This window comes from Drosophila montana, unplaced genomic scaffold, assembly GCF_035044405.1.
Source record: "Drosophila montana isolate Dmon_TW-CO22-7 unplaced genomic scaffold, ASM3504440v1 contig_3200_1, whole genome shotgun sequence".
Lineage (NCBI taxonomy): Eukaryota > Metazoa > Arthropoda > Insecta > Diptera > Drosophilidae > Drosophila > Drosophila montana.
The window spans coordinates 4025546-4143198 of record NW_026998080.1 but is presented as its reverse complement, the minus strand read 5'-3'; the positions used below and the strand labels follow the sequence as shown (position 1 = coordinate 4143198).

The window sequence follows — 117653 nt, the reverse complement described above, 5'->3', positions numbered from 1 at the left end:
AACCGATTCGCATCCCTCCTCTTCTGTTTCGTACCGAATCGGGTGGGCACTCGCCACAATTTCTTCGCTTAACGTAGTGGAGCGTGGGTTTGGCGATGCGTTATTTGGGCGCTACTGGTTCGCGACCTTAATCATACAATAAACCACTATCGACCCTGCCAATAATACCGAATGCAACAATGTAGATACTCCATACTTTATGTCCAAAGGTATATCACGTCAACAACCACTTCTCTTCAATAAAGCCATTAACGGGCTTTATGGATACGATGAAGGGCATCAACGATGTGCTTATGCCGCCAGGAAGGAACACCGCAGAGCACAACTCCGCGCACGTGCCTCCAAAACCAATCCTGCCCGACTCTGAAACACAAGCGGTGGCTCGTAACGTTTGACGGCCAGGACACCATAAGCTCCTGACTACTGACTCTTCTACATCGCGGATTTCTCCACTTCGAAACCGTGGCTTTTGAGGCTGCCGAGTACCGGGAACTGCTAAACGAGGACACCAGCTAACAACAAAGGTTAGCGGATTTGAGAGTGCAGAACGGACTTCTGTTCAAAGCAACGACGCACAAAACTTAGGAGGATGAGGTCGAAGGCACGAATTGAAAACTCTGTGTGCTAGAATCACTGACCGCCGGGCTCATCCAGAGAGCACATGCGGACGAAAGGTCGGGTCATGGATTCATTAGGAAAACGCTGCTCGCGCTGCGCAAGCGGTATTATTTGCCCAACATGGCGACCCAAGTTCGGGACTTCGTACTGAAATACGATATCTGCAAGAAGACTAAGACACTGAATTATGTGAAGTAGGTCGGAATTGGGGTGGATGTGTACGCACCGATCGTCCCTTCCAGAGGGCATAGCAAGTGTCAATAGCGGCAAAACCAGCTACCAGCAGCGTACACAATTAGGCAAACAGTACGGTACTACTCCACACCGGCTCAGAGAAACAGGAGGCGACGCTAGCTAGACTGGGATGGGTTGGAACGCCAACAGGGCTCGGAATGACCGAAGACATTGAGAGCCTAAAGTTGACACACGGCAAGGACACATTCTCGGCAAAGCAGCAGACCTACCCGAGGAGGTGATCTCGGTGGTGCAGCTGACAAGATCCCCGTGGATGTGCAGCTGGGTAAGAATCCCGAGAAGATTATCCCGGGGATGCATCTGGGTAAGAGGGGAACGCATTGGGGTTGGTCGTCAAAACAGGATACCTGCAGGGAAACGGGGATTCAGGGTTCGCAGCACTCCGGAGCGCGAAGCTAGGTAGAGTAACCGGATCCAAAGGGCAGAGTAACGTTTCTCGCACCCCATCAGAAGTTGTGTTGGTAGGCGAATAAGCCGTGGGGAAGAACACGCGGGAGCTCGCAACGAAGCTAGTTATGGTGAATTGTCTGATGAGAGGAGTCAGGACAGTGAGGACCAGACCGGCAGACCTGAAAGCAGAAAAGCAACTGCTATTGAAGGAGCTTGAAGGCGTATCCTATATAGACAGTCATCGGATCATGATAAAAGGTAACGAGGTAAAAGGTTATCGATGAACAGGTGGAGGAACTGATCCGAACGGGTGCCATTGAGGCCTCCAGAAGTTCGCACAGCGCGCCGGCGTTTTATTTTAACGCTGAATCTGAAGCACGAATACTGGCAGATACCAGGATACCAGTAAGCAGTACACACCTTTTACGGCGACAGGCAGAGGATTATACCATCAGACGAGTGATGCTCTTCGGAGTGTTGCCGTTCAGACATTCCAAAGGGCCTTGGACTCCGAGATAAGGGCAGAGATGGAACCTTAGGCATTTGCGTAAGTACACATAGGTACTTCATAGTTGCGAAAAAGGAGAAGCTCGTGGCCAACTTAAAGGGAGTTCCAAAGGCTAACGGGGAGGCTTACCTGAGACTGAATCGGAAGTATCCGTTCTTGCGGAAGAAGCTGGTGTACTTGGGACACGCGGTGCGCGGCGAGTCTATCCGGACAGACCTCATAAAGGTGTTGGCAATTCGAAATTTGAGCGCCCCTGCAAATTACAATGAGATTCAATGAGATGGTAGTTCGTGACGAATTTTTCATCTATCGTGCAGTCGATGAACGACCAATTGGGGAAAGCGGGGTCATCGGTTACGAAATAGCAAGCAGCGTTGGATCAAGTCAAGGAGAATTCGATGACAGCTTCGGCAAGAAGTTCGCACTGCAGAAGGACACGAGCGACTATGGTCCCAGCGCGGTCCTTACGTACACGATCGTTGAGGAATAACGGGTATTCACGTACGCCAGCCGGAAACTTTTGATGGCGGAGATCAACTATTCGACCTCGAAAAGGAGTGCCCTGCGATAAGGGATTTGTTGCTGATTCCTTTGTTCTTGTGTTTGATTTTGCGTTTGCAGACCAACCCTTTTTATTAAAGATTTAGTATAAGACTATAATAAAAGCATAGAGTAACTTCCCATTTATTGGTCTTACTGCTTAATCGCAGTAAGTGATTTCTATGACTAGCTTAACTGTTTTAAAAAATGAAGGATTTATTTTTTGAACTTGTCTTATTGGAAACGTTTACACCTGACCTAATGGAATGACATTCGCATTAGATTTTTTTCAAAAAAATACCTGCACAATAATTGCAGTTACATATAAATGTTTAAATCTGAAATATATTTAGTCCATACTATAGGTTAAATATTTTACAATCTGTCAGCAGACTTATTTTTTAATGGTTCACACATACAATTACATAAAACATTTGAAATATAAAGTATAAATCTAGACTTAGTTAAGGAAATAAATGTGGGTTAGCCATGTAAACGAGGATCATAGTCAGCAGTGTGTACCTTGCTAATATTAGCCATGCTTTTATTAAGCTCCACTAATCGTGGCTTCTCTTGAGACACGGCTGCAGCTGCCTGATTTTTCGGTCCAACCATGAAGTATGTGCGTACGCGAGGTTTTTCGTGCTTTATAGAGGGGTCATTAAACTTACTATTGCTTAGTGTTTTGTTGTTGACATTCGAAGTGGGCTTTGGTTTAATTTGCCACTTGGTTACATTTGGCCGCAATCCAGCAGGTATCATGTGCGACTTAAGCTCAACCTCCTTGGTATTGAATACCTCACAGTCGACTTGCATCATCATTATGTCGCCATTTTGCGATGGTTCAGCTGTAGGTAACAACAACGACATTTTCGGACGGGAACTTTTATTAAAAGTTGACGGCGATAATAGTATGTGATCTGTATTAAATGAGAGCACATAAAATGTATCGTCTTGTCGTTTAATACCTTTAAAAAGATGAATGGGTTCGCTGTCATTAAGCGTGTTTTTTTTATTATGACTGGGTATATCCATTTTCCGTTGCTTATGCTCAATATCTGATATCTCTTTAAAGCCTAACAAACTTTTACGTTTGCCAAGGCGTGCAGGTTGTCTTTCCATATCAGGTAATTCCAAATAATCTGTCGAAAACTTAAAGCCATGTGAGTTATCCTGATCAATGTTAAATTTTGTGTTCATGCTCAATTTTAGGTGTCCACTGGCATTAGCTAGTTTTTCTAAATGAAACGCCAATCGAGAGTATTCCGACTTGTTGTCACTAGAGTGGGACGAAGCACAAGTACCATTACATTTTGAAGGACTTGGGTAACTCAAAGGCGGCGGATCGTTTGCTCTATTAAACTTAGAAGAGACCGTAGAATTCCAGCGCTCACTTTTTGTAACATTATGACTTCGACTTGTGGGATGTAGAAAATGTAAAGGTGGCATCGCTAAGTCCTCTGGCTGACGATTGCTTTGGTTTAGCTTCTCGTTGTACTCCTCTTCAGATTCCACCCAAAGTAGACGACGACTAATAGGAATTGGGTCGTTTACATTCGATTCGGACACGACAGCAGTGCTTTCCGCGTCATGATTTTGGTTAGTTAAATATGATTGAAAATTTCCAGCATTCAGAGTGACCATGAAAGCCATTGCAAAAAGCACGGCAATATTCTTTTTAACTGTAGCTGCATTCATATGCTGCTTAAAACTTTTCGAAGTTGGTCTTGGAGCGATTTTTACGTGTTGGTCAGGTCGAGAAGTTGAACTTAAAGAATGCAGTACAAACTCACACGCACTGCCTTTACGGCACTTGCACGTTTTGGCATAAGCGACAAGTTGGTTTCGCAATGACAAATTTTCCTGTAAAAAAAATATTTAAATATTTTTAACAAGAAAGAATAGGTTTCTTCGGAATGCCGAAGGTTAAACACCCTTGCAAACATAGATGTTCAGCATATTTATATTATTAGGTACTCAACGAATAATTTAAAACCATTAATTACTATAGCATTTATCATATAGATATGTCCTCTTGGGAGATGTTACATATATAGTACTTCAAAAATTTTATAATTCCTAACCAAACTTGCTTTGTGACTTAAGGGACGATTTACCAGGTTTACGAATTAATTAATAAACAGAGACAAAAAGTAACAAACGCGGATGGACATTGAAGTATCGAATAAAATTTGAATTCTAATTATATTTCATTTCATATAAATGAAATGAGCTTCGTTTAACTCTTGAAAATAAATATAAGGACTCGGGACTTACCCCTTTAAGTGTATAGTTCTCCTTCTCAAGATTATTTAATCGGGTCTCCAATGAGAAGACATATTCCTTTTTTTTTTGTCGCGACAATGAAGCTGATTGACGATTTTTAATCATCCGTTGCTGTTTTTTGTACATCTTCTCATCTATCGTTCTTTTGAATTTGTAATTTAAGGGTTCTGGCTCCATAGAGCTGTCACGGTTACAATTGGAATGTGATATATGATACGGATTTTTAAGCAAGTTGGAGGAGCTGCGTGTACCCGTTGGACTCGTTCCATCGACCATATGTTGGTGGCCTTTTACCTTACCATTTCCTGCCTTCACCACGATTTTTGGGATTTGTGTTTTGACACTTCCATTAATCTTAGTTCCTTTAGAACCATTCAAGTTAATTTTATCCATGAGTGCCTTGTAGTCATTCGTGGAAAGGAATATAGTTTTAGTTTTGCCGACGCTTTCCGTTGAAGGCTCAATTTGCATTTTGTCTCGACAGGGTTTTTGCGGTTTCGCAGCTAAGCTCTCATCCATATTAACAGGAATGTGAACTGTGGCCGGAACCTTTTTTAGACCTAAACTAGTCGGAGCAACGACTGCCGTATTGGCTATAGAATTCCCTTTTAATTCCTGATTATTGTGAGCCAACGATGAAAGCTCATGCTTTTGTAAGCTTTTTTCAATACTGTCTTCATTTTTAATGGCAAAACTTTGAACATATGGCATTGGCAACTGTGAGACATTGAGCAAGGTAGACGGCATATAATTTTGGTCTAGTTGCCTATTCTGCCATGCATCTGAGGTGTCGCTGTGCACTCCACTTGTCGAACTGCCACTGAAACTGTCACAACTTTCCGTAGGAGATGGAGTATCTCGATCTTGTATGTGCTCCATCAGATTACCACATGTTAAATTTTCAATTTCTGTAGTATCATTACAAATAGTCATCAAATTTGTCCCGCTTTCGGATGCTTCCACTGATGAGGCTGCAGTCCAACTTTGCGTGACAGCTTCCGAATTATTGTTAAAATTGAGCTCCAAGTCATGATGGCTAGTTGGCATTGTTTGAAATAAATCGGAGAACAAATTGTCATTGTGTAAAGAAGTTTCACGAGCTTGGGGTAAAAACGTATTAAGGTCCAACGACGCATCTAGATGCGACACAGTCGAGCTTATGATCTCGTCGAAATCATGATTAATGCCGTAGTCATTGGGCGACGAAATAAACGACGACAATTCGTCTAAAAGAAATAAAATTATTTTATAAAGTTAACCATATATCTCAATACGCATACATATGTGATTTTGTTTGTCCTAAATCAAACAAAATTACATAAACATTGATATTCAATTACAGGACGGGCACAATCGACTGCGCAATTCTTCACAGTATAGCAAAACCTTAATCTAGCAAAAGTTTTCCAGGCGGGAGTACTCGACTAGGATAACTAAGATAACCTATCCTCATTTTAACGCTTAGAACTTTTGCTTTATCCATAAATATGCACGCATTATTAGATTATTATATAAATATATTTATTGAATTCATTATTGTTATTTAAATTGTTATGTTCTAGTTCTTAATACTGCTAAAGGTGAAATAATTTTAAGAAATTAAAAATACTGATTTTCTTCCGATTGATATATAGATCATGGTCAACGCAAGAGAACTAAGAATCTTAATTTCTTCGGCAGCAAAAGCAATTGCAGTATATAACAACACATGCAAATATGCAAAGCTACCCATTTCGTTTTATATTTTGTGAAAATCATTGGTAGATTCAGTATGAAAGATTGAAATTTAAGTTGGCCGTGTTGAAAAGTTGACCTCCTGTTTAACACAATGTTATTATTATCATTTAACTTAATATTTATGAATTGTATAGTATATAGGTAAGGTAAACAAACATATTTATTAGCCTTATATATTTCTTTAAATATTATTATCCTTCTATTCATTTTGAAAACTTTCAAAATCTGTTTTTTTAGCCAATTTAGATAGATACACTTACACATACAAATATAGATGCATTGTCGTCCTGATCATGATAGTAGATATTCTTTATCTTTATAAAAGATAAAAGACTTATAACTTGGAATAAAAATATTCTCGAATACTCGCCTCAGATAACATGTTAGGATAATATAGCCACACCTAGTGGAGCGGACACTACTAAAAGGCTCTTCTAAAGATCGATCCAAAAATGTAAACATTCCCTACGATCAGTGGACGCACTGGTGAAATCAATATACATATGTATCTCAATACATTTAAACCTTTTTTTAGAATGAAATGTGTGAGGAGTATTGCGCTGTCGATTGCACCCGAATATACACTCGAGTGTTGTTGCTGCTGTAAAGCTCTACAGATGGCTTAAATGCGGGGCGTAGATAGAATTGTTTGCCTATCCATAAGGGGATAAAAACTAATGGGCTGTTCTTTAAATGTGTAGGTTACGTCGATAGTAGCAAAGTTGGCCTATTTGCAATATTCACTAGCAAACAGCCTATAAATGCAGACTACCATTCGGCTTAAAGGTGTAAGCCAAGCATGGTTATGTGCATATGTTTATGTGACTTGTGTCTTCCGCCTATAACTTGAACAAGCCAAATTGTTTATTCCATAATTACAAGCAATTGATATACGATGCGTTTATATGTACGTACCGTACGTACAGCAATATTCCATATTTTTATTGATGTAAAAAACTTACCATAAAAGCATTCGTCCACATCCATTTCATTGACGATTATTAAAAATTCTTATCTTTTAATTAGATTCCCATACCTTATTTACGCTATATATTTACTCTCAATGAACCGAATCCCCATTCAACCAAATTGTTGACGAAAGCAAAATAGGAATATTGATGGTATTAATGTAAAAACATCGTATAAAAATTATCGATGTTATCGATGGTAGCTTATCTGTCATTATCAATTCAATTACCAACGTCTAACAAACTGTTTCCACTTTGGTTACGTCCTCATACAATAGATTCATGTTTGTGTATATTTATATATTGTCGTTACAAGTTTTATATCTATAAGTTTTGTAAAATCGGTGGATCGATTTTAAATTGTGTTGCATTTGGTATTATCAGCAGCATCAATATTTGTTTGCTTATTATTATGCTTTTTTTTTCTTTTGTATACATATTAAAATTTTTATAATTTCATGAAAATTATACAATTGAAATATACCCTGGCCTTGCCCGTGGAACGTATAAAATATATAGGCAAAGAGCCAAACCTCGTGGAAATCGGATGGGATTTGACCGAGTTATGGGGGTGGGAAATTTCGACCTATGCCTATCTAGGATATTTGAGGATACCATTATGACATAAATTTTGACCAAAAATAATGTTGCCAGATTAAGATGCCAAATTGATCTTCAGGTCAAACCATGAACAGAAAGCCAAACCTTATGAAAATCGGAGGAGATTTGAGCGAGTTATGGGAGTAGTACATTTTGGCCTATGTCTATATAGCATATTTGAGGATACCATTATCACATGAATTTGACCAAGAATAATGTTGACAGATTTAGATGCCCAATTGATCTAGAGGCCAAACTATGAACAAAGAACCAAACCTCGTGAAAATCAATTGAGATTTGAATGAGTTACGGGGGTGGGAACTTTCGACCTATGTCTATATAGGATATTTGAGGGTACCTGTTGTCATGATTTTTGACCAAGAATAATGTTTCCAGATTTAGATGCCAAGTTGATCTAGGGGCCAACCCATGAACGAAGAGCTACACCTCGTGGAAATCGGTTGAGTTTTGACCGAGTTATGGGAGTGGGAAATTTTTACCTATGCCTATATAGGATATTTGAGGGTACCCTCATGAATTTTAACCAAGAATAATGTAGCCAGATTTAGATTATGTTTTCACCAAAATTCGGCAATTACAAATTCTGCAAGCCCATATTCCCAAATTACACAAGGGTGATCAGTCTGCAGCGTGCCGAAGATATTCGTTTGTTATTGTTGCCAGCAACTTCAGCCAAACGTCTTACTGTGCGTTGTTCGGTGTGCTTTATGGCGATGTAAACTGTTTTGTTAAACTGTTGAACAACTTTGACACCGTTATTGTCAAATATATACATAGATATTTATTGATTTTTATTAAATCTAATTAAATGTTTTTTATTGCTTCCCAACCCTTTTAACAGTTTTAGAAAAAATAATACAATTCTCGTAACAACATATCCATAATTATTTGTACATAATAAATGATTGATTTCGTGACACTTGAAAATAAGGATAGAAGGTAAATTATTTCATAGTCAAACTTAAAAAAAAAGAAAGTAATTTTAGTATTCATTTTTATCCTGTGACTGAACATCTTGCACGTTTTTTAACTAGAACTTTTTTAATTCACTTTTGTATAAAAGCTAATGTTAACGTTAATTTATTCAAGAATAATGATATAAGAACTGAAACAATTGTAGCACTCTTGGATCCTTCCAGCTTAAACCACGAAACGGTGTACATGACTTGGGTTAACGGTTGGGCGGCGACCACTGCCACTGATATTTTTAGAATTTTGAATCTGAGAAGACCCGGGTGTCACCATCTCATGTACTAAAGACGTTTTCTCTACCCGCCGATGCCCCCTTTTACCCTGAAAATAATCGAGATTATAACAAAATATATTTGTGTTTTATTTGAGGAGCATACCTGTCGAGATTTTTGGTTACGGGACTCCACGATAAGACTATCCGGAACCTGAAACAGACTCTCACTTCGAGTAATCAGAATATTTGTTAGGCGGCAACATAATGCAGCCATTTTAACTTGGTCAGCAATGCAGTTCTTATCGATCGGATGTATATAACGTGGTGGAAAAAATGATGGTGCAATAATCGTGGATACATTATGTAAATTCATCTTATTAATGTCTTTCAAATCGATAATAAAGTTGAGAAAGCGCAAAATCGAACGAAGAGTGTTGCGGTTTTCATGGGGAAGCATCTGACATAAAATTGATAATGCTCGTATTTGGTCCATTGGGGGTAATGCGTGACATTGATAGAAAAGTTGTATTAGTTCGCTTGTAAGTAATGGCTGGGGCAGCTCACGTAACCAACGCTTAAGCAACGCACTTAGCTCATGCACACTGGCATTGCCAAGCAAATGTGCGAATTTTTCTGGCTTTTGATAAAAACTTGATTCTAATTCGTTGTAAATTAATTCAGTCTATAAGTTAATAAAACAGTATTAAAGAAATCGCAGTAAGAATTTTTCAACCCACCTTCTGTTTTTGTCCAGCTACACGCAAAATACCCTCTTCTCTTGCCCCTCGCTTCATCAGTTCCTCAAGTAGACCTTCTAGAAATTTCGGTACTAATGATGAGTCCATGCCAGTTATTTGTTGGTCACGACGTATAAGTGCATTCAAGGAAACTCCAAACAAACTGCCCTCCTCCTTGCGACGTCTCTTAAATGGTTTTCGTTTGTCTAACGACACCTGATTCCGATCAAAGATTGTAGCTAGCTCCAGCCAAAAAATGGGCTGCAAACGTTTCAGTTCCGTTTCATTTATTATACTAATATCGGAGCTGTATTCTTGTAATATTACGCTGCTGTCTACAGTGTCAATGCCATTCTGACTAGAATTTTCTCGGCACATATTTTCAAAGCTGATACCGTCTCTTGATGACGGAGAGTTACTCAATTTCTGTTGAAGAGGTTCTAGGTTAATTTTGTTCAGTATCTTCTCAGGGGACGACAAAGTCGATGACATAGGCGCTGTGTTTGGAAACTCGTCGCTAGAGTCACCAGATGAAGTATTGTTTTCACTCTGTGAATCCCGAATAAGTTGACCACATACTCGCCTGAAGTGAGCAAGTCATATTACTGTACAACTGGCGATCAATGATTTTAGCACTGACTACTTACCCAATAGAGCAAGAAGGATCTGAACCAGAACGATTACGTGGTATATGTATAGTGCCAATGCGCGAAAATCCGAGTAACTCAATACCTTCTGAGGAGTACATAGGTATGTCGCAGCGTACTTGGGATCCACGAAATATATCCGTGGATGTGGAACATTTGAGTGGGGCACTAGGGGTCCGCCGAATTTTTTGCTTCAAGTGCTTGTTAAGCGGCGGGTACCCACTGGCATTGTAGTTGGCAGTACTGTGGTCAGAAATGCTAACAAAGCTCGGTCTGTAAGAATGTAAAATAATAATATACGGTAAACTTAATTGAACACAACTTACATTGAAGTATTGCCCCATACATCGTCTCCGTGCACGGAATCTAAAGAGTCTGGTGTGGCACTACGGGATCTAGTTCCCGTACTAGACTCCTGTCAATTGTATATTTAATGTTTATCTTTGAAATGTTGTCGATTTGTATAACTTATTTGCTAACTTTGGATACTTACGTCAAAATCGCGAAAGACATCGCGTATATCAGGTTTGCGTTTTGAACGGTTTTTAGTACGCCCTCTTACAGTGTGATTGAGCGCCCGAACTCGCTGTTTAATCGCCTCTGCGTGGGGCCTTGATAATGTCGCCAACACTGGCTCAAGATCTGTAGATCGCAGCTCGATACCCTGGAAAATAATATAAGTTTAAAAATAAATCTAAATACTATCTCCTTGCTTGCATTCCTGAAACAGCCGACTCTGAAGAACCTGTCATGTCAGGCCAAGCGACAATATCAAAAACAAAGCTAAGGTTGAAAAGATTTAATTTAAGACCTCTTATATTTATATTAGAAAGCACAAGAGAGGTGCATTTCCCATTGACGCTGCAACCACTAGGCGCCACAAGAGAAATGTGGTAATAAATTAGGTTCAGACTTATTTTTTGATTTGTATTCTTTTCCTATTCAATATTCCAACCATAACTCTTTACAACAGACGTGTTTTAAAATTTCGGATGAAGATGTCATTTGATTAGGCTTATTTAAATTTTATCGCCGTTTTAATTGAAACTTGAATTTTTGCCTATATAAAGGCTTTTACATCATCAGCCAGCAGTTTAGCTCAAAGTCAATATACTCTTTTCGGGGTTAAGAATTATATTTATTTTGCTTACCTGTTCAAAAGGCCGTGTCAATTCTGGATATCCAGCTGAAATTAACCATTCGGCTTCCATTTCGCCATCTGTGTAAAATACATTTATGAATAAAATATCAAAATACCCCGCACCCACTTTAAATAAAGTAAATATAGTATATTTATAGTTAATTTGCACAGTTGGCAAATGTATTTTACCTATTTGTATGGGAGCAGGAATTAATTATGAAACGCTTACCTTCATAATGTGGTTCCGGCTCGTTGCATGTCAAATTAGTCTGCAACAAATATTCGTTGAGAAACTCCGTATAGTCCTGATCGCATGTGTTGTCCAAGGAAATATTGCTGTTCATTTTGCTAATTTATATTTTTCTGTGATAAGTTTTAAATATGGCATTCTGTTTAATCAATCACAAAGCGCGGAAAGTATGGGTCGCCGCATTACAAATAATTCATCCATATATTTTCGGTTATATTGAGGTATTGTCACTGGAAGCATATACAAAAAAGTTTAAGATTTAGATTTAATCTTAATTTATCATATGCCTGCACTGGCATTCATATGTTGTAGGTTCAAAAAGCAAAGACAGATACTGAAATTCACCCACTTCTTCACATTGGAGCGGTCCTAAGTCATATAACAGTTCCATTGTCCCAGTTCTACTACAAACTAAATAAAACTAAACTTAAATGAACTAAAATACAAGGATTGCATAATTTCAGTCTAGAAATCGGCTTAATGTCAAGCATTTTAGAAGCCTTTTCTTTTGTCTTCCTAGTTGTCCAAAGTTTTTTAACGATGGCCATTCTGCTTTAATTCTTGAATAGGCTAGATTGATCTTACAAGGTCGTGGGCTGAGATCTTTATGTAAAACATATAATTTATAATATCTATAATTTAACAATTGTTTCTTCGATATATATATGTATATATATATATATATATCACTACTCTACCCTACAATCAGTGGGTAAAGTGTAGACTTGCTAATAACAAGCAAAAGCCAAAGTTATCCCGGATCTGGAGGGCTATGGAGATTTATTTGTGCATCAAATTAAATATATGTATGAACATATGTAAATGTCAAATAAATGCAAATATACCAAGCTTTATTTGAAAGTTGCTTAGCTATTTATTTTTGTTTATGTATGTATATATGTACATATGTATATGGGATAACCATATACTACCATATTCAAATACCTACGTATAAACAGACATGCATTCATACACACATACATATGTATATTTAGTTACGTAGTGGAGAGAGTGAAACATGTACATACATACATAGAGATGAACTTATGAGTAATTGTATACATACATATGTATGTACATAGAGTACAACGCATTAATATTTATAAATTATCACTTTTTGCTTCAAGAAGTACATAACTACATACATATTTATAATTGTATATATATATGTATGTAAATCCATATGCACTTGACTATGTGGTTAAGCAAAAAGGGAAATCATATTTTAGCTATGTTATACTTTTCTTTCACTTCCTATGTATATGTTTGTATGTTCACTTGCTTTGGTACTCTCAATAATAATTACATATGTTCATATATGTATATATGCATTGGTATATATTTGAATGTATAAATGTAAATACATATATAAATATTTTTGTATGCACTTTTGAGGATGTATGTATGTACGTATGAATATACATGTATACATCTGGAAATAGGTATTTTTACATTTACATTTGTATATGTAGTCAATATTGTAATTATACACGTACATATGAATGTTAAAATTATGTATGTTATTAGAATCCGAACACATGCAACATTTCGAACCGAAAATTAAAAATGGACTGATATACTAAGAATGAACAACTTCAACTTCACACATGCACGTTTGTATATATGAATCGATGATTGTACATGAAAGTAAATGTATGCATGTGAACGTATGTGTGTGTTTCTGTATATATGTATGTATGATCGTCGACAAAATCAGGTTTAAGTTGAAGCGTGAGCAACAGGTTTGCATTAATGTAAGCACGAATTGAGCCCGACAAAATTGTCGAAATCATTATATCGCTTTAAGCTGCGATGGTACTCAAAGCATTGGTTATTTGTTTGGAGTATTCTTCGAAATGATAGAATGTTACCCTGTAGTAAACATTGAAATAACAAATATATAAATGGATAGAAAATGTGAATTGAATAGAAGTATTCCAACAATTGTATATGTATGTGGCTCAGAGAGAAGTACACATGTAGATAGTAATAGTACGTTTCTACTGCATTTGGTGTATGGTTCCAAAAATATCGATAAGTCTCAAAAGACTATTTTAACTATTTTAGTGCAAAAGCAGACACTTTAATATATCATTTTAACACGTTCAATTTTTTAATTACATATTTTTTGTCGAGTTTTTCGATTGACAGTGAATTTAAAGCTCTAAAATTGTTTTAAAAGCGGATATATATCGAGTGGCCAAAGCCTGCGTTCATTTATAATACGGAGATTTTCATGCTTAGCAGCCCACGCAGGCCTACGCAACCATAGAAAAAGAGCACTATAAACATTAATATATATACATTTCAGGAAAAAAAAACAGTTTAATTATTACAGACAAGTTTGCTTCTAAAAGATTCAGATTCAGAGGCTGCGCCTGACGCCGGCTCTTTGAAGTTGACGTACCGCGAGAAAAAGATTTTTTAAACTTTCAACGCGTTTCGGCTCTCCTGGGCGGACCGAAGGCAACGATAAGTGCACGCGCTCGGACGATAAGTCCCTAGGGTTAAGCATGTCATAGAAGTTGAAGAGTATACATATACAGGATGGCCAGCTATGGAGCGTGGTTCAGCATGGTGCCAGTTTAGCTGGTTCTTCAGAGGCAAAACTAAGTCCGTTCTTAAGGCTAAGATCTGCTTCTGCTGTTGAGCCCAAAGGGTTATGGCAACTGTTTTACGGTTAGGCTATAAGCGGATCCCATTTACTAGTGGGTCAAAGGGCGTCAGCAACCTTCTGCATGTCTTATTCTTATTGTCTTATTATCACTTCGGTGGCGAAGGTTGGCAGTTAACCAAAACTACCCCGGCGAGCATCCGCTCGCACTATCTGACCATACGGAAAAGAACTAAGCCTTTGTAACGACCCATTACATGACCGTTGCACCGTTTGAGAAAATGGCTAAGCAGGATTAAGAGCTCATTGCCGGTGCGTCAATAAGGAAGTTGAGGATGTGCAAGCCCCGTTCTTTGAAGAGCTGCCACTCGGCGTGAGAAAACAGCCATACGACACCCCTTGAAGCACCTCGCTGGGAACCCGTTGCCGCTCAAGCCAACCTGCGAACCGCGAGCTGAGCTCCCGGCTACTGAGTCGTGGTCCTGCGAGATCCCGGAGCACCTCGCCGTGTACCCGCCGCCGCACAAACAATCCTCTGCTGGAGCTCAGTCTACGAAGATTTCTGCTCCGCACCGATCATTCATCGCTTAAATGGCGTTACAACTTCCGGGAAGCCGAAGGCAAAATTGGGCGCTGGATTGAACGCCTGCAGCAATTTGACATAGATATCCAACATCGCAGTGGCAGACACCACGGAAAAGCAGACAGCCTTTCTCGTCTGCCCTGTGGCGTGCGCCGCATATGCGAAAAAGCCGAGCAGAGCGACAATCAAGGTGTCGTGTTCCTACAAATTCAGTCAATCTACTATGATGCTTTTGTCTTGGCTGAGCAAAGAAGAGCGGCCTTCCTCGACCATCTTGGACGAGAGCCCGGAAATAAAAGCTTACTGGCAAATGCTTAGTACCCTGTGCTTAGACCAAGGCGTGCTGATGACCAAGAGTAAGGAAATCGACGCAGTGGCCACAGTGCCTTGCTAACTTCAGGAGGAGACCCTTCGAAGAGTACATAATGCTAGCAGTGGAGTCCACTTTGGTGTCAGTAAATCGTTGGCCAAACTGAAGAAGTGCTACTATTGGATTGGGCAAATCCAATGGTGCGCTCACGGCCCGAAGTGTAACGACAGGAAAGGACCTTCTCGCCGCACGGTCGGTCGGCTGCAGCTCAGTTCCATTGGCACTTCCCTCGAGCGTGTTGCGATCAACATCCTAAGCCCCCTGCTCATATGCTACTTTACCAAATGGCCAGAGTGCATCGATCTCCCCAACCAAATGGCTGAAACTGTAGCACGACCACTTGTACAGGAGGTTTTTTGTCGCTGTGGCGCCCCACTCCACTCGGATCAACGCTGAAAGTCGGAAGTATTCCAAGGATGCCTTCGATTGTCCTCGCTGCTGCCACTTGCGCTCTTCCCCTCACAAAGCTAATGGAAGTTCGTCTACCCTCGGAACTAAAGTTCGATCACCCAACGCCCGACGCAGAAAGCTATCCCGCTTTAGTCGACCATTTAATGGAAAACCTTAGGAAATCTCACCAAACCGCCCGCCAATATTTGCGAGCGGCCGCAGAAGTAAACGAGGTGCGTTACGATCTACGTTCCCACTCCACCGAGCTTGTGCTCGGCGACTTCATTTGGTTGAAAAGCGCACGACGAGGACGGTTCACGTCAAGCGCCTTGCCCCTTACCAAGGACCAACCACGAATGTCATTAACCAGGAGGCTCGAGTCACAGCTGAGCTATTATTGAATCGTCCCATTCCACCGTTCCTGCTTTGTCGCTACCTTCATTTTTCAGTTGACCCGCATTTTCCATCTAAGCGCGGTGGATTTCGAGAAAAACGGAATCAAATAAATGTTCTCAAATATCTTTGAATGGTGGCAATGGATATAAAATTAAACGAAAATATACCATTATAGAAGCTATATGTCAAATTTGGTGACTCTTTTAACACTTAAGAGATTTGCTCAAAAAGTGCGATATAGATTTTTATTGATTGCTTGGAAAAGGGGAAACTTATCGATTATCGAAAAAAAACTCCGTAGGAAGACCTAATTTCAAAATTTGAAGTCTCTAGCTCTCAGAGGTTTTGAGATGGACGCTTTTATGCATACGGATGGACGGACGAATAGACTTTCAGACAGACGGACATGATTAGATCGACTTGGATCTTGATGGAAATTTGTATGATATAAGTATTTAATCAATGGACCTTAAACATATTTTTAAACATCTATGCAAAATAAAGATTTAATTTGTCTACCAACGGGAAATGGGTAAAAAGTTATATATAAAATTTTAAGCAATTAACTTGTTAAGTGCAAGGCCGGGGAATGCCCGCTAGTATTTATATATCTATGTGGTTCCACTTGGGTTTATGAAACATTTTGTCTTTTTCAACTAGAAAAGACTGTTTTCTTATTAAATAACAAGTAAAACTAAGAATTTACAAGAATCTGATGGATATAAGGATGGTCAAAGTAAATTTGTCTTAGATAGATACATTTTTTGAAAACTGACCATAGGCCATCTTGGGTTTCACAAAGAAAATATTTACAATTGCATCAAATTGTGACAATGTTACATGCTGCATAGCTCCGATTTATAATATAAGAAAAAATAAGTTAATATACAAAATGTGCCTCAACATAAACAAAGTGGTGCAACATTTGGTGTTGCCACATAGTCTTTCATATTCTATAGCTATCGCTCAAACATATCGAAAATCGATAAGCGTGTTGTTATTCAGTTTTTAACAACTCACCACGAAAGACTTCAATGGCAAACAAGTTTTGCAGTTATTTACAATTTTCCGTTCATAGAAAAACTCAACGCGCTTCTTTATTTCTTTTGGACGCGTTTCTGTACGTTTCGTGACATTTACATACATATTTACAACCAAAAGCGATGCAAGTGTAACTTTAAATAAATATGTACATGCATTTACAGATGCATTTATATGTAAATATCAAATTGTGCGTAATTAATTGATAATATCGTGCCATATAAACAAAATGTAAGGTACATACATATGTCACATAAACAAAATATATGTTCGTGGATATAAACAAAGTGTACATACTAACAAAATGAATGTATGTATCTAAATCCTATTTAGGTTTGATAAATTGTAGAAACATGCATATATAAACAAAGTGTACATATACAAGCAAATTTTATTTTACCATATATGCACGCATATACATAAATATGTATGTATGTGTAATAAGTATGTAAGGTGGTAAATACATACGTAGAAATGTATGCTTGCCGCTTTCTCAGGCAACTCAAGAATGGTTTAATATATACATACGATACAAATGCGTATGTGTGTATACATGTTTTGAATGAGCAGGCCTTTCTTACCGTAAACAAGACGCACAGTTAATATACACACAAACAAATGTATGTATGTATTTAATACCTGAAGGTATCAGGAGCAGCACCATCAACGTGCCTAACACGCAAACAAATTTATATAAATATGTATGTATGTCGGGCACGTGTGCTAAATCTTACAATTGATGCTTGCAGTGACCAATTACAAATTAATGTTAATAAAATGTATACATACATACATATATCGTACTTTTGTAATTTGTAACCATGAATTGAATGAATGCAAGCGTATTATGTGTGAAAGGGGTGAGTGTTTTGTTGCATTTAAATATAATATTTGCGTCCACATCGATCTGGCAACATAAGGATTCACAATTACAATCACATATCTACATTCATACATACACATTCATGATTGGTGCCAGTTTTCTGCCGTGTTCTTATGGCAATGTGTGTAAAAATGATTAAATGGATGCACATCAGACACAAATGTCGCATTTACATAGTGTGCGTGTACGTTTCACCAGGATTGTATATATGTATGTATTCAGCAGCATCTACAATGCTATTTAATCCAAAGATTGGATATTTATTAGAATATTAAATATTGTTATGCAATAAAAGGATTTAATAAACTAGTAATGTAGGTTTTCGTATATGCAAATCCAGAATATTTACCGCTACCAACTAAATTAAAAAAAAAAACTCATTTTTAGAGGTATAGCCTTGGTTTTTGAAACATACTCACATTATTATGCGATATGTGGGTCCTTCTCTAGCCGGGGGTGCATGAAACCTTCGCTAAGAACCTGTGAAATGCCTTCATGATTTATTAAGCTGTTTATTTTCCGGGTATGAAATATGACAATCAAATCAAGCTAAAGACTATATCTTGAAAAATAGATTTTTTTCTTTAAATTAGGGGAATCGGTTCCAATGTGGGATATCCAAAGAATTATCGATATAGATTTAATGGAAATGGGGCATATTGTCAATGACTTGCAAACAACTCGTACTGCGTGGTCACTAGTAGGACCTACATTCAAAATACATTGTCTAGATCCTATAGGTCCTGAGATCGACGCGTTATTACATACGGACAGACAGACCAACATGACTAGGTCGCCTCGACTATTGATGCTTCCAAAAATATATATACCTTCTGTGATCGCAGATGATTCGTCCATGGGTAATTACTTAATTGACAGAGAAACCCCTGTTTAATCTTTGGCCCAATTATTTACTTTAAAGGGAAAAAACCCATAATTTTTCTGCAAAGTTAATTTTTACTATTTGTATGGACATAGCTGCAACGCATATTTCCATGTGGATTTCAGAATTTGTATCTCTGACCATATTTTCTAGACAGTTTGTTTTTTAATTCTCCCAACGGTCTATGACTTACTAGCGCATCTCTAGGTAATAATTAAATTTGTAAACGACCACTAAGTTAGTTCATTTCTTTAATTGTAAATCATTACATTCACATTCATTTGTTTTCTTTGTATCTATACTTGATTTGTCGAAAGAAGACTTTTATTTTTGTTAAAAAAAAACAATGTTTTACAAATTACTTTGCTTTTTTCCAGATGACTTCGGTTGTGAGTGTCGCTAACTGATCAAAAGTAATCTATAATAATGGACAAACACACAAGCGCATGCCCGATATGTTAGGAACAAAGAAATGAAAAATAAAAACATTCTGAACAGACATCAAAAACATAGTTAAAAAATGTTCCAATCTGATATTAACGATCACTCACTGATGCCTGTAATAAAAGAATTCGCCATATATTATTAATCATTAAAGCTCAGCACTCGGCCGTCCTCGAAAAGTCAATAAAAGTTGTGCTGTTGAAATTCAATATCAGTCATTTTTTATTGCGACACGAAAAATGTCATTTCTAGTGAGGAAACATTTTCTCTTGTGGAATATAATAATGACTTTTGTGCCGCTATCTGTAGCAGGTCTAGATGCAATTACGGGCTTACAAGGCGTTCCAACATGGATGTAAGTATTAAAAATGTCTTCTTTTTGATCAATGTATAACAGAATACTATTTTCCCAATTTTTAGGTGTACATAGATTGAATTATTTTGCAATATTGCTAAAGCTTTTGGTGTTCTCACATTAAATAAATATGTATTTCTACAATTGTGGGGAAGCTTGCAGCTTGCGCGACGCGCTCGTTTTTTTTTAGCGGTAATAGAACTTAATTTTAAAAATGTTAATTCGCTCAGCCGGTGCTGAATTTGCAATTACCTTCAATCGACTTAACTACTTTCCATCGCCATACCAAGAATCGACTATAAATAAAAAAGAGCACATTTCAAAACTTCTGTTTTAGAACTAAACTATAGAATATTCGTATACTTGCAATTAGACAAAATCAATAAATTGTGATATCCTGTTGTCTTTTTGAGAATATATTCTATAGCAGAATAATCGTTGACATTCAGTTCTTGGTATGGCTGTGGAGTCTGAGGCGGTGCAAGTAGTTCGTTTGTTTGCGAGTTCAACTCTTAGATGAGATAACATATATTTTTTTTAATTTTAATTTTATTACTGCTAAATCAAACGAGCTCGTTGTGCCAGCATCATTTGGTGTTGGTAAAAGGGTGTTCAGGATATCCCCTAGTCGGGAACTCCCGAGCTCCTGGAGCATTCTTACTTGTTGTGCACAGGCTATGCACATTTATGTATGCTGAGAAGCTTGTGTCCTTTCACACTATTGTTTAGGTTTGTCCAATTTAGCGGTAATACTATAGCCATGCACATGTATGTTTAGTACAAGGTCAAACATACATAGGCGATCTTTATTATTGGCGCCAGTAATATTGCTCAGCGAATTCGTTCTTAAAAAATAGCTTAAAGAGTTTTGACGCTCATTCTTATTGTACATTAGAGTCCCGCATAGAGTCGACATAAGCGTGATTCCCAGCAATTATTAAGGTCAAGCGAGGCGTGATTCGAATTATTTTGTGTCGAGCTATTCGAGTTTCTGAAAAAATATTAAGTCGGCCGACTCAACCGAAACTTTGGTAGCCTCGATCACCCCAAATACACAAAATGAAGTCATGTGTGCAAAGCACACTTATATGCCTGCGTTGTTGTTGATGTTTTCCAAACAAACTTTGATCACAATTTTCCCTCATTAGGATGTCGTTTTTCCATTACCCGGCTTAGTGCTCACTTTCGACCCAAATGATAGTGACTAAAACTTTCAGCGTCTTAGCTCTTAGATGATGATTATAAAATTGAGCTTGTATGTCAAGTTTTAAACTGCTACATTTGGTCAAGATATTTGAATATATTGAGACTAGACAGACTTAACTCTACATTTCAAAGGTTTCTACGTCAGCACATACTGCGTAAATCATCTGTCAACTCGAAACATTGAAGGTAAACATGCCGAAGCTAATTTACTCATACCTATAATTGCAATTGCATGCAAAATTCAGCATATGATTTACAGAGTTTACATTTACACAATATTAAAAGTGGTGACCATCCCAAGTATACGGCGCATAATCGGCTCGATATTCAATAAAGCTTACGCGCTCATACCCTAAATATAAAGCTCTGGTTAAATTAAGAGTCGGCACGATTAACAAAATATAATTTCTTTACTTTAACCTACTCTGTTTTCGTTCGTAAATTCCACATGAGATAATGTCATACGAACTATAGTGATCTGGTCCGTCCGAGACTGCGGTATGTGCTGCCTGCAACAAAAAGACAAGTGGACAAGCTTTTGAAACTGAGAGAGATTCAGACACCGCTTTTGATACTGATCAAGAATATGTACATTTGATGGGGTCAGAGTTGCCTCCTGCAATACTGCAATACTTTACGCGTTTCGTGAAAAAAATATTATACCCTCTGCAGAGTATTTCCAGTCGTATAACTTTTATTTTTTTAATTGCATAATAATGACTGAAACTATATAGCCTATGCTTGGGAATTTGATTTCCGGTTTACTCTTAAGCTTTAAATTATAATCAATAAAAGTAGGCATGTATATATGCAAAACTTACAATTAATCTTACAAAACTGTATAAGGTGCAATTAGTCTAACAACTTGTCAAGGGTGTTGAATTTCCAGCATACCAAAGATAGATTTTCTAGCGTGTTTTATATTTTATTCCGGATCGCTGACGCACTCGCCGTATTGATAAGCACTTAAGTATAACTGCCTCAATCTTTGACTCACCATGTTGAGTTTTGCGTATAAGTAAAAAAAAAAAAATACGGAGACTGTAGCTATTTTCGAGTGCCACCATGTGAAAAAACTCTCGTTCAGAGCCATGAATTAGTTTAAAATATATACTTATCAGGAGCGGTTGTACCAACAGAGTCTAAGCACATAATACATAAAAAGCTCTCTTCGTATACTATATGCACTACTACAACAAAATACATGCTTTAAATACGACGAATAGCTGATAACACTCGAAGCAACTAGAAGCTTAACTTATTACAACAAGAACCAGCAAGATTTTCAATAGGATTCGAGCATTTACCAAGAAATTTTGCGTTAAAGAGCCACCTTGAACTGGAAATGTTTTTCAGCGTTCTTCCCAGTTTCCTTTTGGTGTTCTTTTGTGTGGCGCCTGCCTACTCCGTATCCAGCACATGGGGTAACATTTCGAATTCGGCGCAATTATTACATGCCGAAAACGTTGTGTACGGCTCTTCACCAGGCAAATATGTGGATCATGAAATAAAGTATCCAACAAATGTGAGCAGTTACAGTTACATCCGTGCTTTAATCTCATATGTTCATTTATTAGTTTTAAATATATTCGAATAAGATTGCATGCCGTTCGCATTGTTCACGCATTCATTCAATTTCTTTCGGTTAACATGTTTAAATTATCCTATAAAAGTGCATAAACCAGGCAAATGGTTGCAGCTTTGAGCTCATAAATGTTATGTCTGTTTTGCTATCATCCATTTGCTTGTTTGTTTGTATGAAGACAGCAATTTATGGCTTGCATATTTATTAACAAGGGAGAAATTTTAAAACCATTTGTTTTTTCGTGATTCTATTGTATAAAAGTTTGTATTTGGTCCAGTTCAGTTGCCTGTAAGAACGCATTGTTTAACATCCAATAAGATCAAGACTTCACTCTTGTAATATTCACTCGTGTATAGCCTAGTCTGTTAAAGTGTTTAAATTTTGAAAATAAAATATGCAGGTCAGTCCAACGTCCAGATCACATAGAAAATCTATATCTTCCATAATTTTACAGCTAGTGCTACCAAATTAGATTATATTATTCGTGATGTTCAATTCAATTCACACCTCAATCACCCGTGCACGCTTCAAAAATGCATATCTCTTTCTGATTTAAAGTCGCAACATAAAAGTTACTGTCTTAAAAATATAGTTTCTTTCATAATCAATTCGTTTTATTCCCATCGGAGCTCACTTTTTATTACAGTGTGAACAAACTGCTGCGTGGCGTGTGACTTTATTATTTACTTCATTATATTATTTCCTTTATCCATTTCTCTCATTGATATAAGACCATATAACCAACAATCCTATGCTTATATATAATCATATTTGTGCATATTATACACACTATTTATAAATAAACTAAATATTCCATACGTCTCGTCCTATAAAAAAATCACATCAATCAACTGCTTAAAAACATATAAAATTTTAAAATTAAGAAAATATATATTACAACCCAAAGATATTGTCACTAAGTAAAAGTAAATAAATGTGCTAACTCGTGCCATTGTCAAAAACATTTGAATTATATTCACTTACATTCGACATTTATTTTTCGTCTTTAAATTATTTACTTCGCAAATTGATTTAGATTTCGTTAAAGCAAATTTAAATCAGTTCACATACTGATTCGATTTAGGGAAAAGGGGAAGCAAGAGCTTGAAAGAACAAACTGCCGAAAAAAGTAGTACAATTATTTTTCTAAGCCTCTTTCTAGTTTTTTTTTTGGCAGAATATGTTTTATTATTTTACTTTACTTATTATGCAATTGTAATATTTTCTGCTGATTTTTACTCATTAACACTTTTTCTATCAATATCTTCTTTGACTCCCTTTCACGTTCTAGCTACATTTCTCATAGCCAATTTGTAGCTTTCATTTTCTTTTCCAAATCAAATGTTCCCTGTTTTGCATGCAAAACGCTATCAATTGTGAATTAACTTCGGATTTACTTAAATCTTTTTGTGTAACCCTAATTTCCTTGCCTTTTCTCTATATCGAATCTTAAAAAATCTAAATCAGTTTCGGCAATCCCACTAATGCAAAAGAGATTGCTTTGGATAATATTTTTTTGATAAACAAGCTTTGGAACTACATTTACAAATAAGATAGAATAAAAAAGTGTACAAAATAAATATCATTGTAAAAAAAATGTCCTCGTCATCATACATTGTACATATATGAGAAATAATTAAACACATTTTTATTTACGCACGCAATTTTGTAAATAATTGCACTCGACTAAACGCTTGTGAAAAGTACACTACCTAACAAAACAAAAATATAAATGTTTCGGTTTCCACACTTTAGGGTATTGGTAATGGGCGCATCATTACGGGCATACGAGCTTTCGACCAGGTGACAAACAACACAGGAGGCCATGCTACGATTTATTCTGGAGGCCCCGGTTTTAACTTTGTCAACATCAAACTACAATCACAGTATAATTATGGCTTAATATTTCGTGTTGAAATTTATGGAAAATAAATAACTAAACCATTTTTATAAAAATATATTAAGAATTAATTTAAAGTGAATTGGGGCTGTAATATTTACACGTCGTGAATTTTTAAGCAATTTAAAACCGGTGTTGGGCAGGGAATACTTTAAGTAACTAAATAAATAGTTAAATAAGTTAAATTGTTAAGTCTCTAATTTAGTTTTATATCATTCAAAAGCATATCAATTTGATAGTAAAAATAGTAGTTATATATTTGTCGTATACTTTATACAAACCGCATGTTATATTACAAAACTATTTATACTATTGCGCAATTGATACTTTTGAATGTTAGCTAGCAGTGTTCCACATAAAATTTGATGAATAACCTAATATAAATAAGAGGCACATAAAACACAAAATGTATACTAGATACACAAAACATTTAAGTTTATTATAAGATTATTATGTTCCCCAAATTTCAATCTGAGACTTAATGCCACTGCCGCGTGCCGAGGTAAATTTCACGGTGACTGTAGTTGATCCAACACCACCACTCGTAATTTCAGCGGTGGCTCCTCGCATTTTTTTAAGATTTGTTATTTGAATGTAGTCGATAGTTTTTGCCGTTCCTGCCTGAGTTAGCGTGTATGTCTTGGTTGTTGTCTGCAGCAGCGTCTTGCTTTTGGAAATAGTCTCACGTGCGATAAGTGTGCTAGTTGTCAGCTTAGCACCATACGTGTAGTCGTAGCCTTCGCCACTATTTCCGCCTAATCCATGGGTCACGCAGACACAAGTGCACATCAAGAGTATAAATACAAGAATGGAGTTCATTGTATATGGGCTAAAAGTCAAATTTGAACTGATGCTTCTTTTGAAGATTGTCTCTCTTTTATACTGCACTTCTAAACGAGAAATCGCTGCCTATAGTTGGCCTACTTCGATAATTTAACATTGAAAGCACCTTTGACAGTAATGGCAACACCTGGCTACCTATCAAAATGATAAGCATACACTGTGCATAGATCCCCCAAATATGTTGAAACAGCTGTAACTGTTCTTTGATGATGTCTCAACAGCATAAAAAACGTGAAAAACCCGTTTATTAAAACGAAAACGATGTTTTTCAGGGAAAATTAATTTGTCGGTTCAATTTAATCAAACACGTTAGGTTACGAAGGTAACCAATTTATGTCATACTAAATATCCACTATACCTCTACAATGCACTTAGTCGTCAATAATTCCGAATCACAGATATCTTCGGAGTGCCGAATAGTAATTAAATTCTTCCTATCGTACATTTTTGAGGTAGAAAAAAGGTCTTTACAAAAATGTATCTCTTTCTTTGATCGATAAAACTCGAATAGCTGTAGCTATATAAGACTGCTCTTATAATTGGTGAGTAGATATCCGAAAATAAAAGTGGATTTCTATTAGAATTTAAATACCATTATAAATCTTATAAATAACATAAAAATAAGATTACTCTCGTCGAGAGGGCTCGACTGTAACCAGATATGAAATACCACGGCAGCATCCGCACTTATCCACAAAAATTAAGTGTTTTCCCAAAATCAAAGCGTTTCCACAAAATTGGGCGGGCAGGGAGTGTGTATTTTAACTCTTTTACATTTATTAATTTGGTATGTTTTAAAATATATTAAATCAATATCAATGCAAGAGAAGTTAGATGAGTAAACAGGCCACATTGAGTCAAGTTGACGCCTTTTGCATTCATATATCTTAAAGAGCTGCACTTGCTACAGACATTACCATAACATCCACTTCATATTTATGCTAGTTGAAAACTATTGAAGAATACGTTTTCATTCCTATGACACTGCGGAGATGATAAATGGTTTCATTTATTCCTGTAAATTTGCTAATCTCGGTCAGGTTGGTAGATTATGTCATTTAGCTGGCATGGGTACATTCGTCCGAGAATGGCATCGGTGTGAACTCAATTGATTTTGAACCCTTTTCAGATAGATAGTCAAAGGTTGCATAAAAGAAAGTTTATCTTTAAACTCAACAGATTTGTTTAAGCAAAAAAAATGTCTGTAAAGAAACTTTCTAAAACGTACCAATATATATTTGATTACAGAAAGCGATTGCTTTGGCAAAGAAAAATGAATGCAATCTACTTTTACATTTTGTTTGACGGATATATTTCTTGAAAAATTTACTAGTTGGGAAGCTTAGACAACACTCTTTAGTGTGTTGGTCTAATAAAGTTATGGACAGAAACTTACTGCTATGTTGTAGCACAACAGTTCTATAGTTTTGAAAACTTATTATGTTGAAACTAAAAATCTAAAAACTTCTAATTTTCACAGCTGTCTAGGGATAAGGTCGCCATTTATCGAATTTGGTGCGCAGGAAGAGCAGCTAGCTAATACGAGTATACCGCTAAACATCACTAAAGATGAACAAGCGTACATGCACAAAGAAGGCTTGCGCAAGCTTGGTACATTTATAAAGCCGGTGGATCTACGTGATTCCGAGACAGGCTACGTAAAAGCAGACCTTACAAAAAGACTGGAAACACCAAGCGCTCAGGCTCGGCGTGTACATCCGATTCAGGAGGAAATGGATCAAAAACAGATCATTCTGCTTGACGAAGATACCGATGAAAATGGTCTTCCAGCCAGTCTTACAGATGAGGACCGCAAGTTTATTGTCCCCATGGCACTCAAAAATGCATCGCCTGAGTTACGATGGGCCGTTTCTGGCAAAACCCCTGTTTCAACAAGTACAACACCCACAAGGTCTGTTGTTGCGTCGGCAACCCGGCGTCGAAGCACAACAACGTACACAAGCACAACACCGCCGCCTGACCCGACATCAAATATTGACGACCTTAAAAAACACATACTTTTTTTGCACAATATGACAAAAAGCGACAACAACTTCGAGTCCAAATTTGTGAAATTTCCAAGTTTACAAAAAGAAAAAACAAAACAGTCAACAGGATCTACTCCCAGTATTAAGAGGCCACAAAGACCAATACTTCAATATGCCGCTCCCATAGCTCCACCCACACGCAAAGTACCTCACGGAGCTCACACGCCAGGGCAAAAGCCGTTCGGTGGATATTATCACAACGAAGAAGAAACAAATAGTTTTTTTCAGACGATCGATACCGGCGGTACAATCGATCGTAGTAAAGAACGCGGAAATTTCGATACAGTCCCGCAGGTGCATCTGCTGAGTGAGGGCCAGTCGACGTCAACAAAAAGCGTTCCAATGACAACTACGCCGTCTATTTTGGATACAACATCCAAGAGAACTACAAAGCGTCCAGTTTGTTTGCGAAACCCTGACTCTCCAAAGTGTGTGCGCCAGCGGCAGCGTGAGGAGCAGCAACGCCAGCGTGAGCGCGACGAATGGTTTCGCGGCCAAGCTGAGTTTATGCGACCACGCTTCGAACCTATTGTGCAAACAATAAATAATACTAAACGTTTTGCGGTGTCAATTGAAATACCCGATTCATTCAAAGGAATGACACCACCGGACGAAGCTCCAGCGCTTCAAATTTTATCCCGTGTCGGACGCTCACAGCCCAAACGTCGCTATCTTAGTGGCAGCCAAGGATATCAAGCTGCCGTCTCAGTTGATAAGCTTTCACCTCCGACCAATTATTTCGCTCATGACATTATTATGACTTCAGCGGGAGTTTCCAACGATCGTGATTTTATGCTCGCAAATATGCACCAGTTTGGAGAGATGGTGCCAAAGGACCAGGACAATGAAACTACGCCCACTCCAATGGCTTATTCTGAGACTATAGATCTAAACCCGGATAACTGTTACGCGCTCGATGGGCTTACATACGGACAAAAAAAACTGTGTGCCTTGCACACAAGCGTTATGCCAGCGATAAGTCGAGGAGCGCGAGCATCCATACAGGTTAGTAATATAATCCTTACTTGTATTTTATAACTCTCTAAAATTGATGTAAAATATGTTTTCATTTGACTTGGTGTTGGTGGACGATAGGTTTGATTTTTTTAGTTTCACGAATTCTGATGCACCAACCTGCACCCCATCTTCCGCACAAAATAAATAATATAAATTAGATGTTGCACGAATTACAGAAACAATTTCGGTACATTATTTTAATATCGGCTTAGGTCGGTTTATTTCTTCTTATTCAACAGCGAAAATGGGTTGTCGTTTGTGTTTTAATATTTTATTAAAAAATAATTAATATATACAAATAATTTGCTATAAATAACTTTTTATTTATAGGAATGCCAGTTTCAATTTAAAAATCGTCGCTGGAATTGCAGCACGACAGACGATGTTACCGTGTTTGGTCCCATGACTGGCTTAGGTAAGTGTTATTTAATCTAATCTAATTTATTTTGTATAAGCAAATCTCTATATATAAAACTGTTTGTCCTGAGTGACTAAGAACTAAGAAACTGAAACGTTTACTCTAGTTACCTAATGTAAAGGAGAGAGATGCACGCAAAGACGGGGTTTTCTTAGTTCTTACGGTTTGGGATGTGCGTTGATCACAAATCAGTCAGTCAGACAAACAGTTTTATATATATAGAGATTTTGTCTATAATCTTTAAGTTTTCACGTGTCTTTACCTTTAACATTATAGGGTCACCAGAAATGGCCTTCATACATGCACTAGCTGCAGCTACTGTGACCAGTTTTATTGCTCGCGCCTGCAGAGATGGTCAGTTAACGTCGTGCGGCTGTTCACGAGGTTCCCGACCCAAACAGTTACACGATGATTGGACGTGGGGAGGCTGCGGGGACAATCTCGAGTACGCATACAAGTAAGTACAAAATAGAATTACACAAACCCATCAACTGCCGTTTGGTAGAACATCTTAATACCCTCGATATATGCATATATGTGCACATGAGTTATCATTATAAAGCTGCAAATATTGTAATTATTTATATGTATTGTTAGATTTGCAACAGATTTTATTGATGTGCGCGAAAAGGAGACACGACGCGGAACTCGCGGTGCAGGCAATCCCGAGCGGCGTGGTACGCAGCAATTGCAACAAAAACGCAAGCAGATGGAGGCTAATGGCACAAAGGACGCTGGAGAGTCCAATTTAAACATGACGAATTCCAAAACTACCATAAAGTTACACCTTCCCAATGAAGCCTTGACTGATAATAATGAAACGTCAGCCATTTTGTATGAACTCCAGGCCAAAGCCAACAATAAAAAGAAAGACATATTTCTTGATAAAAATTCAACAATACCTTCTACATCATTTGCGCCGCCCAAACAAGATGAAGAGGCACGCACTAGCCCAGACGATCTATTGGAGCTCCAGCAGAGAATAACAAAAGAAATACTTAATTCAAAATTAAAGGAAACAGAAATGCTCGAATTACAGGTGAGACTTGACATGTAGTTATATGTAGTATGGTTGCTTAGCTAGAAGCCTATATTAATGAGCCAATTTGGTTATTAATTTGTGGGGGAGTTGTTTTCATTTTTAGACCAGAGCTAGCCCCTTGTTCTAACCAATATATTTTTTTCTTTTTAAAAAAGCTGTGCTCAACAAGTGTATCCTCTTACGATCCTCTTAAAATTGAAAAATGGTATAGATATTTGATGTGATCTGTCTAAAGATCGCACCTTGGGGATGGGAATATGTGTGGTTTTGTCTTTTAACTTAAGCGCTGTTAACTTTAATTAATTGTTTTTGATGTAAGTTTTTGTTTTCTTTGAAGTTATCGTTGTCATTGTAATCATATCAGTATCTAACGCCTAAATTGCGGAAATCCTAAAATGAAGAACATTCATAAAAGTGCATACATCCTCATTTGGAATAAATATATAATATTTCGTCACTCTCCGTCCCCCAATACTAAGCAGTCATATACTTAATTCAATTTTTTACATTTTTTATAACAGGAGAAAATTAATCGGGAAATTTTAAACTCAAAGCTGTTCCACGGAGACACCAACGCCAAGCGCCGTAAACGCAAGCGTAAGAATCAACGGGCCGTCAGTGGCGAGGCTCCTTTTTTGTCCAACACAAATATAAAGGCTCGGAGTCTAATGAATTTGCACAACAACGAAGCGGGCCGAAGGGTAAGACTTTATTTACTTATAAGGTTTTAATTAATAGTAAAAGTAAACTACTTATCAGAGTTGGGGTCTCTAGCTCAAAAATACAATTGTTTTAAAATTGTGGCTTAAAGAAGTGGATATTTCCAATAGATTACTTGTTGCTATGGGATGGGGCAGAGGATGGCAATAGCTAAAAGATCAAAGATACTTGAAATCTATATACTATTTTACTATCTTCAATGAAAGCGTGTTTAGCGATTTTTTTGCAAATTCACCCGCAACTCTGAAAATTTTTCAGTGATCTTTGTTAAAATTTGTTTGATACGTTTTCACAAATTTCACCTTTCTTGGATGGTTTACTGAATTTGATTCCAACTTTTCGTTCTTTATTCGATGGACCTCAAAATATAAATTATTAAATGAACGTTGAGTTTAAGATAGTTCGGACAGATTTAAATTGTTCACGGGATTGAGAGAGTTCATCTCACAACAGTCGAGGATTGCTGGCTCTAAGGCTGCAACCCCAAACAGGGACTTTTAAACCGGGTGCTTGGGCTTTTAACCGTTTGCCCATAGTAAATTGATGGGGTCAACAAATTAAAACACTATTTGACACAGCTATAAGCTCCCGGATATTACAAAAAACTAGTAAAACCAAACAATTGTTTATTTTTCTAAGGTTTATCGATTTTGAATGTAAATACAAATGTTGTAAGAACTATGCATTGACAGTAGAGCGAAGCGCAAGACACTCAACAAATTGTAATTAATAAATAAATAAAAAAGAAGTAAGTTTTGAATTAATGTGTTTTTTCTTTTCTTTTCATCTCAACCAGGCCGTCATTAAAAAGACACGAATTACTTGCAAGTGCCACGGTGTCTCGGGCTCTTGCAGCTTGATCACGTGTTGGCAGCAATTATCATCCATAAGAGAAATTGGTAAGTCCATTGAGGGGTAGATTAGAAATTGAGAAATGTTGGCATTGGGGGTAGTTTACCAGCACGGCCAGCGTCTGCGCTGCTGGATGATCCGAGATCAAGTATTCTCAATCGTTGCTGTTTAAAAATTGCTGGGTTAGAAATAGTTATTTAATAATTAAGAATACGAAAATCTTCCTAATAAAATTATATATAGTCACACATAATTGATCAAATTTATACATTAACATTTAACAAATGTTTTTATTTTGTAGGTGATTATTTGCGTGAAAAATATGAAGAGGCTACAGAAGTAAAGCTCAATAAACGTGGACGTCTACAGGTAAAAAACAGCGAGTTTAAGGTTCCAACTGCCCACGATTTAATTTTTTTGGATGAGAGCCCCGACTGGTGCCGGACTAATCGTCTCTTGCAATGGTCAGGTAAACATTTTTCCTCGCATACAGTGTATGTATTTATTTATATTTATATATTACTAATTGATGTTGCTTATTAGGTACGCACGGCCGCGTCTGTAACAAGTCCTCATCGGGGCTTGATGGCTGTGGTATACTTTGCTGTGGCCGAGGATACAACACCAAAAATATTATCGTTCGTGAGCGCTGCAACTGCAAATTTCACTGGTGCTGCCAGGTTAAATGCGATGTATGTACAAAAGTACTCGAGGAGCACACTTGTAAATAGGTATATTCTATAGGCAGCACAGAAAATGTCCATATGATCACGATTCACATTAACATAACATTAAACGTATTTATATATCGACTTAGAATATTATTTATTAAATTATATAAGTAACATGTCTGTTGCATAATGGATTTTTTCTTAGCCTCTTATTTACAATCTAGGTTATACCATAAGGTTTGAAAAGTGTATATGTATTACCATATACACCAAAATATAAGTTAATTTCAAAATTTTAATGATAAATTATTAAATTGGAACATTTTTTTAATGCTATATGATTAATTGTGGATTTTTTTGTGTGTAGATTAACACTCCAGATTATATATCCAGATGTATTGTAAGCATTTCAGCAACTTTATCTGCATCAATTTATTATTACAAGGGTATGTATATAGCACTGTACTTAAAACTTTAGCAGAGATTTACAGTAAGGTGTTAAATGGGGGTGTATTCGAGTACATAAATGCAAGGGTTAATATGAACAATGAATATGTTTTATGCTCTCTCTATTTTTTTCATACCCTGAACCCATTTAAAATGGGTAAAAAGGGGTATAATGTTATTGTTCAAATGTATGTGGCAGGCAGAAGGAAGCATCTCCGACCCCATAAAGTATATATATTCTTGATCAGCATGAATTGGCGAGTCGATTTAGCAATGCCCTTCTGCCTGTCCGCCCGTCCCTCCGTATGTATAAATGCAAAGATCTCAGAACCTATAAGAGCTAGAGACTTGAAACTTTCGAAAATTTTTTAAGCTCTTATTAGTTTCAGACTCGGCTTTTCGAGTTATACTAAATTAGTTTTGAAAAAGCTTTTATTGTTTATGTGAAATACAATAGTGTGTCTTCCTACATGTTGAAATTAATACAAGTGGTATCTTTTTATGGTTGCGTTTTATTATGAATCAGTGGGAATAGCTGGCAATGGGTCACTAGAAATACGTTTCGTTCGCGGCGTAATTTGTGCGTATCTGACGCTGCCTCTATAAGCGAAGGATGATTGCCAGTTATTAAATATTTCAAATCCTGGTTGGGTTGGTGCATCCCCTTGTGGTATTTTATCGAATGATATATATGTCGGGATGACTTCATATAAGTTTGGGCTTATGTAGCTATTACTGCTGGCCAGGCTTTCCATTGAGTTGCGCCTCGGAATGATTGAATTGAACCTTTAAAAAAAGAATTACATTATTAGGCGGACAAACGGAGAGTTACTTAGAAAAACCCATGTAACTACAATTTTGATAATAAGCGGCATATTCATACATTTGATTAATTGTCAATAAGCGTTACTCAACATATTCTTTAAATTTACTTACCGATCCTCATTTTTTGTAGAGAACATTTTTTCTTTATGCAGGAAATCTTGCGCTGTATTACCACGTGATAAGACGACAATATCGGCGGAACTTGAATTTGGTTTGACGATCCGATTGCTGCCCTTTACCCAGATTGGTTTCTTCTTCAAAACCAAAAACATTAGCATTATGCCCGTCAACATGAATACAACGACACCAAGCACCAACAAAGATATACCCTATAAATAAATTTGAAAAGGTTTTGCTATAAATTAGTATGCAGTTGATGTGTATAACAATTATTTACGAGATAACCAAACTAATTCCCATTGCATTTAATCAACAAACAAGTAAGTGGCTCTGGTCGGGACTTCCCGACTAGGGGATACCCTTAACCCTCTTCTACCAACACCAAATGCAGCTAGAGGAAACTCGGGAACTCCCGACTAGAATCTCTTACTTGTGTTGTTTTGCTGATTTTCAGATTTCGATTATTTTTTTTTGTGGCAAATTTAATTTCCGATTATCGTGCAATTTTAAGAACATAAATTGGTCATAAACTTAAGAAAAGAGTTATTCTAATTCATAACTTAGATGTGCAAAAATACAGGAAATACTTGTGCTAAGGTCGAAATATCATCAAGTGGTCATTTGAAAGTCCATGATTTGCGGTAACAGAATTTAGCTTTTTTTATCCCCGAGCTTTTACTTACATTACCAATTTTATCTTTCTAACAGGTGAACATACGGACAGGGGAACAAATATGGACATACAGACTCTGCACTGGGGACTAAGTTATGATTTATGTTTTTGTCCAAGTATTAGAAATTTTTGCAAGTAAGATTTCCCTACCATCAATATCGGATAAAGGTACGAATAATGCTTAACATAAAATATTTAACAAGTATTAGGTAGTATTTACTTTAGCACGCATTCCTTTCGAAAGCCAGGCATCGTAATATGTGTCCAAATTACCGCCAATATGAACTGACTTACAACTGAAAGGAGAAACAGTGTTATGCTGATCGTCAACCAAACAAAATGTATAAGCTACGTTTGGCATTAATTCTGTTACAATTGTCTGCAGTGGCATTGTAAAATAACAACCAAGTCCAAACTCGTCGGGTATCAGTTCCATCATGTAATACTCCTTTGTAGTTTTCGAGAACCAAAAGAGACCAAAGGAGAGAGCGCTTGTGCTTTCGCCCTGATCGACACTAATTTTTACTGTAAGTGCCCCAATATCTGTTGGGGAGAAGTTGATCTGTGGCCACCTGACATTCTGCCTGTTGTCATTAGTTTTTAATGTATTATTAGTCGATAAACATTCCAACGTTACGATCTCATTGGGTTGCTCAGTGTCAGGTGTTGACAGTGTTGTAAAAATAGTATGATTATCCGTTGTTGTTTTCGGAGTAGTCGAGGTAATTGTTGTTGTGATTATTCCCGTGGTTGTAGTTGGTATGTAAACAGATGGAGGTAAATCCGAATCATTTACACAAAGGCGTTCATCGAAAACCATCCAGTTCTTGTATTCCTCTGGAGACGTGCAAAACATATCTAATTTTGAGTTGTGGTAAATGAAAATCTCATTCATTTCTTTTTGCAATTGACAGTCACAGTGCCAGCTATTGGAGCTTGCGACTATTCTCAGATTATTTGAAATCTCGTGAACACCAAATATAATTTTAGATAGCGTCATTAGCTTGTTATTTGATATGTCCAACAATTGCAAATATTTCAAACCTGCAGAAAGAAGAACATCAGTTTATTAATTTCGTAATAGTGCTCTACTTTTGTTTGCTCGACTAGGGGATACTATTAGGAGCTATTAGTTGTCTTAACTTAGTTTTAAGCTGACAGATACTCTGCAAAAGCTGTGCGCCCTCTTACCTCAACTCGTTATAAGTTAACTTTGTGTCGCAAGCCACATTGTTATCATTGCATTAGAGTTTTACTCGTTGCTAACGAGGGAAGGTCATTGATGAAAATAACAAAGATTATGACTATTTGGGGGAACCCCAGCAGTTACTTGGGTACATTAAAAGTTCTCTAATCAGACTGATTGGCTTTTTTATACCCTTAAAAGTGGTTAAAAGGTGTATAATGTATTTGTGCAAATGTATGTAATAGGCAGACGGAAGCGTCTCCGACCCCATAAAGTATATATATTCTTGATCAGCATCAATTGCCGAGTCGATCTAGTCTGTCTGTCTGTCCGTCTGTCCGTATGTATGAACACAAAGATCTCAGAACCTATAAGAGTTAGAGACTAGAAATTTGGAACGTATGTAGGGCCGTATGTAGGTCTGTTTCCGATAATCGATAACTTGCCCCGTTTTTAAGTAATCGATAAAAATAAATGTAATTATATTTTATACATACTTTTTCAATCGGTTTATATTACCTTGAAAAATATAGCTTGGTAAATACTCAATATTCGAATGCGACAGAATCAGCCTTTCGACCATGGTTAATTTTGTGAACGAGTCTTCACGCAATTGGTTACCAAAGTTGTTGTAGCTGAAATCTGCATAAGTAAGTGCACCCAAAATCGGATTAGTGCCCGTCACATTTCGTACACAATCGATTGCAACTTGAAGCTTTAGATATTCCAGTTGATAAATCACATAATCCAAAAAATCGGGATAAACACTTTGTAGTGCCCTATTATGCTGCGTAATTGAAATTCCTTTCAAATCTCCTGATATGTTTGCCAGAAATTCCTTGTCAATTTGATTAAGATGAAGGTCTTCAAGAATTATACGATTGAATATGCCACCACCAAATGCTCCGTTCTCAATGGCTTGTATGTTCGAGATACCCAAATATATTTGTTTGATCCTATTGGCGTATGTAGATAGAAATCCGACTGGTACCACAGCATTGAAAAATCTATAGTTATATAGGTACAGCTCGTCAATGATATCACATGGGTCACTCTAATTCGATAAAAAAAGAAATACTTAGAAAATTTAAGCATTGTAAAGAAAATATATACTTACATTATCTGCGCTTGTTATCGCAAGTGATATATCCTTCGCGATCTCGGCCTCTCGGCCATTGGTGCAGATGATGCGGCACTGGACTCTCAAGCATCTTGGTGGCATTGGTATCTCGGTATCTGCATCTCCAAGATAATCACTAGAATAGAAAACAAATAAGAGTGCTCTAGTCGAGACTTCCCGACTGGAGATACCCTGAACCATCTTCTATCAAAACGATGGCAGTTCGCATTACGCGCTCGCTTGTTCAGGCTTTAGCCAGAAATCAACTCTTTTATTCCTTTGTAGAGGGTATTTTAATTTTGTCATGAAATGTGTAAGGCACAGAAGGAGACTTTCCTACCCCACAAAGAATGCATAGATTCTAGATCCGCATCAAAAGCCGAGTCGACTCGGCTATATATGCTGACCAAGAAAATATGTTCATTATGGGTTGGCAGTGCTTCATTCTGCCGATAACGTACATTTTCCCAAAACCAATATACTCTTTTCCTCATTTTCAATCGATTCAGGGTATAAATAGAGATCAAACATTCGACATCCATTAGCGTAACACGATGATATGTACGTGTTATAATAATGATAACAAAAACTGTTTATCGCGGCATAATGCATATTGCGCATATTGACAGACGGAGAGCAAAAATATATAGAAAAAATGTCTCTCTTTAAAGAAACATAAATAAAATGTTATCAAAATGAATCAAGCAATTTATAGCGCACATGGCGTAAGCCTAGTAAAAAACGTTTATAATTCATTAAGATTTAGACACATAAGTGCGAAAATCAATCATTTTTCTCTCTGTACCAAACTAAAACATTATATACTATACCTGATGTTTCGGATAGCTTCTTTGACCATGCTGATGGCGTGCTGTATATCAAATCCGTCATTTTCGGATTCTAGTGATCTATTTGCGATACTGAAATAGCCAATATCATGCGCGACTATTGAGAAACCAGCCCAAACGTGAAACAAGTAGAAAACAATCAAGGATTGACTTTTTGCCGAAATCCCCAGCATTACAGTGAAGTTATTGTTCCAAGCTTAAATCGTTTTCAGAACCTCACTAATCAATTGCCAATTCTATAAATTAGCTCATATAAAGAGAAAGCATATTGGCTTTTAAAATGCTTCATGAGCAAACAATTCGAGCTAGTTCACGTCGCGACTGCTTAAAATAAACTAAATGCGCGGCTAAATAAGATTAATACGCGGGCCTAATGCCATATCACTATCCATATCTGCATATTTAAGTAGTTAGTGAATCCGACAATGAGATAAGCGCTACATGTGTATTGATTTTTTGATCCATGAAAACTACAGTCAAAAAAAATTGATTAGTAGATAGATACAAAACATACAAATATAGGTAGAAGAATTTAAATATGATTCAAAGTCTACGCTGTTTAGTTTTATATTTAAACATAAGAAATTTTAATTATTTTTATTTAATTATTTTTTTAATTTTATTATTATTTAATTTTAATTTTAAATAATATTTTTTAGAGTTTGCTTTTTTTTTGCTCCAAACTCCACTGGAAACGGCAAAATATGAATATCTATATCGGAATACTGTGATTGATCATATCTCGGAGCTTATTAGAGCTAGAGTCGCCAAATTTGGTAAGTACACTCTCCTCGTTATCCAGAAAAATGGATTCATATTTAGAAGTTAAAGATAAGGTTTTCGCATATGTATGCCATATATATGTCCTGCAAATAATTCGAAGATCGGACAATAAGCACCGAAGCTAAGCTTTTCCCACAGTGTTGGTTTTTGTCTATGTATGTTAAGAAGGACTGACATTAAATTTCCAAAAAAATTTTAAATAAGTTGAAAGGATGTAAAAGGCCAGCTTCACAGTATCCCCTTGTCGGGCAGTCCCAATTTGAACAGACTTGTTATTATACCATGTACTCATTGATAATGATAACCATTATTATAATGGTTTTGTGCAAAGTATCGATTTTTAGATTATGTTTTTTGACCAATCTCGGCGATAATAAGAGCGACAAATTTGGAATTTAGTAGCTCGTATATACAAATCCAAAACATTGAATTTGTTTTCAGTATGTACACACTTTGGATGCCATAATTTCGCCCTGAAATATGTTAGTGTTATATACTGGACTAGCCGGTATTTCGAGGTCTTGCCCTGTCCAAGGTTTTTTTCTTTAAATTTCGTTAAATCAATTTCTCATCCACTTTCCGCTCGTGGAAAATTTAAATCTACCCTTACTATTATCAGCTTCACATCTCAAGTTTATTTTTACCTAGATCTTCAACAATGAGCTTGGAGCTCATCGCATTAAAACCTAAATGTTGGAATTAACGTTGTTCACAATGTCCTTCGAAAACGCCTATTTTCCACTGTTTATGGCTGATTTGTTAAAATCGCTTTAGAGCTTTTTCATTAGGTTCTTATGTAGAACTTAGAAATAATGTTTGTAGCTTTGGGTGAAGCTTTAAACTTCGCCCTTAAAGTTTTTGGAGGAAGTGTGGAGGGGTGGAATTTCTAAAAAGTTTGAAACATATCTCATATTAATTTTCATAAAAATGTATGCAAAAGAGCTATAACCCGAAACTTTGCCCATTTAACTTTTGACCAGCTTAATTCCAGCAAGGAAAAGGAAAACTAAAAAAATGTATGAAATAGATTATCGCAAAGATCTTTGAAAACTAATTTGAAGTGGAACGGATGTTAAACAATACTTTATACAATACAATACTGTCATTAATTCTCCATGTAGTGAATTAAATATTTAAGTCGCTGAAACAAAGTTTGAAGATGATCGGTTAAAACTTAAAACTTCGCATACAAATTCTTGAATCCATAGATTTCTCTAGAAGAAGCTTGAATTTTGCGAAAAGCGTGACACAGGCTTAAATTGAAATTTCATCAAAATCCTTGGAAATGAGTTTCAACTGGAAACTTCATCTACCAAATCATTAACAGAATTTCTGAAAATTTCAATTATTTATGTCGTGTATAAAATAATTGTATACAACTTTATCAGACGAGTCGGTGAAGGTTCCCATATACTACAGTAAAAATGCATTATTTATCAGTCACACAGGACAAACAATTTCAGAGAAATATTATTTTTTATTTATAGGTTTAAATACATGTAAGTAATAAGTTGATTTTCATAATTCATGGCTTTTCAAATTTTAGGAATTGTTGGTCCACGTAGAGTGAAAGTTTCGAGTTACGCTTAGGCAAAGGTGGCGGAGAGCTGGGCGTGTCTAGGCAGGTGCCAAGCTTGCGACTCTCACTAAATGGTATTGGCATCTCATACTCGATGGGTTGAGCTTCTGTATTTGCGAAACTTTCTTCGAAATGAGTCGATGAGGACTTTAGGCTACATGAACTCGGCATTTGTATGCTCGTTGATGCTTCCAATGGCCTGGATAAAGGGAGAAAAATGTAATTAGGTAATTTTATAAAAGGCGTAAATGGATCTTACCGTTTGTCTCCGATTCCAAATGAACTCTTGTGCATTTGATCTTTGTCAAAAGAAGGTTTGTTATATTGTGATTCAGCTATTGTAGATACGCAACATGTCTTCTCAGATTCCTTGATGACCATGATATTTTTTGAGCCCTCTAAGAGATGGGGGAAGGACTTAATGCCCAAATATGCAAAAAAAGCGCCAAATATGGTTGATATGAAAAATATCAGACACAGCATTCCGATGGTAAACTGCTTATCACTCTCAGCAATCCAGATGTCATCTGTTTCATCATCGGCTCGGGCTATGGGTATATGCAAGGGCTGGCAAAATAATGGAGATATGACGACAACATTTATAGACATCATACAAAATGTGTAGGTACGATTTTGCCTCAGCGCATCGGTTATCAAATATGGCTCTTCATACTTCATGCAATTGTAGTCCCTTTCTGAAGCTGAAGACGCGATAGTCGTATATGTGTTCAACTCTTCCGTGAACCAAATGATATTCAAGTTATCAGATTGAATATATCCGCCTATATAGGCGCGTACGCTATAATTTTGTAATAGTTCCAGGTCGAGATCATAGGCAGGAGGTTCAAAAACAAAATATTGATCCTTTTCAATCACCACATCTCGTTTAATTCGACTATCCGAATACTGTTCCGAGCTGGTTATAGAAATCGCTTGCGAGCAACTCAATTGAACTATTGGACCGTAAATGCTTGCATTTTTTACATTTTCGTCATGGATCTTTTCCTGATCTGTTTCCGGCGTTACTTCATCTCCAGTAAGAAGGATATCACTTTGCGATTTAATTGGTGCATCGCAGCCGAGCTCCGTAGCTTCAAGTTCATCAAAACTTTTGCCATAAAGGTTCAACGGCATCCGGCAATATGGAGTACTCACAAATAGATTTTTGTTTTCATTATAGAATTTGAGCAGTGATCGCAGTTGACAATTGCAGTGCCAGTTGTTGGGCTCAATGTCGAATACTAAACGCCCGTTTCCGATGGCGAGTATATTGGCATTGATATTGGTTAACAAATTGTGCTTTAAGTCAACTAAAATCAGAGTTTTGGCAATATCCTGAAAGGCATCATCCTCGATTGCAGTTATTGAGCAGTGTTTTAGGTAGAGGTAAGTGACGTTCGGAGTTCCACTGAAAACTAGTTGACTGAGAGGCCCACTAAAAGTGTTATGGCTCAGGTCAAGGTGAATCAAATTTTCCAAATATATATTGTCGAAAATATTTGAACTACTTTCGAAATTTATGCCGCAATTAATCTTCAAGTGTGTTAGACTCATCTGAACGGGCTGCAAGAAAGTAAGTCCTATGTTGGGAAATCGAAAATCTATTTCCAATTTCCGTAATGCGTAGAGGCCTAGAAGAGCTCCGCTGCTAACTTCATGAAGTTTTAGGTCAAGCCAGGTCATATGTGAAACCTGCGCAAACATCGTCGAGCTAAATGCACCGCTATTTATTTTCCTAAATTGGCTTCTGATTAGCGCAATTTTTCGCACAGTGGAATTCACATCAATCCAATTATCCTCAATGGAATGCTGCATTTGATTAGATATTACCAAGGAGCTAATTTCTTCACAATAACTTGCAGTCATTACGGCAGCTGCCTCCGCGTAAATATTTATGCTGTTGAAGCACTCGATACGGCAAGATATTTCGCAACAGCCTTGTTTCGATCCGTCTGTAAGGAGTCTGAAAAAAATGGTTAGGAAAACGCAATTTGAATGAAGAATGATTTTTTACCCCAACGAGTCAATCGAATTGTCGTCATTTTCCTCAAAGCTGTCTCCTGTCTCATTGGCCAGTTCTGTTCTGTTGTCTGTGATTTTTTCCAAATCTATAGAATTGCTCTCGCTGTTCACCCGAAATACGATATATGTAACTATGGCGAATATAAATAATCCGAGACAAAATGTCAACAAAATCCATGAAAATATTTTCGTTGTCGAATCGTTCAATTTATTCGAATCGGCATTTTGTGAGCTGAAATTATTTTAAAATAGTATATTAATAAGGTGATGATCCTTTAAATTAAAAAATATCAAATTTACATTTCTCATGTTTATACTCTTAGCTGAACTGAAATAATTGCAAAATGGTAAATTATTAAGGTTTCGTAATGATCCTTTAAAAAAATCATAGTTTTATCGATTTCGGAAACAACAAGAGCTCTAGCTCCCAGTGCTAAAATTTATGATAACTGGTCATGTTTGCATGAAATCGATAAGTATGGATATCAAAATCATATTTTGTAGCATACATTGCGGCTGTTTAGAGCTATTCGTATACACAGACCCGGAATATTTAAATTTTGGAACCCTATCCTAAGTTTCCAATAAGTTGAAGGAAGCATAATAAACTGAATAAATTTAAAAAAATATGTCAGCTTGCTAAAGTAAACTTTCCGTATCTTATAACATGGCTCAACTCCTATGGTTTCGCATTAATATAGGCAACTAGAACTTTGATATGTAACTTATACCTTCAGAGAAGCCTACGTCTACGTGAATAAAATAATTCTACCAGTTTTGGATATTCGCGTGTAACTTTCTTGCCGAGTACCTAATCTGTTTCAAAGTTAATTCAAAGGTTTTAAAATGACGTTCAGAAAGTTAAAGTAGGAATCTTCTTAAGCCCTTTAACGAATAAAGAATATTTATACGTTTTTAATGTGCATATTAATTTCTGATAATTAATGAATTACAAATTTGTTTAACTTTAGAAAGTTACCTTGGTGGATCGCGGCCTTTGCTGCTCTTTTTGTTTTCCTGATAATTCGTTGCCTTCTTTTCCAGCTGCATTATTGTAATGGAGCTTTAACACAACTGTCACGCATTTGCCAACTGATTAATACTAAGTATATTCACAAAATGGCATTTGCATTTAGTATCGGCTTATCGTTCACATAAACTGTATATGCTGATAATGATAATACTTATTCATATGACCAATCAATATTATCATTGTTATGATAACTACATATTCACAAATAATCAAATTTTTTTGTATATATATATAGATATATCTATGCATAAAACTGTTTGAACTGACTGACTGACGGAATTATTGACTGACGGACTTATTGACTGATTGGTGATCAACGGACAGATGCTGAAATTTGCACTGTAGTTACCTTATGTGATGAAGGTTAACGTTAAGACGGGGTTTCGGGAAATTCCTCCCGCATGTGTGGAAAAATTGCTAGAAACGTTTCAAACTCATTTTCAAAGATCTCTGTTAAAATTCATTTGATGGGTGTTTGCCTCCAGATCAATTTGGCATCTTAATCCGCCAACATTATTCTTGGTCGAAATTCATGTCATAATGGTTCCCTTAAATATCCTATATAGACATGGTTCAAAATTTCCCGCACCCATAACTCGGTTAAATTTCATCAGATTTTCATGAGCTTTGGGTCTTTGTTCAGGGCTTTGCCTCTCATATTGCTCTACATAGGCTCTATAGGAAAAATCCATCATAAATGAGTTTTTGTATGGAAAAATATTCTGTTTGCTTAGATATTTTTACCCATCTCAACAGTTACGAGCTTTACTATTCTTGCCACATATCTGCAAAACCTGAAGCCAAATATATTTCGATACTTTGTGTTTTTATTGGGTAGGTTGATGTCTGTGCACGATTGGGTTGGGAAAACGCCGAGTAAATTCAGTTTTTTTTATTATATTTATGCAATTTATTTAAATTAAAAACTTAAAGTGCTTAATAAAGCTCTTCATATAACTCAAAGCATTCATATGTATAAGTGTTAGGATTTGTGGATATTTTATTTTTTCCCTCGTATGGCGGCACGGATGGGGCGCGTTCTAAGGGTGGTATATTGTACTTATTTGATTCTCCTCGGTACAGTTGTGCTTGTTCTAAATGGCGATAGTATGCTACATATTCGTTAATGCTGTTTTCGGATTTTGGGTACCTATCAAATGCAAATTTTTGTTAATAATATAGCACACATATAACGAACCTCATTCTCATATGCTTACCCAATTGGGTTGGATAGCTCCATTTCAAAACTCAGAGGCAATAGAACCATTGTGGGAGATCCCCGCGACGGGCGAAGCAAGCGTTTACTTCCGCATAGCCAGGTCGGACGAATCCAGAGAACTCCGTACATGACGAATAACCCAAGGGTTACGCTCAATAGAATACCGACTATTCCAAGACCTACAATCAGCGAGCTGTGTGCCTCAAACCACATTTTCTTCTCGCTACATGCCAAAGTTTGATGTGACCGACAATTAAATGGCGAGGTCATATTTTCTTCTATTAACAGGCAAAATACGTACGCGGTGCCGCAGTTTAAATAATTAATCTCAACAGTTATATCATCTACGATTTCAACGGCATCGTCTTTAGAAATTTGAAAAGTATCTTTTGCATTTGAAAAATAGATGATGGTCCAAAACTGAGAGTCTAACTGGGATAAAGTAAGGTGGACTGCGCTGTCAGAATCGTCTTCAATTATAATTCGTGCATCGTAGTATACCGTGGTGTTACTTATAGTTTCTTTGGCCGCATTAATGCATACGATATGATCGAATAAAAGAGGATGATCATCGCCTACCGATTCAGTGGTCGTTATATCCAACTCGGTTGTTGAGCTATTCAGTATAGTCGGGGCAGCCGGCGTAGTCGTGGAAAGCGACGAAGTACTTTTCGTAGTTTTTACTGCAGCTGTGCGCCTTGTTGTTGTTGACGTTGATTCTGTTTCATCTGTGCTTTCAGAACTATACGGAATATCAGTGCTAATTAAATTTCTTGTTTTTCTAATCAGTTCAAAGCAAGACATTATATTTGATGAATTTAAAGAATCTAAAGTAGTACAGCTACAATCCCAATCATTATCCACGAGATTCAGCGTAATACCACTTTGTATGGAATTCAATATAAACTCAGGACTAAATTTGGTAAGCTTGTTGCCGCTCAAGTCCAAGTATCGAAGAGCATCAAAGCCACTTGTTACATCAAAACTAATACTGATCAGTCTACAACCTGCTAAAATTAGGTACTCCAAGGCCGGCATGTTCTTAAAACTGTTGGTTTCTGCCGATCCTCCGATATTGGTTCCACTTAGATCTACGACTTTGAGGCGTTGATAATCTGCGTCGCCGAAAAAGTATTCAGGTTTATATATTTTATAATGTGTATATTCCTGATAAATTTTCGCTGAACGTAGGGTGTTTGCCAGTGGTAACATAATTCCTTTACATCGCAGCGATTTTCTTCGATTGATCAGTGTGAAGTTCCTTAGTTTATTCAGCCCTCGAAATGCATTGTTACTTATATTTTTGAGCCTGGCATTGATTAACTCTATATTCAGGAGACTTCGTAAGCTGCTTTGATCAAAGGCGTCATTATTAATATAGTTCAGTTCACAATTGTTTAAAACTAAACTTTGCAGTCTGTAATCACCATCAAAGCTATTATTCCGCATTACTCCCTTGGGAAAGTGATAGTTTTTAAGGCGAAGTATAAAATAATTATTGCAAACCGTTTTTTTTTTGGCATGTTTCTGTCCGAGAACCAATTGACTAAAATTATGATTGCAATGGAGGTTTTCTTTGCACCATTCGGCATATTTTGAGAATGGCAATTTGTTAAAATCAACTTTTACTTGAGGCGATATCGTTCTTGATATTTTAAAATCCTTTGTCTGGGAAACCTGATTGTTCTGTGCCGGTTCATTTGAAAAGTCAACATTGCAAATGATTAAAAGAAGCACAAAGCCAATTGCAGCTGGTTGTATGATGTACTTCAGCCATCGGATTTTGCGTGGTTGATAGAGTTTTTCGGGTTGTCTTGTAATCTCTTCATTATTCAAATCGAATGACTTGGATTTAAACATATTCGGAATGTTAAAATCAATGCTTAAGCGATAACCGTCAACTTTTCAACTTGTTCTCAGGGCACTAAACAGGATTGTCATTTGTGTGGCTAATTTACCAAATTAGTAACGCCCATTATCAGTTATTTTTCCAACTTATTATTCAATATTATTATGATAACGAAACAGATTAGATTACGCAATTGCAGGAATAGCATTACATTGCAGGAATAGTACATACCGCAGAGGCCAAGCACAACAGAATCCAATTCAATCAATTCACTTTGATTTAATCAGTCTATATAATATAATATTAATCGTGACAAAAGTCGAGTTACATGAAAGATTTGAAAGAGCAACCTTTACTGGGGTGTGATCACCGAATCCAAAAAGCAAATCAGCATCAAAAGGACAAGCTATCTTTAGTTCTTATAGGTTCTTCGATCGATGCGACGGATGGACACATAAGGTTTAGTTTCTCAAAGTTATATGTTATTAATATATTAATTTTGCATGCCAAATTGGCGCTCACAAAATTATTTAAACTAAAAATTATCATTCAAAAAAGTAGAATTATCGAAATTTATGTCTGTTTCAGGTATCTCACTAGTGTAATTTAGAACATATCGATTTTTTTTTACATCGGTTAGTGACACCAAGAAACATCGGCAAACATCGAAGGAAGTATCGATGTTTCGATGGTTTCCCATCCCTGTTATTGTCTAGATTGCAGCCGAAAAAAAGTAAACATTTTTGGAAAGGCGATCCCAGCGAAAATAAAAGTAAATATTAATATGTTAATATTAAAACTCTATAGATTTACGATTAATTTATGTACAGCCGTCAAATATACGTATGTTTAAATATGAGCAGCTAACACGAAAGGTTCAACGCAATGTAGTGAAATGCAATAATAATGGATATGTACGGGTTGGAATAATTTAGATGCATAATAAAACTCGTAATGGTGAGTTAGGGTGAGATATCATCAATTACAACAAAATGTGTTATGCAGAAATTCGAATTTGAAGCTATCCTTGTGGGAGCTATTTATATGGGGTTCGATGCTGCCTTTCCAACTGCATGGGGCTTCAGTAAGAAAGCCTTACAATTTATAGACTTGATCCTGCTAAGGAAATGTAAGGGGCCGGATATATATCCTTTTGCGAAGAGTTAATGATTCTTTAACACTGGGTATTTTACGCATTGTTAACAGAAAGTAAACAGATAACAAATGAATTCGTAACAGAATGCAAGAATTGTCCATTGAACAAAGCGTACAATTGTATAACGAAATAATTCTCTAATAGATCCCTTTGTCCTTTAGAGGAATGAAGAAAACAATTAAGAGCAGTGCAGTTGCTTGGGTCCATTTTTAGAAGAGGTCATGAATAGTGGACCGAAGGTACAGGTCATCGCAGTCGTTAACCCTTATAGAACTTGGAAGTCTTATAAAAATTCCGGGTCACCTCGATTTTGATGGTTAAATTTAGTAAGATAAGAAAATGTGTAAAATATAATATTGGGTTACTAGTTGATTTCATTCTTAATTTGAATTAATTTATTATGCATCTACATACATATACATTTTATTATAGTTGGGTTAACATTGCATTAAAATATAACATATTATAACATAAACATATATTTTTATACATTTTTATATATGCTTTGTTTTTTTTAGAATTGAAATGTCCACAAATCAATGGTTACACGGCTATTTTGCGAAACTAAATCCTGTGGCTGAAAAGATAGCATTTGATATGAGCGAAGTGATATCGGCTTATGATCATGTGTGGCTTACGTTAACTCCGACTCAGCAAGACAATATTCTTAATGACACTATAATAAAGCCAGAAATAACTATAAGGTATTATAATAAGCCAACATCTAATACACAATCTCAAAAAGAAGAATCCTCCAGATTGAACGAACAAAACAGAAAAAAAGGAGCTAAATGCCAGGAGCATGATATTATATATACGTATGACAGACTATATATATGCACATTTATTCATCAAAATGTTGGTTTCAAGATTCTCCACGATGAAAACATTGGAGACTATCGTGATGAACATTCATTTCCATTCAGTTATAAAACCAAATCGCAACTGAATCTATCAGAAATTGGAAAGAGTTTCAACAATCTTGATTCCAGCATTCACGTGAGCCCTAAAAAAATACCACCAATTAAGAAAAAATCTCTTACCGAACCCGAAACAGATCACCAAAAACAAATAATATTATTAGAGGAGGAACCGAAGAAAAGGAACATAAATAATTGCACGGAAGCGATCAATTTAATCGCTGATGAGAAGTTCAATCTCTTATCCAGTTTCGGATCAAAAAACACTCTGCTAAGCATATCGTCTGATTCGAATGATTTCGAAAACGACTCCAAGGAGCAACATTCTGAGAACAGTAAACTATTGCCAGATAAACTTCAAATGCCCAAAGGCTTTGATTTTTTAAGCAACTGGTAGCCTAATTAATTTCGTATGCATAATAATATGCGTGTCTTTACCAAAAACAACCACATCATTTTATATAAAAAAGTCTGCTCAAACATAGCATTAAATCAGAACAATTGCTTATAAAAATAAAAAATTGATAAAGAAACTACATTAAATATAACTTTATATTTATTTAAAATTACAGCAAATTCTGATAATACCATTTCCTAAATTGTAAATATTCAAAACCTTTATGATTGGAGAGGTTGATCCACATCAATATCCTAGAATTGAACGTCCCTTTGGTGCCCGTGAAGTAATAATGTGTCGTCGATAGCTTGCCCCGTTTCCAAGCAATCTATAAAAATTGATATTAAAATGTTTACCCTAAAAATTTACCATATCTCTAAAGTTTTAAGTGCTAGAATCACCAAATTCGACATGTTGTGCTGCCCATATATTATTAAGCTTTAAAATAAGGTCTATGTTAGTTTTGTAAAGAATAGATACTAGATCGGAACAATCATGTGTGGAAGATTAAATTTGGAATCATGTGGAATATTAATGTTGAAAGAACATGTCACGGATGGAGAAATTTAATTTGAAAATAGATAGAAAGCTAAAGCAAATAGTGTTTGCATATAGAAAGATTTGCTTACGATGGGCATCCAAATTCATAGTCGGACCTAGTGCGGACCTAGTGACAAAATATGACCTATTATTTGTTATACCCTTGTAGAGAGTATTATTATTTTGTCATAAAATGTGTAACGCATTGAAGGAGACATCTCCGACACCATAAAGTTAATAAAAAAGTGTATGAATATTTATAACATCGAGTTGATATAGCAATGTCCGCCTTTTTGCTGCTATGCGAAGTAGTCTCAGTTTTATAAACTTTTGTCTGGATAAATTAATCAGAAAAAGTGGGTTTGGCTGTAATCTAGTGTAATTGGCGCAAAAGTATACAAAGCACAAAACGAAAGGTCGACGATCGACGAAATCCTTATAAAATTTAAATTAGCTTCACGTATCACACTTATGATTGTTAAACTGTATTATAGTTAATAATGAATTAATTAAAATATTGAACAAACGATCATTACCCTTAAAAATTTTACGATTGATATTTTGTTTGAGCTAAAGCCGAATTTTATTTAATTTTTGTTTCAAAAGTATTGTATCTTAAAAGAAATCATTGCTAATTTAATTAGCTAGATGAGTGTGTACAATTATAGAATTTGGCAATGTTTTCTCTTAGTCTCACATTGCTATGAAATCCGCTAGATTATTGCCCCACACAGCACGTGAGCTTAAACGTGTTCTGCCGAAACGGAATGATTGCAACCGTATTTATTTTTAATTACGCCTAAAAATACATTCATAGCATATGCCGCCAAACGGCACAACGCCAAAGTATTTGAACCCCTTATATATGACATTATAATTGTTTCAATATGTTTGTCAAAGAACATGCAAGCACCTATGCATACAATTTAATTTTGAATTCTCTTGTAGAATAAATAAAAAGCCATATTGCAGAATATATTTTTTTGTACTTTGTTTCCAATGCTTTTTCGTTTTAACTTAGTTGCACTTTGTTTTTTTTTGCGATTCAGACAATACTCATAAATTTGTATGTTCTCATGTTAATCTCCTATATTGAAAATTAAATTGAGCAAATAATCCGTGTCTAAGTACGCACACACATGCAGTACGCATACTGCAATGCAATGTGCTTAGACTCTCCTCATTCTATTACAATAGAGGTACTAGCAGCACATTTGTAGTCTTATAGTCGCTTGTGGTTTGTTCAACCGATTCGCATGTTACAAAATGAGCATAGCTAGGTCACATTTGTCAGAAAACTATAATTTAAATAGAACTAGTGTAGTGGCTTGCTCTTGACCACAAACAACGCTGCACATTTGCCACTAATAAAATGGATTTACAGTTGCTTATTCTCGATGTATGCATTTCACTTTTACCTTTTCCACCCATTTTCCGCCCGTGGATAATTAAATTAAAATTTTTAAATTTATCTCGAATATATTCTGACCTTACCTTATGTGATGGCAGTTGCTAAGATGGGAGATTGACTAACTCCATCCATCTCTCTTTGGTTCAAATTCGTATTCAAGGATGTTCATGAAAAGTCATTTGAGATGTGTTTCGCACTTTCCGCATAATCCAAGCTTCCTCTGTGGAAAATGCGGTTCAACGATTTTATGAGCAAATGATTAACGTTCTTTGTTGAACCACAAAATTATTGTGAAAGCTCTTTCTGAAAATTTCTTAATGATGCGTTTCCCACTCCCACTTTTTATAAATGCAGGTCAAAGGTTGAATGGGCGAAGTTGCTGGTAGATGATAAACTTCATTTATACGATTTTGGATATTCCATCCGCAACTGTGGTATTTTGGCGAAAATTGTCAATCGTCCATCTAATTAGCTTCGTTAATATTTATTTGATACGTATCCCATTTCTATATACAGATATCCGATTGCTTTTCATACAATCGGCTGCAAACTCAATTTACATAAACTTTTTGGGAAACAATGCATAAAGACTATTTATAATTAAGATGTCTTAAAATTAAGATGTCACTTAACCACAATTTTTATCGATTGACCTTTTTATTGATTTATTAAAATTTTTGCAAATTGTGTATGAAAATAATGTTGTATGCGGAATGATTCCTGCTGCCATTGACAAAACATATTTGATTGTTTATTTTAAGCAAGGTTCATTTAAATGAAATATCAGGAATGAGTAAATAAGCATTAAATGCATAATAGGAGATTTTTGATGCAGCTTTGCATGTAACATTTAACACATTATTGTACTTAAGGATAAAGGAATATACAAGCATTAGGAAAAAATCGATTTAAAAAAGAATTTGTATTTCCTTTGTCGATTTTGAACTCGCAGGAGGAAAAAATCGGAGTTAAAATAGCAGCAGATACACACAGTACATCATGCAATATTATCGCAATTGAAATTCAATTCATATTATTAAAAAAGGACACTCACATAAGTTTAGAATAATGGCCAACGTTTTCTTTAACCGATCTTGTTGTTCGTAACCGATCTTGACCAAATTTTCCGGAGTATATCTTATTGGGCCATTGAATATTCGTCTATTCCCAAAAGGACAACATATCGTTATCCATATTATATCCAATCTATATGTTCTTTGTTTGATTTGGCATGTATCAATTTCAGGATAAATTTAAAAAAAAACTAGAAAGTTTATAGAAACTCCTAGCAAGGTGTCCCAACTTGAGCATTCTTCCGTGTGTAGTTCAATTTATAGAGGGATATATCTAAAAAATTTCAAAAATACTAAAAACAATTGCAGAGGACTAGAAGTAAGTAGGACATTATGTAATGCAAGCTTTGAGGAAGTCTACTCGTCGCCAGCCTTGGCTGCACTTCCTTATGACGATTTTCTTGGTGACGATTTATAGTGGTTTTTCAACGTGCGACGTCGCTAAAACGTTTTTCACGCCATTTTCCTCGCAGCCAAATCAATTCGGCCTTACTTACTTGTGTTTGCATATTATGAGTGTTCATGTGTGTGCGTACAAGTTTGACTCGTATCCATAAATATCCATACACATATATGAACAACAGCGTGCATGTGATCGTTGACGTGCAGTCCGATTTATGAATGTTTCCGTTCGTGTGCCTCCATCATCGTTTTGACTTGGTCCAGTTAGTTCAGTTCTGTCATTTCGATCAAACATAAAGATTTTCGCGTTCCGAATTCATTTCCGAAGGACCACATCTTTCATTTTTCCATTTATCGACAAATCCATAAATATATAAAATACCAATTTAAAAATGGGAAACGCAACTATGGTTAGTACAAAGAAAAACTAATTATGTTCATCAATTACCAATTAAAAATAACAAATCGGAAAATTTGTTTTGTGCAAGTGTTTGTTCAGGTGTGTGACCATATAGTGTATATATATTCTTGATCGGGACGACAAGCTGAGTCGATTTAGCGTTGTCTCTCCGGCGTTAAACGTCGGAAACTATAAACGATTGAGACCTAAAATTTGAAATATATATTCTCCTATATAATACGTAAATCGAGTTTATAATTTCGTGTCGATATCTCGTCCCATTTTCGAAACGTCGCTAAGAAACGATATTATTTTTATTATTTTATTATTATTTTACTTTTTGGATACTTCCGCCATTTCCACCATTTAATTGGTAGAACCTTCTGATTTGGTATACAAATGTTGAATGTCGTATTGATGCCCTTTAAATGTCGTGAAGATCGGAAAGGTGACATAGAAGAAATAAGCAGTTGGTCGTACATTATTTTGTGTTGTGCCTAAATAAGTATTCCAAAATTCACATTGGACTATATGTGATGATTTTAATAGATATATTATGTTTACTGTCTTACTTAAATTGATAAGAAACGATTTCAAGCCTCAGCTGAGCATGTGACTTTTTTTTAGAGCTCGGGACACCAAACTGTTATGTTTCTTGTAAAGGTCAAGAAATATTCAATGGTTTCAGGGAACAAAAACTGACCTTGAATCCAAAGCAGATGGGTAAAAGGGGTATAATGATTTTATGTAAATGAATGCAACACGAAGTAGAAAGCAGTCCGACTTCAGTGTATATATTCTTGGTCAGTATCAATAGCCGATCGATCTGAAATTGTTCGTCTGTCTGTTTGCCGGAAGAGCTACTTGACTTGACATTTTAAACTCATAGTGTCCACGCAGTACGAGTTTGTTTCAAAGAATCAATAACTTTCTCAGATCGAAATCGATTTCGATGTCTTTTTTTTTTTGCATATCATTATACGAGAAAAAAACCCATAGACTGCGAATTTCCTGTACTGGAAAAAAAAACGCAAGCATATAACATTTGAATATATTATGAGTTTAGCGTTGGAATGCTCTAATTATATATAGACACAGCAATCTTATTTATTTTTTAACTTTTTTATTTTATAATATTATTATTTCAGATTATTTCAATTTTAATAATATAAATATTCTTGATACCTTTAGTATATACGAGAAGCTCTATTAATCTTCGAGATATGTTTAAGAGCTGTTAGAGAAGTTAGGCAGATTTTACTCAACCGATCTCGTTGCAATAAATGATAGCCATAATTTGCTTGATTTAAATGTTATGTCCTGATAATGTTATACTACGATTGGCCAATACACAGAAGTCACTGAAGAATCAATTTCCCAAAGTAGAGAGCATGAAAGGAGAGTGAATATCGTAATTGGTTGCAAATGTCTTGTATATCATAATCGGGTACTCTTAACTAAGTAAGTTATAGACTTTCGCAATTACTCCATCACCATGGTGATATATTATATTTTATATAATAAGGGTTAGGTAGATATACCTATTTATATATGTACATATCTGACTCTTTGGTGATAAACGCACTGTCCAAATCATAAGAGCTAGGAAGCGGATACTTTTACTGTAGGTACTTTATGTAGGTACTTAGGTGATTTTGAGAAATTCCACCTGAAAGTGTAGAAAAATCGCAAAAAATGTTTGTATCTACCTTTTTTTGTTTACCCTCCGATCGGGCTCAAACTCATGTTCAAAGAAATTCGAATTTATTTCAGGGGTGTAAAAGTATTTTATTATAATAACTAGTACATAATAAATGTGGTAAATGCGAAATATGAAAATCTAATTAACAAAAAACAAGGGCATAATTTCTAAATTACAATAGGTGCGGTGATTTCTGCTGCACAGGTTACTTGTGTAGGGGCTCTTCTGTGGTCCGTGTTTTTTTTAGCCTCTTATTGTACCGACCTAGCTGTCGGTTGATTTTCTACATAACAGTCGGAGGGGAAATGTCTTCATGGAGTGCCCGATTTTCACATATCACGGAGCACTGAATACGTCTCCCAGAACATCGTTTTAAAGGTCTTGCATGAGCCTTACCGAGAAAGTCTCAGCCCTTCTCCAATGAGAGGAATTCTAAGACTTCGGCAACCAGCTTGGATTTTGATTTTTGGATCTACACTCTGCTGAAAATTCTTGGATGAGTTTGAGCCAAGCTAGCTTTTGGACCAAGTACATACCCAGGTAACGAACATTGTTCTCCTGAGATTAACCAAATGGTCGAGTCAGATGTTGGATCAGTTGCAATGGCTAAGCGAAAACCTGCAAAGCTATATTTTACATAGATATTCAAGGTAGAACGGCGGCAAATGATTGAAAATGTGATGTCTACAATGGTTTAGCAATTTTTCAGTAAATGTTACTGCAATAGCCTATAGCCTGGGTATCATTTGACTCGAGCAGTTTTACTTGTTTTTCTACGAATGTTTTTCGTTTAACCTGAGTAATTAACTAATGCGGTTTTTAAAATAAATGCTTCCGTTTTGAACGCTAGTTTTTCGCAGCTTTTGAGAAATTAAACTTGTAACTTAGACAAACTGTTGAGTCTTTATAGTCCACACTTTTAAAGCTAGAGCTCTCAAATATTCACATTTATTAAATCTCTGAAGATCGAGTCATAGAATATTCGATATAGAGTCCCAGCCTGAGGGCCAGCAATCCATTCATTAAGAAGAAGATCGGTAAAAACATTGTGATCATAGTTACAATTGTTTATAATTTTTGTATGGCTGCTACGACATTTTTTTTGAATGGTAGAGCGGGATTTGCCCATTGGCACACCCGTCAGCATATTAAGTATTTATTTATGTGCAACCTACACAGACATGTATTTACGAGATGCATCAACACATTCTTAGTTATAAATAAATGATGGGAAAGGGGGGCTTATGAAAAGCGGACGTGCCCCTTCATACAAGATTCCTGAAATGTGCAAAGCTACGCAACATCATGACAAGCGAAAATGGAAATCTTTTTCGGTTTAAATTATAGTATGTTGCTCATGTTGCTTTCTATTCATTCAGGTAAATCAACTAGAACTTTTAGTGCATGTTGCTTCGCATTACCTGCACAGCCGATTTAGCCATTTCGCGGGGCTGCCCACCTTTGCAAAAGAAAAACAAAAAAAAAAGCAGAACTTTTCGCGATTGCGCCGTGGGCCAAATTATTCCTTCACTCTCATCCAAACAGCAAAAAGCAGGAGGTTTTTGTTGTTAGTGGCAGTCACAGTTTAGCTGCAGCACTTCAAGACACGAGTTTGTTGAATATTCTGACTGCGGTGGAAGTGCTCCCAGTTATACTTCCTGAATTTAACTAATCCTTCAGCTAGACCGTGCGTGTGTGTGTGTGTGTGTGTATTTGGGAATTTAATTCTTCGACAAAAGATCTTTTCACTGCAAGCCGTACTCATCGAACAACAATAAATCTGAGATCATGTGTGTAAGTTTGCGAATGAAAATGTTTAATGTTAGTAAGTGAACACTTCAAGGAATAAACAATTATAGAAATCGTATATAACTAGCTTGAAAGTAAACTCAAGAAGCGGCTCGCTTTCTGCGGCATGCCAAAGAATTCCGCCATCATTTTGACAGGCATATGAAGCAAATGTTATCAAAGGAGGCAAAAGAGCTATATGATTTAGATGCCCGATATTACTCAGTGAAACTAATAAACTTCGGGATTTCTCCAAATATCTTGAAAATCAAATATAATTTATTTTTAACTGATCGTTTCAAAGACTCAATTCTCTACCGATTTTCGATATGACATTATATAGAGATCCGACATGATCCGATCTGTAACAAATCGACGGATCTATGCAAAGTGGCACAACGATACCTTTAAAACTGGCAGACTAGTTTGCATAGAAGCAGACGACGGACATAGCCTTTTCTCAACTCGGCTGTTGATATTGATAAATATATATATATTCTGTGGGATCGGAGACCTCTCCTATGCATTACGGAGTTTATGACAAAACAACAAAGAACGGCAATTCTTGACACTCAAAATAAAAGCATAGTGTCTTACGGATAGGATAGGAAAATAGTGAAGCTCGTAATTGGTTTATTGAAAAACTCTAATAAAAAATTTAAAAAAAAATTTCGATTTAAAAACTCTTTTTCAAATAACTTTTCCTTTAACGCTATATGATAAAGTAGTCCAATGCATAGTGAAATCTAAAAAAGTCGAGCTTGATCAAGATATTTTGATAAACAAAAAGTTTTTCATATAAGAACCAGCTATAGTATATATCCATGCTGGCATGGATATATCGGCGCGGCTGTTAATAATGATCAGGAATTTATATACTTTATGGAGTCGGAGATGTCTTCTTCTATGTGCTACACATTTCATGACAAAATTATAAAACCACTTAGAATGCTGTAATTAGAATACTCTCTACAAGAGTAAAATAATGTCGAGCTATGATTGACTAATTTTGACAAACTGTTAGAGGTTTTAGAAAAATTAAATCACTTCATTAATAATATATACATCGTATTGACCTACTTATATACTAGATTGGAATAATTTTTGGCGTACTTACAGTCACGTACACGTTGTTTGCTTTCTAATTTGAATTAACGTCCATTAAACCTGGGAGATCAAAAATATTAAACTTTTCCTAAATTTGAACGTTTCTAAGCAAAACTTATAACTGCCAATTGTAGAAACGCATTTTTTTGATATTATTCAAGGTTGAGGCTACGCACTGGAAATTAGATATGGACTTGGACCGTGTTTTTATACCCTGAACTCATTGAAAATGGGTCAAGAGGGTATAATGCATTTGTGAAGAAGTATGTAACAAGCAGAAGGAAGCAATAAAGTATATATATTCTTGATCAGCATAGCCGAGTCGATCTAGCAATGTCCGTCTGTCTGTCCGTCTTTCCGTATGTACGAGGATCTCCGAAACTGAATTTTTGAAGGTAGACCCTCCTAGAGTCCCCCTAACTTGCCCCTGTTCTAAGTAATTGACAAAAATCAATATCGAAATCCTGTTATTTGAGCAAATATCTTAGGTTTTTAGAGCCAGACTTGATATGTAGCTCTAGCTTTAAATGTAATTAGGAGTAGGGGAGATATCCTAAAGGTTGGTTGTGTGAAACAAAAAAGGAGAAGCTGTCATATATAATACTTAATAGAGTTAAGTTTGTCTGGCTCATGTATATACATACAAATATTCAGCCAGGTTAAAAATAAAATCTTCAAATTTTAAGAGGCAATTTTGTTAACTTTATCTAAACTTCATTTGTTTACAGGACGAACTAACAAAGGAACAAACTGCTCGTAAGTAGATCGGCAGCTGTTTTTGTTATATTTATTAATTTTTTCCTTGTTTTACTGTGATCCGCAGTGCTGCGCAATGCGTTTAACGCATTCGACCCGGAAAAAAATGGGTACATTAACACGGCTATGGTTGGCACCATACTGAGCATGTTGGGCCATCAGCTGGACGATGCCACGTTAGCCGAAATCATTGCTGAGGTCGACGAGGATGGCTCCGGGCAAATTGAGTTCGAGGAGTTTACGACACTGGCAGCACGTTTCCTCGTCGAGGAAGATGCCGAAGCAATGATGGCCGAATTGAAGGAGGCCTTTCGACTATACGACAAGGAGGGCAATGGCTATATAACAACCGGAGTTTTGCGTGAAATTCTCCGTGAGCTCGATGACAAGCTGACACCCGCCGACTTGGACATGATGATTGAGGAAATCGATTCAGATGGCTCGGGCACTGTGGACTTTGATGGTAAGTTCGCAGCGAACACAGTTTGAATTTCTCTATATAACATATATTGTTATTTTTTTCAGAATTTATGGAAGTTATGACGGGCGGCGATGATTAAACTCTTTTGATAACATTATTATTTTTACAATTCGTTTAATTGGCTACCTTTTGGTAAACTGAACAAATTACATTGAAATCCAAATTCGTGCTACAGAATTTCAACAATATTTTTCAAGTAATAGACTTGAACACCATTTCGAATTATCTGTTAAAGTATTTAATATATTTTCTGATTTTGGTGACCGTGATGAATCAAGTTTAATACTCAATCCCTAATATTTGTACTTTGCACCATTTTATTAAGAGTAAATTAAATAAACGGACGTGTAAACAATTATGGAATAAAAGCACAGAACAATTTTATTCTAAGACTCAGCAAAAGGCAACACAAATTAGTATTATTTAAAAAAAAAACGCAAAATCTAAACCACTTTTGAACTATTTAGATCTCCAAGTGGAATATCGTCTTATTTTATACTATTAGTAATAAAAATGCAAATTTGTAATATAATTAACAAAATGTGCCTTTTTGTCAGCAACAGCAGCCGAAAAAACTTTGATATCACAAATCAAATAAACTGTTGAGCTCAAAAATAATAATACTAAACAAACAATACATTAAGAGTCCATCTGGACAAGTCATCCATCTGTAAGTCTCAAATTCTCCATTTACGCATATATGAAAATTGGTATTAATAACAGAAAATTATAGTTTCGGATGAAAACCTGGATGCGCAGGTAATTTAGTCAAGTACATACATACAGTATCCCCTATGAAACCATGGAAAATGGATAAAAAGCGTGTAATGAAGGAAGCAGAAGGAAGCATCTCCGACCACATAAAGTATAACATATATATTCCTGGTCAGCATTAATAGCTAAGTCGATCTAGTCATGTCCCTCTGCATGTATGAACGCGTCCTTCTCCGAACCTATATAAGAAAGAGACTCGAGGCTTTTAATGTTGATCCTTCAACTTCGCCCGTTCCCAAGTAATCAATTAAAATCGATATCAATATTCTTTTATTTAAGCATGTTTCTTAAGGGCAATTTTGACCTATGTCTATATAGGATATTTGAGGGTGAATTTTGACTTAGAATAAAGTTGCCAGATTTAGATGCCAAATTGATTGAATTGAAATGTATGCATGTAATTATGTATGTATTTATGTACATATGTGTGTGTATGTGTGTGTGTGTGTGTGTGTATGTGTGTATGTGCGTATGTATGCATGCATGTAAACTATCTTCTATATAAATAGCAGACCGAATTGTCTTGTTGCGCGGCAAATTTAATTAAGAAAAAGTATGTATTTATTAAAGCTGCCCTCCTCCTCGATTCTCAAAAATATAATTAAGGCCTGCAGGCTTCACCTATGAATTAGGCGCAAGCGACTTCAACGCTGGAACCTAAAGAGCCGGAGGAGCATGGCGGAGGAGCACCAAGGGGGCGGAGGAGGAGGCGTATGTTTTTAGGTATGTAGGTATGTGGGTATGTAGGTATGTAGGTATGTAGGTGTGTAGGTATGTAGGTATGTAGGTATGTATGTAAGTATGTATGTATGTATGTATGTATGTACATATGTATGTACATATGCATGTACATATGCATGTATTTATGTATGTATGTATGTATGTATGTATGTATGCATGTATGCATGTATGTTTATATGTATGTATGCATGTATGTTTATATGTATGTATGTATGTATGTACATATGTATGTACATATGTACATATGTATGTATGTATATATGTATGTGTATGTATGTATGTATGAAACCCAGTCTTAGCGTTCACCTTCATCACATAAGGTAACTACAAGGAAGATCACCAATCAGCCAATCAGGACAAACAGTTGTATATATAGAGATATTCATTTTTTGAATAAATAAAAATCCTTGGAAATTAATTTGAGCCTGAAACTTTATCAACTTCTGCCTTTTTCACCACGGAGGCATGGGAAAAAGAGTTTGAGGTCGATTGGGTGGTAAGCAAAAAATCATCCCAAAATCTCGTCTTAGCTTGCACTTCAATAACATAAGGTCATACGCTTCATAGCTCTTACAATTTGGGTTTGATCACCATATTTATGGAGAAATATGTGGACTCTGGACTTAGGCAAATCGGTAAGGGATCCTCATCTAATCGATTAATAAGGATATCTTCCGTCTTTAATAGCAAGCATATGGACATGGATACGGAAAATAGATATTTTATTTGGGACTAGAAGCCATATCTTTATTTAGTAAAGGAAGAAAAAATTACTGCGTTGATTGCGCGCAGCATTTGATGGGTGCATCTTGGTCCTAGTTTTTTCTTATAAGGTAAGTTTATTTAGTTTTTAGTAAGCTGTTTTCCGTAATTTGAATACTTGAAAACACCACAGTCACAACTTGGTTAGCATTGTTAATCGGAACGATCTTTGATTTTTAATGGATAATCTACTGGTAGACTTATATATTCCACAAAAAGATGTATGCAATGCTTTCCAAACGCACGATCGGATTATTACAACTTAATGAAGTTACATTATATACGCCAGAATGCTGCAGTTGAAGCTCACGGCCAAGTCCGACCATTATCTTCATTATCCGAGTCCGACCACAAAAGAAAGCCCAACGTTTTGTTTAGTTAAGTGTTTAAATAAAAAACTATTTCTGAGCTTGAATCGGTACTTTTTCAGCCCTTTGTGATAAGAGTGCACGCTAAGTTGAGGCTCGGGAAATTCCGTCCGCAAGTGTAAAAAAAAAACATGGAAAACAGTTGTATGAAACTTTGTTTTCTAACACCCTACAATTTCGGAGCCCATTTTTAAAGCCCATTTTAAAAATCAGACACTAATTTTTTTTTGAAAATTTAATGTTTATTTTGTGCCAAATTTCAAGTTAAAAATTTATTTTCATAACTCTATATCATATTAGAAATTCTGCCGGCATTTAAGAAAAATTGTCTAAACATGATTGTATGCAACTTTTTTGTTAACAGTCCGATCGGTTTCAAGCTTTACGTTGATTCCGATTTCTGGTTTTTAATATGATAGACTTCAAACTGATTTTCAAATAGCATCAATAGTCGAGTCGATCTAGCCATGTCCGTCTGTCCGTTCGTCCGCATGTATAAAGGATCTCAGAACCTATAAGAGCTAGAAACGTGAAATGCGGAATGTGGGTGCTCCTAGTGCCCGCGCAGTATGAGTTTGTTTCCGATAAACGATAACTCTCCCCGTTTAAAAGTAATCGATCAAAATCGATATCGAAATCCTGTTTCTCGAGCAAATCTTTTAGGTTTTTAGAGCTAGAGTCACAACACTCGACATGTTGCTTCTAGAATAGTATATATATCAGGTTTTTTTTAGAAAAGCTCATAGCTATACATCAAGTAAATAAGCCAATTTGCATTGCCCATCAACTTAAGGCTGAATTTTAATGCAATTGTCTTTTTTAAATTCTATATAATGTAATTCTATATATCTATTTTCCCTCTGGTCGGGGATGGAATTTCCCACAACGCCCGTATAGAAAAAATTCCAGCTTCCTAGCTCTGTCATTCTGTCACTCAATTGGTCCGTCAAGAGAAATAGTTGTGTATATGGGAGATATGACAAGTAATATAAAATGTAAATAAAAGGCCTTCTTTTGGTCTTTTCTAATATATTTTTTAGCCCTTTTTTAATACTCAGCCAGACTTGTCAGCTTTTGGCCAGCAAAGGTGAGGCGATGCGTTCGCAGGCATGCGTGATGCATTTCATGAGGCTTGCATGCATATTTGCTCGGCATCGATTGGTGCTGACGACGACAATTTGGCATTTGTTTCACAAGTTGCTTTGAATTTTGCACGATTCGTCGTTGATATCCCGGCCCGTGGTGACATTTGTCGCTGCCGTTTATATACGGCGCACAGACATAGAGATCTGTTTAGACGCTGGCGCTAACTCGATCTGATCGAGAGTAAATTGTTAAATTCATTCCTCTGGCTGAATATTCTACTATATCACTCGATAATTTCCAAATTCATTCTGCGTTAGATTGGACTTTTGTTTTTGTTTTATTTTGCTTTTATCAAATAAACAATGGTGAGCTCGTTATATAATTTAAATACCAATCTATAAATTACAACAAAAAAAAAAAAACGCATTGAGTGTACAATTGTGTTTCGCAAATAAATCAATTAAATGGTTGATTTCGACAAGTGTTTGGCCTTGATTCTAACTGAAAATTCTCTAACGTGATAGAGGACATTTGTAGGGCATATATGCTGTCCAAGTTGCAAGAACAATTTTAAATTAACCTGATTATCATTGATAAATCTTGTTCTTAAAAAACTGATGATATCGATTTTGGATTTCCTTCATTCAGTTTATATTTATTTCAAAAAGGAAAGGTTAATTACGTTTTATTCGAACTAATTAAATCTGGCCTATTTTAAGAACATGCGAATTGACATTTTCGTGCCTAATGAGTACGCGCTGTGAAACATATGTGGACACAAAAATGCAGCTCCTAATTAATCTTTATTTGCAGGCCGAGGGGGAGTACGACAAAGATCAATTGAGAAGTACATAACTAGGCCAGTTGTCGCCTGCATGAAAGTCCGCTAATCTCTTGTCTTTTGCCAGTTCTGCGCAATGCCTTCAAAGCTTTCGATCTGGAAGGCACCGGATCGATCGATCATAAAGACGTCTCAGCCATACTCGAAATTCTGGGCCAGAAGCTTGAACCACCAGCTGTGAAGGCGCTCATCAAGGAGGTCGACAAGGGCTCCACTGAGAAATTGAATTTCAGTCAATTTTGCAAGCTAGCGGCTCGTTTCATCGAGGTCGAGGAGGATGTCGGTGCCCTGCAGAGCGAGCTGAAGGAGGCATTCCGTGTATACGATAAGGAGGGCAAGGGCTACCTGACGGTTGCCACCTTACGAGGAATTCTTCACGAACTGGACGACAAAATCTCGAGCCAAGATCTGGATTCGATTATTGAGGAAATCGATGCCGATGGCTCCGGAACTGTTGACTTCGATGGTAAGAAAGCTAGCTTTTCTGCTTAATTCCACATCAATTCTTTCTTATTTCTTTCATTTTGTACAATTTTTTTCAGAGTTTATGCAAGTGATGACAGGTAATAATAAAACTCACCTACTATTCATTGTATTACATGTACTGTATTTGTCGTTTGTTTGTATTCTTCCATTGTTTATCATTCAATTTGTTGCGAATGATCTGAGAACCATGCTTCACCAGCTCTAGGCAATTAAAAAGGTCTGGCAAAATTTGTGTAAACTTTTACATTAGAGATTAGAATTTATGAGAAGTCATTTGCGCCAATAAATTATGTGCACATTTATTCGGGTCATAAAACCGAGTCCGTCTGTCCGTTTCAAATAATAACACACTTACTTAAGGGGGTATAGAAAGAGATTTTGATATTTCACATATGATTTATATGCACTTGACATTTCCTGCAGATATCTTCCGCATTTTCGGCATATGCATATGGCTAGTCTATCCTCTACTAACGTCTGAATTTGAGAGGCGGCGCATCTCCATTAAACTACAAATATGCCCACCAATATACAAAAATATTATTCGATTCGAATTATATTAATTTGTTATAATAATAGACAAAACAAAACAAAGATCGGCGACACAGAAGCTACATCAAGTTTGTTACTTGGGCTATTTATTGCTGCTTCCAACAAGAAGTTCACATCTAAATTATCTTTTAGAATTCTTTTCTAATATGCTTATTCATTTAGATTTTACTCAAACGGTCAAATTAACACAATTGTGTTGCTATACTACGACTATGATTCAGTACCCAATAATTCGAAAGTTAAACATATAAACTAAACTACAAATGGTTTTCTAAAAGCTTCCCGACAGTTGCCTAAACTCGCATATTACCTATTATATATCAGATGCTCTTCAAGTGGAATTCAAGAAATAATTTCGCAATTTTTCCAAAATTACACGCAGCTTAGCAACATTTCTCCTACCGACCTTCGACTAAAGCAGTCCTACTTGTTGTATTAATGTCACAATAACCCAGATCCTTTATAAACGAGTATATTATAATTACAAATTCGCTTCTGTCGTTTTAGGTTAAAGTTTTGGAGTACAAAATATTCAATACTTTGAGCTTTGACCTGCGAACCTGCTGAAGTAGATGCACTGGAAATGGTTTATGTGGCAGTCTTTTTATTAAATCTTTTGATCCAGAATTGAATTTAAGAATTTAATTTTTTTGTGCAAAAATATAAATGCAAAATATATTCCAAAACTACAATAAGTATAAGAAATTACTTTTCAGGAACTGTGCCGGCTTCGAGTGTCTATTTAAAAAAAACCTCTTTGTTCCAAATGTCTGAGCTTGAAAGCTATTGGAATCTAAGTGAATTCTCAAACAAGAGTTTGTGCTTAAAACTGGTCTTAATTGTTTATTTAACTAATTTGTTTGGAGTCCGAACAGTTTTAAAATTAATCTCTGGAAATTGGGGACAAATGTAAGGCATTTTATTTTAATCCAGTTGGTTTCACACTCAAAGTCAAACTTCTCTCTCATAACACTAAGAAAAAGGCTTTTCACTCTTTTCGTTAATCCACCCCACATGGTGGAAATATGTATAACATTTTAATTTCCTTCCGTTCACCGTTTGGCCTGTTTTTTTCTGTGAATTTACACTGTCAAATTGTACAGGAAAAGAGATTAACATTATTATTATCCGTAGGATTATTAAATTTTACCTTTCCATTAATATTGCTATAAAACTCCTTAAATATCATATTTGTAATTTTTTTTCTCTTTGAAATTAATTTTCTGTGGAATATTCAATGGATAGAATATTTTAAGGCAGAAGGAGACTTTTCTATTTTCTTGGATAATATCAGATAATAAAGTTTGTTTGCTTAGGAACATTTAAATTTCTCATATCTGTGGAAATACCTTTGTTGAATGTCTGCAGCCGGAAAGTCACTCTGTTCTCGCGACTTTTAGTTAACTTGAATCTCAATCAGAAACTGTAACGAGAAAACGCGACAACAAATCGGCACTTCCACGTTTTGCAATTTTGCAATTCCAATTCCAGTTGGAAGCAAGCAAAATCAATTTAAAATCGATTTAGATCTGTCTGTTAAGGCTTGGTCGTTTTTTTTAACTCTTGCTTTGGTTATTGAGTTGCTTTTGCGTCAACCTTGGACACCTTGTTGTTAATTATAGCACAAATAGAGAATAAGTTAGTGTTACGCATGTTCATGAAATGAACTCATTAAAAACGCGCTTAATAAGCAATTAACTAATTTTTGTTATTTAAGTTTGAAATTTGTTTTATTAAGCACTGGATCGATCAGCACCTTCTGATCTCTACCAAGCGAAAGACTGGGATATAAGGTATAGTAACAATGTTTGTTGGCTTAAAGAGTATATAAATTAAAGGGTATTTACAATGTTGGTTTTTATGATTCGCCATGTGGTAGGTCGCAGGGTTGTAACCTTTGGAGGCGCCTCTCTGTGATGGGGTCAGCCAGGACCCAGACGATGATCTTCGACCCTTGTAAGACGGGGATCGCTTTAGCAACTAATTTAACAATTTGTTTCAAGCTGAGACAATTTTGAGTTAGTTGAGTTAGTTACTCAGTTAGGATACTCAGCTTAAATAAGTCAAATGGGTATATTAACTCTGTATATGTAGCAGGCGGAAGGAAGCATATCCGAGCCCATAAAGTATATAATATACTCTTCTGTGAACGCGTCAATTATTATTATTATTATATTATTATTAATATTTTACAGTTTCATAACATCAATATATCCATTTATTTTGAAATATATGCATAACTTGATCATTTTAGAAGCTAGATACACCAAACTTGGTTTTGTAAGTTCTCGTTGGGATATACAGATAAATAAAATTGAAGAAAAAATATCTTTAAAGGCAAGGGCAAGGGTATATACACATTTTTGTGCGACATAATTAAGCTTTGTCTGTATATGAGTGTTTTTATATGTATGTATATAGAAGGAAAGAAGGGTAGCTCATAGTCGCGCAAACTCTTGTGTTTTAAATTAACTGTTTGATTCTCGAGCTATATATATAAAGGGGAAAAAAGGGTATCTCATAGTAGGGCACACTTAAATCACCTGTTTGATTCTCGAGCCTTATTAATAGAAGGAAAAGAGGGGTAGCTCCTAGTCGGGCACACTCTTGTGTTTAAAATTGACTGTTTATATAAAGGGGAAAAAGAGGGTATCTCATAGTAGGGCACACTCTTGCTTGACTGTTTGATTAGCGAGCTAAACTAGTTCGTTTTGTATCCTCAATCTTGCAAAACGAACTCAAGCTTATACTAGCTTTGTTAATTAATTTATATTAATATTAATAATAATGTTAGTAATATGAATATTAATTAATTAATAGAATGAAGGACTGTGTTATTTTTGTTATGTGTAGATCGGAGCTTAAATTGGGACTCTTGATAACTGTGAGCATTTGTCGCATTTTCCCATAGCCATTTCAACATTGGGTTGGTATTGAGCTCAAATTCATAATTGCATGCAAATCTGACTAAGTTAATGTAACTAAATTAGTCAGTTAGTTTTTCTTTAGCAATTCGACCATCAATTGTGCCTGCAGTAACAGGAGGGAAACCGGGCTGAGGTAAACCAAATAGCATTGAGCACAAAATCGTGATTCATTTCTAGAGTTCATTTTTTTTTCGCAAGCCATCACATGAACAAAGCTAATAAAGCTCAAGAGTCTTTTGTTTTTCTCATTCCACCTTTGGGCTTAAGGTGTTTGGCCGCAAAATAAAGCAACAAATTCTCTCAAATTATTCCAGTTTCTGCCTAACGCAGATACAAATCTTTTATTTGCCAACCACAATGAAAACGAGAGTGAAGGTATTTTAATTGTGGGCAGGTTTTTCACCTGTGTATACCTATATATTTGTGTATATATAAGTTTTATATGCATACAAAAACGGATGTTGGCAATCGAATTGCTTTGTTCTGTATTTAAAACGGGAATAAAAGAAATCTATATATAATAGTTAGGCGGGGCAAAACATCCAATAACACACAAATTCATTTATATTCCTTATATAATCTCTGGGATATGCTTAAATAATATATTTATGTAAGTTTATCAGGATGACGAGCTGATTCGATCTAGCCAAATCCATTTTAAAGTCTGAAACTTTAAAAGCAAGAGACTCGAAATCATGTCTTGGCCGACTAACTGACTGACTGATTGACTGATTGATTGGCAAACAATGAGAACCAGGAACATGAAGATTTTACTGGAGCTACCCTTTGTGATGAATATCTTCATAGGACGGCGTATTGAGAAAAGCCACCCGCAAGTGGGGATAAATCCGATCAGTCTCAAACTAATTTTTAAGGTTTTCGGTTCAAATTCATTTGATAATGTTTCACACATTTCGTAAAATCCATCCTTTTTTGGTGAAAACGGAGGTCAAAGATTTGGTGGGTAATTCATTTCCAAGGATCTTTATATAAACTCATTTGAGACGTGTTTTTTCGGAGAACCCAAGCCTCTTTGGTGGAAAATGCGATCCTTAGACTCTTTGGGCAGTTCTTATTTTTGTGCGATTAGCTTCAAACTTATTTTCAAAACCGCTGAATGAATCTCGAGTGCTTCAGTTATTTTAGAAAAATTCTACTTCTTTCAAATAAATATGTAAAATATAACTTTAGACGTAGAGATCAAGATAGCACGGGTGGATTGAAATTTTCACGGCCTGCCTAGGGTGTATATATCTTTTGTATAGTCTCGTAGATCGTGCACAAACCAAGCCAATAACCATATGTATATATTTCATTTTCCATTTTTAATGTGTTCAAGCTTTCAATATATATTATAAGTTAGATTACTTTAACTCAACAAAACGCCAAATGTCATCTGAATCTGCTGGAAATGTGTTTCTTAAGTACGATTGTTTTACATGTTGTTTTAAGAGTATTTCCAAAACAGCTGTAACTTAATTTACTCACGTAAATAGGGAAACCTACTGGCAAAGCACGGAGTCATTCGATAATGGGACTCGCAGCAAGCAATCGGTTCATTTGGCGAGTTGGTACTCTCTTGCTGCTTTGCGGAGTTGCGGCTGCCCATCTGCATATGTTCCTTGATGGTAAGTGCGCTGACTGATAATAGGCACTGTGAACTTATATACATGTATTTGTGAATAGTATGCTTACACAACGACGTGCAGGTATCCTGCGTCCCGGCATGTCCAAAGATCTGCGTGGACAACCTCGTCCGAAGGAAGTGCAGGCCGGTTAGGTGCAAGTCCGGATGTGTATGCAAGGACGGCTGGGTGCGAAAGGGCTCACTTGCGGGAAAGTGCATTCGGCGGAGCAGCTGTTTGCGATGGGTCATCTGAATTTCTAAACAATAATGTGTATACTTGAGCACAATTAAAAATATAATGCTTAACAATAAGTCTCGCCATCCAGACTTAGCCCGACATCGCCCTTGTCCCACCTTGGCCAGTCGTCGTATTAGCCACAACACATACAGGTGCGTACAACACCTGGAAATTACCTGCTTACCAAGCAAATGCAATTTAAAGACCACATTTCACATTTGACGGATACCACGTCGGGGTGAACTACCGATTAAGTGGCCGAGATGAAAATGCTAAGAGCCACAACGGCACTCGATCCTATCTGCGGGTATCTACAAATGTAGATAGATAGATGTGTATATTATGATTGTGCCTTGCCCAGTTGGTTACGTAATAGTGAGATCAGTAAAATTTGTTGAAACATTATCTGTTAAAATCGAACAGTTCAAATATTTTGTTCAACACTTAGTTAATTGTTTTTTCAATATTATTGTTGCTATTTATGTCTATGAAAAGGGATTCATATGAATTTATGTAGATACATACATACAGACATACATAGATACATTCTCATGCGAGTAGCAGAAAAGACAGCAATAGCTTTTAACAGTTATGAATGAAAACATAGCAAAAGCAACTTTCTGTTACGTTCAACGGGTCACACTTGTCTTGGCATACCGTATACGATATTCGAAAAGCCAAGTTTAGATGTGAGTGTATTGAGATATGGACATCCCATGTACTGCATTTGCAGGCATAACATTCGCAGCGATAGCAGCAGCAGCTTATAAAATGAACATTCAAATTTTGCGTATGCGTAATTAATTTCCGAATTAAAAACAAACCATTAAAGTTTTGTTTTATGCAATAAAATAGCACCGTATATAGACGAATGTTGAAGACGAATATTTAAGACTTAACATATTCCTGATAATATACATACATACATAAGTACATACATACATAAATACATACATACGTACATATTATAATTATTACATACGAACGCTTTGCTCTCTGGCGCGCTTCTGTGCTGGCGCTCTTGTCTTTTCAGAGCTTTTCAGAGCTTGAGCTTGAGCTTGAAGTTGAGCTTAAGCCCGTTATGTTTGAGCTTGAGCAGCTCACTTGGAGCTTCGACGAACTCTTTTTGTTGTTACGGGCATTCGTTGCAGCCACTTCTTGCGCTCTTTAAGCCATCGCGTGATTCACTTGGCCATTCTCCGCCTGGTCGCAAGCTCGACCGCAACTGCTTGCAGCGACTTGTCTGTGCGCTCGAAAGATTTTATATAGTCATACGGGTCCGCCTAGTGCTTCAGTTTGGTGCTTAGACGCGGTGCGCGTGCTTCGAAACGCAGTACAGCATTTGGAATTCGTCTTGTATTTGTGCGATTGCGTTAAGTGATCATCTAGATTAGCTGACCGTTTAGTGGTCAAATAGTCGAGCCCTTGGGGCATAACACAAGCAACCTATAATACAGAGTATCCTGTTGGCCGAAAACTAGTCCAAAATATTCCGAAAATTGTACAAAGGCGACTGCAGTGTTTCCCAAGTGCGCTGTGTAAAAATAATACAATATTTTGTTCGTACATTAGTTCATTCAGCAATTGAAACATAAATAGCTTAAAATGTTGGCTAAGTGGACCATGTCGCAAAAGGGATTAAAACACCTGCTTGGACTTGTAGCTGTTATTACATTACTTTCGGATTTACCACTTGTCCAGGCCGTACGGATCGGCGCTCCACAACAAAAGCAACGTATTAAAGGTAAGGCCTAATTAATATGTTTATTTTTATAAGTAGAAAAAAAACTAAATACAAAGCCACCTAATTAGAAAGAGAACTATGTGTACAAAGTTGTGGCTGTTAATCGATTTATTTGCTCGATTAGATACTCCTATAAATTAATGAATTTGTATGCTTCGCATTTTCAATATATCCGTAATTGAATTAACGTTTGTTGTTATGAGAGCGAGCGAGAGCACAAACATTAATTTTAACTAAAAATTAATTAACATGGCGGAATGGCCTTGTGCATGGTCCGAGGAGCACTTTCATTTTTGCGCTGGAGGAAAACAAACGTGGCGTATATTTAATATCCAAACGGATGTACGTACATATGCACATCTGTACATATATACATACATATGTATGTATGTATTCGTCTGTCTGTGTATGCATGCACTTGCATACATATGCTATATGTATATATATATGTATCTGTGTTAGCTATCCATCGAGCATAACTAGTTATTAGAGGCACAACAGAAACACACGCACTCGAAAAGTGACAATAACGCGAATTTTATTGCACATATTGTTATATATACATATTTATATTTATTAAGCCGTCACTTTCCATTTATCTTTCGAATGACATCGAAAACACTCGAAATTAAAATCTTTTTAGTGGCAAAGTTCACTGAAACGGAGGCAAAACGAAAGAAAAGTGAGCGAAATCAGCGCGAGTAAGAAATACAAGAAGAAGAAAAACAGTAATTACAACAAAAAGAAAAAAGTAAAAGTAATATAGCTCTATAGCTTAGGTACTTTTATTTTATTATTATCCATCATTCTATAGCAGCTACAAAGTTCGTGAATTTTCAAACTACATTAATTGAATTTAATTATATTATTAATGTAGAAAATGTACGATTAATTCAAAGTTAGGTTTTCGAAAAACGCATCTTTCATTATATAATATATATAAATGAAAGATGGATTTTTCAAATTTATATGCATATATGTATACTATATATCTTTAGATACATATAATTTTAGTATCTTTATACTAACCATGCATGTGTGCATACAATTTGAAGTGGATATTATTTATTCAAGTAGATATATTACCAGTTGTTTTTGTATAAAAGCAACATGAGATTAAATTGTCTTTTGTTAGATTGGTTGTTCGCTAAACGAATCCGAGTTGTCACAGCTTAAGATTATCGAGCTACTCTATTAATACAATATACATCCGTATACATTTAAGTGTATATGGAATAGATGTATGTAGGAATGTATATATGTAGCCCGATATACAAACTTGACATTCGTCTCAAAGAGAGCGAGATAGAGACAGAGAGAGGTAGCGGGAGAGGGAGCGAGAAAGAAATGGCTTTATTGTACATTCAAACAAATGCAACTGTCAGTGGCCGTGCTTTTGCCAGTCAACAGCGGGTTCAAACTACTATAATATACACAACTACTAAACTACTACTTACCTACACGTAAACATACACATACACGTACATTTTAATGTTGGTATATATACATATATATTTCCATCGTCTGCAAGCAGTCGAATGTACAAAGCATTCGAGGGAAATGGACATATGTGAACTCAAAGCTTGTTTTTGACACGAATCCTAACAAGTCAGAGAAGAAGAAGCATGATTAACGGAAGTCTCGACTTTGAAGGACAGTAATGTTAGAAGACGAAACCTCCATTAAATGGAATAGTCTAACAACTGAATTTTATTTATTTTAATCAAGATCTCTATATCTGAGCGACATGTCTTGGGAAGAAAACTAAAACTTCTAAGGAATTATTGTATATAAAAAGATAATTTATGGCAGTAAAGCCTTGTATTAGACCAATTACTAATATGCTCGAAATAGTGGCTTTTTTTTTGGGTCGATTTAATATTCTTCGTATAACTAAATGTGATCAATAACAATTTACAGAGTTATACTTTCTTAAACACATACGCAATTCGAGGACTATTATAATATTACATATTGCATATACAATATTGTCGATATTTGTAATTTTAAGGGAACTCTATTGGTTTAGCAAGGGGGCACTTCTAATAGACCCGCCTATAGTCAATTATTGAGCCATTAACTGGATACCACTTGGTATTGGCAAGGTACACTATGCATAATTTTAAACTCAACCAAGTTTGCTCGTTCATATTTAAGATATTACATAAACATGCATACATATATTTCCATTCATATAGTGTGTGTTTTGTTGGTAGACGCAATCTGCCTTTCCCATAAAAAACCCACTCGGGCTTCCTCCGACCGATTATATAATCGCTAATCTCTTTTAGAAACTACAACCAATTCAATAGCACCAGCAACTTTTTTTTTGTGTGGCATAAGTCTTTTTACCAGCTTACTTTTCTTTCGGACTAACCACAAAAAGCCGAGCCCTTCTAAAAATTAAAACCTTTTATAACTATCGTAAATTATTGATTATAACACTATTAATATTAATATTGCTTATTGTGCGATCTTCGGCAAAGTAAATATCCTTCTGAGGACTTGTCCACGACTTTTAGTATTATATTGACTCGCATTAAGCTTAACATTCTCGATTATGTAATGTAACATACTTGTAACATACTTAAAGATAACAGTTTTGTTGCGTGAAAATGCCGGACGGTGAATGGCGAGCAGCACTTAGCCGGATTTTGGTAGTAATTAAGACTAATTGAGTTATCCAGTTATCCAAGTTTAGCTGAAAACTTGTCTATATGGACTCGATTTGACCCAATTTGGCGTCCGTTGATTGATATGCAAATAAATGACTACCCACAGATCAGGTATGATTTTAAAAGTTTTTAACATTTTCGTTTAGTTTTTTCTTAACTTGAAAATTGAAAATTACGTAAATATACCAAGTAAATTGGCAAATATGCTACAGACATTTGTGAAACTTTCACGTACATTGATATCTAATAATGTATATGTGCATGAACAAGTACGATGCAACATGGGTGTATTTTATATTTCTATGCACAATCCGTTTTACGATGCTTCGTTGATTGAAAAATACTAAAATTGAAAACTGAACCATTTTATAGCACAATAAAGGCATACACAAGGTGTATACCTAGGTACATATGCATGTATATGTATATGCGGTTGAATGAATGTACATACCTATGTATGTATGTATGTATGTATGAATAACTGGGCTCTATGGGTAACATTTGGTGTTGTTGTTGTTGCAGCTGCCACACCCAAAATCCAACTGCAATCGACTTCAAATACGACGGCGACTGAGCGAGCACGTTTGTCAAAATTGGCTTTGATGGCAGCGCGAACAAAGACCCAACCAGATCTGAACGCAATATGGGTGTAATTATTATAAAGTAAAAATCGAACTAAAATCGCGGCGGCAATTTACTCTAATTTCCTGTATGGCGACACGCTTGCCACTGTATGTCTATATATTTTTGCCTACATATCACATACATACATGTATGTAAGCATCCGCCATGTATGGCAAGTAAATAAAGTAGGAAGCGGCGCAAGGTGCAAAAGTAATGGGCCAAAAGGTGGGAAGCCTTTTCATAGCTATGAAGAAAAATGTATGTAAATACTTGTGAATGTTAAAGCAGGCACATCAATCATAAAACCATACATATTATTACCTATAATATAATACATTCCTCTTCATGTGTGGCACCCATCGCGTATACGTGATATCATATCCTTTTGCTGAAGAAGATGATTGTCTTATTTGCCAGTTGCAAGGCATATTATCTTTATATAAAGAGTCAATTTGGAATTAAATGTATTTGTTTATGAACATACGTTCATTTGTTTATGCACATGTTTGTACACGGACATACATGTGTGCATATTAGATGTACATATGTATGTACGTAGGTATACATGCCAAATTCAAATTCCAAAAGCAAACCCGTTGAACCCGTTGCAAACTCAATCTGTATCTGGGCGCTGAGACTGAGATACACTTTTTACTTTTCACAGAGCTAGCTAGCAAATGTCACGTTCGGTTTTTGGGTTTTGGGTTTTGGGTTTTTGGCAGCGATTGCGACACAATGCATATGCGCACACATATACATACATACATATATGTGCAATACATATGTATGTGCCAATATGTATGTATGCAGATCTATGCATACTAAAATAAATACTCATAACTAATTCTATTGACTTGATGCTGTCATTGCCGAGAATAAATGATTTAAGGCTTTCAACTCATTTTTAAATCAGCTCAAGTGTGACTCTAAGCACGAAGGATGGGCAAACGGGTTTCTCGACCCTGACGACCCGGCACGCGTGCAATCCGGCCATTAGATTCCACACACATCCAAGTTTCCGACACGAAATACTCCTCTCTTATCTGTTGTTTATGTGTGTCCATTTGGGCTTACGCTCCAAATATCTGCATATTGCGGCAAATGCATAACAATAATTCAGTCAGGCCAAGATGTTGGGCAAATAAAAGTGAAAACACATTAGATGCATAATATGAATATTTGCATTTTGCCAAAAAGTTAAAATTTATTAGAAAACAAAATGTCGTTGCGAATCATATTTCACTTATCGAGATCTACAAATTGTTGCTAACTTTTTGGCCAATTTTTGCGTGAGGTGACATAACTGGGTCAAAATCGCGCGAATTTATCAATTCCTTTTCGGTTTTCAAGCACAGTCTCTGCTTATATTTATAATGCGAAATGTCTCCACACATATGGACATTTTGTGCAAGTGTGTATCTGTGTGCAGATCACATTTATACAAACATATATTTGGCAATTTAATTAGCATTGCAAACCATTTGCGAATTTCTTGCAAAAATCAATCGCAATCTCTGACTTTGTCGCTGCCGCTGCCTCTACCGCTGCCTCTACCGCTGCCCCTGCCCCTGCCCCTGCCGCTGCCCATGCTGCTAGTGAAGCAATACCCTTGTGCTTCAAATCTGGCTAATAAATTGCGTCGAGCAAACCCAACGCAAATTGCGAAACAGCTGCCGCAGCAAAAACCGCAACAACCTTGAGACCTGTCCGAGCAATGATAAACTGCTACCGTTTATGACAATTTGTTTCCATTTGGCCCATTTGACGACGCCAACAGCGAGCCAACTGGAAGGGCGTCAGTTTCTGCCGCAATCATTGCCTCTGCATCTGCATCTGCATCTGCATCAGCATCTCCCTTTGCACATGCTCGAGTATTATTAGTTTCAACTTAACTATGGCTCAATTATTTTCGAATTTATTTAAAATGAAATTTTTTTTACAATTTGGCATAAGTTTCTCTTTAAACCTATATATATCAAATAAGGTGTAAGGATGAAAGGATTTTCATTTTGGATTAGACGGAACGTAGCAAAAATATATTTGATAGGGGAATTTAAAATTCGAATTTGTCATTTCAGTACACCAGTAAAAAGTTGTTAATCTTAATAATCTTTATAAACTATAGTAGAAAATCCGAAAGTGTCTTGTTCATCATCATCTTGTTCTTAAAATATATCTTCTTTATGATATAAAATTGAATAAGCAATTATAATATCGGAGGATTTAACATAGCCGCAAAATTTCATGGAACACTTTTCTTTTCATTTTGTACCCGCTTCTTGTTCTCTCAACTGAGCCTACACATAAATAGATCTGACGAATCCAAGCTCTATTTAAAACATCCGTAATGTTGCCCAATCCAGGCATTCGATCTGCTAGCATTCGTATATAATTTGTTTCGCACTTCTAACGCCTTTTCTCTAAGAACGTCAACGAGATCTATTCAACTGTCCATAATTTATCCGTAATCCTCGTACAGATATCACATCATGTCCAATGACAATAAATATACTGGACACAAACTACCGCATTTGTGTAAATGCTTACATGTACATAACCAAGTTTTATTCCTTCACTAATATTCTGCCTTTTTATATTTTCCAAAATATATTTCTTTACTTTACTTAACCCCAACTTCAACCGGCACTGAAATGCGAATAGGGCAAAAAAGTTTTATAACATAATATATTAGTAAAATTTAACTTAACCTGGCTGACTTTTTGCTATACAAATAATATTCCGATATGAAAATGGAGGGACATAACTTTACCATCCTTCTCTGTAATATTTGTTTATTTTATGGAGATATGTGTTTGTTGTTGATCTAAATATTGAATATTTATTATTATGAACAACATTATTTCAATAAGAAATTAAAAAAAAATGGCGTGTGTTGTTAAAGATTATTTACGGCAGATTTCAAAATATCGAAAAGTTTTTGACTTATCGAAGGCAAATATGGAGCACAATTTTTATGGGTCCTGCAGTTTTCTTTAAAACGTTAAACATTTGTCAAATTATTATTATCGTCTTATAAGATGGCGCTGAGGATATTTATCATTATATATTTTACACTCTGTCTTAAGACAATAAGTAAATTTAGTAAGCTATAATTAAAATTAACAGGAATAGAAAGTTTCCAGTAAAACCTTCTATTACATTTTACTTATTTTGTATGCTAGGTTAAAGTTGCACTTATTTAACTTATCTGTCCATTTGATTGGCTCACAAAGCGATCGCGACCTTATGAGTAATTAGAAAAGCCGTATACCCTAGTATACCCTATTAAAGTTGATAACCTGTACCTTGTAATATATCTTTATTATACCCTATTTAAGTCGATAACCTGTACCTAACCGGCCATAGAAAGAATGTCCACTTAGGTGACAGCTGCAACTGTGAAACTGCACTTAATTCTTGACTACATAAATAATTTGGGTCAAATATAATGCAGCAGCGGGCAAATCAAAATAGCCCGCAAAACACGACACAAACTAGTTAACGTGCAGCCAAAGTTGTACATAGACCCATACATACACACAAATGCGAGTAGTTGAAGTTACTCACACACACACACACACACACACACACACATAACTGAATACCTGAATACTTATACTTGTAAGTATGTAAGCAAAATGGAACAGAAAACTTGTTGGGGCAAAAAGCGACAGCGGCAACCAAATGATGTTTGTGTTAACCAAAACTTTGTTGCAAATAAAGTCGACCGCAAGCCGCCGAGCTATCCATTCAGATTTAGACTCAGATTCAACCATACTACGAGTCAGCCAGAGCAAACCCAACCTGAGTCGAGTACCAAGTCACAGTTGTAGCCACAGTGTGGCCAATTCCAGCCGCAGTTGTACGCACAGTGGTTCGAATGCTCTTTTAACGTTTACTCTCTGTGACTAACTTATTTATTAAATTGCACTCATTTACGAAAGTGAGATCCAGGAATGTAAGACCTTTTTAGGATATATTTGTTTGATTCTCATTCTCAATAACTACTTATAAACTAAAGTATAAAATGCAGCTTAATATTTCCATGTCCGAAAAAGCTGTTGTCAGACAGGAAACACAATAAAAGCTAAGCTCTCGACAATGTATTTTAGAAGGGAGCAAATCCTCGACGGAAATCTAAAAACTTTTCTAAGGAAATTTTCTAATCGAGTGAATATTTAAATGCTTAAATTTTACAATTTTCTGGTTAACCATTTTAGATTAGATTAATAGATTAATAATTTGTTTATTTGTGTTTCATTGAAACACACGAAAACCTGCATGCTAAATGGGGTGTCTAATAAGATCGGGTCTAGGAAGCTAATTGGAATCTGTGTGTACCCCGAACTCCATAATTGAAATCTCTTGCTTTCATAGTCGATATTGATATTTTCCACTTGGAACAATGCAATTCACTTCGAACCAAGAAACACAACTCTTTCGCATAAGTTCCTGAGGAGAAAAGAGAAAAGAACCACAACGCATTTTATTTGACTTTCTTGTTAGTATGCTGGAAATTCCCATGCCAGCTTGGCCTAAATGCTAAAAGCGTTAAAGGTTTTTATATCATCTAACGCTTTTGCAATAATCTATGGACTCATAAGTTACCATTTTAGTTTTGGAACTCAACTTTCACTTGCATAAATATGATAAGTCAGATATATTTTAATCTTAGCAAATATACTAAAGACTGACTTAGACTTTAACAACTCCAAAAAGGATGAACTTTCCAATATATGTATATATGTAGATCATTTTTTTAGAAAGTTAACATTTGCGTCACCTCGTAAAAAAATTGTAGTTTTAATATTTTTTATAGTTGGAATTTAAATTAAAAAACAAAAGTTTTTTTTTCAATCATAGAAAACAATAATACAATATAACTTTACAAGCCTTATAGAAATCTTTTCAAATTATAAATAAACTTTTTATTTCTATAACCAGTAGAAATCACATGTGTCATAGAAAAACTAAAATTATTTATATTATTTTAGAAAATCCCGAAGAAGATCCCAATTTTGTAACCAATATTAACTAAGTTCTCTTGGTGATAGGAAAAAAGTGGAACATTTTCTTGCATTTAAATTAAAACTAACTGGATTGCAAGAATTCTTTAATAATTTCATTGATTGATTATAGAGTATTATAGATTTTAAAAAAGATTTGCTGATTTTGATTCGAGCAGAAATAAATAAATACATAAGACTTGTGCACATTTGCAATTGGTTAATTTTTGTCCAAAAATTGTAGCTACTTTTCTATAATAACGGAAATCAGCTTATTAACAAAGCTTACACTAAATGCTAAATGTTTCAAGGCTTTTCGAAATACATGAGCTATGCAGCACAGAAAGACACAAGATTTCACAAGAGCCGCCAAACTTCGAGCCGTGGTCCACGCCTACGATACCCGTAGACAAGACCGTGACCAGGAAGTTGGTGCGAGTCGGAGAATGTGGTTTGCTATTGTGCCAAAACAGCCAAAAACCTATGAAAGGCAAATACCCTTTCAATAACGACATTACAAACAAAATACCAAGAGATAGTTGATCGTTTGGTTTTTCGATTTTGAAAGTTTGCTGTTGGTCAATTCGGTCGGTCGAGCGCCTTTAAACATGTGTTTGGCTATATGTACTTTTTTTTATAGACAATTCTCAGTATTTAGCAACCCGTCAGCCCCATAAGATAAATGAATGCAAAGTGTATCATTTTATACACTCATACACAATTGTTTCTATTTCGGATTAATCAAAGAGTTTCAGAGAGCCTAGAATTAGTATATTTTTATCAAATACATTTGAATATATAGCATGTATATAAAAAGCTGAAATTAATGAAAATACTGTAGTTGGGATAAGACCGCAAGCAAAGAAAATCGTGAAAATCGTCTGAATGAAACAGGTCTGTTTACCATCGGATCGGCGGCAAACTCATCTTTCGAATTCACTCTTTTCGGAAAACCCATTCCGTCATGATATAAATGGGGTCAAACATTTGGTTTAGCGTTCAAATTTTGTTCCAACGATCTTACACGAAAATTCATTTGAGACGTCTTTCACACTTCTTGGAAAATCTAATCATTTCCTTGGGGAAATTGCGATTCAACGTTTTATTGGGCAAAGCTTCAAGTTCGATTGTCTTCAAACTTATTTTGAAATCCCTACATAAAAACATAATAAACGAAAATTTCGCTTTCCGTTTTCCGCTTAAAGATTCTCACCACAAGACTAATATGGGCGGAAAACTTTAAACAATTTTTTTGAATAGAAGTGTAGAACAAGATGGTACTGGTATAATTTAATTTTCCACGGGCGTGAGTTTGGTGCAAAGGTAAAATTTGTTGTCTCGAATTACATTTAAGGAATTATAAATTGTGTTAGTGTAACTGAGTTATAGCAATAGCTAGTACATGGGCGGATCCGGTGCACAGACAATTGCATTACAAATTGTTGCGGCTGTCTCACAAAATATTCACATGAAACGAAAAAAGGGGGCCACAAAAAATTATAATTTAAACGAACTCATGTCTGGGACTGTGACAATTGCGTAGTAAAACCAATTCAAAAGAAGTTTAACACATTAGCAACTAATTGTGGGAGAATAACAAAGTCTGTGTTTCCACTTCCGTTTGTATATAAATGTGTACCTAGGACAGAGGCTGCAAACCGGTTTACGACTGAACCGGCTCGAGCAAGAAATTTCAACTTTATATTTACAACAATCCGAACCTCAAACGGATAAGATCTATGTAGAGCTGCCGAGCCTAAGCCAGAGTCGAACCACGCTCTTTTAAAAAAATGGTTCAGCACGAAAATTATATTTTCTTTGAATAATTTACAAGTTTTCTTCAGGTTTGCTGACTTTGTTGCCTTTCATTCTCAATGGGTTACAGCAAAGTCTTAAAATGAAAGAATCGGGAGTTTCCTGAAAAATCTATAAAAATACGTTCTCACCTTTTTTTGATTATGCTTACCTTGTTGTTTTGCGATTATTATAATAAACATTGTCCTCGAGCAGGTCAGCTTAAAATTTAATTGCACAATAATATATACATATATTTGTAGAATTTGAATTTTAAATTTATTATTTTTATTTAATACTGCACGTGTTTAGAGTGAATCACCTTTCAGATAAGCTTTTACAGAATAATTGAATAAATAAAGTATTCGAACCCCATTTGGGAGTGTCAACAATTAAACAAAAAAACCAAGAAAAATGAACGATAAAAGAAATCTTATAAGTTATTAACGATTTGTTAACTTGCCGAACCAAGGCTAGAACCCAAAATGTATGAAACACGGTTCAAATTTAAGGCAAACAAACTTGAGAACATAAACTTAAGGTGAGGCATTGGTTTGAACCGCGAACCGAACCGATGAAGATTTTTTGCCGTGGCTTAGAAAGTTAGTAACCTAGGAAATATATATATTAACTATTTTATTCCCAACTACTAAAAATTATTGGTTCCTATTGAAAACAACGTTCTCGGATTCTTATTTTTCGGAAACTCGACAGATTCGAAAGGTCAGCTTGTGCATATTTTTGGCAAATTGCCTAACATAAAAGTTGACGGGTGTGCCCGACATTTCATATATATCAACCACATACAAATGGAAGTGTGTGTGTGTGTGTGTGTGTGTATAAACATGCAATACAAGTAATTTTTAATTAAGGCAGCTTGTGTATAATCAAAAACTCGAAAGCGCATTGAAAATATTGAAATGTGTATAAGAAAACAGACAGACAGACAGATACAAGAAAATATGCAAACACACACACAGATACACACACATACAGATACAGATACATATCGGATGATAACCTTGAAAAGCAATCTAATTTAGATATCATTTCTTATACTATGTTGGCGCACATACCCACCTACCTACCTACCTGCACACATACATATACACATACATATGTACATAACATGCAACAAAATTGAAATATTTGCAAATAGAGATCTCCCATACATACATACATGCATACATACTTCAGCAGTACGTGCACACACACACACACACATGCACGCAAATATTTTATTATTTTCTGTCAAAAATTGGGCTCTAATAAGTATAACGATTGAATTGATCAGCATTCCATTGAAAGGCATGCAAATTGCACATTAATTCATTGCTTGAGTGGGGTCGACTACGCGATACTCTGTACCCGGCAATATAATTGAGTAGCTTTAGCATGTTACTTCGATTGGTAAAATCCCTCAAGTTTTTGCATGCAATTTTTCATATACTTTCCCGATAATTAAATAATAATAAGCTGTTCCTATATATATATATATTTGCATTTGATATACCCCTTGTTCTAAATTTTTTGGGTCAGGTTATTGAAAGTGAAGTGTTTAGGTAAATAACTGTTAAATGCAAATGTGCTCACCGATCGGGTTTTGACTACTTATTTCTAATTCATATGCATTATACATAAACATATACATATTATGTACTATGACAGGTGTCTGAGCTTTGCTTGTTTTGTTTTTTTTTTTAAATTATTTCACTCCTGCTAAATAAGAAATGAAATTAAAAAAAAAACAGTTGGCAACCATTTCGAAAAAAAAACATCATAAAGCTACCTATCTTATTGTGTGGAGTATGCTCTTAGAGTCTGATCTTAATTTTGTTCAGCTTGTCAGACTGAGCTAGATCTGGGACAAATGATATGCAGAGTCGTTGTCGTCGAGTATTTTGATTCTATTTCGCTGCACTTTTGTATTATTTCACAACAAATGCAATGGAGTACCATATATATTAATGGATGTACTCACAGTGCAATAACAGCTTTAAACAGGACAAATATCCATTTGAATATATTATATATTACATATCGATCGACCTCTCGAGGAGTTCACATCTGTGGCTTTAAGACTGTCTGAATGTGAATAAATATGTTTTGCAGATGACTTTGCGACAATAATTGTGGGTTCTACGAGTCGCATTCCTATAAGTGTTAAAGATTTTAAACCGGTCCAAGCGCGAAATAGGCCTAGCGACTGAAAAAAAAAATGTGTCTAGACATCCATCCACCATCTATCTGTCTACTAAGTACAATGAGTATGTGTGTCTGTGTCACATTTATACTCAACAGCAACTATGCATGAGAGATTCGAGCTTGGGCAACCAGGCTGCGTGCGAACCTGTTGCGAGTCGCAGCCTGCAATTAAAATGGCGAACAGAAACCGCAGCGAACGAAAGTGCTTCTGGCGCTGCCGGTGGCAACTGGGCCAGCTGCCAACTTGCCAACTTGCCAACTTGCCAACTTGCCAGTTAGCGATGCTGTTGCCGTTAGCAGGCAGCACATACTTATTTATAACCTAAATTGATTTGTGTTCGAGTGCTGCTAAAGGCATAACCAGGCTAACTGGAGCGCTCGCTAAACTGGATCAGTTCACCAATTCGCGGGTCGCAAGTCGCAAGTCGCAAGATAAATACTCGTGCTTCCTGCTCTCCATCTGAATTAGATCGCACATATTCGTAGACAAACTGTACCGAATTAGATTTTCATGTTTTCTTTATTTTTTGTTTGTCTCTTCACATTGCAACAACGGCACATTTTTGAAAATCAAGTGTCAATTAAAAGATATATCTACCAGTTGAATTTAGATGACGCTCTTCGAGCCACACGTCCTCACATCTGCTCTTTTTATTTTTTTTTTTTTATTATTGTTTTTTATTTTTCATTTTTGCCGGTCTGTGGCCAGAACGGCAAGTACGTGACGCTGCCATGGCATTTGGGTCAAAATATTGGTCTTGGCTTTTAACTCGTTTGCGCAAACTATTTCATTTGATTGCGCAAGTTGGCTTTTAGATGACTGCCATGTGTAAAATCGGAATTCCTAAATACGCGATTTCTATTCATTGACGAAAATTAATTGCGAATAAAAGTCAAACTTTGCAGTTAGTAAAATGCATTGTACTTATGTTTCACTAAATCGGTAGAAGCTTTTACTATAAGTATATATCTTATGCACTTTTCTATATACATATTTACTATAAGATAAAAAACCACATACGGTTGCTTATAATCAGTTGCTCAGATATTATATATGGTCACAGGATATATCTCGCGCTAATGCATTGACCTCCGACTCTATAAAGATTGTATATAAGTTTATCTGGCTTATGATACACAATTTGTTAGATATTTTATTAAAAAAAGCAGAAGAAGAAGTCGGGTTAAAATAATTATTATATTTTGATCATATATCTGATAATATGCATGCACATAAATAGTTTAGATATTTTCTTTATAAACAGCAGAAGAAGAAGAAGTCGGGTTCCAGTTTCTAATGCAACGAACATAAAATAATTCTATTTTGAAATATTAGTCCAATAATATGCATGCACATACATATTTTCGACTGCACATTTGAACCGATTCAAGTCAAGTGTTGAATGAACCAGTTCATTTACAAATCGCTTACAGCTCAATGTCGTGTCATTCTGAGAGCTTGCATTCCTACAAACCTGAACATATAGTTAGTAGCTCTTAATTGAACATGGCACCCAGACACTTAGCCAAATGCCAGTTATTAGCGGTCCGGCCAGTCGGACAGCTTTGTATGAAACTATATCTTCGATCCATGCTGCCAATATGGATAGTCATTCTCTTCGATTGGTGACACGTAATGCAAATGCACGTTGATTGGATCGATTAGAGTTTTAGTTAACATTTATCTTTGCTATTATTTTTGTAATTTCACTTTCGGCCAGCCTTAGTTGCTTTTCTGCAGAAAATTGCAAGAGTGTGTGGAAACTCTCAATCGGCCGTTGTATACACATACATATATAATTTTCCCATCGCATAATTGCGGCAGCGGCGGCGAAAGAAAATTAGAAAATTTTATTTGAACGCTGCAGGAAAGACGCGTGCCGTGCCTGAGTTCGGGCTGCAGCAGACCCAACTGTAAACTTAAAAAATAATTATACAACACATACTACTTATATATGAAACAATGGTCGATAGTTTTTGAAAACATTGTTAATTTGGAAAGATCAAAAGTAGCTCGCGTCACGAAACGGGCCTCGATTCGTGCAGGAGAGTTGCCTAAACCCGGTTTCGATCAAATAATAATAATAAATACATTTTGTAATCGCAATTTAATTCAAAATTTAATCATCCTAATAATTTTAAATCAAATGCATTCTCGTTGTGCCTTGTCATCTATAATTAGGTCCAAAAAGTTTGATTGTCGTTCAATTTAAATCTTAATGTTACCTTTTTTATTACACATTCTAAAAAAACCCATCTCTTAAAATAACTTAATATTTTTAATGCTATAAATATTCATACCAATCATAACGCTTTCCCATTATTTTTTCAATCTAAACAATAAGCGACAGCGAAGCGGGTTCGTTAATTTGTGGAGTTATTCGGATATAAATGACTCTTATGAGTTTTTGTTGTACTTTTTATTATTTACAATTTACCAGGGCTAAAGAATACGCCCCTCGAATACGAGTTTAACGATAAGAAGGTAAATGTTCATTAGAAAAAGACAGTTCGCAGGAAGAAATGAAAAAACCAAAAATCGAAAGAGGAGTGAAAGGTAAATGTTGTCTTGAGCATTTGGCAAAATGTAAATACTGTCTATGAACAAAATGAAAAGAAAAGAAATCAGACACTTTCTTGACCAAATCTTATAGTGTTAAAGACCAAGACAACAAAAGATCTTTCATTTCCCTTTCACTTCTTGCTGCAGACAAATCTTTTCGTATGTTAAATGCTTGTACCCTGCAATTTGAATTTCAGGCCGGCGTACGCGTCTATGATTATGTATCTGTAACAAAAGTACGCAAGTCAAATAAATAGGAACAAGTACGAGTATACATAAATACATTGTACACACGCTAGCCAATTAAATGCAGAAAGAAATAAAAGCCTAATTCGGCTAAAGTGGAAAAAGCATCGAAAATTGTGAAATCTGTTAGGTACAAGAGTGGATCGGCCGCATCAACACAGCAAACAATCCAAGCAACAAAATCAACATGAAAATGAAATTAAATGCTCATAAAAAGCCAACGCAATGAGACCGTAACAGTTTTCCCCTTCGTTCGCGCCGCTGCCGACGTCGCCGCGACCGCAAGCGTTGCTGCTGCCGTCTCTGTCGAAGCCGCAACGAGCTGCGTCCGTCTTTTCAATGTTCTCAGGGCTAACTCAGTTCTTAGGCGGCGAAGGCGAAGACAGGAAGTAAAACAATGCGAAGTTGAGCTTTTGATCAAAGTGTTACCAGAGTCTGTATTAAATATTTGCTCGCTCGTGCGGCGATAAATGCCAATGCAAAGTGTGGCTGCTTAATATGAAAGCCCCCTCCCCCCTCTTCATTAACAACCGAAAAATGTGAGCAGATTATGGACGTGTGTGTGTGTGCTTCAGGTTCAAAAGGAAGAACAATGAAATGTAATTAACAACGCTTTAACCCAAGCGCATTAATTAGATGTGTGTGCTGTCTATGCATCTGCATGGGTAAACATACATACATATGTACATATATGAATGCATTTTGGAATGTCAATGCGAGCGCCGTGTTGGTTGCCGTAGACGCTTCAAATGTTTCTGACATTTTCACATAGCCGTAATTAACTGCAACGTCTAGTTTGTTGCATGCAGCCAACGTTGTTGTTGTTGTTGTTGTTTTTGCTCTGAGCTGTGACTGTTGCAGCTTTTAATTTCATTGTTTTTGCATGGTCGTTGAACGTTGTGGTGGCAGTTTCGCTATCTCTCGCTCTACGCGACTAATTGCCATGCGTTGGCATCGCCATTGTTTTTTATTTATTTCATTTTCTTCTTTTTTTTTTGGTTTTTCTTCTGTATATCTATTTTTTGGCGCAATTTTGTGCACGTGAATGGAACACCGGCCACCGGCACGGTACAATGCAATTGCCAATCGCATACGAAACAGCGAAACAATGAATTGCACATATACTATATACGTATGTGTGTGTGTGTGTGTGTGTGTTAGGCATGTTCGTATATATAAAGGTTTGCTTGTTGCTGGCGACCACGATGCGGAAGACAACTGGCCATATTCCAAAAGGCAGTTGGTCACCAAGTGAAAGGCACTCCTGCGATCATATTACCTCTCTATAGATAGGTCCGTATACCCACAGGCCCACATATCTATCGTGTGACAGTAACTGTAAAGCCTGTGGCCAGCGCCAAAAGTGTCTTCATTAATGATATGTCGTCGGCGAATGGCCCTGAACTTGAATCACATTGTCGTCACAACGAGCGATCCGAGAGAGGCTAATAAAATCCACCTAGCTGATTAACAAGCCAAACGAGCCTACACATACATGCGCACACAGATGTACATATATATTTCCATATACGATCTGACAAGTTCGATGCACGCGAGGCGCAAGCAAACGCCATACAAAAGAAACACGACAGCGAGATGCTCGCGCTGAGCCCAACAATTCACGAATTAATGGGCGAAGTAATCCCCACACATCGCTTCAGTTTGGCGACAGCCGTGACCGCTCAAATGTCTGTTAGACGCATAACGGTAATCTGTAATCTGGTTGCGAGAAACCCATTCACAGCTACTACTACTATATGGCTCAATGAATGAAAATTGTGAATCACATTCACACATACATATACATACATACATGTTTGTACATATGTATATGCAAATTGATCGTCGGTTTTCTTAGTTCATAATCAACCAATTTATAGGGCCCAGCGTCTCTTATATTAATACTGTGCTACTCATCCTCATTTACATGATGATGCTTGTCATATGAACAAAAGTTAAATACAACAAAGTCTTCAAGTTTGTTGCTCAAGTCTCTTATATTGTCTGATGCTTCGAGCGACAGCTTTGATTTTCCATACAAATAGACTTATATGCTTTGTAAGGGAAATGTATACTTAAACAGTTACGTTTATGTAACGTACATAATTCTCAATGCGCTCCTTTTACCTTTTCTATTTTCATTTATGAAGGGCCATTAACTTTGGCAACGAAATTAAACAATACAACGTTTAAGAAATCTTATTATTATATTTTTTACGTGTTATAAGAGAATACAAAAAAGAAAGAGAATTTGTAAGCTGCTTTTTAGAAAAAAGGACAAGTTTAATGCCGAGAATCAATTTGTTATCTTATACACATTAATTTATTGTAATGTTTTTTCGAAATTTATAGCACTTTATATGTATGTGCTGCAATGACACCAGCTGATGGATACAATTTCGAATTACTTCTGTGTTTTACACAAATCATTTGGTAGCACGGCAACAACAATCAATTTATCAATATCTGCAGCAATCGTTGGCGCCCCATAAAGTTTCTAAAATCTGAAAGAGCTTTTTTGCTCTTGCCCAGCAAAGTAGAAACATAGAATGTTATTTATGAATTTTTGATTACTATTGAATACATTAGTATTTTACTCAAATCTTTGCATTTTAAACACTAAATTGTAAAGAACATATTTATTGATAGAACATGGAATGCCAATGATACGGAATATCATAAGCCTCTTTTTATTTTATGTATATAAATTAGTTCATGCCAACTGCTTTTATATTAAGCCTTGCGATTTTCTAGTAGAGTTTCGTAGAGGTGAAATAATTTGCTTTAATGTCAAAAGACTTGTGTCCTTATCTTCCACGTTATTAAACAAGAAAACTTTTACAAAATAACAATTTAGATTAAAATTTATAAAGCTTCAAATTTCAGTTCCGTTTTTATCAATATACATTTAAATATCTTTATATATCATAATATATATATTTATTAATATAAGTATATTTTTAGTATAATTTTTTAAATATCACAATTTGTTGCTGCACATCTTGGCTTGGAAATTGTTAATTTTAACATGATAAACCAATTGCAGCTCGAAATACTTTTTTCTCTCATGTACATTCTTTCAATATTATACTCCACATTCCAAAATTAACCTGACCACACCCTTTATACACCTTTATCCATACATGCGAGCACCGTCGAGGTCACCAAATTTTGAACATACTTCAAATGGTTGGCGGACAAAATCCTCCTGTATATAGTACATATATGAAAAGCACAACACACAATCCGCTTTGGCTGTCTCGCGAATGAAACGGAAGGCCGTGGCTTTCAATTAGCCTACTTATTTATAAAAGCAAGCCATCAGCTACAATATGACGTTGCCCTTCTAATCGCAGCAATGGCAGCCGCAGGTTTTCAATTCGGGTTATCTGCATGAGTTGCTTGTATGAGAGGCAATTTCCTCTTTAATGTACAGCTGATCGATACTCAAAATTCTTTAGAGTTTCCAACTGATCAAGAGGAAGTTTTAACGTATTCCACATAAACACTTTATTCGAAATGGGCGTGGTCTACAATGATAAACCAAAAAAAAACTAGATTTCATAATTATAAGTTATAATTGGTCTGGCATCAGTGGAAAGTTAACTAGCTGTAATTCAAAATTGAACAATGACACAACACTTACCATAACAAAGCCGACAGCGACAACGTCGTCAACCACATCAAAGAAATGAAAAAGATATAAAATCGCACATGTTTCATAACCCCAGCTGGAGAGTCGTAAAGGTTTGTGTAAGGTAATTCCACAGAGCTGAACAGACAATTGGCTGAGTTCATGAAAATTTGCCACAGAGTCTCCCACGGCTGAAGCCCTGCTCTAACCTGACAATGTCTTTAGACGGCGACGTCGCAAATTCCTTTAAAATTGTTGCCAGCCATAATCTCGCCGGTAATGAAGGGCTATAGTCCGTCTTATAGTATTCTCATGAGGTTATTTGGACTTGATAATTTGGACCGCAAGTGGACTTCAGTTACAAATTTCAAGCTAAGAAAATGATTTGTAGCGCAAGAACAGTTCCCCGGCGAAAGGGGGAGTACAATCTACAAGAATTTCGACTATTATAAGATCTTTATGATAGAAAAGTGAACGCGAATGTGGAATTATTCTTGAAACGCCAAGCCTAATCTTTATCTGAGCCTTGGCTCAGGGTTATTGGGAACGTGACCGTTTTAATCTAGACCATTTGGTAAATGGTTTGGCGTGGGCGTGTTTGTCTTGAGGCGGCCGACTAGCGTTTGTTTAAAGGGCGATACGCCCACAAAAATGACTCATGCACTATTCAAAATTTGAGCAAAGTGAAAGTACGTTTGGGCGGTGGATGGAGCCGAGAGAAGTTGAACTAGCAACAATCCAAGAGGGCGACACCAGGCCGTCGTGACCTTGCTGTTCGCAATCAAAAGTGCTGTCAAACGGGCAAATAAACAGCCGCAGCCCTAATAAGCAATAACAGTAAGAGTAGGAGCACTAACAATAATAGTAATAATAATAATAGTAATGGCAATGTTAATAATAAATAGTAATAATAATTGTAATAGCAGCACAGTAAAAACAAAAACCAGTTAATAGGCAACAGCTTCGACGGCGATTGCGCAACAAGCTGGCATTACGAGCACAATTAAATTACGACCGCAACCTATGCCGCCAATTGGCTGGAACGCGAGCGCATTTCACATGAAATAGCCAACTGGCCGTAACCCCAAAATATTTTCAGTCCACCTCGCGAAAGTCGAAAATCCAATTCACATTATCACTAATAACAAGAAAATTTGCCACCCCAAGTGGGAGGGGGGTGGGGGGGGGGCTACTTCCTACTCTGACTAGGGGCCAGCTGGGCGCTCCTGTCTTTCTCAAACAAATTTGGCCTAATGAATACTTAACCCCTGGACGAGATAATTTTGGAGAGAAAAAAAAAACAGAAAAAGACAAAGTGAAGTCAATTCACCGATTAACTTTCACTTGCCAGCTTACAAATCTATTAAGATTTATGAGTGTTCCACAAGCTTATATTGTAGTATTTTGTTGAGGTCCGGTCTGTCTTGAATTCACGCCTGTTCCGCTCACAAAATGAAATGTATTTAAAAGTAAGGCACTGAGCCAGTGCGTAGCTCTGACAGTGACAAGGGAAGGGGCGGAGCAGGTCACGGCCAGCATGGAAATTCACTATCCGCTCTCCCTACATTCAATTTTTTGTGCCCATATTTCTTTATACTTATGAATGTCCGACTATGAAAGTGAACATGAAATTACAGACCGGCACACGCAGTACTCGTACTCGTACTTGTACTTCCATGCCAACTAAAGAGGCTGATATGTAATTAATGTCACATCACTTGAATATAAACAACATTTCATTTTTATGCGATCAACTGTCACAAAATGTATTTATTTGCCGGGATGGTTTCCCATACATTCCATGACTTTCATTATTTATTATAACAATTTATATTTCATATACTTTAACTTATTTCTTTCTTTCAATGAATTCTTGAGTCCACGGTTTTCTCAATGTCCGCTCTGCTCAGCATCCCAAATCAGACTAACGATAATTGCTTATTACTAGAAATCTATCTTATACTACTCTACTTCTATCTTTTGACACAACTAAGAGCCACGACTCAGCTAGAAGTCCACAAATAATAACATGTCGGGAGGCCTCGCTTAGAAGATACATTCCAGCTTTCTTCTATACAAGAGTCTACATAATACATTTGACGTATTTAGTTTAATAAACTGCGAATACGCTAAATTTTCTGATCGATAAAGATAGTTATAGATCATTTGAAAAAAAAAACCGATTTATGCTGACAGTAAATCTTCTGTCCAAATTTCTAGTTCCTAGCTATATACGGAGATAAAAGTTGGCTTTGCTGCTGATCAATAACATATATTCTTTATGTGGTCGGAGGTGCTATCATCTGCCTTTTACATAGACTTCCACAAAACTATTATACCTATTTTTATCCATTTTTAATGGCTTCAGCGTATAAGAACGATTTGATTTCAACCAATTACATATATGTATATACCTTTGCATATACATAATATATATATTATATACATATAAATAATCTAAGAAACACGTTTTTCAAAGGATATAAAATAAATTTTCTGTAACCGTTCTAATGTGACCTATAATAGTTCATCCGTTTATAAGTAGTTCAATCTGCACATGATTTAGACATAAATATATTTCAGGGATCTTACATATAGTACATATCTATATATAAATGCATAATTTTCTTATATGATTTAGAAGTATTTCTTATGAGTACATTTACATGCATAATATAAGCTCCTTCAATTTAGCTGATGGTAATAATGTCTACGCAATCTATCTGGAAACTTAAAGGCTGCCGCTGGCGATTTCCCCTAATCGCCGCCTTGTTTCGATGCACTTCCATAAAAGTTGGCAAGACGGATTTGTGCTACGACTTTGTGTAATTGCTCGATGTCGGTGCTGAGCTAATTAATTTATTGCTCCATTGGCTGAGAGCGCGTTGCTGCTTTAGTGTCGCCAATTATCCAACAGTTAGTTGAGTTTTCGGTTCCATTGTGAAAGTGAGGCAAAATCAACTCGAGATATCAGCCAGTCGCAATGGCAGCGAGTGACTAAATCTGATTGCCAACGCGTGCATATGTCTACATATGCATACTACACAGGTGTATGTGCACACTTGCAGGTGTATATCTACAATTGCATCTGTGTGTAAGTGTGTGTGTGTGTGTCTGTGCAAGTGCTGCTGGCTTGTTTCTATTGCCGTTTCTGTTTCTGCTGGTTGCTGCCACCTGATGACAACAAGCACCGCTAAAGCAGCGGGCTGCAATAGTAAAACGTTAATCAATTTCAGGCAGTTTGCCAGAGTATCCACAAATGAATAAATAGAGATCGTTAATGCCGTCGACTTGGCTCTGTTTTTGATCATTATGCCCTACACACACACACACACACACACACACTTATGCATAAATAAATTTATTTTCGCTTTTTCGCACAGCTCTCTCGACAGTTAGCGTGAAAAGTGAAACGGTCAAGAAAAGAAAAATACATGCATATGTACATATTCAGGTACACACATTATCATATTTATGCACTTATTGACCCTTGTAAATAAAGTCTAAGTTGTGGAGCCGAAAAAATATGTTCACCAGAGCGGAAAATGCTCAAAATCAATGTTCTCTGTTTCACTTGGTGAACAGAGTATACAAGTAAATTAAATTTCCCAGCAATTGTTTCTACATGGGGATTTTTCTAGTTTACTTTTTTCTCATAGACTACAAGACAACTTAGCAACTTAAATTTGGTATGATTTCTATACATTTCATTTCATTTTGATACCAATAATTATTTTTAGACTCTATAAATCGATTAGATCTCTGAAAGTGATTTTAATGCCTATCAGATTGTTAGGTAAGTTTCCGTTGGAATTTCCAAAAATCTCTGAAGCACATATTCATGTAAACCTTTTTAATTAAGCTTGTAGCAAATTTCACACCTGGATTTCCGAAAAGTGTAAAATACGTCTCAAATAAATGTTCACTTAGATCCCTTTAAACTTAAGCTGTAGTCTCCATCCTCCAAATCTAATTTAATTCCAAGAAGTATGAAACAGCTCACCAAATAAAGAAAATAATTTGTATGCAACGTTTTTTCCGCGTTTCTATAAGTTAAATAAAACACAAATTTCAAAACGGAACAAACAGTTTTATGTATAGAGATATTCATCTTACAATAAGGGTATATTATTAACAAATAGCACATTCAATATCGTATAATTACTTATGTATCTTGCCAAACAGTGTACAGTATCTTCTAGCCTGGCATTCCGTTCTCGGCTTATTTCTTTCACTTTCACTTGTTTTTAATGTTTCCAGTCGTTAATATGAGGTTACCCAAGTTCTATACGCGAGTTACTGCTGCAAACCCATTAAATTTTTTATATACATATACATATACAAATATATACTTAGATACAGAGCAGCGGTTAAAAGTAATTTTCACGGAATAATTTACATAATCGTAAAATGGACGATTGCTCGGGCGTTGCTACAAATGTAATTCGAACCAAGGTTGCTGCCGCAATAGATTTGAACCCAAATTCCATTAAAACAAATGAGTCCAACTTGATTGGACACGACCTTAGGCATATCAAAGAAAAAACGTAAATGTAACATATATAACAGGGTATTTTTTTATGAGTCGACAGGTTCTTAGGTGTATCAAAGAAAAAACGTAAATGTAACATATATAACAGTGTATTTTTTTATGAGTCGAAAGGTTCTTTCAGTGTATTAAATAACTAATGCTAAATACAACGGTTAATCAGTCTACTTTCCAAGTATAAAATCTATTAAACCTACAATAGTCTCACAAATATGTATATGTTTAGGCAGACAAATTAACTTTTATTTATTTATTTCGAATTATTCAATATATCAAATTATAAAAGTTAAAAAAAAAATTATATATTAAATATATATATACACAATATATACATAATATATAATACTTAGTTTGCAAGCAATTTATATTTCACAAACAATATGTAGGCCATGCAACAATTGTTTACACACACCCACGTTATTTGAAGTCTGCCACATTTGGCCAATGCCAAGCGACGGTGCGACGGTGCGACGGTGAGACGGAGTTCTTGCCGCTAACTACTTAGTTGGGGCCGGAAAAGTCATTAAGAGCATATTTTGGAAGGCGATGTGACCTTGCATTGAAAATATTTCACACCATTTCGGCACCAAAGTTCTATGCTAATGTTATTTACAACACTGGCGAATTCTTTAAAATGTTTACAATACTAATTTGGAAATATCTGTGTGCTTGGAATTATTTAGCTACCGTTCGCTCGATATCCATTTTGGACTTCAACTTGCCCGCGAACATTTGTGGAAACATGTTACGACAATAATTATTTCTCTGCCTTTTTTAAGATCAAGGACTATTGGGAAATTTAAATGTCGTTGGTATATATAGAAAGAAAATCTCTGATTTCTTAAATTATTTAAGTCTTAATAACTGAGTCAATTTGACTTTTTCTTGCCGATCAAGACAAATCAAAGAAAATGTATTTTTTGGCTTTAGAGCTGCCTGGTCTTAAAAAATATCATGTAATCATGTAATATTGTCGACGTGAGACCTTATTCACAATTAAATATAACAAAAGAGAACAGTTGGCTTGGGCTGCCAATAATTTTTATATAATTCACGACTCTACCCACCGTACTTTGCGGTACAAAGACTACAAGACTAGGCCAACAGATGTGGGTTAGCATACTTACACAGTTAACTGCTTGCCGGCTATTTATAGGAAACCACGAATCAGTAAGACAATTAATTTTTGTTTTCAAAAGCCCCAGAGACAAACAGAAATCAACGAGTTGACAAGTTACGAGTCAAATGGTCAGCAACTGGTCAACTCCAACCAAAATCGTGAGAACAGATCAGTTTATCTCTTCGAATGAGCAGTTTGTATGTTAATATAAGAATAGCTATACATATCTTTTTTATTTTATAATGTTCCGTTCGTTAGTCGCAAAATGGGAAAATGTGTCCGGTGTAAAAGTAGGGCATTCTTTTAAAATAATATCACATCAATTAATTGTTTGCCTAAAATGCAGATCACGTACGAAGCAATTACGCGGCAGATCAAGTTCGTAGCCTAAATCATTTGTTTCAAAGCAAATTGTTTTCGGTGAGAGCATATACAAATTGCAATTAAAAAATGACGCATGCGAGGGCTTGGGGGTGTAGCAGGACAGGATCTTGCAAGCAATACAAATTAAATATTATATTATTATTATTTAAATATTTTCTTTTGTTACGAGCCTTTTGTCAACTATTTTAATGATGGGATTGCCCGATTGCAGGTACTGCATATTTTAAGTACACACAATTCTTTTGTGTTTTTCTACAGACGAGCGTGCCAAATAAAATATATTTCGTCATATATATGTACGCACAGATATGACACTGCTATGACACAACAACAACAAAAACAATAAAATCAAAATTGGCATTAAAAGTTTTTGCCAATTGGTGTTGCTTCTAGTTTAAAAGCAAACACACAAGAGTTTTGCACTTAATTAGTTACTCGAATCGCTCACCTCGCGGCATTGCGTCATCGTTGAGCTGATTGAACTCTTGCGATTGCATAAAGCCGAGCAGAGAAAAACCAACAACATACACATACACTAACAGTAACACTAACAGTAACAGCAACAGTAACAGAAACAGAAACTGTGGCCAATTTGCACTTAATTTAAAATGTAGCTGGGCACGATTTTGATGAAGTACTGGGCCCCCAAACCGAGTTTTAAGAAATTAATTGAAAATCACCAAGTTCAAAAAGTGAACAAAAACGTATTTATTAACCAATTTTTTGTGTCTTTTGTTATTTTATTTATTTTTTTTTTTTGTATTATTTATTTATTTGATTTTGTTGTACTTTTGCAGACAAACAGCCGGATCAAGCGTCGGCCGGCTCCTACTGGCAGCAGCATGTGGCCACACCCAGCAGCTCGACGCCCTTCGACTCGCCCTTCTACTCGGCGACGCATGGCCTTGTGCAGACGCACCCTTCACTGGGCGCTGGCATACCACGTCCGGTGCCCCTTAGCAGCAATACCCTGGGCAGTGGTGCTGCCCCTGTCAATAGCAATCCATCCTTGACCGCTGGCAGCGGTTATCTCAACTCGCGCGGCAATCTGCCCAGCTCCGCTCGGTATCCGCCCAAGATTAGCGGCACCGTTGTCGAGCCCAATCCCAAATCGCCGTTCCGTCATCTGGATTTCTCTACAAGTGCCACCGCCGAGCTGCGTCGCAATCCGGCATTGTCTGCCCCGGATGAGTGCGCGCGCGCATGTCGCGAGGGCGAGCCGCCCAGGATCTGCTACTACCACTTCACGCTGGAGTACTACACGGTGCTTGGAGCGTAAGTCCTCACACAATCACTGAGACCAGTAAAACCCGTACATATGTGCAAATTATATATGCATACATATATATATATTATATAACAAACATAAATGTGCAGGCTGTGTAAAAAGTTTAATTTGAAAGTCTGACGATCACCTGACGGTTCATAACCAGAAATCCAATCAAGGCTTAAAAAAAAAAAATGAAAATAAAAGAAAAGCCTGTCCGCAGCAGTTGATATCTTTGGTACCAAAACTATAAATTAACACATTTTGGTACAATCAATGGAAGTTCAGGTCACAGGGAAAATACAAACATACAGGCAATTAAAAATGCGTATTTGTCAACAAATCCAAGTCAAATTAAAGCACCAGGAAAAAAGCAAACTTCATAAAAAACCCCAAAGCAACCGACCATAGCCCAGAGAGACAGTGAGCGTGATATGTTCGTGGAGCACACACACATTAGATACATACACTTGATTCCCACGCCATAAGTGCTGTATTTCCATAATATGCCAGACAAAGAGCTCGGCACGCTGCAAAAACAAAGCAAATGCTGAACGATATGCAGTTGTGCCGCAGCGCAAAAGTAAACATATTCAGCAGCTCCGGTTACGGGCTCCAGCTGTTGCCCCGGTGTTCTCAGGCTTCAAAGCCACAACGCTTAGTACGATCCGTAGAGCCAGCTTTTTGCAAAACACAGTTGTGGACAGTTCGATAACCTCGCTAGCAAATATTGTTTTTACTTGCATAGAACCACAAATCAAGCAAACTGGTTTCCATGAGTTTCCTTATGTTAGTGTAGTCCGGTTGGAAATGCACACGCACAATATACATTATCAACTATTCAGAGGTTAGAATGCAAAGGATTTCAAAGAGTTGTCTGATCCAGTTTCTTCCTGTATCACATAACTAAACCATGAATATATATTCATATTAAATATGTCATTAGGCGTCACACACCCAAAAATCAACACAAATCAAACTGGTTTCAATGAGTTTCCTTATATTAGCAGTCCGGTTGGAAATGCACACGCACAATATACATTATCAACTATTCAGAGGTTAGACTGGAAAGGTTCAGGTTTCTCTGTGATGATTATAACAAGCATTACAGGGTATTCTGCTCGGAGTCGAAACTATTTAGCATAGTCTTAGTCTTAGTCTTAGCATATAGTCGTAGGATTCGCGAGATCCAGTCCGATCCATTCTTTCTGTTTCATCTAACTAAATTACGAACATATATATTCATATTTAACATGTCATTGAGCGTCCATCTTCCATTTTCACCACTTAATTTTCTTACAGTGCCTGTCAGGTGTGCACGCCGAACGCGACGAACACCGTTTGGAGTCACTGTCAGTGCGTTTTGGCCGATGGTGTTGAGCGTGGAATACTGACAGCGAACCGAATGATACCGGGCCCCAGTATACAGGTGTGCGAAAACGATAAGGTTGTCATTGATGTGGAGAACCACATGGAGGGCATGGAGGTAACCATTCACTGGCACGGAATCTGGCAGCGCGGCTCGCAGTACTACGATGGTGTGCCCTTCGTCACGCAGTGCCCCATTCAGCAGGGCAACACGTTCCGGTACCAATGGACGGGCAATGCGGGCACCCATTTCTGGCATTCCCACACGGGTCTACAGAAGCTTGATGGTCTCTACGGCAGCGTGGTAGTGCGACAGCCTCCTTCGCGCGATCCCAACTCGCACCTGTACGACTTCGATCTGACCACGCACATAATGCTCATCAGCGACTGGCTGCATGAGGATGCTGCGGAGCGGTACCCCGGACGCCTGGCCGTCAACACCGGCCAAGATCCGGAATCCATGCTGATCAACGGCAAAGGCCAGTTCCGTGATCCCAACACTGGTTTCATGACAAACACGCCGCTCGAAATATTCACGATTACACCCGGCCGGCGCTATCGGTTCCGCATGATCAATGCCTTCGCCTCGGTGTGCCCAGCGCAGGTGACCATCGAAGGCCACGGCATGACAGTAATTGCAACCGACGGCGAGTCTGTGCATCCGGTCAACGTCAACACAATCATCTCCTTTTCAGGTAAGTCCCCACAATAAAATGCCCCTGCAGAGCACCAAATAACCATTTGCGTATAGGCGAGCGGTATGACTTCATCATCACGGCCGATCAACCCGTGGGCGCATACTGGATCCAGCTGCGAGGTCTCGGCGAGTGCGGTATCCGTCGAGCACAGCAGCTAGCTATTCTGCGCTATGCTAGAGGTCCCTATCAGCCAGCCTCGGCGCCTCCGACCTACGATGTCGGCATTCCGCAGGGTGTGGTAAGTTGCGCTATTCCTATTATTCCAATATGTTCATCGATTTTAGGACCGACAACAGTGCAGAGCTCGGTAATGTGAGTCTTCATTGAACCATGCTTCACTAATAGTTCGATTTGACTGTATATTTACAGCTTAAATACTAGGTAATAGCACTTTAATTTCATTCTCGAGTGTCACGAATTCGTAATTAGGCCCAAAGCAGTTAATAAGAATAACAATCTTAAAAGCCTGAGATGCTAAATATGCAGTATTTTATTCTATTAGTTAATAGATCCTTCGCTGGCATGAAATCAACATGCATAATTTTTACAAAATAAATGCACTTTCGGCATTTTAGGTTTTAAAATCTTTAAAGTTTTAATCGAGGTATATTGATTGGGCACAAGTAGAAATATGAGCACGATTTATAGTATGGTGTCACAAATCGTCCACTTTTCTGATATTGTCAATATCGAGAGTTAGCTCAACGCATTACTCTAATGCCAAGTGCATAGATATCCTGAGTGTAAGTACAATGTATTATATATGAATAATGATTTTGTTGTGGATTTGTAAATACGTACGCTGTAAATATATAGAAAATGCATATCTTAATACTTTTTTCTGTCTCTTTCAAAAACCTTACCCCGCCCAAAAAAAAAAAACCTCCACGCAATGTAACATTCTACCACACAATCAATTCAAACGTGGCTATCCTGCACATGTATATATGAACACAACAATCCTCTTTGCATTCTGACGACTGACATTGTGACGTAAACTAACATAACAAAAGGTCATGAACCCCCTGGACGCTCAATGTAATCGTCAACGCAACGATGCCATTTGCGTAAGTCAATTGAAAAATGCACTCGAAATAGACCGTGGAATCCTTGCTGAGAAACCGGACGTTAAGATTTTCCTGCCATTCCGTTTCTTCGTCTACCGTGCTGAGGATCTCTTCCAACCGAACACCTACAACCGATTCCTGGGTAAACAGCACAACCAAAACTTACCTGAATAGTTGTGTGTGAGACTTACCCGAATGAAATTTCAGTGGCTCCAACTGGCGATCATGTCATCTCCCTCATTGATGAGATATCCTATCTATCCGCGCCGGCCCCGCTCACCTCGCAGTATAATGAAATCAACCCGGAGCAGTTCTGCAATGGCGACAACCGTCCCGCCGATTGTGGACCCAACTGTATGTGCACCCATAAGATCGACATACCTCTTAATGCGATTGTCGAGGTCGTATTGGTGGACGAGGGTTAGTTCTTGACTTATTATGGCAAATATCGTCCTGTTACTAATATCCCAACCAAATTGCAGTCCAACAGCCGAACCTGTCACATCCCTTCCATTTGCACGGCTACGGATTCAGTGTGATCGGTATCGGCCGATCGCCGGATTCGACTGTGAAGAAGATCAACTTGAAGCATGCGCTTGACCTGGACAGACGCGGTCTCTTGCACAGGCAGTATAATCTGCCGCCAACAAAGGATACCATTGCGGTGCCCAACAATGGATATGTGGTGCTCCGCTTTAGAGCTGATAATCCCGGTAAATAAAATTTGCAAATAGTTGTCAATTGTGTATTATAACCGTGGTTTATTTGGCAGGTTTCTGGCTTTTCCACTGTCATTTCCTATTCCACATCGTGATTGGTATGAATTTAATACTGCAAGTCGGCAACAATGCCGATCTACCGCCTGTGCCGCCAGGTTTTCCGACATGTGGCGATCACACTCCACCCATTCCCATTAATTAAGCTAGGCTCTAATGCAACGGCTCTAACTAGAAGAACACCGCACAAAAACAAATACTGAAAGCGAAGAAGACCTGCCTACAGAACGACCAGTTTGTACAAAGTTTTAGAGACAGCACAATAAGTATGTATGTATGTATATATATGTATTTGTTGTAAATTACCCCCAACTTGGCACAGAATCCTTGATAAAAACCGTAATCACTGCCTACCTGTATGATACTACTTATTATTACCTGCCTTCCGCAAAAGCTTGCCTCTGGGTGCACATTGCCTCTTGCGCCCTACCCTAAAAATTGCATCAAGCAATATCTCTCCCTTCCTGCACTCTATAATTAAAAAAAAAAGCCCGCATAGTGCACACAGATGTACTAGAGCAATGAATGATAATCTGTATAAAAATGTTAACAATCATAGTAGTATGATGTTTGGAGCAGCCATAAATATTCCCAGAAATTCAATTTGAACTTTGGACTTAGTCTCAATTTTTTTTGTTTGTTTTTATCAATTAAAAAACATTTGTTTTCCTGTGGCGATCCGTTTCTGATAAATGTAACCGAAACATGGACTAGCTCCACTCCTCGAGTGTTTTTTTTTGTAATATGTGTATGTATGTGGATGCATACGTATATGTATGTACAAAAAATTGATGTATGTATATTTAACTAATGTATGTATATAGGACCAATAATTCACACGCTGGTGCCTAGTTTTATGCAAAGCTTAACTTTTCCGGTTTGCATTTGGATTAAGTTTGACTTTGTGTAAATTTAAAATACATGTAAAAATCAATTAAATGAATAAAGCTATAAATAATTATTAATGTACATAAAATGTTTGTAAAAATCAAATATATATTATGCTTAAACTACTTACTTATGTAATGCCTAGGGTCTATTTTATGAAATATACTCTGATTGGCCTCTCCCAGTCATATTTAATACTAGCTGCAAATCAATAAAAACGATACAACGTGCATTTGTAATTGATAAAATAAATACCATATGTATGCCAGACATAAAACTTGTACATTTCCAACACAATGCAATCAATATATATATAATTTTATATAAACTGGAAAATCTAGAGATTTGTATAGCTTGAATTACGATACAACCCAATTAACTGCCGTTAAATTTATATTTATTGTTTAAATCAATTTTAATAAAATATGAAAAATTAAAATAGTTCCACGATTTCATTTCCATTTACACAATCTCTCACCTTCTTGATACCCTGTACCCATAGAAAATGATTTTGGAAAAAGAGGCATATTCGAGCTCAATCTCGATCCTCTGTCAAACCAATCCGCCTGTCTTTCGTCTGTCCGCTGTATACGCCGGGCAGCAAATCCGGAATATAAATAAATTCCCGTATGCATACATACATTTTGTATTATTTTTCCTATAAAAAATCGTTTGTATATCGAATACACACATTTGGATGGCAATATAGGGCCCTCAACATTTTATAAAAATCTGACAATAAAAACAGAATTTATTCAAGCATGAATTAACAATACCGGATACAGGGTATCTCCTAGTCGGTACAGTCGACTAGAGCACTCTTATTTTAATACAGCCTCTTATATAGCCATAGATGTATCCATTGTATGTATATGAACACAATAAACATCGACAATAAACTATTTTTTTCAGATCTTTTCGAATACTTTCTTTAAATCACAGTAATTGCGTGCACAAACTCATCTGAATAATAAAATGCTTACCTAATAGTTTTTTTTTTTATAATTTAAAATTGTTCACAGATACTCAACCCGCTGGATGCCATTTGTGATCGCAAGCGACCCGATGCGATTTGCGTGTCGAATTTAAAGAACGCGAAAAAAGTGGACAAAAGCGTGTTGGTTGAGAGACCCGATGTGAAAATCTTTTTGCCTTTCAGATTCTATGTTTACGAGCCGAAAACGCTTTTTATACCCAATACGTACAACAGATTTTTGGGTACGTAACCATTAACGAGAGTGGCAATTGACTGTTCGCTAACCAAACTCATTTGCTTTGCCCAAACTAACACATACTACCTTTTTGTATACTTACGCTCATGTACTAAACTTACCTATGCTTGCAATGGGTCAACTCAACAAACTGATCGCTACCAACACACACATGTTTAGTTGTGCCTAGCGGTGACCACCTAACCTCTCTCGTCGACGAAATATCCTACATATCACCGCCGGCTCCGCCACTGTCACAAATCGAGGACATACCGCCCGAGTACTTTTGCAACGGCGATAATCGGCCGCCCAACTGTGGACCCAACTGCGAATGCACGCACATGGTCGACATACCTCTGGGAGCGATTGTTGAGGTTGTTCTGGTCGACGAAGTGCAGCAGGTGAACCTGAGTCATCCGTTCCATTTGCATGGTACGGCGTTTTACGTTGTAGGGCTGGGCCGGTCACCGGACAAGTCAATTAAAAAAATTAATCTTAAGCATGCTTTGGAGCTCGATCGCATGGGAATGCTTGAACGCGACTTCTCCAAGCCTCCGCTCAAGGATACAATCGCTGTGCCCAATAACGGATATGTGGTGATGCGATTTCGAGCCGACAATCCTGGCTACTGGCTGTTCCACTGTCACTTCCTTTTTCACATTGTCATCGGCATGAATCTGGTCTTTCACATCGGCACACAAGCCGACCTGCCACCCGTGCCGCCGCGCTTTCCCCGTTGCGGTGATCACGTACCACCCGTAACCTGGTATTAACTAGCAGCATCAGTTAGTGGCCCTCGTTAATCATTTCCACCACAATAACGATTTAATTTATTTATTAACCACTAATTAATAATTATTGTTTAATGTGCAATAGCAAGAAATGTTTCGATTTTAACTGAACTGCATTGATTGGAAGGGTGATATCGCCTATCACTGGGCAAACTAGGTCTATGCTTGTGTTTATATTATGTTTATGTTTATGTTTATATTTATATTATTGTTAATGTGTATGTACTTACCATATATATTTACGTTTATGTGTTCACTTATCCACACACATATATCCACATATATGTTATCAACCTTTAATAGAAGGAACTTCTAATGTTAACCATAAAATACGATGCAAAAAACTGTTCCAAGGCCAGCTCGCATCAGGGGCACTGCGGCCTAGGCTAACAGAGTGTCATAGTCAAATGCACTAACCCTTTCGTTCTATAGTCGCTTCTGATGCGGACCACCTTATTTCTCTAATTGATGAGGTCTCCTACGTATCGCCGCCTTCTCCAATGCTGTCTCAGTACAAGGACATTCCCGAGGAATACTACTGCAACGGCGACAATAGACCCGCAGATTGCGGCGAAAACTGTCAGTGCACGCACAAGATAGACATACCATTGAACGCAATCGTTGAAGTTGTCTTAGTGGACGAGGTGCAGCAGATCAACATAAGTCATCCCTTCCATCTGCACGGCACTTCCTTCTATGTACTTGGCTTGGGACGCTCGCCGGACTCAAATATTAAACGCATGAACCTGAAACATGCACTGGACCTAGATCAACGCGGTATGCTGGAGCGACAGTATATTAAGCCGGCGCTAAAGGACACAGTTGCCGTGCCAAATAATGGATATGCGGTTTTACGATTTCGGGCAGACAATCCTGGGTTCTGGCTGTTTCATTGTCATTTCCAATACCACATCGTAATTGGCATGAATTTGATATTTCAAATTGGCACTCCCAAGGATCTTCCGCCTGTTCCCCCGAACTTTCCGCGATGTGGTAACCACCTACCACCCATAACTCCCAGCACCTTATGGTAGCTAGACATTCTAGCGTCCCATAATTAGCATCTAAGTGCGTTGTATCTTTAAGCTCGGTTATTTATCGTATAGACATTAACAAAATTCTACCTTTGTGATGAAGCGCTTTTTATTATCATTAAAAAATAAATGTGTAATTAAGTATAATTTTTATTAATCTCCTTAAAAGTGAGATAGCTTAACAACAACAACACTTCTCAATTAGGACTGTTCATAGAACTACTAAATGTAATTTATTGGGAGATTGAGATCAAAACAACGGATTGTAGAAACTTGAAAAAATTAAACTCAGATATATACAAAACTTTGTGTCCTGACTGACTGTCTGGTTGGTAATCAGCGCAGAGCCCAAACCTGTTTTCAAGGTAATTTTGGCAATTTCACTCGCAACTATGGAAAGTGGGCGGAACCCGGCGTTTTGTTTACCATCCAATCGAGTAAAAACCTTTTGGGGGAAGATTCTCATCCCGAAACTAAAATGAACAGAAAAAAATTTCGATGTAAAATATAACTTAGACGTGAAGTACAAGAATATCTACAAGAATACAAGAATTTTAATATCTCTGGTAAATTTTGTCAGATTTTGAGTTTTTATACCTTTTAAAATTCGTAGGGATCCCTACTATCAATCTGCATTCAAACATTTTAAAAATCGATGGGTTAAAAAAAGTGGTTGACCAAAAACCGATTCGTTTGTAAAGTCAACCTTTTTTGATGATTTTTTTGAATATCTCGGCCAAATAGTGTTCGATTTGGGAATTTTATACCATTTTCGACTCGTAAGGATCAGTACTATCGATTGGCATCAAAAAAATAAAAATCTAATTTTTGACCAAAATCATCAAAATGGCAAGGGGTTACATCACGTTTTTTATCAAATTCGGGGTCGGTTCGAAAATCGGAACTTTTTTGATGATTTTTATTGAATATCTCTGGTAAATGCTGTCCGATTTTCAAATGTTATACCTTTTTGAATTCGTAGGGATCCCTACTATCAATCTGCATTCAAACATTTTAAAAATCGATGGGTTAAAAAAAGTGGTTGACCAAAAACCGATTCGTTTGTAAAGTCAACCTTTTTTGATGATTTTTTTGAATATCTCGGCCAAATAGTGTTCGATTTGGGAATTTTATACCATTTTCGACTCGTAAGGATCAGTACTATCGATTGGCATCAAAAAAATAAAAATCTAATTTTTGACCAAAATCATCAAAATGGCAAGGGGTTACATCACGTTTTTTATCAAATTCGGGGTCGGTTCGAAAATCGGAACTTTTTTGATGATTTTTATTGAATATCTCTGGTAAATGCTGTCCGATTTTCAAATGTTATACCTTTTTGAATTCGTAGGGATCCCTACTATCAATCTGCATTCAAACATTTTAAAAATCGATGGGTTAAAAAAAGTGGTCATCAAAAAAGAAAATCGGAGCTTTTTTGATGATTTTTATTGAATATCTCTGGTAAATGCTGTCCGATTTTCAAATGTTATACCTTTTTGAATTCGTAGGGATCCCTACTATCAATCTGCATTCAAACATTTTAAAAATCGATGGGTTAAAAAAAGTGGTTGACCAAAAACCGATTCGTTTGTAAAGTCAACCTTTTTTGATGATTTTTTTGAATATCTCGGCCAAATAGTGTTCGATTTGGGAATTTTATACCATTTTCGACTCGTAAGGATCAGTACTATCGATTGGCATCAAAAAAATAAAAATCTAATTTTTGACCAAAATCATCAAAATGGCAAGGGGTTACATCACGTTTTTTATCAAATTCGGGGTCGGTTCGAAAATCGAAACTTTTTTGATGATTTTTATTGAATATCTCTGGTAAATGAGGTCCGATTTTGAAATGTTATGGCAAGGGGTTACATCACGTTTTTTATCAAATTCGGGGTCGGTTCGAAAATCGAAACTTTTTTGATAATTTTTATTGAATATCTCTGGTAAATGCCGTCCGATTTTGAAATGTTATACCTTTTTGAATTCGTAGGGATGCCTACTATCAATCTGCATTCAAACATTTTAAAAATCGATGGGTTAAAAAAAGTGGTTGACCAAAAACCGATTCGTTTGTAAAGTCAACCTTTTTTGATGATTTTTTTGAATATCTCGGCCAAATAGTGTTCGATTTGGGAATTTTATACCATTTTCGACTCGTAAGGATCAGTACTATCGATTGGCATCAAAAAAATAAAAATCTAATTTTTGACCAAAATCATCAAAATGGCAAGGGGTTACATCACGTTTTTTATCAAATTCGGGGTCGGTTCGAAAATCGAAACTTTTTGATGATTTTTATTGAATATCTCTGGTAAATGAGGTCCGATTTTGAAATGTTATACCTTTTTGAATTCGTAGGGATCCCTACTATCAATCTGCATTCAAACATTTTAAAAATCGATGGGTTAAAAAAAGTGGTTGACCAAAAACCGATTCGTTTGTAAAGTCAACCTTTTTTGATGATTTTTTTGAATATCTCGGCCAAATAGTGTTCGATTTGGGAATTTTATACCATTTTCGACTCGTAAGGATCAGTACTATCGATTGGCATCAAAAAAATAAAAATCTAATTTTTGACCAAAATCATCAAAATGGCAAGGGGTTACATCACGTTTTTTTATCAAATTCGGGGTCGGTTCGAAAATCGAAACTTTTTTGATGATTTTTATTGAATACCTCTGGTAAATGCTGTCCGATTTTGAAATGTTATACCTTTTTGAATTCGTAGGGATCCCTACTATCAATCATCATTCAAACATTTTAAAAATCGATGGGTTAAAAAAAGTGGTTGACCAAAAACCGATTCGTTTGTAAAGTCAACCTTTTTTGATGATTTTTTTGAATATCTCGGCCAAATAGTGTTCGATTTGGGAATTTTATACCATTTTCGACTCGTAAGGATCAGTACTATCGATTGGCATCAAAAAAGTGAAAATCTAAATTTTCACCCAAATCATCAAAATGACAAGGGGTTACATCACGTTTTTTCTCAAATTCGGGGTCGGCTCGAAAATCAAAACTTTTTTGATGATTTTCATTCTATATCTCGGGTTAATACTGTCTGATTTTGAAATGTAATACCTTTTTGGATTCGTAGGGATCCCTACTATCAGTCTGCATTCAATCATTTTAAAAATCGATCGATAAAAATCGTTTGTAAAGTCAACCTTTTTTAATAATTTTTTGTAATATCTCGGCCAAATAATATCAGATTTTGGAATTTTATGCCATTTTGGACTCGTAAGGATCAGTACTATCGATTGGCACCAAAAAAGTGAAAATCTAAATTTTCACCCAAATCATCAAAATAGCAAGGGGTTACATCACGTTTTTTCTCAAATTCGGGGTCGGCTCGAAAATCAAAACTTTTTTGATGATTTTCATTGAATATCTCGGGTTAATACTGTCTGATTTTGAAATGTTATACCTTTTTGAATTCGTAGGGATCCCTACTATCAATCTGCATTTAAGCATTTTTAAAATCGATGGGTTAAAAAATGTGGTTGACCAAAAACCGATACGTTTGTAAAGTCAACCTTTTTTGATTATTTTTTGTAATATGTCGGCCAAATAATATCAGATTTTGGAATTTTATACCATTGTGTACTACAGTACTATCGCTTGGCATCAAAAAAGTGAAAATCTAAATTTTCACCCAAATCAACATAACGGCAAGGGGTTACATCACATTTTTTCTCAAATTCGGGGTCGGCTCGAAAATCGAAACTTTTTTGATGTTTTTTTTTAATATCTCTGGTAAATTTAGTCTGATTTTGAGTTGTTATAGGTATAACAGGTATATAGGTATTCGTAGGGATCCCTACTATCAATCTGCATTCAAACATATAAAATATTTTTAAAATTTTAATTTTTTTATAATATCTCGGCCAAATAATGTCCGATTTGGGAATTTTACACCATTTTGGACTCGTAAGGATCAGTACTTTCGATTCAAATTCCTACAATAATATTCCTTATGGAAAACTGCCAAATTATAAATGATTCTTATTAAAATTAGCGAATAAAACATCGATGGATCCCAAAAAAACATCGATGGTTCTCAAAACACCAAAAATATCGATGGAATCGACGGTCCTATCGATAGTTGGTCAGCTCTACTTTTCCCCATCTGCAACTTCACTTATTTAGAGAAAATATCCTAAAACAAAATAAAACTGTTTTTACCAATTGAAGTTGGCGTTTACCTGTCCTCACAGGACGGCCAAATAATCCTCTTAAAGTAGACGGCAGAGAATAACTTAATAAATTAAAAACATGGGAAAATCTGAAGGTATGTACGTCTCATGTATCACAAAAAATAGTCATCTTTAGTTTTGAATTCTATAATCATTTAAGATCGACGCTCAAAGCGGAGTAAACGACAAAAACCGGCTAGGTTTGCCTCGCCTACAGAGTCACCGCCATCACCGACACATGCAATCTGTGCTCCGGAGCCGATTGAAATGATAACAACGCAGGCAGCTGCACAAACACCAGTAAAACCTGCAGTGACAACCCCATCGGTGTATAATAACAAGACTAATGAACGGACACGACCTGTGTCCAGTACAAAATCTTTGCCAGGGATCTCAACGCCACCCAGCAATTCGACGAAGAAGTCTAGAAAACGTCGTAACTCCGATACTTCCAGCGATGAGGAGCGATGGTTAAATGCCATCGAAACTGGCAAACTTGATGACGTCGATGATGAGATGAAAAAGATAAAAGATCCCAAACTAATGACAGCACGCCAACGAGCCATGTATGAACGGACGCAGGATGCCGAGCCTGCATTGGCGGGATTTGTGGAAGAGCTTATCGCACTTCCAAGTGGGTATAGGGAGAAAGAAAAACCTCAGACGGCCGAGGAGATTCAAAAGGCTGCGCTGAAGTCGCAAAAGCGCAAACAACAAGCAGATGAACGTAGGGAAAAAGACAAGCAAAAGACGATGGAGCGCCTGCTCAAGAAGCAAGAAACTGGCAAACAACGCTCAGCAGCAGCACGTAATAAACAAAATCAGAAACTCACTCGACCATCGCTTACGTACATAAATACTTTGGATGGTGTTTACATAATAGTGCCACCAGGACAAGAGTTTCCAATTCAACCACAATCCGCAATCAAACCGCCGCCCCGTCAGCTATGTGGTATCCCAGGCTGTACCAACCGCAAAGTCTACAGTTGTTCCAAAACGAATATTCCGCTGTGTAGTTTAGCGTGTTATCGAAAGAATCTTGCTGTTACTTAAATATAATAGGGTCCGCCAATTAAAAAATAATAAATGGTATTTTATTGGTTCATTAAGAAGTTGTTGATAATCTCTTGCTGTTCGGACTCAATGCGCTGCAAATATTGATACTCGCTTTTCACACGCTCGAGTTCCACTGTCTGCTCTAGAATCTGACTCTGATAAACTTGCTGCTCCGTCTGACGCTGTTTGGCCATTGTCTTCAGCTGGTTCTGTGTGCCAATTGCCCGCAGTTTTTCATTCTCAACATCTTTAGCGAAATTGAACGATATTTTGTAGAAGTCCTCACCAAATTTCTTAAAAACTTGCAAGTTTCTTGAATATTCCAAGCACTCCTGTCGCAGCTCAATTGTCTGGTTGGCAATCGTTGGATCCTGGACTCGAAGCCTGTAGATTTCGTCCATATAAAGCCCTGCTTTGTGAAGTTCCTCCATTTTAAAATTATTCCGATTGAATTCTAGTTAGTTGGTCTTTTATTAAAATCAATGTTGCCATGGCTACCAATACCTACCCTCTAACTTGGCTAAAGTCTAGCTCTTTGCTATCACATATAAACTCTACACAACATTCTTACAAAATCATCGCTATCAAGAATATATTAAGAACTTTTTATGGTTAATTAACCGAACCATTTTTATTAGTCTGATTTCTACTCATTTCCTTTATATATATATATATATATGTATGTATGTATACATTTGTTTTCTGAGATTGCATATATTTAAATACGCATCAAATATGAGACCTAATACTTTGCCCTAGGCATGGGATCTGGTGTGACAGTGACAGATGGAATATAATTGCGATTAATCTCACGGTGTTCAGTTTTAATACATACACAAAAATTTAATTTGTTGGATTGATTTCTGGTAAGCATATAAACGAATATGTTCCAAAATCGCAGCTGCGATACTCGCATCAAAGATCAGGAGGCGAACCAACAATGGCTGCAAGCACCGCAGTTTTGCCATCTAATCTGAGGAATTTCCAACTTAGGTATAAGTCAAGTGGGGTTGTTCCGCTTGTTTGAGCGCAATCGAGCGAGGCCCGTGCGCTCTTCTTCCTCGTCGCTCGTATACTGATGCATACTGGCGCCACTGACGCCGCCTGCACGCACCGAAGATGTGGCTTGCAACAGCTCCTGGTCCGGCGCATTGCGATTCTCATAGAGTAGAACCTGAAGAGTCTCCTCGTAGATGCGTGCTTCTGGGAACTCGACTTTAGTGTGCTTGCGATCTGTCGCATAAACAATAGATGTACAGCAGACCTCGGCTACTTTTTTGCCGTGCCCATAAAATGACCAGCAGCAAATTTCACTTGGCCCAATTACGTCCTTAATAAAAAGTATTCGCTCGTTAAAGCGTAATGACAGCTTGTCAAACAGTTCGATATTCTTGAGCAAATTATCATCCGACGTGCTTGTGTACGAGTATTTGTTGTTCTGTCGCTGTACCACCAAAATGACGGCCGGCTTCGAGGATGAACTGATCAGCAACTGTTCCTCCTTTTGCGACGTTATCAGCGGTATACGGCAGATGGGCTTCGGTTCCTGGTGCGTATATAATGCCCGCTCACAGGACATTGCAAGCTCAGTGATGCAGTAGTATTTCGCTTCGGCAAGTAGCTCTGCAATCTCCTTGTTTGTCTCCGGCAGCGGCACACTGCCATCACGTAAAAAGTTTAATATTATGCCAAAATGATTGCCACAACGATCGATCAAAATCCAACCTGTTAACCAAATTGAAGCGATACGTATTAAACATGTGCATATACAAATAAGCAACTATAGGTATAAAAACAAACCTTCAGAGTCTGTAAGCACCTCCATTCGCCCACTGAACATGGCACTGAGCATGGTATCATTATGTTTTGTTAGAGTGCCGATCGTCGTATAATACAAACGGCCACCCACATTTAGTTTGACATACTGTGACGCGTGTCCCTTCAATAGCACTTTCTGGTCGCCGGACATAGTTTCAGGCTCTTTGGCATGGAGTACAAGCTGGTTGCTGGCTGCCTGAGTCAAATGGACTTTGCCATTAAAGGCGCGACCCAGATCGTCAATTTCAATGTTGCTGGATGTTGTATTTGAGACACCAGCCACTGCAACCGTGCCGATACTTCCGTTCACTGTGTCCACGCCCTTTTGTTTGGAGCCTCTGCAAACGCTTTCTTTTGCGTTGCTTACGCTCGCCGCGAACGCCAATGGATCAATTTTGGCGAATATTTAAGTCTCTTAACAAGAATATTAAAAAATGCTCGATTTACTCTTGATGCAGTCAATCTTATAAACGTACACACACATGTATATAGTATATATATAGATTAATACACATATACCAGTATGAATGTACTGATGTAAATATAAAAAATGTCTTAAATTATAACAAAACGCTTTCATTCACAAAAAATACTAAATATCTCTTTACGTATTTCTGCGTACCTAAAATAAAGTCTTTTTGATACTAAAAATTACAGCGTAACTGCAGTTGCAAAACGCATTTACATTGACCCCAGTTGCAGTAAGCGAACAGCTTATTGCCATGCCCATCGCACGAGATTTTAAATTTCCTTTGTGAATTCCACAAATTAATAAAAATTTTGTAAGCCTAGCATACCTTTTTTATTCTTCTGAGGTGACAAGGAAGCTGCTTAATTTTTATCGCATCTCCCATCAAAACCGACGGAAAATGTAACAAAAAAAATTATAAATTCAAATACAACCCTGAGTTGGTTTGCTACTTTTCCATTTTCCGACGCATCCAAATATTGGTTCACCAAATTCGAAACACCATAAACTGTCAGCGTGCATTTAAATAACACAATTGGTCCCGGCGAACCAACTTTTTTGGAATATGGCATAACATTAAATACTGACAATTGAAAATAACCGCACCTGAGGAAAATAAATGTTTTGTTAATCTGAATTTAATTTAAGCTCAATGCTATACTTAATGCTATATTTTTTATTATACATACGAACTGTATTTCAGATTATCTACTTTCGGGTAGTTTATAGGCGGCAGAAAGTCTCATTCTTACTGGTTTTTATTTTTTGACTCGTCACATTATACATTAAGTTTAAATATATAAAAAAGTTTTTTGGGTGAACGCATCGAAAAATAATAACTAATAAGTTTATAATTGTATGTATGCATATGAATATATAAGGTGTGGAGTTTGATGATTTAGTTGAATGATAATTAAACGTGAGCTAATGATTTTTCGATTTTAGAAAAGAACAAAATAAAAAGAATATATTTATGAATAGGTAAAATATATGTGTACAAATGAATATTCGTTATGTATACACTTGCATTAAATAATTTGGAAATTGTTTTCTTTTTCTTTGCTCTAAGAGCCCGCATTTATATAGTGTTGTAGGCCCAATAATAGAATTTATGTAGATGATACGACTACCGCAGTTTCGTTGCCTGCATTGAGGCTGACAGTTTCCTTCTGTTCACCAACCGATGATGGTGGGCAGCTAATGGCATCGGTGGCGTTCTTTGCATTTGCATCCTCTGACTCCAGCAAGTTACCTTCAATCTTCAATCGTTTTGACTTGCTAGTAATTTCGGAACGGTTAGCTTCATCAGCTCCTGCGTCTGGTGAAGCGCTACGTTTGAGAGCACTTTGCTCCGCAGTGGCGTCGATGGATTGTTTCTTTTCCTTAGCAGCATCAAGGATTGCGTTTTCCGTCTCAGCTGGATTTATTGTGGATTTTAGTTCTTGCAGTTTTTGCTCAAATTTCACAATGACAGCGGTCATGTTGTCGCATCCAGTGCCATCGCCCATTGTATTTGGCGCCAAACAGTTGTCAAAAAGCTATTTGGTTATTATTTGAAAACGAAATAAATATGAATTTGGTTTATTGCCTAAGACAGGTGCGACCAATTTAGCTCACCTCCTCACAAATTTGCGATAATTTCTTGCTGTCATTTTTCAGACGCATCCGCACAAAGTCGACTACCTCCCCGCTGGACATGTAATTCCATATACCATCGCAAGCCAAGACCATAAACTCATCTTCTGGAGTAATGATTAGTTTCTTGACGTCCGGCAGCGCGGAAATCATCTGTGCTTCAGCTGGCAGCTCCAAGTTCGTTTTGTATGCATGATCTCCCAGAGCCCTGGACAAATTTAGCCCACCATTAACGCGACCATCAAGGGTGACGCGACCACCTGCCTTGACAATGCGTGTAGACTCCTCGTCATCCTCGGGCTTGTGATCTAGGCTCATTTCAATGGCCTTTCCGTTGCGTGAAATAACGCACCGCGAATCTCCAGCATTCGCCACATATAAGTCACGGCCATGCAACAAGCAGACAACCGCTGTACATCCACTATCTTTACCAGGTTCTTCAATCATGTTGGCGCAGAAATGATCATTTGCTAGCTGGTCTTCATCGGCGTCATCTTCGCTAACATTGTCATCCTGAAAATGGTTTGTATAAAGTGCAATACATAAGAAAATCCATTTATTAATCAAACTCATTCTAAAGAACTTGTTAATCAGCAGACCAGGTAATGTTTTCTTTTATGACCGAGATATGTGTATATTGTGTATCTTACCTCGTCTTCGTCGTCGTCGTCCTCGTCGTCATCATCATCGTCGTCGTCATCGTCATCATGACCGTCATTACCTTCTCCCATCTCCTCATCCGAAGAGCTATCAGCTGCAGTAATTTCTTGGGCTTTAATCAAAGCGTTCTCGTCATAATCGGCGTCGTCGTCGGTGGAATCTTCGTCTTGTGCAGAATTGGCTTTTTTCAAAACTTTTTCCGATTCCTTGCTAGTTGATGAAATGTCAGCGGGCTCTGGTTTACCGGGTGTAGAATTGTCCACATTTCCGTTTGCTTTTTTATCTGCAATATCGCTGGAACCAGACACAGCAGTTTCCTCTGTTGCGGCGGGAGTCTCATTTCCAACTTTGACCACGGCTTTAGCCTCTGAAGAGGTAACACTACCATTCTGCTCAGTCGGTGCAACGCCACTGCTATTGTTCGCTGAAGTTTTGCTGATGACGGATTCATCCTTAGGAGTATTACTTGTGCTAGGTGAATTGGTGGTTTTGCTAGCACTTGAACTGCTGCTGCTAACTGTGGATTCATCTTCTGGTTCCAGCTTGCCAACTCTTGAACTGCTTGGGCCAGCCCCGTCTATTTCATTAAAAGCAGCTGCAGCTGCTGCCGAGGTTGAGGAACCTGCAGGCTTAGCTGTTGGATCCATTACAGCTTTATTGACCGCTTCGGCAGCGACAGCCGCAGCACGACGACCACGCAGACACGGCATTGACTTTACGGCAGCGCTGTCCGCCTTAAGCAATGAAAGGTCATGGGTTTGGGGGAGGCCTTTGTACTTCTCTAGAACCTCGTTCAACGGTAAATTACTCTCCTCATGCAATTCAGCGAGATCTTCTTCGTCGTCCTCCTCGTCGTACCCCTCACCATCTTCATCAACAATATTGTGCTCGCCAGCCAGTATCTTCAATGTTTGGACCACTGTTGGGTCGAGCAATGTTTTATCGAATCCTAGAAACGCATCTTTGAGAGCTTGCTCCAACTTGCCGCTCTTGTAACTGTCGAGGCTCATAAGGAACTCTGGCAGTTTATCAGCACAATATTGCGCCACCTCAGCACCGCCGTGACCATCGTAAACCGCAAAAAGCGATGTGTTCGTGTCAAAATTCAATATTGAATTATGCGCGTCCTTAAAGAAATAATAACACCTCAAATAAACGGCTCCGATATACATATATACAAATTTCACTCACTAACCTCTTGACTGTTGCGCCAGCCCTGCATCGAACTGGCACCCACGACGAGCATTTCATTGAATTCATCTGTGGACGCTTTTTCCGTCTTCGGATGCGACAAGTAAGCACCCATTTTTCACACACAATAAGTCCAGCGCTTCAGGAATATCCAATCGAGGGGTCGCGGAAGCCGATGCGACTGCTTTAGTTGCAATTGCGGAAAAATCGATGCTTGGGCAACGCACGCGCGCAGTGTGTACTTTTCGCGCCACCGGCAAAAATAAAGCCGGAGTCAAAGATTGCTTGGATTTGTTATTTCTGTTAGAATTACGACAAATGGGATGAGTTAATTATTTTGCTTCACCATTTCTTCGTTTCTTTTTCGTACATATGACTTTTTTAGCGAATGATTAATATAATTTAAGATCTGCACGTTCTCTTTGGTAGCGTCTCTATAAATTGTGTCGTGTGTATCCCATGCCGCTTTGTTCGACTAAGGTTGCCAAAGTGTTTGCGAAACTCATTTGTTCTTTTAAAGTATAGCTACAAAATGAATACTTTACCCAACTGTCTATTCGTTGCAATTAATGGCTTATTAAAATACTCCTTTCGCAATATTTTCGTCGTTCCTCAAAAAAAAAATCTACACTGCGGACCGTGTGATGAAAAGATGCCATCAAGTTAAAGTTGGGATATTTATATTTAAATGGATTATTTAGGCTCAACAAGTAATACAAGTCTGGCAACACCAAATCGAAAAATTGAGGTGTTTCCACCTTTTAACTGGTACTTGCATTAGACGCACATCGCGCTACAGCTGAGAACGTACAATACTTAAAATGGTTTCTCCAATTTAATTTTATTTAAAGATTAAGGATATTTATTTACTAAAGTAAGAAACGCAGGGTTGCGCAGCATTGACTTTGATTTAATGAAGATTTAAAACAGTAGTATGATACATATACCGAATAATTTTATCGTGTGCATAATTGAAAAGATAAAAATTTGTTTAATAGTCCTAGTGTGCAGCAACGTTTCTTAACATACTATTTACAATCTGCAAATTTGTAATATTTGCAAAGCAACAATTTACAAAATCTCGAAATGTGTAACGCATTGAAGATGGATTCAGTGCAAATAACTGGTGGTAGGAAGAACTTTCGACCCCATAAGGTATATGTATTCTTAGTCAACATGATAAGTCATCCTTCCGTCAGTCATACTACGTAGTAAGTCATACTAGTGCCCCGCGTATTAGAAGTTTGTTATTACGATAACGCGCTCCGTTTCCATGCAATCGATAAAAATCGATATCGAAATCCTGTTTTGTAAGAAAATCCTTTAGGATTTAAGAGCTAGATTCACCAAACTTGGCATGTAGCTTCTATAATACTATATACAAATCAAGTTTCTACAATTTTATAGCTCGACGAGCATACAGGTGGACACACGGACAGATAGACGAATATGGCTCAGCTTGTCGACCTGATCAACAGATGCTTCTTTCTACCTTTAATTTGCGGAGCAAAACAGGACTCATTGTTAAAGATAAAGGCTAGATCATAACGATCGGACAACAAACATGGAAATTATCCAACATTAATTATATGGTGAAATAAAAAACCAAACAAATAATGACTTCAATTGTCGGCTAACGATTATTTGAATATTAATAACATGGATATTTACTTTGTTTGCCTAAATCTGCTGCACTAATCTTTCCTTTGGAAATGATGCAAATGTTTTCGGCTCAGAGATCGCAAACACTCGGCTGTTGATGTCGACAAGAGAATTTACTATACCCATTATTTTGGTGGGTTGTTAAAATAAATCAATTTGAAAGAAAAAACAAGGTGCATTAACATATAGAATTGCTCCATATTGATTAGAATTTTTTTTTAAATGTTTGTGGTGTTAAGGGTTTGATTTGGGAAAAACGAAATGGAAAAAAACAATTAAGCCAAAAATCACGAAACACCTTCTTCAAGCCTTTAGATCCTTATAAGATAATTAATAAAAAAAAGGATAGAAATTAACTTAGTATTAATTTAGTGAAATCAAGGTGACAGCTTATCTAAATTGACAATATAAGAAAAATATCTGCAAGGTGAAAGTTAATTTTGATGCTAGTCAATCCATTGTGATAGGCAGAAGGACCCTTTTTCGATCCTATAAAGTAAACATCTTCTTGTCAGCTGAGTCAATATTTTCGCATCGGACATTACAGGATTTTGACACCTGAAATTAAAAATATATGAGTTCTCGTATATCAAAAAATCAAACAAGTTAACATGAAATAAATACACTCTGATACTTAAGATTTCGTTCTCCAAGAGTGAAATACAAAGTCACGTAATTAGTGTCTAACGTTAATATTAATATTGCATTAATTATATATAGTTAAAAAGGAAAAAAACAGATTAACATGATTGCTCATGATTGCATACAATATTTTTTCGAAATTTGGGCAATTTCTGACTGATATCATTAGGATATACAGTGTAAGCTCCCATAAGCGGACATCTCCTTCGCGGATTGTTTTAGTCCCGTTGTCAGAAAAGTCCGGTTATTGGAGATGGCCGATTATGGGCAAGGTAAATTTATTTAATTTT

General features: G+C 36.6%; 14 protein-coding genes and 1 long non-coding RNA gene across 22 annotated transcripts; 6 read left to right on the top strand and 9 right to left on the bottom strand.

Annotated features, from left to right (window-relative positions):
• Positions 1-2682: 2682 nt before the first annotated feature.
• On the bottom strand, positions 2683-7450 carry Atf6 (bZIP_ATF6 domain-containing protein ATf6). The gene is made up of 3 exons (XM_064687115.1): positions 7297-7450; positions 4589-5823; positions 2683-4174 (listed from the first exon to the last, which is right to left on the bottom strand). The coding sequence occupies exons 1-3, from the start codon at positions 7319-7321 to the stop codon at positions 2795-2797; spliced, it is 2640 nt and encodes an 879-aa protein (XP_064543185.1). The 5' UTR covers positions 7322-7450; the 3' UTR covers positions 2683-2794.
• Positions 7451-8987: 1537 nt separating this feature from the next.
• conu (Rho GTPase-activating protein conundrum) lies at positions 8988-13551 on the bottom strand. The gene is made up of 9 exons (XM_064687158.1): positions 13381-13551; positions 11864-12114; positions 11645-11712; positions 10987-11157; positions 10820-10908; positions 10494-10766; positions 9847-10429; positions 9273-9791; positions 8988-9216 (listed from the first exon to the last, which is right to left on the bottom strand). Exons 2-9 carry the CDS (start codon positions 11976-11978, stop codon positions 9064-9066), a joined length of 1971 nt encoding a protein of 656 aa, XP_064543228.1. The 5' UTR covers positions 11979-12114; positions 13381-13551; the 3' UTR covers positions 8988-9063.
• A 3696-nt stretch (positions 13552-17247) lies between these two features.
• Wnt5 (Wnt oncogene analog 5) lies at positions 17248-32481 on the top strand. 3 transcript variants are annotated; one of them, XM_064686849.1, is made up of 10 exons: positions 17248-17509; positions 19422-19843; positions 26858-28430; positions 28773-28857; positions 29137-29317; positions 29458-29899; positions 30424-30603; positions 31419-31521; positions 31776-31943; positions 32018-32481. In XM_064686849.1, the coding sequence occupies exons 2-10, from the start codon at positions 19728-19730 to the stop codon at positions 32203-32205; spliced, it is 3036 nt and encodes a 1011-aa protein (XP_064542919.1). In that variant the 5' UTR covers positions 17248-17509; positions 19422-19727; the 3' UTR covers positions 32206-32481. The 3 variants fall into 3 exon arrangements, with proteins under 3 accessions (XP_064542919.1, XP_064542918.1, XP_064542917.1); XM_064686848.1 differs by having other exon boundaries at positions 17248-17514; XM_064686847.1 differs by having other exon boundaries at positions 17248-17588.
• On the bottom strand, positions 24985-25353 carry LOC135432361 (uncharacterized). The gene has a single exon (XM_064688026.1). It carries the CDS (start codon positions 25351-25353, stop codon positions 24985-24987), a length of 369 nt encoding a protein of 122 aa, XP_064544096.1.
• A 598-nt stretch (positions 32482-33079) lies between the features above and the next one.
• LOC135431626 (uncharacterized) lies at positions 33080-35236 on the bottom strand. Its single transcript, XR_010436804.1, has 3 exons — positions 34431-35236; positions 33529-33746; positions 33080-33378 (listed from the first exon to the last, which is right to left on the bottom strand). It is a non-coding gene; the product is annotated as an uncharacterized LOC135431626 (long non-coding RNA).
• Positions 35237-39640: 4404 nt separating this feature from the next.
• LOC135431985 (uncharacterized) lies at positions 39641-41679 on the bottom strand. Its single transcript, XM_064687419.1, has 2 exons — positions 39986-41679; positions 39641-39925 (listed from the first exon to the last, which is right to left on the bottom strand). The coding sequence occupies exons 1-2, from the start codon at positions 41590-41592 to the stop codon at positions 39673-39675; spliced, it is 1860 nt and encodes a 619-aa protein (XP_064543489.1). The 5' UTR covers positions 41593-41679; the 3' UTR covers positions 39641-39672.
• A 2038-nt stretch (positions 41680-43717) lies between these two features.
• Positions 43718-45924, bottom strand: LOC135432477 (uncharacterized). The gene is made up of 2 exons (XM_064688199.1): positions 43999-45924; positions 43718-43931 (listed from the first exon to the last, which is right to left on the bottom strand). Exons 1-2 carry the CDS (start codon positions 45858-45860, stop codon positions 43718-43720), a joined length of 2076 nt encoding a protein of 691 aa, XP_064544269.1. The 5' UTR covers positions 45861-45924.
• Positions 45925-46483: 559 nt separating this feature from the next.
• On the top strand, positions 46484-48403 carry LOC135431610 (uncharacterized). 2 transcript variants are annotated; one of them, XM_064686826.1, is made up of 3 exons: positions 46607-46621; positions 46680-46806; positions 47524-48403. In XM_064686826.1, exon 3 carries the CDS (start codon positions 47531-47533, stop codon positions 48320-48322), a length of 792 nt encoding a protein of 263 aa, XP_064542896.1. In that variant the 5' UTR covers positions 46607-46621; positions 46680-46806; positions 47524-47530; the 3' UTR covers positions 48323-48403. The 2 variants fall into 2 exon arrangements, with proteins under 2 accessions (XP_064542895.1, XP_064542896.1); XM_064686825.1 differs by lacking the exon at positions 46680-46806 and having other exon boundaries at positions 46484-46621.
• Positions 48404-52031: 3628 nt separating this feature from the next.
• On the top strand, positions 52032-58523 carry TpnC41C (Troponin C at 41C). 2 transcript variants are annotated; one of them, XM_064687526.1, is made up of 4 exons: positions 52032-52158; positions 57474-57501; positions 57569-57964; positions 58027-58523. In XM_064687526.1, exons 1-4 carry the CDS (start codon positions 52141-52143, stop codon positions 58059-58061), a joined length of 477 nt encoding a protein of 158 aa, XP_064543596.1. In that variant the 5' UTR covers positions 52032-52140; the 3' UTR covers positions 58062-58523. The 2 variants fall into 2 exon arrangements, with proteins under 2 accessions (XP_064543596.1, XP_064543597.1); XM_064687527.1 differs by lacking the exon at positions 52032-52158 and adding an exon at positions 55397-55644.
• Positions 58524-61904: 3381 nt separating this feature from the next.
• Positions 61905-64287, top strand: TpnC4 (Troponin C isoform 4). Its single transcript, XM_064687567.1, has 5 exons — positions 61905-62078; positions 62527-62560; positions 62622-63020; positions 63097-63117; positions 64100-64287. The coding sequence occupies exons 1-5, from the start codon at positions 62076-62078 to the stop codon at positions 64102-64104; spliced, it is 462 nt and encodes a 153-aa protein (XP_064543637.1). The 5' UTR covers positions 61905-62075; the 3' UTR covers positions 64105-64287.
• Positions 64288-69606: 5319 nt separating this feature from the next.
• On the top strand, positions 69607-103493 carry stw (straw). Of its 3 annotated transcripts, none has more exons than XM_064688012.1 (8): positions 69653-70128; positions 95726-96203; positions 97498-98258; positions 98315-98499; positions 99275-99470; positions 99536-99748; positions 99811-100041; positions 100101-101371. In XM_064688012.1, the coding sequence occupies exons 1-8, from the start codon at positions 69990-69992 to the stop codon at positions 100247-100249; spliced, it is 2352 nt and encodes a 783-aa protein (XP_064544082.1). In that variant the 5' UTR covers positions 69653-69989; the 3' UTR covers positions 100250-101371. The 3 variants fall into 3 exon arrangements, with proteins under 3 accessions (XP_064544083.1, XP_064544082.1, XP_064544084.1); XM_064688014.1 differs by lacking the exon at positions 69653-70128 and adding an exon at positions 91828-91943; XM_064688013.1 differs by lacking the exons at positions 99275-99470; positions 99536-99748; positions 99811-100041; positions 100101-101371 and adding exons at positions 102015-102210; positions 102384-103493 and having other exon boundaries at positions 69607-70128.
• Positions 103494-108154: 4661 nt separating this feature from the next.
• LOC135432348 (INO80 complex subunit B) lies at positions 108155-109342 on the top strand. The gene is made up of 2 exons (XM_064688009.1): positions 108155-108325; positions 108391-109342. The coding sequence occupies exons 1-2, from the start codon at positions 108310-108312 to the stop codon at positions 109281-109283; spliced, it is 909 nt and encodes a 302-aa protein (XP_064544079.1). The 5' UTR covers positions 108155-108309; the 3' UTR covers positions 109284-109342.
• IFT20 (intraflagellar transport 20) lies at positions 109303-109721 on the bottom strand. The gene has a single exon (XM_064688011.1). It carries the CDS (start codon positions 109715-109717, stop codon positions 109325-109327), a length of 393 nt encoding a protein of 130 aa, XP_064544081.1. The 5' UTR covers positions 109718-109721; the 3' UTR covers positions 109303-109324.
• A 168-nt stretch (positions 109722-109889) lies between these two features.
• LOC135432349 (BTB/POZ domain-containing adapter for CUL3-mediated RhoA degradation protein 3) lies at positions 109890-111591 on the bottom strand. The gene is made up of 2 exons (XM_064688010.1): positions 111087-111591; positions 109890-111011 (listed from the first exon to the last, which is right to left on the bottom strand). Exons 1-2 carry the CDS (start codon positions 111253-111255, stop codon positions 110287-110289), a joined length of 894 nt encoding a protein of 297 aa, XP_064544080.1. The 5' UTR covers positions 111256-111591; the 3' UTR covers positions 109890-110286.
• A 913-nt stretch (positions 111592-112504) lies between these two features.
• On the bottom strand, positions 112505-115728 carry LOC135432347 (probable protein phosphatase CG10417). Of its 2 annotated transcripts, none has more exons than XM_064688007.1 (5): positions 115605-115728; positions 115064-115359; positions 113859-114995; positions 113191-113721; positions 112505-113111 (listed from the first exon to the last, which is right to left on the bottom strand). In XM_064688007.1, the coding sequence occupies exons 2-5, from the start codon at positions 115172-115174 to the stop codon at positions 112683-112685; spliced, it is 2208 nt and encodes a 735-aa protein (XP_064544077.1). In that variant the 5' UTR covers positions 115175-115359; positions 115605-115728; the 3' UTR covers positions 112505-112682. The 2 variants fall into 2 exon arrangements, with proteins under 2 accessions (XP_064544077.1, XP_064544078.1); XM_064688008.1 differs by lacking the exon at positions 115605-115728 and adding an exon at positions 115430-115561.
• Between the last annotated feature and the right edge of the window lie 1925 nt (positions 115729-117653).

What these genes read in the sequence shown, in the direction of transcription:
- conu (XM_064687158.1), bottom strand. Translation starts at nt 11,978, where the DNA reads ATGAACAGCAATATTTCCTTGGACAACACATGCGATCAGGACTATACG. An exon ending in GATCCTTCTTGCTCTATTGG is followed by an intron (nt 10,430 to 10,493) that starts GTAAGTAGTCAG and finishes TGCTCACTTCAG; the next exon opens with GCGAGTATGTGGTCAACTTA. An exon ending in GTAACCAAAAATCTCGACAG is followed by an intron (nt 9,217 to 9,272) that starts GTATGCTCCTCA and finishes GATTATTTTCAG; the next exon opens with GGTAAAAGGGGGCATCGGCG.
- TpnC4 (XM_064687567.1), top strand. An exon ending in CGACAAAGATCAATTGAGAA is followed by an intron (nt 62,561 to 62,621) that starts GTACATAACTAG and finishes GTCTTTTGCCAG; the next exon opens with TTCTGCGCAATGCCTTCAAA. An exon ending in CGGAACTGTTGACTTCGATG is followed by an intron (nt 63,021 to 63,096) that starts GTAAGAAAGCTA and finishes AATTTTTTTCAG; the next exon opens with AGTTTATGCAAGTGATGACA.
- LOC135432349 (XM_064688010.1), bottom strand. Translation starts at nt 111,255, where the DNA reads ATGTCCGGCGACCAGAAAGTGCTATTGAAGGGACACGCGTCACAGTAT. An exon ending in GGTGCTTACAGACTCTGAAG is followed by an intron (nt 111,012 to 111,086) that starts GTTTGTTTTTAT and finishes TTTGGTTAACAG; the next exon opens with GTTGGATTTTGATCGATCGT.
- stw (XM_064688013.1), top strand. Translation starts at nt 69,990, where the DNA reads ATGTTGGCTAAGTGGACCATGTCGCAAAAGGGATTAAAACACCTGCTT. An exon ending in ACAAAAGCAACGTATTAAAG is followed by an intron (nt 70,129 to 95,725) that starts GTAAGGCCTAAT and finishes GTACTTTTGCAG; the next exon opens with ACAAACAGCCGGATCAAGCG. An exon ending in CACAATCATCTCCTTTTCAG is followed by an intron (nt 98,259 to 98,314) that starts GTAAGTCCCCAC and finishes ATTTGCGTATAG; the next exon opens with GCGAGCGGTATGACTTCATC.
- LOC135432477 (XM_064688199.1), bottom strand. Translation starts at nt 45,860, where the DNA reads ATGTTTAAATCCAAGTCATTCGATTTGAATAATGAAGAGATTACAAGA. An exon ending in GAGCTATCCAACCCAATTGG is followed by an intron (nt 43,932 to 43,998) that starts GTAAGCATATGA and finishes TGCATTTGATAG; the next exon opens with GTACCCAAAATCCGAAAACA.
- IFT20 (XM_064688011.1), bottom strand. Translation starts at nt 109,717, where the DNA reads ATGGAGGAACTTCACAAAGCAGGGCTTTATATGGACGAAATCTACAGG.
- Wnt5 (XM_064686849.1), top strand. Translation starts at nt 19,728, where the DNA reads ATGTCATTTCTAGTGAGGAAACATTTTCTCTTGTGGAATATAATAATG. An exon ending in GAGCGCGAGCATCCATACAG is followed by an intron (nt 28,431 to 28,772) that starts GTTAGTAATATA and finishes TTTTATTTATAG; the next exon opens with GAATGCCAGTTTCAATTTAA. An exon ending in ATCATCCATAAGAGAAATTG is followed by an intron (nt 31,522 to 31,775) that starts GTAAGTCCATTG and finishes TTTATTTTGTAG; the next exon opens with GTGATTATTTGCGTGAAAAA.
- TpnC41C (XM_064687526.1), top strand. An exon ending in AACAAAGGAACAAACTGCTC is followed by an intron (nt 57,502 to 57,568) that starts GTAAGTAGATCG and finishes TGTGATCCGCAG; the next exon opens with TGCTGCGCAATGCGTTTAAC. An exon ending in GGGCACTGTGGACTTTGATG is followed by an intron (nt 57,965 to 58,026) that starts GTAAGTTCGCAG and finishes TATTTTTTTCAG; the next exon opens with AATTTATGGAAGTTATGACG.
- LOC135432347 (XM_064688007.1), bottom strand. Translation starts at nt 115,174, where the DNA reads ATGGGTGCTTACTTGTCGCATCCGAAGACGGAAAAAGCGTCCACAGAT. An exon ending in ACGACGACGACGAAGACGAG is followed by an intron (nt 113,722 to 113,858) that starts GTAAGATACACA and finishes AACCATTTTCAG; the next exon opens with GATGACAATGTTAGCGAAGA. An exon ending in TATCGCAAATTTGTGAGGAG is followed by an intron (nt 113,112 to 113,190) that starts GTGAGCTAAATT and finishes ATAACCAAATAG; the next exon opens with CTTTTTGACAACTGTTTGGC.
- Atf6 (XM_064687115.1), bottom strand. Translation starts at nt 7,321, where the DNA reads ATGGATGTGGACGAATGCTTTTATG. An exon ending in TGTGGACGAATGCTTTTATG is followed by an intron (nt 5,824 to 7,296) that starts GTAAGTTTTTTA and finishes TATTTCTTTTAG; the next exon opens with ACGAATTGTCGTCGTTTATT. An exon ending in AGAACTATACACTTAAAGGG is followed by an intron (nt 4,175 to 4,588) that starts GTAAGTCCCGAG and finishes TTTTTTTTACAG; the next exon opens with GAAAATTTGTCATTGCGAAA.
- LOC135432361 (XM_064688026.1), bottom strand. Translation starts at nt 25,353, where the DNA reads ATGAACTCCATTCTTGTATTTATACTCTTGATGTGCACTTGTGTCTGC.
- LOC135431985 (XM_064687419.1), bottom strand. Translation starts at nt 41,592, where the DNA reads ATGACTGCAAGTTATTGTGAAGAAATTAGCTCCTTGGTAATATCTAAT. An exon ending in TTTGGAATCGGAGACAAACG is followed by an intron (nt 39,926 to 39,985) that starts GTAAGATCCATT and finishes CCCTTTATCCAG; the next exon opens with GCCATTGGAAGCATCAACGA.
- LOC135431610 (XM_064686825.1), top strand. Translation starts at nt 47,531, where the DNA reads ATGTCCACAAATCAATGGTTACACGGCTATTTTGCGAAACTAAATCCT.